Source organism: Eurosta solidaginis, chromosome 1, assembly GCF_040869045.1.
Source record: "Eurosta solidaginis isolate ZX-2024a chromosome 1, ASM4086904v1, whole genome shotgun sequence".
Classification (NCBI taxonomy): domain Eukaryota; kingdom Metazoa; phylum Arthropoda; class Insecta; order Diptera; family Tephritidae; genus Eurosta; species Eurosta solidaginis.
In genome coordinates, this window is record NC_090319.1 from 41,849,548 (window position 1) to 41,953,716 (window position 104,169).

The 104,169-nt window shown below is 35.7% G+C and overlaps 1 protein-coding gene across 15 annotated transcripts; it reads left to right on the plus strand.

The window, feature by feature from the left end:
- The first annotated feature begins 16,880 nt into the window (after positions 1-16,880).
- Positions 16,881-65,590, plus strand: TyrRII (Tyramine receptor II). Of its 15 annotated transcripts, none has more exons than XM_067787984.1 (8): positions 41,218-41,463; positions 41,531-41,650; positions 42,357-42,707; positions 44,896-46,011; positions 50,187-50,289; positions 53,488-53,613; positions 56,950-57,127; positions 59,897-65,590. In XM_067787984.1, the coding sequence occupies exons 4-8, from the start codon at positions 45,045-45,047 to the stop codon at positions 60,839-60,841; spliced, it is 2,319 nt and encodes a 772-aa protein (XP_067644085.1). In that variant the 5' UTR covers positions 41,218-41,463; positions 41,531-41,650; positions 42,357-42,707; positions 44,896-45,044; the 3' UTR covers positions 60,842-65,590. The 15 variants fall into 15 exon arrangements, with proteins under 15 accessions (XP_067644120.1, XP_067644147.1, XP_067644139.1 ...); XM_067787980.1 differs by having other exon boundaries at positions 41,534-41,650; XM_067788019.1 differs by lacking the exons at positions 41,218-41,463; positions 41,531-41,650; positions 42,357-42,707 and adding exons at positions 16,881-17,591; positions 20,955-21,241.
- Positions 65,591-104,169: the final 38,579 nt, after the last annotated feature.

The window sequence follows — 104,169 nt, forward strand, 5'->3', positions numbered from 1 at the left end:
TCTATCTCCATCTTCGTCTCTTTCTATCTCTTTCTCAGTCTCCTCCTTCTCTCTTTTCCCTTCTCTCAAGTTCTTCTCTCTTCATCCCTTATTGCCTGTCCCAGAGGGTGGTATGTATTTTGTTCTAGTCCCAGTCCTAGTCCCACTCCGATTCCCAGCCCCAGTTGCACTCCGAGTCTCAATCCTATTCCATTTCCGGTGTACTTCCCGGAAAAAAGGGTCGTAAGTATTAATATGGGCAAATTTATATACCAAATTTCAGGCAAATCGCATAGGACGTATGTAAATAGGTATGTGGGCATTATTAGTTCATGTCCTTATTTCGAATTCACATGCATATTTATCAGTTTTGCCAGGTTGATGCGACTAAATCGAATATCACAATGAAAATTACTTTAGAGGTCTCAGCAACGGATTTCATTTGATATCCATATCGCCCACACATTCTAGAGGTACCCGGGTCCATTTTTCGGCCTATATCTCTAGACCCTGTACGCAAATTGTGTGAAAGCTTGAAAAAAATCGACCGACGCATTTCTTCAAACACCGGCGACCAATTAACACACATTTTACCCTTTCTTTTTATATATATAGATTTTTATTTTTCACATTCACTGTAATATTAAAACGAAATACAGATATTCGTTGCTTTTGATATTCGGCTTAAAAATTGCACATGGAACAACTAAAGACTCTCCTGAATTAAAATTAATGTCTTAGTACCCCCTCATAAACCCCTGCTAAGGGGTAATCCCCCATCCACCCCCCCTCGACGAGCCTGGTGATGTGCTATACGTGATATCATTCGCTATAATATTTTTTATTGATAAGCACGTTGTTTAATAAAATACTAACCTATTACACGGAAGTACCACCTGGAAATATGAGTGCCGGTGCGTATACGTAACATTTTATTAATACATATAAACCTTTAAAAAAATTGCTATAAAATAATATTGCAAATATAAACTGAGATATAACCTATCCTATATTTCTAGTTAGATCAAACTACATACGGGGTGCAAAACAAGTTAAAAATCGGATCTGTAGTTTAGGAGTCCATCGCGGACAAACATTGTGAGACGTGATTTTTATACTCAGTTGAGCAGAGCTCACAGAGTATATTAACTTTGATTGGATAACGGTTGGTTGTACAGGTATAAAGGAATCGAGATAGATATAGACTTACATATATCAAAATCATCAGTATCGAAAAAAAATTTGATTGAGCCATGTCCGTCCGTCCGTCCGTCCGTTAACACGATAACTTGAGTAAATTTTGAGGTATCTTTACGAAATTTGGTACGTAGGTTCCTGGGCACTCGTCTCAGATCGCTATTTAAAATGAACGATATCGGACTATAACCACGCCCACTTTTTCGATATCGAAAATTTCGAAAAATCGAAAAAGTGCGATAATTCATTACCAAAGACGGATAAAGCGATGAAACTTAGTAGGTGGGTTGAACTTATGACGCAGAATAGAAAATAAGTAAAATTATGGACAATGGGTGTGACACCGCCCACTTTTAAAAGAAGGTAATTTAGAAGTTTTGCAAGCTGTAATTTGGCAGTCGTTGAAGATATCATGATGAAATTTGGCAGGAACGTTACTTGTATTACTATATATATGCTTAATAAAAATTAGGAAAATCGGAGAACGACCACGCCCACTTTAAAAAAAATTTTTTTTAAAGTGAAATTTTTACAAAAAAATTAATATCTTTACAGTATATAAGTAAATTATGTCAAAATTCAACTCCAGTAATGATATGGTGCAACAAAATACAAAAATAAAAGAAAATTTCAAAATGGGCGTGGCTCCGCCATTTTTCATTTGATTTGTCTAGGATACATTTAATGCCATAAGTCGAACAAATATTTACCAATCCTTGTGAAATTTGGTAGGCGCTTAGATTCTAGAACGATAACTGTTTCCTGTGAGAAAGGACGAAATAGGTTAAAGCCACGCCCAGTTTTTATACACAGTAAACCGTCTGTCCTTCCGCTCGGCCGTTAACACGATAACTTGAGCAAAAATCGATATATCTTTACTAAACTCAGTTCACATAATTATCTGAACACCCTTTGTATTCGTATAAAAAATGGCCGAAATCCGAAATCGATATGACCACGCCTACTTTTTCGATTTCGAAAATTACGAAAAATGAAAAAATGCCATAATTCTATACAAAATACGAAAAAAGGAATGAAACATTGTAACTGCATTGGTTTGTTGACGCAAAATATAACTTTAGAAAAAAACTTTGTAAAATGGGTGTGACACCTACCATATTAAGTAGCAGAAAATGAAAAAGTTCTGCAGGGCGTAATCGAAAGCCCTTGGAATTATGGCAGGAATACATATATAAATAAATTAGCGGTACCCGACAGATGATGTTCTGGGTCACCCTGGTCCAGATATTGGTCGAAATCTCGAAAACGCCTTCACATATACAACGACCACAACGCCCTTTTAGAATTCTTATTAATACCTTTAATTTGACACCCATAATGTACAAACACATTATAGAGTCACCCCTGGTCCACCTATATGGCGATATATCAAAATGGCGTCCACCTATAGAACTAAGGCCCACTCCCTTTTAAAATACTCATTAACACCTTTCATTTGATACCCATGTCGTACAAACAAATTCTAGAGTCACCCCTGGTCCACCTTAATGGCAATATCTCGAAAAGGCGTCCACCCATAGAACTAAGGACCACTCCCTTTTAAAACACTCATTAACAACTTTTGTCTGACACCCATATTGTACAAACGCTTTCTAGAGTCACCAATGGTCCACCTTTATAACATTATCCCGAAAAGGCGTCCACCTATAGAGCTAAGGCCCACTCCCTTTTAAGATACTCATTAACACCTTTCATTTGATACTCATAATGTACAAACGCATTCTAGAGTGAACCCTGGTCCACCTTTATAACGATATCCCGAAAAGGCGTCCACCTATAGAATTAAGGCCCACTCCCTTTTAAAATACTCATTAACACCTTTCATTTGATACCCATATCGTACAAACAAATTCTAGTGTGACCCCTGTTCCACCTTTAAGGTGATATCTCGAAAAGGCGTCCACCTATAGAACTAAGGCCCACTCCCTTTTAAAATACTCATTAACACCTTTCTTTTGATACCCATGTCTTACAAACAAATTCTAGAGTCACCCCTGGTCCACCTTAATGGCAATATCTCGAAAAGGCGTCCACCCATAGATCTAAGGCCCACTCCCTTTTAAAACACTCATTAACAACTTTTGTTTGACACCCATATTGTACAAACGCATTCTAGAGTCACCCCTGGTCCACCTTTATAACATTATCCCGAAAAGGCGTCCACCTATAGAGCTAAGGCCCACTCCCTTTTAAGACACTCATTAACACCTTTCATTTGATACCCATATCGTAACCAAATTCTAAAGTCACCCCTGGTCCACCTTTATGGCGATATCTCGAAAAGGCGTCCACCTATAGAACTAAAGCCCACTCCCTTTTAAAACACTCATTAAATACTTTCGTTTGACACCCATATTGTACAAACGCATTCTAGAGTCACCCCTGGTCCACCTTTATAACATTATCCCGAAAAGGCGTCCACCTATAGAGCTAAGGCCCACTCCCTTTTAAGATACTCATTAACACCTTTCATTTGATACCCATGTCGTACAAACAAATTCTAGAGTCACCCCTGGTCCACCCTAATGGCAATATCTCGAAAAGGCGTCCACCCATAGAACTAAGGCCCACTCCCTTTTAAAACACTCATTAAATACTTTCGTTTGACACCCATATTGTACAAACGCATTCTAGAGTCACCCCTGGTCCACCTTTATAACATTATCCCGAAAAGGCGTCCACCTATAGAGCTAAGCCCCACTCCCTTTTAAGATACTCATTAACACCTTTCATTTGATACCCATATCGTAAACAAATTCTAAAGTCACCCCTGGTCCACCTTTATGGCGATATCTCGAAAAGGCGTCCACCTATAGAACTAAAGCCCACTCCCTTTAAAATACTCATTAACACCTTTCATTTGATACCCATATCGTACAAACAAATTCTAGAGTCACCCATGGTCCACCTTTATATCGATATTTGGAAAAGCCGTCCATCCACCCATAGAACTAAGGCCCACTCCCTTTTAAAATACTCATTAACACCTTTCGTTTGGTACCCATATTGTATAAACGCATTCTAAAGTCATCCCTGGTCCACCTTTATGGCGATATCTCGAAAAGGCGTCCACCTATAGAACTAAGGCCCACTCCCTTTTAAAATACTCATTATCACCTTTCGTTTGATACTTGTAATGTACAAACGCATTCTAGAGTCAACCCTGGTCCACCTTTATAACGATATCCCGAAAAGGCGTCCACCTATAGAAATAAGGCCCACTCCCTTTTAAAATGTTCATTAACACTTTTCAGTTGATACCCATATCGTACAAACAACACATTTCAGGGTTACCCTAGGTTCATTTTCCTACATGGTGATTTTCCCTTATTTTGTCTCCATAGCTCTCAACTTAGTATGTAATGTTCGGTTACACCCGAACTTAGCCTTCCTTACTTGTTATATATAAAGATATAATGTGTATGCCACCCACTATGATTTTTTTGTACAACAATATATGCTATATATGTAAGCATTCGGTGAAATTTGAAGCTTCCAGCTGTTAAAATGGGGCAGTAATTACAAAAAGCTTCTTCTCTGAATAATCGATTGTGGGAGATACATGTATGATATATATTCGACCGATCTTACTAATTTTTTCAGACAAATATACGTGCAATATAGGAAAGCATATGGTAAAGTATGAAGCCTCAACCTGATAAATTGAGGAAGATATGACAAAAATCCTCTTTTTTTAAAAATCAATATATGTCATATTGGTCAGATCAAGCCGGTTCCGCCAAATGTCTAATCGGACACCTAAATATACCCGCTCACCAAAATTTTATCAAGATATCACAAAAATTGAGGAACTAGTTTGCATACAAAGTGACAAGACCTTGCTAAATCAACTCAGCTCTTCTTCCTGATCATTTCGGCATATTTATTTGTAGGTCTATTTATTTTCCCTTGAGGATTTAGTTTTGGTTAAGTTAGAGTGGACACCGATGCGAGCACCAGTGCACTTAGGCCCATAAAGGTCCCGTTGTGATGTGGATCTCTCCCCTACTCAAACCAACAGGTCGATTTAGCAAATGTTAGGAATTTCTTAGGTTCCAAGTTAACCAGATCAAAAAGCTCGTCAAAGAAAGGAGATCCCAGAAATTTCTTTCTCTTGTGCCAAAGCGCCGGACAATCGCACAAAAATGCTTGACTGTTTTTACCTCCTCTTCGTCTTTGCAGCTCCTGCAGTAATGATTATAGGGAGCACCCAGCCCTGGTGCATGTCTTCCGATTGCTATGTGACCGGTTATAAGTCCAACCACCAGAGATATGTCCCCCCTTCCAAGAAGAAGGAGACCTCTCGTGCGTCTCACGTCCCATTCAGGCCACTTAAGCTTAGTGTGGTAGCAGGATTCAAGATTGCTCCATTTCACACCCGTTTCCTTAAGGAAAATTCTTTTCAAAGTGAGCTTACAGGTAACGAGCGGCATGCTCAATCCCTTCGAAGACGACGAAGGCGGAACGGATGTGCCCCCTCTTGCAAGTTCGTCAGCCATCTCATTGCCCGGTACATCCGAGTGTCCAGGCGCCCATACCAGACTAAGAGAAGTTTGCTCAGCGATCTCGTTGATAGATTTTCGGCACTTCTCTACTGTCCTGGTCTTACATGAGACCGATCGAAGCGCTTTTAGTGCAGTCTGGCTGTTAGAGTAAATACAAATTTGGTTATAGCCGTGAACAGCATTTCTCAGGTGCTCGACGGTCGCGTTAATAGTAGTCACCTCCGCCTGAAAGACGCTGCAATGATCGGGTAGGCTAAAGGTAGATTCCTCCCTAGTTGAGGTGCAAATACACCGCTACCCACCTTATTATCCAGTTTGGAGCCGTCAGTATATATCTGCAGCCTATCGCTCTTATCCGCCGGCACCCTCAACCGATAGTCCCTGTCCGGGATAACAACCTCGTACTTCATATCGAAAAAGACAGTAGAAACGCAATAGTCCGACGAAGGCGAATCCAGATTCTTAAGGATGGCTGCATGGCCATCTACATTGTCTCTCCAGCCGGATAACTCTCGCAGCCGCAGAGAAGAAAAGGCCGCACATTGCTTGACCAGAGTGTTCAGAGCACTTGCAATTTTGAGATTCGTGACAAAGTTAATATACCCTTTCATTTTCATGAATGGTAGTAAAATTGAAGAAACTCTTCCACTGTATACACCTCCTATCACTTGTGCAAATATTTCTCACATGGTGTGTTGAAAAAACTACACACACGTAAACTACGCGAACTACAAGCAGAAAACAATTAACATGTGCCGTGAAGTAATTGTCAGGTTCGTTAACGACTATGGCTAGGCAATATTGTGACATCAAAAAATGTAGGACAAGGCTGCAACGCTTGTACAACAGAACGTCAAATCGATTTTATTTTATAGTATTAGAAACGCAAGAAGTTTATAACAATTAATTGTTAATTGTGAAATTTTTACAGCTTTCGTTTTCACAGAAATTGTTCTTAATAAAATTTGCAAACATGTCGTATGTAGTATGTAATTAGATAGTTACGCATGCCTAATAAAAATAAAATACAAAGTCAACGTCGTAAAGTTCGCAAGTTGTTCCAATGTTTGGCGCTCCCATATATTCCTGTCAACTACACACATACACACTCACGGCTAGTGTCCTGTCTTCCAACTAATAATGTAGTAGATATGATAACTGTTGACAGTTGAAATGCACGCGATATTTTCTCTTTTCTCTATGGTGGGAGTTGTCGCAAATATTTTTCAATATATAATAATTTAGAGCCAACCGACATTGCAGCGCACGATTCCTTATAAGTACATTCGAAAAGGAGAGGAAAGAAATGAGTAATTAATGTAATTGTTATGTCATTATTGTTTGACTTACATTGTAACTCTTATGCAGTCAGAAGCTAATGTGAAGTTAAGTTGATCTTCTGCTGAGCTATGTATGTTGTTGTTTTTTTTTTCATCATGATCATCTAATTAGAGATACAGGACATACATAGTTTCAACGGAAGATAGGTAGGTAGGTTGAACTGGCCGGTCCATGAGGACCTCACATAGACTCATTGAGTCCGTAGTGTTACCAGAAGTTTGTTTTAACGACCAAACTGAAAAACCCTATCAAAAACCAAGACCTATGTTATAAAATACCTCCGTCCTCTTGGCAAATACTAGAAGCTTCCTAGGACTTAAGCCACTTGCTGCTTCTAGATCTGACAGCTGTATCACTCCTAATAGCTGGAGTCTTAGCCTGGCAAGTGCAAGGCACGAGCACAGAACGTGCTCTATCGTTTCCTCCTCCAACCCGCACTTCCTACACCTGCTATCACTGACCAAGCCTAATTTAAAGGCATGTGACGCCAGAAGGCAGTGTCCAGTCAGAATACCCGTCATGAGTCTACAGTCCTCTCTTTTTAATGATAGAAGCAACTGTGTTAGTCTAAGGTTGTAAGACCTACACATAATCTTCGACAGCCCCGCACTTGAACCCACGCCTTTTCTGCTTGGTCGATCATGTGCACCTCTCGCCTTCGCTTAATCTCGCCCAATCTAATTGGGACGTCTACGGAGCAAGCTTCAAGGGATGCGCCCCTTTTAGCTAATTCGTCCGCTTTTTCATTCCCAACTATTCCCATATGCCCTGGGACCCAATATAGATGTATGCTTCTCCCTGTCCCGATTCTCTCCAGAGACTGCTTACACTCTAACACGCATTTAGATGCTGTGCTATGCGAGATTATTGCCTTAATTGCTGCTTGACTGTCAATATAAAAATTAACACGGTTGCAGCTTAAGCTATTCTCTTCCAGGGTTTTTACTGCTTTGGTTACGGCTATTATTTCCGCTTGGAAAACGCTACAGTAATCCGGCAGCCTGTAGGATCTGCTTAATTCCGGATCAGCGCAGTATACCGCAGACCCTACTCCTTCCACTATTTTGGAACCATCGGTGTACACATGTATCGCCTCGTCCGCCATTTGCGCACCCTTGCGCCAACCGTCCACCTCTATTGTGGCCTTAAGATCTCCCTCAAAGTGCAGGTAGGAAGATAAGCAGTTGGCAAAACGTTGGCCATGCCACCAAAGTACTTGAATCAAAATAACGAAACAACTCGTCAGTCTAGAGCTTCTGAGCTACAAAGAGAATTCTGTAAAGCAAAACGACTCAAGGAATTTGTATACGGAGCTTTATGAGCTAGGCTAGATTTATCAAAAGCTTTTGATACAGGAAATCATGGCACGTTACTGCAAGACTTGGAGAGGTCCACACGTCCTTCTAGTCTCAAAAGATGGACTCCAAATTATCTCTCCGCGTTTGTTTAATTTCTATACATAAAATCTCCCTTCGCCACCTGAAAGGTTACTATTTTAATCTACTCCGCTGACTGCACGATAGTGGTAACAGATCCCGTTCATGAGCTATGCAATAAAATAATATACTATATACGTAGTCTCTCCAGTTTCGACATTGTAACCAAAAAAATCCTCGCTAACCTTTTTACTTCGTGGACGAAACATATGTCGACCGCATTGGACTTCGACGTCGATGGCATTATGTTACAGACTATCTTACGTCCAAAAATACTGGGTGCTACATTCGATCAGGATTAACATTTTGGCGAGCATGCAGCCGTAACAAAATCCTTCTAAAGTCTGTTGCTGGCAGCACTTTATAAATTGATAAAAAAAGCTCATTACTACTTACTAAGCAATTGGACGGCCATTTGCACGCTTTGCGTTCCCAATATGGTGGCCTAGCCTAAGGGATACACACTGAAAGAAACTACAGGTCTATCAAAACACGCTATCAAAACTCCTACGGGTTATCTTTTTATGTCCCCAGAACACCATCTACAGAGTAAGGCAAGAGTACTCCCTATAGGCGTCCGAACTCTATGCCAGGAAATGTCCGGCCATCCCCGTGACATAGAGGGTCGACTGATGCTCAATCTTGATTCGGAAAACATAGCCATGTTCCTCTCAATTGAGCGCCCAATCATCAAAGCTTCTAAACACGCCTTTTGGCAAATCACAGCTCATGCGTTAACATTCCCACCTCCCTCCAAACCAATAGGAATGATCGAAACCTCTCTGCTTGTGACTTTACGTTTTGGCCAATCGGAGTAAGCTATGTAATAACCGTTCCCAACTTGTTGTTGCCCATCATTTTTGAAGTAGCTCTTGGTAGACCCCGGCAACTATCCAGCTAAGAAAAGGAATTTGTTTAAATACTTTCACCAATTGTTTAATCCCTGAAGTTGTGATATTATGGTCCGACATCATAGGTCTGGTGCCATCCCCACATCAGAATGAATACCCAAATATACAGCAAAGAAACAGTAATTATTTTACTCGAACTGCAGCATGATCGGAATCATCAAATATTGTAATACGTTAAACTGCTATGTGATTTAACGTTTTGATGAAAACCAGAGACGACATACACAACTTTCCTTTTCCCACTCCCTTAAGTTGAAGTCTTACCTATCTCGCACAATACCAAGCAGCCTCTCACATACTCAGTGATCCCATTAGATGTAACACCAACATAAAACTGGTACGAAAATTACTTAAACCCTGGCCTTCAGCTAGTGGAAAGGAAATACACTTCATTCAAACTATCAAAGTAAGCATTTCGCTTTGCAGCAAAGCCCAAAATGTATGCCTTAAAAGTGCAGATTTCTGATATCAGATCAGTCTCCGCTGATAAGCATGCTTTTGAGACATACTGAGACATACTGATATTGCTGGCTGGAGAAAGGAAAGGAATGCCGTTACAGCTACAGTTACATATAAACTTTGCGAGGATGACTGTGTTAGTAACATTAGGGCGTTTCGCCCGTCGCCGAGTTTAGCCTGCTTGCTGCGGGGAGTGATACCGGTGCTGGCCTGCAAGGAGTAGTAACCCAGATAGGATCTCCTTTGAAAAACTGGAAGGAAAGAACTCCTCTTGGGCACATTCATCTAATGACATTGCGGGGTTATTCATCACATGGAGGAAAGGGCGGGCTGATTCTTTTTATATTTTTTTCCCCTTAAAACAACATAATCTCTTCTCCTCAGCTGTAGCTGCAGCTATGAATATGCACTTTTTTCGTGGATCGGCCAGTCTGGTACATCTCTATCTTCTCTTGGGCCACGTTGTACGTAGCACGCAGCTATTGCGGTCGAGGCATGTAGGCAGAGCGACTAATCAGAGTCTCCATATCCTTTGCAGGCAATAGCGAAGCAAAAAGGTATCCACTGCCATTCCTCGAAGATAATTGCAAGTATTGGTGTCATTCGACCTCTTATTAACAGTTGTCATGCGCTGGTGGCATTCTTACCGCATTGTTATCGCCTTAAATAGGCGGCCACCGTGGTGTGATAGTAGCGGGTTCACACCCCGGCGAAAGCAACATCAAAATTTTAGAAATAAGGTTTTTCAATTAGAAGAACATTTTTCTAAGCGGAGTCACCACTCGGCAGTGTCTGGAAAGCGCTACGGGTGTATTTCTGCCCTGAAAAGCTCTCAGTGAGCTCTCATCAGCCTTACAGATGCCGTTCGGAGTCGGCATAAAAGAAGTAGGTCCCGTCCGGCCAATTTGTAGGGAAAATCAAGAGGAGCGTGACGCAAATTGGAAGAGAAGCTCGGCCTTAGATCTCTTCGGAGGTTATCGCGCCTTACATTTATTTATTTATTTAATTGCGCTCAATCTGTTTCTTTAATTTACAACTCAACCTAAATATGTATGCATACTACAATTTGACTAACGTTTGCTGCTCTCTTACCAAACTTTGACAACTACAGAGCTAGAACAGTATACCCACGGTAAGGTAACCTGACGTGAGACGCCACTCTTAACTTTAAGATTCAAGGGTCAAAAAAATTTATTCGCGCGACTGTCGAGTTATCACCAAAAGATGTCACTATCATAGCATTACCGATTCATTCCCTGAAAAGGACTTGATATATCCGTAACACTCTTCTTAAATTAAGGCGACAGTTTTTGCGGTTACAAAGGCAACAACGACTGGCTACCGGCTATGGCCTATTGTCGATCCTATGATGAGGTCTAAAGTATACCTAAACCTAGAAGAACCTTATTCGTTTACCGTATATCCTCTCTCTTCAGAGAGTTCTCGTAACAACTCAGGCCTCACATACAAGTACGTTCTGATACTAGCCTGACTGCCGCAGTAATGATTGTTTTCGTCTTCTACTAATAAGTATTTTCAACTTCTCTCAGCGATCCTGTAAATATCTTGCAAGGCTATTTATGTCGGTTAATAAACTGTCGAATCATGCTCTATTCATGTGTTCAATGTGTTTCAACCACTTCGTACATATGTACTTTCAATACAACCTTCTATAGAGCAATACATTGACAACGACACAAAAGCTCTCTACATTAAGTATTAAATTTCTTCGACTTCCATCTCAATCAGCGGTAACAGTTTTCACATAAAAAAGGAACAAACAAACAATGAAAGAAACAAAGCAATATTAAATATTGCCCAGGTACAAAAGACCGTCAAATGTCTGCTGAAGAATGATTGAGAAATTGAAAGTCAGTTATTAAGTCGAAATGTTACTCATACGACACGTCTGCCATATCAAACGGACACAATAAGCAAAGCCGTAGGCAATTGAATCGTTTTGAAATGCACACAAATGAGAGCATAAAGCAAATGAAATAAAAAAAACGTCGTACATACACACATTCTACATACGTTAATACATAAATATGTAGCTATGCATTTCCGTACGTCTTTTGATGTGATGATGTGACGTGTCATCGCCTTTGGGTTGTCTGTTTCATAGAAAGTTTCGTGTTGGCGTAAAATTGACTTTCGAACGGATGTTAATTAAAGCTAAATATTTATTCGTTTACGACATATAACCGTTAGATATGAAATTAGAATAGTGGCAATAATGAAATTTGTATGCTATAAGGTAATTATGATATATGGATTATACTTTTAATATATATAAGTGCGTGCAATGACACCTAACGACAAAGCAAAATGAAGACTTTGGGAATAATTTTGATCATAAAAAGAAAATTTAGTAGTAATTTGGCGGCCACCGTGGTGTGATGGTAGCGTGCTCCGCCTACCACACCGTATGCCCTGGGTTCACACCTCGGGCAAAGGAACATCAAAATTTTAGAAATAAGGTTTTTCAATTAGAAGAAAATTTTGCTAAGCGGGGTCGCTCCTCGGCAGTGTTTGGCAAGCGCTCCGGGTGTATTTCTGCCATGAAAAGCTCTCATTGAAAACTCATCTGCCTTGCAGATGCCGTTCGGAGTCGGCATAAAACATGTTGGTCCCGTCCGGCCAATTTGTAGGGGAAATCAAGAGGAGCACGACGCAAATTGGAAGAGAAGCTCGGCCTTAGATCTATTCGGAGGTTATCGCGCCTTACATTTATATCATTTTTTTTGGTAGTACTTTAGAAAAACTTTTAAGGCTGACTTATTTAGATTATAACAGTTTTGTACAACAAATACTATTGAACCCATTAAATACCGTTTAAAAGGTGTGGTGCCCCTGTTTGCTGGTCTTCAATATAAAAAAGACAGCTAACATTAATTTCCCTATTACAATGCTACAGAAGAAGGAAGGAGATGACGTCTCTTCCTTAGAACCTCAGTACATGGCCCAATTTGTGGAAACTTACCGTCTACGTCGAAAATTTTTCTTTATCCTTAAGTATAGGGCCGCTGAGCTCCTCTAACCCTTATCAAACAGAGTTATTAGGCATAGACCGCTATTTAATCCGCGATTCGTGGAAATTTGCTCTGATAGCTAAGGAGCGGTCATATGACTCTTCGCAGAAGTACTCCAGTGAAGGTAAGATTAGACTGCAGATGGTCGCTGAGCGAATTGACTTCTCAATACGCGTCTAAGAGGTCTGCCTAGGAGCCTTTGTGCCAGCGAACTATTTACGAGAGTGAGTTAGCCTAGCTGAACAACATTGGTCCTGACCACAGCAAAACTTTCCTGAGATAGGCGGGAGTTGCCTTAAGGTGCTAGTTGTGGCTAGGAAAATGCATTTCTGTAACGCGTGAAAAAGTAAGAGAAAGAAAAAGAGTTAACGTGAGAGTATGCGTAAATGTAAGAGAAAAAGTTGGAGTAAGAGAAAGAGCGAGAGTAAAGGGAAGAGTTAGAGTTAACGTAATAGTGAAAGTAACACAAAGAGTAAAAGTAAGATTTAGAGCAAGAGAAATAGTAACAGTAATAGTAAGAGTAATAGTAAGAGTAAGAGTAAGAGTAAGATTAAAAGTAAGAGTAAGAGTATGAGTAAGAGTAAGAGTAAGAGTAAGAGTAAGAATAAGGGAGAGAGTAAGAGTAGGATCAGGAGTAAGAGCAAGAAGAAGAGTTAGAGTAACAGTGAGAGTAAAGTTGGAATAAGAGTAAGAGTTAGAGTAAGAATAAGAGTAAGAGTAAGTGTAAGTGTTCGAGTTTTTTTTTGATATGGTTTTTCAGTTTGGTCGTCAAAACAAACTTCTGGTAACACTACGGACTCAATCAGTCTATGTGAGGTCCTCATGGACCGGTCAGTTCAACCTAACCTAAGCTAATACTCTTCTTGTGATACATTCTGTCGCTTATTGTAAGTGCCCCTCTTTTGGCGGTGTTTAATATTGTACTTTCTTCATGTTTTGAATAAAAGTTAATTAGTCTTCCCCAGGCTGTGGGTTTTCTATACCAGTCAATATATAATTTGTTGTTTCTTCTGTTGATTAACGTGTCCAAGTACGCTAGCTGACAATCTTTCCCCATCACTGTTGTAAATTTAATGCTTCTTCTGTAGCTGTTGAATTGAGTAAGTACGTTTTCAATTTCCTACGTTTTTACAACGGCAAATAAGTCATCTAAATACTTCGTAAGTAGGCGTGGTTTGCTGCAGTTTCCGTCTCGAATATTGTTAGATTAAGTAACTTATAATGAAAAAACTAGTAAAATATTGCTAGCGTTCTACTATACAAGGAAATATTTTTGGAACACCGGTGCCCCATATGCTATGACGGAGCTAGTCTACAATATAGTTCGGGAAGCGAAGGAGCCACTACTACTAGCGGGAGATGCCAATGCACACTACGAAGCGTGGTACAGTGGAGGCACGAACGAGAGTGATGGGCCACTCTTTGATTTTTTTATTTGTCATAACTTTAAGATTTGCAATAGGGGTTAGATACGTACGTTTTTTACTAAGAGCAGACATGAGGTTCTGGACGTCGTCCTGATCTCGGGCAGCGGGGAATCCATTCCAATCATAGGTTTGTCCGCTTCAACCCTGGCGGGTTGGCGCTCAAAACTCTCTGGCGTAGGATCCTTCGAAACGCCAATCGGCGTATCTAGTGAGGAGCTTCAAAAGAGGCTCTCAGGATTTAGTGTTCATATTCCCCAGAACTCTTCAGAGCTAGATAATATGGTTCACTTGTACATGAAGGCATGTGGGGAGATTCTTGATAAAGCCTGCCCTAGGAAGAAATCTAGGGGTAAGAGAAAGGGTTACAGTAATATCAAGATCAAGAGTTAGAGTGAGTGAAAATAAAGTTGGAGTAAGATAAAGAGTTAGATTAAGAATAAGACTAAGAGTAAGAATAAGTGTACGAAAATAGAGAGTGAGAGTAAGAGGTTTAGTAAGATAAAGAGTAAGAGTAAGGGTAAGAGTAGGAGTTAGAGTAAAGAGAGCAACGGTAGAAGTAAGAATAAGAAAAAGGGCAACTGTGAGAGTAAGATCAAGAGGAAGAGTAAGAAAAAGAGTAAGAATAAAAAATTTGTTAAATAAGAGTAAGAGTTAGAGTAAGAGTACGGAAAGAGTAAAATTAGTCGTTAGTTAGCAATGTTAAGAAAGCGCTAAATGGAGAGAAGCCGACAGGGGGAATATGCACTGGCCTGGATTACTTTACAACTATTTTGGTATAAAACACGTAGAAGCCATAGGTGAAGGCTCGTGTAAAGCACATAAAAACATTTAGAAAAAGAAATTTGTAAAAAAAGATTATTTCAATTACAAATAGTTTTTGGAAACGGCATCACCATTGGGCAGTAGCTTGGTAAACTCCCAAAGTGTATTGTGATGAATATTAGCAACACTAAGTGATACTATCATCTCTAAGCCGATACTTAGCAGTGATTTGTATGTACATAAACAAATCAATCATTGTGTCTACACATATGTACATGCCAGCAGCGGAGAGATGCTCACAAAAGTATGCAATCATCAGCAAAGTATTTATCCCACATACACATGCATATATCTGAGATGCTAACAAAAGTAGGCAATCATTTGTGCAAGTATCACTCACATATACACGCGCATATAAGAAGCTATAAACCAATCCACGACCAATCAGTTTGATTTAAGCACGCTATCAGTTGCGAAGTAGAAGTGTTATTGTGAAGTACTTTAATAAAGACCATTTTGCATTATTGAATATTGGAGTTATTTATTCAACAGTTTAGCGATACGAACGTTAGTAGAAGGCTGAGTTTCAGTAAATTCGTGACAGTGTTTATGGCATTAAGAGCTTCTCAGCGAAAATTCATCTGCGTGTAGATGCCAAATACTCACCCTGCCAATTTGTAATTTAAAAGTAGGACAACCCAAATGTAGAGAAAAAGAAGCTCATCCTAAAATTCCTGGGAGGTATAACACACCTGACAGGTATTCTGACTGGACACTACCTTCTGGCGTCACATGCCTTTAAATTAGGCTTGGTCAGTAATAGCAGATATATGAAGTGCGGGTTGGAGGAGGAAACGATCGAGCAAGTTCTGTGCTCATGCCCTGCGCTTGCCAAGATAAGACCACAGCTATTAGGAGTAATACAGCTGTCAGATCTAGATGCAGCAAGTGGCTTAAGTCCTATGAAGCTTTTAGTATTTGCCAAGAGGACGGAGTTATTTTATAACATAGGTCCTGGTTTTTGATAGGGTTTTTCAGTTTGGCCGTTAAAACAAACTTCTGGTAACACTACGGACTCACTCAGTCTATTTGAGTTCCTCATGGACCGGCCAGTTCAACCTAACCTATAACGCGCGTTGTAATTTTTATTTATTTCAAACTGCGGAGAGGTGTGTGTATATTAAATTTATATATACTAGCCTCCTTCAAGCGCAGTAACCACTTGAATTTACTACAACTCGCACAAATACACACACGCAGTCTCATTTTAATTTATAAGATTTTGTTGACTATTTTAATATGTTATAAATCTTTCATTCAAAAGTTTGTGCATATCTGTCGCCTATATAAATTTTGTTTTTAATATTTACATTTGTTCTTTACGTTAAGTCTCAGATGACCTTTTAAGGCCATTTGTCAGTATATATATTTCCGGTAAAAGCTCAAATAAATTTGAAACCTTAAATGACACATGAATGAATAGGTCAAAAAAGGTGCAGCATAGTATGAAATAACGAAAAGTAAAAGTGAAAGAGAAAAAAAGAAAACAAAAAAAATGACAAAACAAAAACCATAAACTTCCCACGCAAAATCTATATCTAAATTCAAATAAATTAAGCAAATGCACGTTCGCACAATTTTCCATTTATTAAATGTTTGCATCGTAAGTTGTAGTTGTAACTTGAGTGCTTTTGGCATTAGCATTGGCATTGGATTTAAGTTTGACGACTAGCCGCTAGCCGGTATGGAGCTAGCCGTTTGCCTACAAATCGAATCAGTTGCGCGCGAGTCGTCCTAGCGGTTGGTGGCTAACTCGCTACTTTTTTGTATAAGTGTTTCAAAGAACGCGAAAAATTTAGTGTTGAAGAAAAAAAAAAGCATACAGAAGTTAACAAAATATAAAAAAACAATTTGTTATTAAATAAACAAACAAAAAATTTTAAAAAATATCATCGCTTCTGATCGATTCGGTGGTTTAAAAAAAAAAAAAAAAACAGCCCTCACCCTCTGTCGTCTTTCAATTGAATTTCTTTGTGTTTTTGTGTTGCGTTCGTTCATCTAAGTCGGGTGGGTGTTTTATTGCACTTTTTGTACTGTTATCTACAACTTATGGTTTTTTCACTGTGACATCATTTCAAATAAAAAGAAACCCAACATAAACGTACCCTCAAGCCCCTAGTGACATTATTGGCCTTGATTAGTAACTGTGTGTGATTAATAACAATTAAATACATAATAATTGATAAAACTGCTTTCATTAAGTGACGTTATAAATGGCGGATGAGATAAAAATCTCATTAATTTATCAACCACTCACGGGTTAACTTTCAGCCTATATGCATCCCACGTGTATTAAGCAGGGATCGTTATTTTGATTCCAGAAGTCGGTATATAACAAATTTAACTTTGTAGTTGAAAGTTGAAAATTTACTTAAATTTTTAAGTGCAAGATAAATGTTAAAATTTGCAATTTTTTATAAGTTTAAAATATTGAAAAAAAGAGAGGAATAAAAACTAATAGGTAAGTTTTTTAGGTATAAGTGAAAACTTAAATCTGGGCTTTAAAAGGAGAAGTTAAAATTTGACTCTTATGTACATGCTTTAGTAAGAAATAAAATTTCATATATGGCTTTTTGGTTTAAGATTTTTACTTTTACTACAATAGTCAATTTAAAAATTTCAAACCTACTTAAGCTTAAGTTAAGACCATTTTTAGAAATAAATTTTCTTGATGCTAAAAATTATTCTTTATATATGACTTTTATTTTTTAAATAAATTTTAAGCTTTGAATTTTGTCATAGAAATAAAGAAAAATTAAAAGGCAATTTTTAATATAAAAGAAAATAATAAAAATTTAATATAAACAAAAAGTCGAAATCAAAAATAAAAATTTTAAATAAAAAAAAAAATAAAATTCGACTTTTACTTAAAAAAATTTAAATTAACTTTAAAAAAAATGTTTACTTTTTTAATTTTTAATATTGAATTGATTTTTTTAATTAAGAGAAAAACTTAAATCTTATTTTTTAAATATTTTTGACCTTTAATAATATTTTTGTTATATTCACCAACAAAATCTTATTTTTATTTTAGCTTTTAAATATGTATATAACTACATAATAAAATTAGACTTTTATTAAAAATAAAAAATAAATAAAAAATTAAATTTCAATTTTTCTAAGAACTTAAAAGCAAATAAGATCTCTAATTATTTTTTAATTTGATATAAAATAGGTGAACTGTTATTTTTTAGTTTACAAGAAAAAAAACAAAGTTTTATATGCACTTTTTTTGATTTTAATTATCTTTTTTTTATTAAAAAAAAAAATAGTTTTTTGATAAGAAATATTTTTTATTAAAAAAATAGATTTTTGATAACAACTGTTTCTACCATATCACACTTCAAAATTTTTTATCGAAAATAAATTGGAAACTTAATTTAATTTCTTTAATATAATTATAAGTCAATTTGATTACGTTTTTAATAAAAAAAAGCTTAGATTCTACTTCTAATATAAAAACATTTAAGTAAGCTAAAATTGGTTTTAAATTTTTCATTCGAAAATTATTATTAGATAAAAGTCAAAATTCCCTTCAGTTTTGACTAACTTCTATTTTAAAAGCTAAACGTGAAGAACCATTTTTTAATTTTTTTTTTAACAAACAAATAATACAATTTCCCCTTTGGATTTTAAGTCCTGAAATTCGAATTTTATATTAAAAGTCAAAAACATTAAAACTTAAGTTTGAATGTTTAAAGCCAAGAAATAATAAAAAAAAAACATAATTACATAAATTTAATGCTTATTTTTTTACTTTAAAAGGAAAAATCAACCTTTTTTTGTACTTTAAATGTTTAAATGTTTTAATAGTTTTATAAATTTTAAACGAAAAAAAAAGTATATATATATTTTATTTAAGTAAAAAAAAACAAGAAAAAGAAGAATCCGAATTTTTTTACAAAAGTAAAAGACAAAAGAAAAAGTATAAAGTTTGTTAGAAAAGGGGTTATGTGGGTATGAATTGAGTTTTTTTAGTCACAAAAGTTTACTGGAAGAATTTGATTTTTATTTAAGTTAATACTAATTTTTATTTTTAAAGTTAAAAGTAAGAGAATACTTTGTAGTTTTTAGAATAATAAATTTAAATTTTATTTAATAATTTGGGAAAAATTTAAACAACGTGACATTAGGAAAATTTTTCCCAAATTATTAAATAAATTATAAAATTAAAAAAATTGCTTCAAATAAATGTTTTCATACATTTAAAAAAAAAAAAAAAGCAATATGGGCAATCCCCGATTATTAAAAATCATACAAATTTAAATTTCGTTTTTGGTTTTAAGTCGTGAAATATTAATAACATATTTTATGTGAAAAACATGAAAATTAAGATCTGAAAATGTTAGATCAAAAATATATTTATAAAATTTTAATTAAAAAAACAAAGTATTTAAATAAGTTTTAATAAACTCCAAACAAAAAAATACTTACAATGAGTTTTTGTATAAAAATTCAATAAAAAAAATGTTTATTTACTTAATTTTTTTATCCAAAAACCAAAGTGCCATTTATTATCAAATTTAACATTTTTTTAATCGAAAGACGTAAGTCTTTGATGGTGTACTGTAAATAACAGTTGAATGCGTTATTTTTTTATAAAACTCAAAAATGCAAAAATTTTTAATTTAATTTTTGTTTAAATTCAAATTGGTTTAGTACTTTTTTAATCCAAATATGTAAAATTTATATTTTTGTTTTCTTTTTTTCAAAAGTAAATACAATTTTTTTTGTAAAAAAATAAGGCAATTATAAATTTGCACTTTGCTAAACACAAATTTTTGGCGCTTGCTAAAAATTTAGTTTATATTTAAGTTTATATTTAACCCTTATCTTGACTGTTATAATAAATTTTACTACAAATTTCATATTAAAATTAAATAAAATAAATTTTTTTTTTTGCAATATAAAAAACTTAGCAAATTTTGTTTTTTATTTGAACTTTATAGAAAGAATGTTATATTCCTTATTATTTATACAACGAAGTAGCTATTCTTCTGTTACGTAAAGGACATTTGTTAGTCTTTTTTGCTTTGGTTTTCTGATATCTCTTGATAGAAGAAAAATTTTGGAATTTCCTTTCATCACTTTGTGTACTAAGCACAATTCCTTCTAAATAGTTTAGAAAGAAAGGGTTAGCCTAATCCAATAACTGATAGTAAATAAATTTACATGGTCGCACCATAAGGCCACTCTGTGACCAGAGCTGTTGTTCTGAGCATAAAAAGCGATCATCGTATAAAAAATAAAAAAATTTGAAGAATTATATAACATGGGCCCTTTAGAACATTTAGGCAAAGTTTTTTTCCAATGTTACTAAACTCTTGAGAGCACACCTATAAGTATTCCACAAAATTAGGATTAAAAACGTATAGAATTAGTATGTACCTAATAATGTATAAAGGAATAGCAAAAAAAAAAAAGGCAATTCTTAGAGACCAATTGCAAAGCGAGCAGCAAGGTCATATGGTTGAGTGGATAAAGGCATCTGCCTTGACACTAGTATAAAGTATGAATGTTGAAGATTTTGAGCTCAATACTCAGCCACCGAGAATCTAGCTGATGAAGAAATGAAATTCAGAAGCGTGTCGTAGTAACCATCGCCGATTGTAAACTTTGCAATTTTTCTCTAATATTAATAAAATACCTTACATTCCCTGTTATATGTTCATATGTATATAGTAATACACTCTTCGGTCAGACCATTTTTTATCGCCCAAAATAAAAACATAAAAAAGTTTAGGAAAGTTTGTACTGAATTGTGATAGCCCTCTACATAAGTCAGTGTGTGTGTACTGACCTAAAATCATACTAAATATTGTAGTCTATTATTCGAAGTGGTTCTACAAAAGTGTGCACACATATCTATTGAAGTTAAATCTGTGAACTTCGCGCAAACCGGATGTGTGGAGGTTTATCAAAACACCACTGCAATTATCGATAAAATTGATAAGAGATAACACATAGAATATGTAAATACAATTGAAGTGCATTCGATACCAAAAAAAAAAAAAACTTTTTTAGTAAGTGAATAAATAGTGAAAGTGAAAAGGGGCATTCCGTCGAAAAGAGAAAAGCAACTTAACTTCTAAAAGGAAACCCTTCCAAATGGTAAGCTGCAAAAAAAAAGGTCGTGGTTGCCTCCCTATTAGATTAATTACCATGTTAAGAGTGCTATGAAAATTCTAATCTTAAGCCTAATTTGGGTTAAAATCAGAATATACAAACATATAGACAAATATGGTTGATTCGGTACATCGGATAAACTGCATATGGCATTTAAAAAAAAATTGTATTCATATAGATTTTCTAATTTTAAAATACATATATGAATTTTGTACATAGCTCTATTATATTACACTTTACAACTCATTAATGAGAAACCATAAAACTGTTACGAGAATACGTAAATTTGTAATGAGAAAACGTTAAGTTTAATAGAAAAACATGAACAAATGAGAAATTAAAATTATAATAAAAAGTAGTTTAAATAAAGAAAATATTAATTAATAATAATTAATAATGAAGCCAGAAACAGAAACAAAACCAGAATCGAAGATGGAACCGAAATCAAAACCGGAAACTAAACAGCCACTGCTAAAAGAACAGCGACCGCAATCTGGACCCGAAACGGTTTCCACAACCAATACCGGTACTGAAAACAGAACGAAGCAACGAGCTGGAAATTGAAACAAAACTGAACCTGGAACGTAGACCAAATTTGGACCCAAACTGAAACTGAATCCGTAGTCCAACCCGGAACGAAAAAAATTAAAATCAGAACCTAATTTTCCCAATTATAAAACGTTCATTTTCTAAATGTTCACGCATCAAAGTACCCATACTTTTTTAGACGGCTACTCATATAAAACCGGTTAAGTTTTTAAAGATCCGTCGAACTTCTCGAACAGATTATATATTTGGAATCGGTTGCTTTTATTGAACTAGTCCCATTTATAAAATCAGTTCATCTTTTGAAAGCGAGAACCGCTCCAAAACTGTTGAATTTTTTCTAATGGTCTACTTTCTAAGCATCCCTTACACTTTTGAAACCGATGACTTTTTTCGAAACTTTATTGGGAACGGTTGCTTTTTTGCATCGTTTTATAGTATTTACTTGCTTTTTTGAGGGCGGTCATTTTTTTGGAGCCTGTTATTTCTTTGGAACTGATCACTTTTTTGCAACCGGTTACTTCTTTGGAACTGGCACTTTTTTGGAACCGATAACATTTTTGAAACCGGGAACTTTTTTGGAAGCGGCCACAAATTAAGCTAATTAATATCTATCGATGAGGGATTAATAAATATTGTCGAATACGCATATTAACTAAAATTTTTTTGCTTCAGTGTGCAGTAATTATGCTGAGTGATAGTTATAAGATGTTTTTCAGCACAAATTGTATGTATGTATGTGTGTAGGTATGACTTAATAAGCTATCACATTAATCGAAAACCCATAAAAGATATATCAAAAGGCAATAATCCAATAACAATGAATTAATATACACACATTTTTGTTGGACAATTTAATCATCCCAGTCCAGACGTTTTTCTTTTATTGGCTTACAAGCAAGTAAACATTCATATAGCGTGTAGTTGTGTGTGTGTGCTGTTTACAAACAGCCGCGCCAGAAGCATTTACCAAATCCCCATTAGCTTTTGTACTAAATATGTAAGTAAGTATTAAATGCTGATCGCGCAACGCGTGCTTTTCAAACATTACGAAAAGTAAAAAAATTTTATGAGCTACATTTATTCGTAGATGGCAGATGTCATTTGATTGCGATTTTGTGGCTTTATTAATATTACACACCGGTAAGTCAGTAAGCCATTTAGAAAATTAGCAAAGGGTAAATAGAAAAAAGAATTATAATTTTTCAAATCATCATAAAGCTGATAAGTACTTAAAGGCTAAGTTCTACTTTTTTGAAGTTTTATTTTCACTGGCCGGTTCATGAGGGCCTCACATAGACTGAATGAATCCGTAGTGTTACCAGAAGTTTATTTAACGACCAAACTGAAAATCCCTATCAAAGACCAGGACCTATATTTTTAAAACATTCATTCACTCCGTCCTCTTAGCCTTTGTATTGCGCTTATCAAATTTCGCATTTATCTCAGTTTTTAGTAAATATACGATAGCTTCAAGCTCTCTGAAGAAGGCGTGGACGCGCCATAACGCGTAGAATGGAAAAGTGTCATTTAACTTCGCCTTGAAATGTGAAAAGAGTATAAATTTTTGAAATAATTTACTTTATTTCAGATTAGATTTTCACTGAAATTATTTCACTTGGAGTAAAATCTGATGTCGAGCACAGACTATAACAACAAAAATTAAGCATAAGATTAGCATTAATTTTTTAGCTTTCTTTAATACCTCTTTCTGCATTATTTTCCATTTATTAGTAATACAGAAAACAAATAAAAAAAAAAACAACACAAAAAAAAAACAAGTAAGGAAGGCTAAGTTCGGGTGTAACCGAACATTACATACTCAGACAAAATAAGGGAAAATCACCATATAATAAAATGAACCTAGGGTAACCCTAGAATGTGTTTGTATGAAATGGGTATCAAATGTAAGGTATTAAAAAGTATTTTTAAAGGGAATGGGCCATAGGTGACTCGGACCAGGGGTGACTCTAGAATGTGTTTGTACGTTATGGGTATCAAATAAAAGGTGTTAATGAGTATTTTAAAAAGGAGTGGGCCTTAGTTCTATATGTGGACGCCGTTTTGAGATATCGCCATAAAGGTGGACCAGGGGTGACTCTAGAATGTGTTTGTAGGATATGGGTATCAAATTAAAGGTATTAATGAGGGTTTTAAAAGGGGTGGCGGTAGTTGTATATGTGAAGGCGTTTTCGAGATATCGACCAAAATGTCGACCAGGGTGACCCAGAACATCATCTGTCGGGTACCGCTAATTTATTTATATATGTAATACCACGAACAGTATTCCTGCCAAGATTCCAAGGGCTTTTGGTTTCGCCTTACAGAACTTTTTCATTTTCTTCTACTTAATATGGTAGGTGTCACACCCATTTTACAAAGTTTTTTCCAAAGTTATATTTTGCGTCAAAAAGCGAATCCAATCACCATGTTTCATCCCTTTTTCGTATTTGGTATAGAATTATGGCATTTTTTTCATCTTTAGTAATTTCCGTAAATTTTGTCGGATTTTGTCCATTTTTTGTACCAAGATAAAGTGAGTTCAGATAACTACGTGGACTAAGTTTAGTAAAGATATATCGGTTTTTGCTCAAGTTATCGTGTTAACGACCGAGGGGAAGGACAGACGGACGACTGTGTATAAAAACTGGGCGTGGCTTCAACCGATTTCGCCCATTTTCACAGAAAATAGTTACCGTCATAAAATATATGCCCCTACTAAATTTCAGAAGGATTGGTAAATTTTTGTTCGAATTATGGCATTAAAAGTATTCTAGACGAATTAAATGAAAAAGGCGGAGCCGCGCCAGTTTTGAAATTTTCTTTTATTTTTGTATTTTGTTGCACCATATTATTACTGGAGTTGAATGTTGACATAATTTACTTATATACTGTAAAGATATTAACTTTCTTTTTTTTATATTTGACTTTAAAAAAATTTTGTTTTTAAGTGGGCGTGGTCGTTCTCCGATTTTGCTAATTTTTATTATGCATACATATAGTAATAGGAGTAATATTCCTGTCAAAATTCATCATGATATCTTCAACGACTGCCAAATTACAGCTTGCGAAACTTCTAAATTACTTTCTTTTAAAATTGGGCGGTGCCACCCCCGTTATCCAAAACTTTACTAATTTTATATTTTGCGCCATAAGTTCAACTCACCTACCAAGTTTCATCGCTTTATCCATCTTTGGTAATAAATTATCGCAATTTTTCGGTTTTTCGAAATTTTCGATATCGAAAAAGTGGGCGTGGTTGTAGTCCGATATCATTCATTTTAAGTAGCGATCTGAGATGAGTGCCCTGGAATCTACGTACCAAATTTCATAAAGATACCTCAAAATTTACTCGAGTTATCGTGTTAACGGACAGACGGACGGACGGACGGACGGACGGACATGGCTCAATCAAATTTTTTTTCGATCCTGATGATTTTTATAATGGAAGTCTATATCTATCTCGATTCCTTTATACCTGTACAACCAACCGTTATCCAATCAAAGTTAATATACTCTATGAGCTCTGCTCAACTGAGTATAAAAATAGATACAGTTGCTGAACAATTCAGACAATCACGCCGAAAGTAATAACATTTGTGTGCTTATTTTAGACTCATAAAATTTTCATTGGCTCTTTCGCGCTTTCATTTAGCAGCCTTAATATCCCATTTAAAATTTAATTCTTCATTGAATCCCATTGAATTCCAATAAATTGACTATAATAATTGTTTGTATGAAAATATGAGTATAAATATTGATGTACGATTGTTTGTTTGCTTCACTATTGCTACATACTAGTGTTGTGAATATCGGGTTTCGTTTAAAGTCCCGATAATTGAAGGAATGTTGCCTATCATAAATTTGCTTACAAATTTAAAGATTTCCTTATTCCGTACTTCCAAGCGCCTTTCGGAACTTTTATTTGCTTACACTGACACTGGTTTCTCAACCATGTTTCAAACTGAAACTGAGTGTTAGTGTAAATTTGAATATCATATGGAAGTGCTGTCTCTTTGCACTTTCCAGGCACTTTCATATGAATCGAATTTATATGTGAGGGCATAAGGGAATACTATGAAAATTTATTTTTATATACATAGTGTTGATTTGTATATGTGCCTATTCTTTAGGGCAAAACAAAAACAAATGTGCTATAAGTGAATAGAAGTTGAGCAGCTCTGGTAATAATCCAAATCGTAAATTTTTTAACTACACAATTTTGAGACCTGTAGCTCATCTTAAATTTCCTTAAAAATTTACCAGCGAGCTCAACCCAATCACACCTTCCTGGTGGTTGCAAGGTAACGCTCTTATTTATTATTTTTTTAATGGACGTTTTGGCAGCTCATTGCCCTTAAGTGGCCCGACTAAATCAGGTTAATCCTGTTCTGTTTTTTTTTTTTTTTGAAATTGTTAACATATTTTATTCATAATTTTTGTTTTTTTTTTTGCCGAGTCGTTGATGGGCAGCGGTTTGTCAAGCATCCAGATCTAAAACTGCTCAGTTTCGGAATAGCCATCATCAGCTCAGTATAATAGAAAAGAAACATTAGAGACAAACATAAACTACATTAATTATTAAATAATGCAAGTTCCTGGACACTCATCTCAGACCGCTATTTAAAACGAACGAAATGGGACGATAACCACGCCCACTTTTTCGATATCGAAAATTTCGAAAAACCGAAAAAGTGCGATAATTCATTACCAGAGAGGGATAAAGCGACGAAATTTGGTAGGTGGGTTGACCTTAAGACGCAGAATATAAAGTTAGTAAAATTTTGGACAATGGGCGTAGTACCGCCCACTTTTAAAAGAATGTAATTTAAAAGTTTTGCGAGCTGTAAGTTGGCAGTCGTTGAAGATATCATGTTCAAATTTGGCAGAAATGTTACTCCTATTATTATATGTGTGCTAAATAAAAATTTGCAAAATCGGATGACGCACACGTCCACTTAACAAAAAACTGGATATCTTTACAGTATATAAGTAAATTATGTCAACACTGAACTCCAGTAACGATATGGTGCTACAAAATACAAAAATTAAAGAAAATTTCAAAGTGGGAGTGGCCGTGTTCGGCTTATGGTCATTATTAATGCCATAAGTCGAACAAAAATTTACCAACCTTGTCTGTAAGGGCGTAGCTTCTATGCCGGTAGCTGTTTTCTGTGAAAATGGGCGAAATCGGTTGAAGCTACGCCCAGTTTTTATACAGAGTCGACGGTCTGTCCTTTCTCTTGGCCGTTAACATGATAACCTGAGAAAAAATCGATATATCTTGGCTAAACTCAATTCACGCACTTATCTGAACTCACTTTATTGTGGTATTAAAAATGGGCGAAATCCGACTATGACCACGCCCGCTTTTTCGATATGGAAAATTTCGAAAAATTAAAAAAATGCCATAATTCTATACGAAATACGAAAAAAGGGATGAAACATGGTGTTTGGATTCGCTTTTTGACGCAAAATATAACTTTGGAAAAAGCTTTGTAAAATGGGTGTGACACCTACCATATTAAGTAGAAGAAAATGAAAAAGTGCTGCGGGGCGAGATTAAAAGTCCTCGGAATCATGGCAGGAATACCGTTCGTGGTATTGCATATATAAATAAATTAGCGGTGTCCGACAGATGATGTTCTGGGTCACCCCGGTCCACATTTTGGTCGATATCTCGAAAAAGCCTTCACATATACAATTAAGGGCCACTCCCTTTTAAAACCTTCGTTAATACCCTTAATTTGATACACATATCGTACAAACAAATTCTAGAGTCACCCCTGGTCCACCTTTGTGGCGATATATCGAAAAGGCGTCCACCTATAGAACTATGGCCCACTCCGTTCTAAAATACTCTTTAATACCTTCCATTTGATACACATGTCATACAAACACATTCCAGGGTTACCCTCGGTTTATTTTACTACATGGTGATTTTCCCTTATTTTGTCTCGAAAGCTCTCAGCTGTGTATGTAATGTTCGGTTACACACCAACTTAGCCTTCCTTACTTGTTTATAACACCGTTAAACAAAAGCAAACATACACTTGACTTAATTGACTATAGAATCAATATGAAGGTTGAAACTAAGTTTGGAATCCATCATGACTCTCAACCCAATAAAATTATTTACAATCTATAGACTATAGTTGTTAATTGTATATGAAGCTAGTCACAAATTTCTTCGCGAAAAACACATAAATTAACATTTTGCAAGATTAACCGGCATACAATTTATGTTGCACCAAGTAACTAAATTGCTTAAATCCGTTTGAAGCAATCGACGAATAGGACTTAGAAAGTTTTATATCGTCAGCATACATTCAGGTTTTTGAAAACTTAACTGTATAGCAATATCGTTTATGAAGAGCAAGAACAGAATTACATCAATTGGCTGCTCTGCGGAATCCAAGAGGATCTTTATTTCTCTAAATATCTCGTAACGTGCACCTCCTAGCGAAACCTTCTGTTTGTTGTAGCATTTCTATACTGTCTGTGTGAGGTTTCAAGCCTGTGGCTCATTGGAAAGTTGCAATGCTATAAAATCTCGGGATTTCAAAACTCCAAAAATCGGCATCCCTAATACACATACACACATATATACGGATAGTATGCAGTTTTTCAATATGCAAACATATGTTTATCGGTATTGGAATGTGCAATTTGTTTTTCAATTTTACAAATGTGTTTCGATTTTACAATTGAAAATTTATTATTTCTATTGTTTTTTTGTTTTGTTGTTCTCTTTGCATACACATTTCCTCGATTGTTCTCAAATGTCTAAGTTTTTTTGTCTATGAAAAAAAAGAAAACAGTTTTGAGGTCAAATGTTGATTTAGTAGTATAGAGCACAAGTTTCTTGACCCTATTGTTAGAAACATTTTTATTTTTATTTAATTCAATTTTCCTAATTAAAAGTTGACTCCCAAAAGGCCAGTCAAAATTTCGTAAAATTATGATTCATTTTGTTTTTTTATGGCATGGCATTATGCAGCTAAGATTTTATTGGCGGACGAGTGCGATATGTAAGTTATTCTTGAGCTTACCACTTGGAATACATTGTATCTCGGCTAAATTTAGTGGTATTCGATTATTACTGATGATATCATGCTCGGTAATGTAAAAGTGCAACATAGAACATCGAGTTCACGGTCTAGTGTGTAGGACCTGTTCTCAGTGAACAATGTTCAATCTGCCGACTTATCTAAACAGTGGAAATGTATATTTCACTAACACCAAAGCACTACTGAAGAACCTAGAATGTTTTAAAGAAATTGAAACTGGGCAAATGAATTTGAGAAAGGGGCAAACGTTTTTGAGAAAAGGGAAAATTTATTTGAGAATTGGGTAAATGAAAGGAAAAATGTGTGTTGAGAAATGGGCAAATGAAATTGAGAAAAGGCCAAAAGTGTTTGAGAATAGAGCAATGTATATGAGAAATGGGCAAATGTATTTAAGAAATAAGCATATGAAATAAAAAAAAAAAAAATGTATTTGAGAAATGAGTTTGCGAAAAGGACAAATGTAATTAAGAAATGGGCAAATGCATTTGAGAAGAGGGCAAATGAAATTGAGAAAAGGCAAAATGTGTTTGAGATATGGGCAAATGATATTGAGAAAAGGCCAAAAGAATTTGAGAATAGAGTAATGTATATGAGAAATGGGCACATGTATTTAAAAAATGGGCATATGAAGTTAACAAAAGAGCAAATGGATTTGAGAAAATGGCAGATGAGTTTTAGAAAAGAACAAATTTATTTGGGAAGTGAGCAAATGAGTTTGAGAAAAGTGGCAAATGTCTTTGAGAAAAGAGCAAAAATATTTAAGAAATGGGCAAATGAATTAGAGAAATGGGAAATGTTGCAAATGAAATATAGAAAAGAAAAATCTCAAACTCAAATGAATTTGAGAAAAGGACCGATTTATCCGAGAAATGAATATATGTTTTTTGAGAAAAGGGCAAATGTTTTGAGAAAAATGTGTTATTAATGTTTTATACTGTTTTCACACAGAAACTTAATGATCTCATTTCACCTTCTAAGTAAATCTTAAATTTTGTGCTTTCACACACAAGTAACAGCTCGATTAGTATGAAGGATGAAATTTCAAGCGAATAAAATGACAATGCTATATGACAGACAATGACATTTACTTTGACAAAACCAAAAACGAAGAAACTAAATGCTCCCAACAGAGTTGCATTGCAAATACCGTTAGAAAATATATAGTATGATGAGCAACGTTGAATCAACTCATAAAGCAATAACTGTTTATAGAAAAAGTGTGTTGTCTACAGATCCACAAGATTGATAGTCAGGTCTCGTCTCGCGATCCACGATCACGTGTCGAAAACCAATTTCACTCAAACGACAAAAACGAATCTCTCAAGCCTTACATAAAAATGATAAAACTTTATAGGTCTTGTAAGTACTGTTAGTCACTATTTCACTTATTAACCTTTTCCCAATCATATTTGAAAAAAATTGAATTCGATCACGAATCCTATAACACGATAAGTGCCCAGGTTTATAATGTCTAGAGGAGGAAATTAGAGCTTACGATTTCTTCGCGAACACTAGTAAACCTCACTAGACTCGAGAAACCGAGAATAACCGCGAAGAAGCCACGTTCGTCACGACGTTTGTCGTCATTAAATATAATTGCTACATTAGAGAGCTTAATGTTTCCTTACAAAATTGTCTTTTGTGTTCGAATCTCTCTAGATGCCGATATTCGCGAAAAATTTGTCTCCGAACAACTCGAAAAATGCAAGCTCTAGAGGAAAGTTAAAAGTTTAATTATGAAGAAGAAAATTTGGTCGAAGGGAGTAGACAGAAGGATGGTAAGACTACTTTATATAACGATTTTTCATGAACTTGATGCCGCATAGCTGAAGTAAGTCTCTTTTTTACCGCTGGGGATGGCGTATATTTTGTGTTATAGAGGCTGAGCATTGATGGAGTGGATTGAGACAAAATTTTCATCAGAGCGTTTGGCATATTTGCCAGCTACAGGTTTTAAACTCCCGTTTAAGTGTTTTTACTAGCTCTATTAGATAAAGTAATTAAATGATTGATATACTTTGTTCAACTAAGTCAGAATCAATTTGGTAGTTGAGCGAAAATTAAAAAAAGAAGAATGAAAGGCCGACAACAAAAACAAGCATGAATTTCGTATAAAATCTAGCTTTGCTGCTGTTTCGCTTATTAAAAAGAACTCATCAATCTAATAAATAATGTGCGAAGGTGATATGAAAGTATTCACAAAGGCAAAAGTGAGCAAATACCACGAGCTTAGACGCATCATTTTTAAGACCTTGCGTCATGGAAAGCATTTTAACTAACGAACTCTCTAAGAGAACTTAAGAAAGTTCAAATTAAATGTTACTCAATTAATTGCAAAACAATTTTTCGTAAGTTGTATGAAGTGCTCACATAGACGTGGTGCGGTGTTAAAGAAAAAGAAAATGTGAAACGAGAATTAAACAAGTAAAGGTGTTTAAGTTCGGGCGTAACCGAACATTATATACTCAGCGTGAGCTTCAATTGTACATTTCATTTCAGACAAATTACTTTTCTACATAACACGTGGCACCGCCCGTTTAAATGAAAAATGTCTCCCCATTTCCTCTCACAGTAAAACTTGATAAGTGAAATATCATTGATTCAAAACTTTTTTTTGCTAAGTTATAGATTATTATTCTAGTCTACGATCCTTTAAAACTTGTTTTATATCTAAGCTGCCGTGGTCTTTAACCGATCCCGTCCTTTTTACTGGAACTATTTTCTGCTATAAAGAATGTGTATGTGTACCCAATTTCATTACGATCCGTTAATTTTTCTTCGAGTTATGGTTCCCGAAATATAGAAAATTGCTTAGTCATAAAGGGCCATACCCTTTTTTTTTTTAAATTTTAGTGTTTTCCAATTTAATGTTATAATTCAATCTAGAAAGTAAAATTCTATTGATAAAAAGAACTTCTTTGCTAAGTTATAGTATATTATTTTCGTCTACGATCCTTTTAGAAAACGAGTATATAAAAGAGGGCGTGGTCTTAAACCGATCTCGTCCATTTTTTCTAGAAAATTGCTTAGTCATGAAAAAAGGCGGTGCCACGCCCATTTTTTTAAATTTGAAAATTTTCCTATTTATTGTTATAAATCCACTTGTGAAATGAAATACCATTGATATAATAACCGTTTTGGAAAGATATAGCTTATTTTATTCGACCACGACCCTTTTATAAATGTTTTATATAAAAGTTGACGTAGTCCTTAACCGATTTCGTTAATTTTTCTTCAAAACATTCCTTATAGTAAAGGAAACCTCTCTGCCGAATTTTGTTACGATAGGTTTAACAATTTTTGATTTATGATTAATAATATTTGTAAAATTGATATTATCACAAGTGGGCGGTGCCACGCACATTTTAAAAATTTTTCCAAATTTTTATCAAGAGACTCAATATCAGTTCACACGTCAAATTTCAACATTCTAGGTGTTTTATTTACTAAATAATCAGGTTTTTTGTGTTTTCCAAAATGCATTATATATAAAAAGTGGGCATGGTTTTCATCCGATTTCGCTCATTTTCAATACCGATCTATTCTGGGTCCAGATAAGCTCGTGTACCAAATTTAGTGAAGATATCTCAATATTTAATCAAGTTATTGTGTTATTGGACAGACGGACAGACGGACGGACATGGCACAATCAAATTTTATTTCGATACTGATGATTTTGATATATAGAATTCTATATTGTTACGAATATTAGCAACACTAAGGGGTATTGCCATCTCTAAACCGATGCTAAACAGTGATTTGTATGCACATCAATAATTAGTTATTATGTCTACATACATGTCCACACGAGCAGCGAAGAAGCAACGCACAAACACATGCATATATCTTATCTAAGGTGCTTACAAGAGAGGGCAATAATTTGTGCAAGTATTATGAGAAGCAATAAACATGGTTGTGGCTGGTGATCTTGTAGCTGATAACTAACTAGTAAGTTCTGGAATGGAAAAGCCTAGAAGTATGCAACGAGGAAATCAGACAGTATAAAAAGGCGACAGTAGCGGCGCGAGAGTTTAGTTTCATTGAAGCTATCAATCAGTTTCGATGAAGCACGCTATCTGTCGGGCAATAGTAGAGTTAGTTATTGTGAAGTACTTGATTAAAGGCCATTCTATCTCGATTCCTTTTTACCTGTACAACCAACCGTTATCCAATCAAAAATAATATATACTCTGTGTGCAAAGCGCGCTGACTATAAACAAAAATGCTAAAATGCAAAAGTTTTATTCGAAAAATCAACTACCATCCATGGTTTGTGTGCATTAGGGATGTAACAAAATTGAATTAACCGAAACCCATACTGGAGTTTGACGAGAAAACTTGCAGGAGTACGTTCGGAGAGTTATGTTTTTTATTTAACTCGAGCTTGCTCTGGGCTGAAGTGAAACCACAAAAAATAATTTCGGGGCTTTAGAGAAGATCTTCGTCGGCTTCTTATCAGTAACATCCGATACCGACATCATATTATTTTATAATAAGCTTATTATAGATAAATGCAATTGTCGTCAAGTTATGGCTTGGTTATCGTCGAGTTATCGACTTCTCACTAATTTTCTATGGGTTAGTTATCGACGAGGTTACAAAAGAGTCAACGATATCATATTAAAGTTTTATCGGGTTTTGTCCTATAACTAACTAATGAGTCGTCGATAAAATATCGATATTACGCCGAAAGCGAATTGGTAATACTACGATAAAAAGAAGCTCACTTTTCGAAAACAAATCCTTTTCTTTTTGATAACAGTAATTATTTAAATCGGTAACTTTTCGATTACAAATTGATAACAGGCTGATTAGAAATTGGTAATACGCCGATAAGAAAATCGATAATTTCTCGATAGCAAAGAAATATATTTTTGATAACAAGATCACAAAATAAGAACTTTTTATAAAAAATTTACTGATTTTCTTTAACAAATCAACTGCTTTTCTGGTTTTCTGACAGATTTTCAGTAATAAATCGACCATATTTCGATAAAAAAGCGATAACTCGTTGAAACAAAATCTATCACTCATCGGTAACCTTTGTCATTGTACACAAGTTTGATAACTTTTCGTTAACAAATTGGTAACTCTTCGATAAAAAATGGATAACACGACCCATTCACGTCGATAACGTACCGATAAGTCATCTTTCTTCGGTTTCGACTTCAGTTTTATCTTCTAATCTTTACTTTTCGCTCCCATCCACTACTTTTTTCCTCTCCATTCCTTGACTTCGCAACCGTGGTAATTACAATGACGTTTACACATTCAAAATGTACCTCCTTGGAATCGTCGCACACCAGGACGTTATGCGCATTGCCTCAGGATGGCGAGGCATATATTAAATTTCTTCAAAATCTCCTGTTGTCCTAACATCGTGGTTTCGCCCATTTGTTGCTGATATTTTGCCACTCTTCTGACTCCTCTGCTACACTGTCGGCAATAATTTAGCCTAGTCTTTTCTGGAACATTTTCACTAAACCACGAATGTTCGGGTTAGACCAGATGCAAAGCAACGCAACAAAGGCGTCTATGAAGTTCAGGTCCCATTTGTGCTTAGAGTTTCTTTACTTCTACCTCATTATTTATTGTCTTAGCGCTCTTACCAAAACTTTATCGATTCCTCCTGTTTCCACAGCCACCGAAGTTTATGCAACCTGATTGTTGTTGTTGTTGTTGTTGTAGCGATAAGGTTGCTCCTCGAAGGCTTTGGGGAGTGTTATCGATGTGATGGTCCTTTGCCGGATACAGATCCGGTACGCTCCGGTACCATAGCACCATTAAGGTGCTAGCCCGACCATCTCGGGAACGATTTATGTGGCCACTTTAAACCTTCAGGCCATTCCCTCCCTCCCCACCCCCAAGTTCCACGAAGACCTTGGGGTCGCCAGAGCCTCGTCTGTTAGTGAAACAGGTTTCGCCGCGGATAGGTGAGGTTGAAAATTGGGTGTGGAGAAGCTATATATTGCGCTGGCAACCTGAAGGGTTGCGCTACACAGCCCCTTGAATCTGGTATATTAGTCGCCTCTTACGACAGGCATACCTACCGCGGGTATATTCTGATCCCTGACCCGCGGGGGGGATCCAACCTGATTCGTCTGCCTTTTTGCTTTCCACGGCACCCTTCTATCCTGCGCTAAAAGGTCGATGGAGATTACTCCAGTGATCACTTGTACGGATTGTATAGATCTATTATACTTCGACAAATAGGGCAGCTCTCCTTTTTCTACTTCTTGAGGGTGTTCGTCCATAGTTTAAAGCCTTAGTCGAGTACCAATCAGCAGCAATTTGCTTTCTGATGTATTGTCATTCAAATTCATAGTATAAACTCCGTGTTTTATGTTGTCAGCCCCACGCGAGTGTGCGTATCATAACTTGATTGAGCTTTCTGTGCGTTTCTTCTGTATTTTGTGCTGTAATGACTGGAAATATGTCATCGGGCATTTCAATATTTAACATTTCATTTTGGCTGATGTTCCATGGAACAAGAGAGAAAATGTATCCCTATACTGTTCTGCATGTAACTTTCGTGGTACGTACGCCATGATATATATATATAAGTAGCGGTCTGTATCAGTTGTAAGAATGCCTTCGATTGCGCCAAGACTGTATTTTCTTCTCCAGAAAACATGCTTCCCTAGATGCTAGTACTTCTTTGGAAGCCTCTAAAACAGTATCCCATCTGTGTCGAGCATACATAATAGTAACTATGCTGGTTGCGAGTTTCAGTCTCCTTCACCCTTACCTATGAACACTAGTGTTTGCTTTTTCTATCTGTTTGGAAATAATACGTTCGTTATAGCTCCAATTCAATATAACTTGTCGGAAGTTTCGATGTTTCGTTACCGCAGCTCCGCAATATCCCTAGTATGTAAGCATAAGCAGGTGTATGGATATAAACATACATATGTAAATAAGTCATAAACTAAACAAAGATTATTTTTGTTCGGGCATATTTATTGTTGTGATTTTTTATTTATTTGTTGTTGCATTTAGAATTGTGATATTATTCCATTTTGGTGTCAGAATTTGGAAAACAAACAAATGCTGTATTCAGCTTCAGCATTTGTTTTCCATTTTTGTTTTTGTAGTTTTATGCTATTTTGTTTTATCCATATACAGCAGCGAACAGGAAAATAGCAGTGGTAATTTTTAGCAAATTTCGTCAGCGAAATTTTTCGTTTTGTTGTTTTGATGTTTTAAGGAAAACCTGCTAAAAATTTCGTAACACAAACAAGGCAAACTTATTTCAAACATGTTTTCGAAAATTCGAGAAAACTTTAGGAAAATTTCGAATGTTTTTTTATTTGTGGCTTTATAGACCAGTCAATTTTAGTAGTCAATTACATTCTTCTTTCCACATTCTATAGTTTTTATAACTTAAATGTTTTCGAAAAGGTTCAAAAACTCGAAAAAATTTTACGAAAATTTCGAACTTTTTATTGAAATTCGCTGAATTGTTTTCAGTATGTCGCTTTGAGCTTTACAAATAAAAAGTTATATGTCTCTCAAAATTCACATTTATTTTTGAATTTTTTATTTTTTTGGTATTCTTTGATTTTTGCCCTTACAAAATGTGCATACTTTTTTTTATATGGAAGAAAGTCTGAAAAACCCTTCCAAACAAATTCTTAAAAATTAATGCGAATGTTGAGAGACCTTTAACTTGTACTTTGTTAGCCTAAAATTGATTGGGATATTGGGCTAAAAAATGTTATAGTCAACAAATTTAGAGAACTCCAAATGAAATGCTAAACAAATTTCTTAAACATTTTGCGAAAATCCGATAACGTTTTTGAGATTCGTTTCATTTAAAATACTATAGGGTTTTCGTAAAATATAAAAACAAAAAAAAAAAAAAAAGAATTCAAATAACGAAATTTCATAAATATTACCACTACTAGTTTTCTGTTCGCTGCTGTACCTGCAATGGTCTGGAATGGTATGCAATGTTTTGGAATTTTGAAAATTTCGGCATATCGTTGACTGCATGCTGCATTTTGTTTTTTTGTTTTTTCATTTCGTTGTTTATTTGCTTGTCTTGTCCATACCATTTATTTGCTTAAACGTTGCCTCATATGTTTTCGTTTGTCAGCAATATTGTTTTGCGCTCACGTAGGTATGACAGGTACATAATACAGTGAGTTTCAGAAAAATGTATACCATATAGTTTGGGCCTTAGATCTCTTCGGAGGTTATCGCGCCTTACATTTATTTTATTTTGATTCGATAATTAAATAAAAGCGTGGACGTGTGTAATTTCTAAAAATGTGAGGGGTAGCATAACCTCATTAAGGTTCAGTTGGTCTTACTTATGACTATCAATAGAAATTTTACACGTCCAACGCTTTTATTTAATTCTCTGATCAACGTCCTAGATTGATGAGGAGTGTAATGACTAGTATCTAGGACCTACCTAATTATTTTCTAGTTTTTAGTATTATTATAACTTCATGTAAGTATTGTTTTCAATAAAACCGTTCAACTTAAAAAATTTGTTAAATAGTAAATAATAAAGACTAAATTGTCCATTATTTCTCATTTTATTTAGTTCATTTAGTGACTCATTATTACAAGGACTCTTTCCTGACAATTTGTTACAATTTAAGTCCTCAATACATAATCCTTCCAAAGACTTTACTCGACTCTACCTCACGTATGTTTGTCCCTCCTCCAACTCCTAAATATTTTGATATCACTTCTACCGGACTGTATGTAATATTTGTTCCAAATATGAGTGAGCCAAATCGGACATCATATTCTATTCATGTATGTATTATGTATTCCAAATATGACCCAAATCGGACCACAAATACGATTTTTTGAATATCTCGATCCTTGCGCCACCTACCGGCGATTTTTTCATAAGTCGCTTTCTATTCATGTATGCATTATTTGTTCCAAATACGGACCAAATCGGCCCACAAATACGAAAATTTTGAATATCTCGATCTTTGCGCCACCTAGTGACGATTTTTTTCACAGACCGTTTTCTATTCATGTATGTATTATGTGTTCCAAATATGAGCCAAACGGGACCACAAATACGATTTTTGTGAGTATCTCGATCCTTGTGCCACCTTGCTGCAATTTTTTTCTTATTATTGCATTGTCATCGGACTTTGAACTATATTCCAAGTTTCAAGCTATTAGCTTACCGGGAAGTTACTTAAATTTCAGTTACAAAATTCGTTCACAACGAGCCTGCAGCCTGTCAAGTCAAGCTAAATAAACCCGTTTAAAAATAGACAGAATAATCAAATAACTATCATTTATTTTGTTAAGCCGTAGTTGTGATCGTAACCGTAACCGTAATCATAAATAAAACAACCTCTGCAGAGATTTTCGGACGAGCTTCTCTTCTGATTTAAATAAATTTGTCTGGACACCAATATACGGCTTATAAGCAATTCTCAAGCCAGCCCATATTGATAAAAAAATATCACCCTTACACAGCGTCGTAACAGAGGATAACAGTTTTAAAAATTCTATACCACCATTCCATGAATATATGGGATTCGGAGTGATGTGAAAAGGTATGAATTCGATTTGCCTCAATCGTGGAAATCAGTTTCCTCGAAAATTGATGCCTTAACCTGTCTGCCTTGGTCGGACTTGAGGCATGGTGGCACCTCAAATCTATAAATCTAATGTGTACTCAAAACATTTGCATTTGGTTTGGTAGGCAGGGATTAGCAGGGCTTCCAACAGCTATAGAGGGCTAGCCACGGCAATCCACAGAGCGCCAACCTCGACGATGAACACAGCAACATAGCGCCAATCAAAGCACGACAACGCAAGTAAGTACGCAAAGCTCCGACAGAGGTACACTGACGCGAGGCTACGAAGCGTCAAGTGCACACGGGTGGACCGTTACCAAGTCGGCCTCTACATTATCCAGTAAAATGGCGAAAGGAGAACTAAATTACAAGAGTAGTTTTAAATAAAGTTGAAGTGCGATATGCAAAAGGGCCCTAAAGTATAAATTTAGTGTACAGAACCCTGGACACGGCGAGTATACCCCAGAAATTATTAAAGAAGCATCGGGGCAGGGAAGAAGCTTCCACATTGTGGGTATCAGATACATTGAGTTACATCCAGCCCTTTAAAATCGAAGCTACTTGTGTATAAAATTGGGGCCCCCTCTACACTCTAAGTCACTGTATATAATAATTAATAATGCCATATACCTACAACCGAAACGCTCTCATGCATTGCACACACGCGCTGCACGTTACGCACATGCCACGATCTTTCAAACTTTGACAGGATATTGATGTTATCATTTAAATTTGATACACACCAATTTGCTTCAATCGAATAAGTAAAAGTTCAACAAGTAAGGAAGGCTAAGCTCGGGTGTAACCGAACATTACATACTCAGCTGAGAGCTTTGGAGACAAAATAAGGGAAAATCACCATGTAGGAAAATGGACCTAGGGTAACCCTGGAATGTGTTTGTATGACATGGGTATCAAATGGAAGGTATTAAAGAGTATTTTAAAAGGGAGTGGGCCCTAGTTCTATAGGCGGACCCCATTTCGGGATATCGTCATAAAGGTGGACCAGGAGTGACTCTAGAATGTGTTTGTACGATATGTGTATCAAATGAAAGGTGTTACTGAGTATTTTAAAAGGGAGTGGGCCTTAGTTTTGTAGGTGGACGCCTTTTCGAGATATCGCCATAAAGGTGGACCAGGGGTGAATCTAGAATGTGTTTGTACGATATGGGTATCAAATTAAAGGTATTAATGAGGGTTTTAAAAGGGAATGGCCCTTAGTTGTATATGTGAAGGCGTTTTCGATATATCGACATCTGTCGGGTACCGCTAATTTATTTCTATATGTAATACCACGAACAGTATTCTTGCCAAGATTCCAAGGGCATTTGATTTCGCCCTGCAGAACTTTTTAATTTTCTTCTACTTACTATGGTAGGCCTCACACCTATTTTAACATTTTTTTTCTAAAGTTATATTTTGCGTCAATAAACCAATCCAATTACCATGTTTCATCTCTTTTTTCATATTTGGTACAGAATTATGGCATTTTTTTCATTTTTCGTAATTTTTGATATCGAAAAAATGGGCGTGGTCATAGTCGGATTTCGGCCATTTTTTACACCAAGATAAAGTGAGTTCAGATAAGTACGTGAACTAAGTTTAGTAAATATATATCGATTTTTGCTCAACTTATCGTATTAGCGGCCGAGCGGAAGGACAGGCGGTCGACTCTGTATAAAAACTGGGCGTGGCTTCTACCGATTTCGCCCATTTTCACAAAAAACAGCTACCGGAATAGAAGCTATGCCCTTACCAAATTTCACAAAAATTGGTAAATTTTTGTTCTACTTATGACCTTAAAAGTATTCTAGACGAATTAAATGAAAAAGGGCGGAGCCACGCCCATTTTGAAATTTTCTTTTATTTTTGTATTTTGTTGCACCATATCATTACTGGAGTTGAATGTTGACTTAACTTGCTTATATACTGTAAAGATATTAATTTTTTTGTTAAAATTTTACTTAAAAAATTTTTTTTTAAAGTGGGCGTGTTCGTAATCCGATTTTGCTAATTTTTATTTAGCACACATATAGTAATAGGAGGAACGTTGCTGCCAAATTTCATCATGATATCTTCAACGACTGCCAAATTACAGCTTGCAAAACTTTGAAATTACTTTCTTTTAAAAGTGGGCGGTGCCACGCCCATTTTCCAAAACTTTACTAATTTTCTATTTTGCTTCATAAGGTCAACGCACCTACCAAGCTTCATAGCTATATCAGTTTTTGGTAATGAATTATCGCACTTTTTCAGTTTTTCGAAATTTTCGAAATCGAAAAAGTGGGCGTGGTTGTTTGTCCGATTTCGTTCATTTTAAATAGCGATCTGAGATGAGCATCCAGGAACATGCATCCCACATTTCATCAAGATACCTTAAAATTTACTCAAGTTATCGTGTTTACGGACGGAAGGACGGACATGGCTAAATGAATTTTTTTTTCACCCAGATCATTTTGATATATATAAGTCTTTATCTATCTCGATTAGTTTATGCCGTTACGGATTACCGTTATGCGAACAAAGTTAATATACTGTGTGAGCTCTGCTCAGCTGAGTATAAAAAATTTGCAATTTCCGCTTCTATGGATCGTTAAACATACAAACATGAGTATATAATATGTATGTATATTTGAAATGTGCAATTTTCCCTCCTGTCATTACTGTTTTTTCTCATTTATTTTTAAATCACAAACTCAACGTATAATCAATTTTACTCGTAAATGTTTTGTACGTGTTGTCATCCAGATCAGAATGCATTTTTACTAAGGTGTGAGCGCATATTTCTCAGTACAAGTTAATCTGTTGACATTTATTGTTGTATTAACAAATAAATAATTATGTTGTATTAAAATGTTCATTTGATGTGTTTTATTGATTTGTTGACAAAGTGACGATGTGAAAATTATTGCGTTTCTGAGAATTATTGCTCTGTGTAGTGGGAGTGTTACATATATATCTTGTTATATACAACAACACGAATGTGGAATTGTCACATAAAAAAATTTAAAATAACAAGATCATTGTTGTACGTATTAGGTCTTTAGTATTTAATAGCCGCTAGTTGTTTGATGTCATTTTTGTTTCAAAATTAGCAGTGACAAAGTAGTGCAAGTTTAAACACCGACGATATCGTGAGTGTATTTAGATTAGCTGCTATAACTAGTTCCAACTGCAACAAAAGCCGCATGCTTAGAAATTTAATTTAACAGAAGGTAAATTCACCAAAGCTTCGTTAAGAAAGTTGGGTATCTTACTGTAAGAGAAAGTGCTCACAAATGGTGACATCAGCTGATTAGCTGATTTTTCCCAACAGTGGTTGCTATGGCAACGGTGCATGAATTTAAAATCAGCTTAAGGCGTAATTTTTGTGTACACCGGTAGCTTTTTGTAAACAAAACGACAAATTTTCGTCGACAAATCGATAACAATCCGATAAAAAAAAAACTGTTAAAACCGTTAAGCACCAATCTAATCACACTCCGTTAACAAATTTATAAATTTTTAGAAATTCTATTACTTTTTGTGAAAATCGATAACGTTCTGGAAAAAATCGAAAACATATATAAACTTTTGACAATATATCGATAGCTTTTCGATTAATGATTAATTGATAAATCCATGGTATTTCGATAACAAATTTATTACTTTTTGACAAAACATCCGTAACTTTTCGATAGCAAATTAATACGCATATAACAAATAGATAAAAATCCGATTAAAAATCGAAAATATCTCGATAACTTTTCTGTTTCTTTTTTTAACATATCTGTAAATGAATTAAATTTCGGCAAACATATCTATAATTTTGTGATAGAAAATCGATTATTTTTCGATAAAAAATGGATAACTCATCAATTACCTTTGCTAACGATAGCAATTCTATAACTTTTTAATAATAAACTGATGAATTTTCTATAGACGCATCTAATTGTGGGTAATTGTCATCGATAACAAGCCGCTGATAAATTTATAACACGCCGTTCGGTTTTGGTTCCCGCTTCAGTTTTTATACTCAGCTGAGCAGAGCTCACAGAGTATATTAATTTTGTTCGCATAACGGTACACCATAACGGCGTAAACTGATCGAGATAGATATAGACTTCTATATATCAAAATAATCTGAGCGAAAAAAGAAATTCATTTAGCAATGTCGGTCCATCCATTTGTCCGTAAACACGATCATTTGAGTAAATTTTGAGGTATCTAAATGAAATTTGGTGTGTAGGTTCCTGGGCGCTCATCTCAGATCGCTATTTAAAATGCACGAAGGTAATTAAAAAGTTTTACAGGCTGTAGTTTGGCAGCTGAGTATGTAATGTTCGGTTACACCCGAGCTTAGCCTTCCTTACTTGTTATTGTTAACTCTATTCTCTTCACTCCTTTTCATGTTTTCTTTGATTTGTTTTCCTTTCCTTTCATTTCCATTCCTTTACTTCCTTGTGCGGCGGCGCAATATAAGCACGGTACTCCACTGCCCTCCCGCCAATTTGTTGGAAAAGTTCTGGAAGCAAGCCACTAGGCATAAGGATTTTTATACCCATTGTAGAGGGGACAGCCCCAATCGTTACATATATATATCCTTTAAAGATTGGCATGCCATTGGAGGTGGCGTCCTACTACAGGTAGCCACTAAAGGTCTTGAGATTTATCATACTTTTGCCCTTACAGCAAGGGCGTCCAGCCACTGCTGCATACTTTGGGGTTGAACATAGAAACCCCTATATATATATATATATGTATATGTATGTGTCAATATATGATTATAAGTACATATAGCTATTATACATGCAGATGTAAACCTCAGTTGCTGAGCTTATGGTTTTCGATGATTTTCGGAAGTGCTTGTTATGTTTAAATTTGCTATCCCACTACCGGATTGACCTGACGTAGATATGTGGAACTGCTATCACTCGAATTGATAATACTCGAAGAGTATTGGATGCATTTGATTTCATGATTAGAATAATACCATCAACAATCTTTTTAATCAATTTAAATTGACCTAGATAACTGCTCCAGAGATTCACGCTAAGGCCATGACAGTTAACACTTCGGTGATCACCTTCAATGAAAAACTTCTAGGTAGAAGAACTCTAAATAATATGAAAGTTTTTGAAGATACCAACTAATGTCTTGGACTTGGAATAGTCATATCGTGTGCACCCGAATCAGTCAAGTTCGCCGTGATGAGAAGAGAACAAAGTATAGGTTGGTGTAGTCTATAATTTATTATTATGCACAGCCCTTCCCTTCTTTAGTCGTCATATCCGGCACTGGTAAGTGCTTGCTATACACAATGCCAGACGCGGCCTTAAATTTTTACTGAGACGCCCGATATCTGTCGGTTTTTGACCACTTTTGATGTAAGGAGAGGAGGTTTTTGATAGCCCAAACACCTAATCAAAAAGGGTCCTAGAATGAAAAAAAAATATTGGAAAGACTTCCCTAATGCCGGAAAATATTTCTATACTCGGCTATTGGTCATAAGAGGGTAGAAGTTAACGAAAAAGCCGATGAGTTAGCTCAATCGGTTTGGGATAAATCAAAAGGAGGCAGGAGTTGCATACAATCCGTCAAGCAGGAAAGGCATAGACAGATGCGCGAGGCTGCAAAATTTCTAAGATTATGTGCATAACCTACGAAGTAGAACTCACAAAGTTGCTCATATTTCTAAAGAGACAAGACTTTAGACACACGATGAGAATAGTAACTGGACACTGCCTTCTGGCGTCACATACTTTCGAGTTAGACCTCGTAAGTAACACCAGATTTAGGAAGTGCGAGCTGCAGGAAGAAACGGTTGAGCACGTCCAGTTTGTGTTCTAAGCATGCGAGATCAAGTCTCCAGGTACTTGGGGGTGCAAGATTGCCAGATCTCGAAGCAGAAATTAAGCTAGATTCTAGAAAATGTCTAGTATTTACCAAGAGGACGGAGTTATTCTTTAATATAAGTGCTGTTACCTAATTTACCGTTTGGTCGTCAAACAAATTTCCGGTAACACAATGGACACACTCAGTTTGTGTGAGTTCTTTATTGACCGCCCAGCTCAAATTAATATAATCTATAATGAAGTGTTCAGTAAAAGAAAAAATATCACCCTAAAATAAAATAACCCAAATGGCTTGGCCAATGATAGCAGATGTAAGAAGTGTGGATTGGGAAATGAAACGCTTGCCAAGACTCCAGCTATTAAGAGTGATACAGCTGTCAGCTTTAAAAGCAACAAGCAATATTGTGCCCAGAAAGCATCTGGCATTTGCCAAGATAACGGAGATTAGGGGTTTTCAGTTTGGTCGTTGAGCAAACTTCTGGTTACACTGTGGACTCATTCAGTCTATGCGAGGTCCTCAAGGACCCACCAATTTGACCTAACCTAACCATTTAAAACCCTCATTTGTGTATTCAAGAAATGCCATTTTATTTACATTAATATGTCTTCATTTCCTTCTTATGCAGGTACAATAAATAGAGCACAAATTACTGAATCGCCCACAGGAAAACTGTGAAATTGCAAAAGTCACAAAGCTAAGGAGTCTGAGTCAAAAGTTCACTGTTCATTTCTGTAGTTATTTATGACAATCAAAGAAAAATGAGCTGATGACAAAATGGCATGCAGCCTGAAATTTGAAATGGGCCATGAAATACAAGTCACCATAGCTGTACCAACAACAACAACTCAACTGCTACGCCAACCAACGACAGCCTACATTACAAGCATAACCAAACAGCAGCAACAACAACCAACATCAATGCACATTCACCACCGGAAAGGCATCAATTCTTTGAAGCAATTCACGCACAGCTCAGGTGATACACATAAAGTTACCGCACACAGCATAGAGCAGCGACGACGACGCGGTAAACAAAAATTAAGAACATTGCTCTATGAGCTACTGGCAATAACGACAACCGCTGCAACTGTCAATGCCACACCCATTGCAATTGCAACAACAGCAACAGCAGCAAATACTTATGCAACAAACGGATTAAAACTCATACCACTGAGAGATGCCATAGGTACGATAGTTGAGCCGCCAATTGTCACCACAAATGTAACTACGATACTCACACATATGAGCATAACAGGGTTGCCAACGATAGCTAGTAATTTGAATGCCGTTATAGCGAGTGTTGTAACCGCGAAAGCATTTATTCAAATGAATGTCACGCCGCATAGAGTAGAGTCTCTTGATGCTGGTGTTGGTGGTGGTGACGCTGTTGCTGCTGCATCTGTGCTGGTTAATAATATTGCAACAACAACACCGACACCCAGTGATCTACATTCCATCAATGCTTCCTCTTCCTCCTCGTACTCCTCCTTCTCCTCCTGTTGTGCTGTATCATCCATATATGCTTACTTAAGTGCATTACCTTGGCCAAATGCACTGGCTGTTGCCATTTTTGTGCTGCTCTTCCTGGTTACGGTGGCCGGAAATTTACTCGTCATAGTGTCTGTGTTATCAACGCGTCGTCTACGTACGGTTACCAATTGCTTTGTACTGAATTTGGCCATCACCGATTTGTTGGTGGGTTTATTCGTCATGCCGCCAGCTGTTATACTTTATGTTGTTGGTGAGTTGAAATCACATTCGTTGTTGTTAATTACACAGTGTTACAGTTTCTAGTTTGGGTTTTCAGAGTTCTGACCCCTACCAATATAGGGATTGGAGTTAATTTGTGGTAGGCTGCTTTAACTAGATTTATTTTTTTAAACTATCAGAAGAATTTTATCATTATCTTTGAGGACTACAGTAAATATTGAAGAGATAAAGTAGTAAATGTAAATTCACCTCAACCAACTCCTTTACGACGCTTTGAAGTATGTTCAGACTTACTTGGTCTTTCTTGGTCCACAGGCGGCCTGAAAATGAAAAAGGAAATTGGAGCTGGATTGTGCCCTATTCATATGAAGATTAATTAGTCTTACTAACTTCCTGACTTACGCAGGGTCTTTCAGACGGAGGTCTGTGCTATGGAGAGAGCCACACTGCTGCAGGACTGTACGGTTTCAGACTTGAATGTAACGATTTTTGTCGACAGCCATTCTCCCAAAAGGCAACTATAGTTTTTCGTTTGATGGTACAGCGATATTAAAAAAAAATGAATTTGAAAAAAAATGAGATGACCAGGAAAGGTTAGGAAACAGACATAAGTGAGGCAAAAAGATTCGTTCGGCCGATTCTAGGTTCGATTAATCTGACGAGGCAAGTGAAATGTACAGTTTTTAAGTCAACAGCGTTGACGTTCAGAATAGTGTGTAAATAACAGATTTCGCCCTCACTTATGTTGCATCCAAGTTGGTTGGGTCTAAAGCAAAGTGAAATCCTGAGTAGCTGTAACACAGATCTGTTCACTCTATAAGCGGTAATTCTATGCCATCGTGGGGTTTCAATGAAGTCTGATCATTTTTAGTCCATTCTGTAAGAGATACGTCTAGAGTCAGGTGAATTCAATAAACATCACCCAATGGAAGCACATGCAGTGCGTTTCTACAAACGCAAAAGCATCTCTCCCCCTCGATTTCTCGGTATCTGTGGAGTGCTAATGTAAGGTTCATTTGGAGCAAGTTCTTTCACTAACCTAATGAAGGGCACTGCTACTTTTTTGAATAAGGTTTAAAGCCCAGTATGACCATCACTGTTATCGAAATAGTTGCATGGCTTTATTGTGGACAAAAACGCCTCTTCATCACAGAACTGACTATCATGGCACTCCTTTAGGTTATACCGTGATCTTCAGTCATTTGCTGAAATAAGTTGTTTTCATAACATCAGCTGATATTCCACTAACGTGTAGACTCACTGGAGTATAACTTTTCTGTTATGTTTTTGATATTCTTAAAATAAGGCAATAATCCTGAATATGTTGCACAGTGTAATTGACATTTGTTTCTCTATATAACAGCAGTTGCTCAAAATATCTGCCGAGTTAATTGTGTGGATGTATGTGGGTACGTTGAAATGTAATTGTTCGTTTGTTACTCTGCAATAGTATTACTCCTTTGGTCAATGGATATTGTGTTTGTGGTTTTGAGTTGATTAACTAATAGGCTAGATAGAAGAGATGTAAATGCGGATTAATGATCGATAATCTCAGTTTGGAGTTATAGTTACCTCACAAGATTCAAAAATAATATTGTGACGAATATTAGCAACACTAAGGGATACTATCATCTCTAAGCCAACATTAATCAGTTATTTGTATACACATCAATAAAGCAATCATTATGTCTATACATATGTCCATACAAGCAGCGGACGGCAACGCCTAAAACACATGCATATATCTGAGATACTGCCAAAAGTAGGCAATAATTTGTGCAAGTATCACTCACATATACACGCGCATATGAGAAGCTATAAACGTAGTTATAGCTGGTAACTAACTAGTAAATTCTAGAAATAGAACTGCCTAGAAATATGCCAACGAGGAAACCAAACAGTATAAAAACAGCAACAGTTGAGGCACGACGAATCAGTTTGATTGAACTCATGTTTTCGTGACTACAAAACATTCAAGCATTGTTGTAGTATTGCAGTATTGTTTCTGTTCTGTTTTCTTGGCCTTCGCAATCATCTCTATCTATTCATCTATGTGTGGGGATGCATGCTTGTTAGTTATTTGATGCTGTCCTATATTAACTACAAGATATTGTCCATTTAGTAAGTAAACAAACAACACTATAAACAATGTTACTTGAGTGTTTTACTATCACTTATTTCTAGTATGAGAGTCATTTCCATTTGTCTTCTTCTTTGTTTTACGGTGTAATGAAAATGAAGCTGCAATCACAAATTAGACCTAAATTCACTTACATGACCATTTCGTACAAGACAGTTTTATGTAGATGCATTAGTGATATGGAATTTTGAAGTTTTAAAGATCAGGTTCTGTCTTGTTTGTTTACAATACTTAATTTAAGTGGGCCTAGCTCTGTTTGTTGAAATTGTTAAGATATATTTTTTATATAGCTTTGAACGAATACTGATTTTTTTTTAAATATTGAGGCGAACATTACTAATTTCGATAAAACACTTTGCCTTTAGTATATAAAAGCTGCACAACAACAGCAGCAAGGCAATATACCTGAATATGATAGATGAAATAGAAAACAGCTACACATACATCAACACAGCAGTTAAGAGCGCAGACGACATTACCACACATGTACGCAGCAATGTAGAGCGCATATAACCTTCCATAAACTACACATATATTTGTACGTAGCGAATATGAGATGCAGATAGATGAGAGGAATAAATGAGCAACAAAGGATATTCGCGCAAAGTCTTGGCCTGTGAGAAATAGGTGAACGAGGCAACTGGGAGTAAAACAAGTAAGGAATCTTGGTTCGGATGAAACCGAACATTACACACCGAGCTGTACAATTGAAATGTTGTTGTTGTTTGTTTTGTGTGCTTAATAGTGTTACAAGGCTGCGCAATAGTACATACACATATGGTTGTATTCTGAACTAATTTTTCTTCGAGTTATGGCTCCCGAAACATAGCAAATTGCTTAGTCATAAAAGGGGCGGTGCCACGCGCATATTTTAAAATTTGAAAGTTTTCCTATTTATTGTTATAAGCCCACTTGATAAATGAAATACCATTTATATAGAGTTCTTTTTTGCAAAGATATAGCTTATTTTATTCGTCCGATTTCGTTAATTTTTCTTCAAAGCATTCCTTATAGTAAAGGCAACCTCTCTGCCGAATTTGCTTACGATAGGTTTAACGATTTTTGATTTATGATTAATAATATTTGTAAAATTGATTTTATCAGAAGTGGGTGGTGCCACGCCCATTTAAAAAAAAATTTTCTAATTTTTATCAAGAGTGTCAATATCAGTCCACAAGTCAAATTTCAATATTCTAGGTGTATTATTTACTAAATAATCGGGTTTTTTTGTGTTTTCCAAAATGTTATGTATATAAGAAGTGGGCGTGGTTATCATCCGATTTCGCTCATTTCTAATACCAATCTATTCCGGGTCCAGATAAGTTATCGTGTTAACGGGCAGACGGAAGGACATACAGATGGACGGACATGGTTGAATCAAATTTTTTTTCGATACTGATGATTTTGATATATGGAAGTCTATACCTCTCTCGATTCCTTTATACTGTACAACCAACCGTTATCCAATCAAAGTTATAATACCCTGTGTACAAGTACCGCTGGGTATAAAAACAGCGCAACTTAAGGAATCAGGCTGTAAGTGAAGTACGCGGATAATTTGAATTGGGAAGTTCTACAACCATAGTAGTGCTGTGAACACATACAATTTTGTATAGAGTTTATTTATCGACAGTTCAACAATACGGGCGATAAAAGGAGTCCCAAAATTATTAAGGATTTCCTAAGATTTAAAAAAAGTTTTGATCGATGTAGATGCTATCCATGTTAAAAGCGTTACTCACAGTACTAGTTCCGATACCAAAACACTGCCAAACTCAGCAGTTTAGTAATTAAGATATTTTTCCGTTTAGCGTTGTAAGAGTCTAAGGAGTTGGTTCTATAATCTACCCGATTATTATGGAACGTGCTATACTGTGCGTCACTAATATTTACCTCTTTTACGTAACTAAACTCGTTTTAACCTTTATGCATATTTCCAAATATGTGTTGTTTTATCAGTTACTCTAAGCACAGTCTAAATTGCATTATTTGAGATGATTTTGTTGTGCGATGACTTCTTGGCAGAAAAACCATGTACATTTTTTTCATTTGTTTATAAATTACAGGTAGCTGGCATTTTGGTTGGATTCTATGTGATATTTGGATCTCACTGGACGTTCTACTATGCACCGGCTCGATACTAAGCTTATGTGCTATAAGCCTTGACAGGTAAGCAACCGTTGCTAATGCAACGTAGGTCCATAAAATATATGAGTCTCAGGTGCATCTGAAAAGGTATTTGATCCTCTTATCCATTAGCAGCGCCATCACATAATGTGTAACTTTATCAGAAACAAATAATTTCGGGCTGTTCGGAAGAGTTGCTCGACTTCTTATCAAACCATCGGTTTATTATCAAAATCAAATTGTTTTTGCCCAGTCACCGTCTTCTTAGAGTGGTTTACATTCAAAAGGCAGTCAGAAGGGGACATGAGTATCATCGTCTTAAAAGCACTCGAGAATTTTTTGAACATATACATAAGGAACCTTATGATGAGCTCCCAATTTTACGGCTAAACATGCGTATTTGAGAGGAAGATCAACTGGATCGAACAGTAAAGATATCTCTTCAATGTAAACAATTAGTTCTGATCACGTTTTTTATTTTGAAAGACGTCTCCAGGAACATGCAAGCTGACGCGATAGAACTCGCCCACGATAGTCCAAGTGTGGGGTAGCCAATAAGGAATTGGATGCAACAATTATCTTATCAAGTATCTGGGACTAACAATCGACTGCAAACTGTACTGAAAACGTGTATCGAGGAGCGGCTACGGCCAAGCCTGTATTCATTTCTATGCCTGTTCGGCAAGAAAAGTGGTGTCAATCCGAGGATGATGTTTTGACTGTGTGAGGAAGTGATACAATTCGTGTTAACAAATGGCTCTGTAGTATAGTGGGAAGCTCTTTGGAAGAACAACGAACTTATCTTTTACCGAAAATTCAATTTTTGAACTGCTTTCTAGAATTTTCTATGATCTGCGCAGCAGCAGAAACCACTCTGGGGCTCGTGGAGGATGGGCATAAAGGGCATAGTAGAATTGTTAACATACTTCCGGCCCACGCAATCAGCGCCGAAATAGACTATTATCCTCGCAGGGAAGACAGATCTGATGCAGGATTTCTAAGTAGGAACAACGGTTCAAAATACATCCAGTCGTAGGGGTAGGAATCCTTTCGGAGTCTCTATGTCATTAAAACTTCCATCATATGGCGTTGTGTTTCAGGCAGATCATTTCCGGAACATTAATGATAATGTGACACCCTTCTCTAACAGCCAGGCGGAAATAAAAGCGCGAAATGCGCCACATGCTGGGTTTAAGCCAGTAGGTGAACGCACGAAACGTTTTCTGTGTTACCTAACACTCTAGAAATATCCATTTTCTGAGCTCATGGTAATATGGGAATGTTATGACTTATGAGGCGCAATCAAAAGGGAAATTCGAAATTTTACAACAACAAAGCTTATCAAAATCAAAATAGCACTACGAGCTTTGCAATTCAAAGATTTACATCATCAGGTATTTCGCATAATAACCATTGCAGAAGTTGTAAAAACTTAACAGCCAAAGAGACTGTTGAGCACTTTCTCTAGCTAGAACACGATTAAGAACCTTTCGAAAGCCCTTGCTGGGTATATTATCGGAAATAAAATCTGCAAATACTCTTGATTGTATAACCTACTCGGGCTGTTGTAGTACATATCTGATGTAGCGAGTAATTTTACCTACCTACCTGCTAGATAACATACTGACAACTTTTTGATAAACAATCGTTACATTTTCGATAACAAACCGATAACTCATCGATTAAAAATCCAAAACTCATTGATAATCTTTATCATTGATAAAAAGTTATTAACCTTTCGATAACAAACCGATAACTCGTCGATTAAAGATCAAAAACTTATTGATAATATTTACTATCGATAAAAAGTTAATAACCCTTCGATAACTTGTATAACAAAAAGCTAGCATATTATTCGGTTTCGATACGGCTATCGGTGTTGGCTTCGGTTTTTAATTTCTATCTTTTCTTTCCTCTATTTTTATTTTCTTTGTTTCTTTCTCTCCACTCTGCTTTTTTTCTTTCCTTTCCCTTGTTGCTTTCCTTTCCTTTCCTTTTCTTTCTTTCCTTTCCTTTCCTTTCATTTCCTACCCTTTTCTTTCCTTTCCTTTCCTTTCCTTTTCTTTTCTTTCCTTTCCTGCCTTTTTCTTTCCTTGGCCTACTTGCTTGACTTGGACCCGTGATAATAACAATAAGCACTGCTATATCATTCATTATCGACATTGCTATGGTACTGCTTTTTCTCCTCTCCTTCCGCTTCCACTTCTTAACGTTTGCTTGTTTCTCCTGCCGTTTCATTATCTCCTTTATGTTTTATCGGTTGGTTTTTTCTGCCTCCATTAATTTCTACTAACTGATTTACTGTATGATGTCGTTAATAAAAGCTTTACCACATAAATTTCTTACACCGTGAGCAAAGATGTTTACCCATCGCTCAAATTTCAATCAGTTTCTTATAAGACCCTTCTGTAATTTCAGACATTCCCTCCAGCGGATTAGGTGGCTTAGAATATACCCGCGGTAGGTATGCCTGTCGTAAGAGGCGACTAAAATACCAAATTGATTCAAGGGGTTGTGTAGCGCAACCCTCCCAAGTGGTTTCCAGCGCAATACCCAATTGTCAACCACAGCTACCCGTAGCCAATCCTGTGTCATTAACAACCGAGGCTCTGGTGACCCTGGATTTCGTCCTGATGGATCTAGGGGGAGGAAGGGCGGTATGGCCTAGAAGGTTGCATGTGGTAATACCAAATCTTTCCCGAGATGATCGGGCTAGTACCTTTATGGTGCTTTTTCCCGACGTACCGGATCTGCATCCGGCAAAGGACCATCAATAACACTCCCTATGGCCTTCGGGTAGTGGCCTTATCGCTACAAAAAAACAACAACAACATGTTTACACAAAAAATTCTGGTTCAGATATACTCACGTTCGTTACATCCCTAATACAGTCACGCATACCCGCATGTATTGCTACGTGAGAAAAGCTCTTTAATTTGTCAGGTTTTTGTTCTTAAAACCCTCTTGGTGGCCCATTTTGTGTTTATTTTCGAAGGGTAAACTAATTGATTTAATATTTGTAACTATTTCATTCAATGTTTTTGTTTTATTTTCTTTTGTTATAATTTTAATCTTATAGAGTACCATTCACAGTTTCAACATTTAATTGATGGTCAATTGTTTTACGAGCTGCATACTCTTGTTCTTGTATATTGTTTGCTGCATTTTTGTAGTCATTCAATAATTTATAACTGATGTTGTTTTTTGTTTTTGTTTTTTGTTGTTGTTTTGTTTTTACAGATACCTCGCTGTAACTCAACCGTTAACTTACTCCAAAAAGCGCCGCTCGAAACGTTTGGCATTGTTCATGATTTTGATTGTGTGGGTGACGGCGCTTTTGATTACATGTCCACCATATTTTGGCTGGTAAGTTTCGAGAAATAAAGCAATTTAAAAAATTTAAAAAAGTTATAGCTACTTGGCAAAACCCCCAAGTGTAATTTGATCTATTCTTAAATTGCTCTTCAGCAAGCAGACATTTTAAAAACAGCTTAGCTTTTTTTCGTGCTCATATTTATTGCAAACTTTTCTTATTTTTCTCTTAGGTAATATAAAAATGGGTTTTTGAATTGAAGGGCACTTTACCATAATTTTGTCACTTTTCTGTGTGCATCCTTTGCACATCCACACACACAATCACATCATCATACACATGGCATGTGTGGCAAACAAATTCCAATAAAATGTTGAACACATTGTAACGATATTAATATAAAATGCACACGTACTTTTAGTTGTAGAAAAATGGGAAGACAAGTAGATTCTTTATGGTGTGCTGTGTTGGCAAAAGCACAGAAACCCCATGCAAGCAGTGGCACAGATGCCGCAATCAAATATATATTAATATGAGGATGCTACAGTATATGAGTCCCAATAAACCACACAATTTTGAAAGTGAAATAAATTTTAATCTAACAAAAGTACTCATACATATGCACGGTGCAATTTTTCTTCGTCTTCGTGATATTTATCATGTCAGAGAACGAAAATCGACACTGATGATGGCACAACGCCGAAACCGGTTTATCTCGAAATCAAATTTGACAAGGGATGACGCAAAATCGTTCCAATATACATCATGTTACTCTACTTTTCGCTCTGCTTCTTATTTTGTTAATCTGTGTTTTTTTAATTTCCTTCTTTCGCATCAAACATAGTTTTAGCTTTTATATTCCGTTTTTTCTTTTATAGTTTTTGAATTTTTCATTTATTATTTTATTTTTGTGTTCTTTTCTTCTTTTAATTTTCTTTTTTAATGCCATTAACTATCGCTTTGGTTTTAGTGTCTTGTGCCTTTTTTTATTTTTCTATTCTTTTTTTTTCCTACTTATCTCTTGCCTTTCACTTTCATTTTTTTCTTTCATTTTTTCAATTCCTTTTCTCTTTTACATCCACGTCTTTATTTCCGTTTACCTTTGTATTTTTGTTCCCTTTCTTTTGTACTTTTTCGCTTTACTTTCCGTTATTTTTTTTTCAATTTTCTCTTGAGTTTGATTAATAATTTGGTTTTAATTAGTTCCTTTGTCTTTTACTCGTTATTTTTTTTATTCATATTATTATTTTTTTTTAAATATTTTTGTTATTCCCTTTCTTCTTTGGCATCTTCGCCAGTTTTTTAAAGTCTTGCTGTTTTTTCTTTTTTATATTTTTTTTGTATTGCAATTTCTAATTATTTTCTATTTCGTTTCAGTTTTCATTTATTTTTCCTCCCTGCATTTTTTTCTTTCTTTTGAAATTTCTCAATAATTTTTGTATTTATATTTATTAAATTTTTACAAATGTTTGGCTTTATATTAAAATTTTAGGCTTTTGTTCCCCTTTTTCTTTTTTCTTGTTCCTTCCCCTATTTCTTTTAAATTGTTTTCTTTTCCTTTTTATATTTTATATTCTTCATTTTATTTTAATTTTATATGTTTTTTTCCTTTCTATTTTTATAATTTCATTTTCTTTTCGCATATATTATCTTTTTTCCTCTCCTATTTGTTTCTCTTTCTCTTCTCTTTGGCATCTTTCTTATCCTTTTTTTAATTCTTTATTTTAAAATTTTTTTTGTATATTTCTTTTATTCTCTTTCGTTTTTGTTTTTGCTCTTGGATTTATTTTTTTTTAATAACTTTTTTTTATTTCATGTTTCTTTTTTTCTTGTTTATTTAAATCTTGCTTTTTATTATGTTTCTTTTTTTCTTGTTTATTTTTATTTTTCATCCAATCCTTTTCTAATTTTTTTATATTTTTTTTCGTCTAATTTTTTTAATTTTTTCCAAAATTTTCCATAATTTTTCAATATTTCTTTTTATTACCTTTTGATTTTACTTATTTTATTGTCTTTCTTAGTTTTATTTTTTCTTTTTTTTTCCTTTAAATTTTTCTATTTGTTTTTTTTTCTTTTCTTTTTCTTTTGTTTATGTTTTCCTTTTGGTCTTATTTTTTATGTTTTTCTCTGTGTTCTTTTTATCTACTCCATTTTTTTTTATTTTTGCACTTTTCTGTGTTTTAATTCTTTTTCTTCTTTTGATCTTACTTTTAGTTTTCTTGTTAATTTTTGTTCCTAAAAAAGAACAAATAAATGTTTTGCTTATTTCTTTTTTTGTTTCTTCTTTCTTTTTTTATATTTTATTTTATATTATTTAATCCTATTTATTTTCATTTATTTTTTGCTTATTTCTTTTTTTTTGTTTTTTGTTTCTTGTCTTATATTTTATTTTATATTATTTAATTCTTTTTCTATTTCATATTTTTATTATTTGTATCTTTGGGTTTGTTATTTCTTTTCTTTTCTCTTCTTTTCATTTTTTTTTATTTTTTTATTTATTTTTTTATTTTACCCTGTATTTTGTATACTTTGTATTTAAATTTTTTTATTCTATTCTCTTAACTGCAGTTTTTGTTCTTATATTTTTCTCTTTTCGATCTCTATAAATTTTATTTGATTAGTGTTTTCTTTACTTTTTTATTTCTCTTTCTACTTAGCTGTGTGGGGAATACTTAGATTTGTGGGTTCGAAGTTTAGTGTGCCCAAGTGTTCACTGGATATTGAACCGACTATTTTAGCTAAAATCAGCATAGTTAAAGGTTAAAGACTCCTGAATATCAAACGAATTGTTACAAGAGCACCGTTTACGTGCGGATTATTGATAAATCACGTTATCGAATCCCCAACTGATGTATAAGCGCCTCCTTTTTAGCATGCATTCGTGTACACCCTCTATTACAGGTTGATATGTACATAGCTTTCGCTTGCGTTGTCGTTGTTGTTATAGCAGCGTTCGTTTACTTGTGGCAGGAATTACGTGTGTTCATAATATCTTAAAAACTCTGGATTTATTGCCACACTTATTTGCATTTTTTACCTTTCCATATTTCACTCAACCAACTAAATGCACGTGGTATTAATTCTTTTTGGTTTACTGTGCAATCGTGCAAAGCTTCTGTGCAATTTGATCCAAATGTTCTATGGCGTGTGTCGCTCTGCCAGTCGCTATGCCAAAGCTTCACCAAAACGCTTGTCTGCAAAATTTTGAAATTTCTACATTGTATATTGCTTTACAATGTACTCGCTGACAGAACAAGAGTGAACGGGCTTGTTAAATGTTTCTTGGATACTGTTAATGTTTAATGCTTTTTTTGAATTCAAAAAGAACACATGTTTGAAATTTCATTTTTATTTCTATTTTTTTTTTTTTCTTATTAAACTTTAAATAGGTATGAACAGGGACAGAACAGCGACGGTAAAATCAATTGCCGTTACAATCAAAATAAAGGATATGTGGTATTTTCTGCAATGGGTTCATTTTTCATTCCACTCGCTGTTATGATGTACGTTTATCTTAAGATTGGCTATGTTTTGAAGTCAAGGCGACAGCGCATTGTACGCGATGCGGTAAGTTATACATATAATACACTGAAAGAAAAAGACTGGTAAAATCAACCGAAATACTGGTCAACTCAACCGAAATTTCTATCAATTTGTATCCATCGCAACAAGATGTTGAATCAACTGCGCACAAATCGTTGATTGTAATTGACCATTTAGTAGTCAAATGAACAAAAAAAAGTTGTTGCGACAGCTTTGTACGAAAGTACCTATATTGCGGTTTTTGCAAGGCAGATGAGTTTTCACTGAGATCTTTTTATGGCAGAAATACATCCGGAGTGCTTGCCGAACAGTGCCGAGGGGCGACCCCGTTTAGGAAAACTTTCTTCTAATTGAAAAACCTTATTTCTAAAATTTTTATGTTGCTTTTCCCGGGGTGTGAACCCAGGGTCTAGTACACAACATACATAAGTACAAAGTAGAGAGCGTAGTGAGCGTAAAATTCTCTTTGAAATTTGCTCATGTATTGACTGTTGATTGCTGTTGAAATGACCAGTGAGATCAGTTGTGTTAACAAAAAAATCAGTTAGCTTGATTAGGAATCTGTCAATTTTACAGAATTTTGTTAACTTAAGAGCGACAATTTCTCTTCTGCTGAAATGACGAAACTAATTTGTTCGCTTGACAAAGAAGTCGGTCGAATTAACCATAATTCGATCAATTTTACCGAATTTTCGTTAAGTCAAGAACAACAGAACCGATTTGTTGATTTTACTAACACCATTTCTTTCAGTGTAAGTATTTTTTAATATTTTGTAAATGAGTTATAGGAAGTAACATTTACTAAGTACATATATATGGTATGATGTAGTAGGAAAATATAATGTGAATATGATATTGATGATCTGTTTGAATTGCTTTTAAATTATGTATGTGCTGTGAGTGCCAGTTCATTTGGCCATTTAGCACTCCCATTCGTTGCGGCACATTTATATGGATGTATGTTTGGAAACGGTTAAAGGGTGTAGCACTGTGATCGAAGTAGATTGCCCTATGAAGACTCAGAAAATTTAAATTGAGTTTAAAATTGAAATTTTTGATGTCTACTTAATACACAAAATCGATAATACTATAGTTGGCGATGTCACGGGTAAAATTTTGTCAAGACTGGAAACGGTAAACGCGTATTTTACATTAGTCCAAACTCAGATTGTCCTATGAAGACTCAATATGTTGAAATCTAAACCTCAAAAACTGTGCTGAAGCCCTGATCGGGACCATCGGGGAAAAAATTTCGCTAGATGTCGCATGCTTCGAATTAATTATAAAATTAATGTGTGGGTAGAAATATTGAGGTCGGGTTTTGAGTAAGTTCCCGGTGGCCTAGAGACTTGAAATAAAAAATGTGGTTCAGTGGTCAATGGCGGTTAAACAAAACTAAAAAAAGTTGCATTAGGTGTCGCACCGAAGTAGATATATGAAGATATTTTTCGGAGCACATGAAGTATTGCGATAAATTTTTGAGATACTTTCCATTAAGCTACAAACTTTAAACATCTCAAATGATTGATAATCTAATGAGAAAGCTTTAAAAGGGAAACATTCCGACAGGTAGGCTCCTGGCGAGACTTTAAAATATTCGATACCAAACGGAGGAATCTTGCGATCGAATTTCAAAAAAAGTTTTGTTTAAGCAACAAACTTACACAAAGAGAGGGCCAATGCAGTGTAGCAAAATGAGAAAAGATTTCCGCTAGGTGGCGCACGCGTCGAGATAAAAAATCATACGAGATTTGGAATCATTTGGTAGATTTGTATGTAAAGAAATCTCAAGGCTTGAAATTTTATACTAATTTCAAAAGCCAAATAGAAAAAAATTCCGCTAGGAGGCGCACTGATCTAGGTATTAAGAAAAATGGTGTGGAAGGAAATTTGTCAGTGAGATACGCCCTTCAAACTACGTAAATAGGTAAGAGCTCCAAGGCAATGCAGCAAATGGGAAAAAAGTTCCGCTGGGTGGTGCACTGGTCGAAATAATTAGAAAATTCGTACGAGACTTTAAATTTTGTGATCGATTTTTGAGTAGTTCATCTGTAAGAAATATTTTTACTAAAACGATGGAATTTTGTGAGCGATTTTTCAAGAACTTCCAGTGAGTATGGACGGACACACTGAACATAGTTAATGGGTGCGAAAGCAATGTAATACATTTCATATACGTACGCTTTCAACATTGGCTTAACCGATCCCGCTTCGGTTGCAGACTCAAAACGCTCAATCTCTAATAATTTTTTGTTTGGTTTTTGAGGCTAGGACCGAACTACGACTCGTTAGGTCAATTATGGTAGGGGACTCGAAATCAGCGTATTGGAAAATATGTATTGCATTAACAGATCCGACAAGTTTTTTTGTCTAGTGATGTTATTTACTGAAGGGTTTGATACGGTTTTTGTTAGGAATCGTCTTTTTCTGATATTCAACATACTTTGCTCATTTAGATTATTTGTGCGGCTGATAACTGGATTTAACTTTTTCTCAATATAGAGCGTAAACAATTTTTCTTTCGACACAAAAATATGTTATACGGGAACGGGTCACCCTAATATACAAATGAAGGTTTTTTTTTCATTGCATTTTTCTTGCGACCCTCCAGGTAGAGTGCTGGGACTCACCAGAGGGTCGAAACTCATACTTTGGAAATCATTTACACGATTTACAAGCTTTACGATGAGCTTGCGAGCTTTCATGAATTCCTCGAACATTATGCCGCCCATGTTGTAACGTTTCATATAGTATAAAATAAAGCTCTTCTTTTTCCTATCTTTCACCTTCTAGCATTCCGAACGTGTGGCCGATCATGATATAGATTGTGATAATTTCATATCCGAGTCAGAGCATTATGACTGCATCACACCAAAATTTCCATCTCTAAAATCACGCTGGTGCACCATGAATGATAGCACAAATATTTGCACACCCAAACACCTCAACTTACGATGCGACAAATGTAATAATGAAGCCTTTGTAAGTACCAACAACAAGTCAAATGCATTTCAAGATGGACTAATGGCTACCAACATAGTCGCCGATGAACTTAAACAACAAGCATCATTCTACGAATTAGTTGAAGTTTCGCACTTAACCTCAATTATACAATGTTCGACGGCGTTGAAGTGTAAATACAGAGATGCTTGTGTGCATTCGAGTGGTATAATTGGTACACCTTTGCCAGTTGGGCGACGTTCCAGTTCATTAGCCATGGGCGCTGTACACCTAATGGAGGATAGTTTAATGTTCACAGAGAATTGTTTAGGCGAGAGTGCTAGCAATGAAGTGACTACAAAAACACAAAGTATGAAGATTAATCAGTATCAACAGCAACAACAACAACATTCCGCACATCATCATCAAAACCACCATCACGACCATCACAATCACAATAGTCCACATCATTCGCATCGCATACCAATGCGTATTTCAACAGCAAAAAAAGGTGATACAAAAGCTGCCAAAACATTAACAACAGTTATGGGTGGTTTCATCGCTTGTTGGCTACCATTTTTCGTTTATTACCTGCTAAAGCCATTTCTACCACCAGCTGCGGTGTCAGAAGGTCTTATGTCCTTCTTCACTTGGGTAGGCTGGGTAAATTGTGCTATTAATCCATTCATTTATGCATTCTATAATCCGGACTTTCGTACTGCCTTCCGGCGTATTGCTTGTAAGATTATTTGTAAAAAAATGCCACCTTCCAACCATATGGCTATGTTTCGCGGTTGAAATGTGGGCGCATGACAACGAAACTGCGTAAATATATTTAGCATCCAGTGATGGTATCAGGGGCGTAGCTAGACTTCAATCAAATGAGGGAAGAGTTTTCGTGTATTTACATAGACAAATCTTTGATATGTGAACATCTCAGCTTATATATTTGACTTGATACGAGAGCAACTACATATGCACCAAAAGAAAACTTCAATGAGTTGACATAAGCCGATCAGAACAACGAACTTGGAGAGTCAGAAAAAGAAGGAAAATCGCAGGCAAATTTTAAAGCGAAGTTTTGAAAGAAATCCAATTTTGCTGTCGGATTTCGTTGACGAAATTAAGCATATTTTTATAGTCGTGCTGACGAATTTCGCAGAAAATTTTAAAGACGCTTTTTTGGCGAATGAAAATTCGCTGGCTTATTTTTAATTAAAAAAAATTTTAAGGCAAAGAAAAATTGTTCTAAATATCAGCCTTAGATGCGAATGTTTTGACGAATTTCGAAATTTTTGAAGATATGAAAGCTCGCGTGGGAATTTCGCAGGCAAGTTCAAAAACAGCTCTTTGCCGAATGTAAATTCGTTTGCTATTTTTAGGAAAATTTCGTTCCGGAAATTAAAGACTAATTTTTGGAACAAGTATAAGCTAGCTTGCACTCGAATTTACTGGCGATTTTCGTTCTCAAATTAGACATATGTGTGTATAAAAAATTCGCTTGAAAGTTTGACGATGAACTCTTTGTAGAAAATTGTCTTGTGATCTTAAGGCACACCTTTAAGTAGATGAAAGTATGCTGGCGAATTTCTAAAGCGAATTCTAAGATTATTTTTGGGCACATAAATTGTCTAACGAGTATTCTCTGGCGAATATGAAAATGAAAACAAACTAGCTTGCTGAAAATGTTTAAAATGACGAATAAGCAAACATTTTGAGGGAAGTCTGTAGAGCTGGTAGATAATTTTGGCTTAAATATTAGCTTAATATTTTTAAGGCAAGCAAATTCGCAGACAAATTTACTTCTTAACTTAAACAAATTATAGATAAATAAAAAATTTCGAGCAAATTTAAGAACGAACTTTTGAGCAAATGAAATCTTGCAGTTGAACTCAATGAACAGATCCAAGTGAATGAAAATGCGCAAGCGAATTTTTATAGCGAATTTCAGACACATTTTTAAACAAGTGAACATTCCCTGAAGAGCATCGTTGACTTATTTGATTACGACCGAAGTTTTGAGCAATTGCAAGTTTGTTGCGAATTTCGCGGCTATTACTTAAGCTAAGAGAAATTCGTTGTCTAACTTTTTGACATATTTCGTCTTTGACAAAACAAAAATTGTCATTGAATAACAAAATTGATTAGCGTCGCATAACATCATGAATTCTCACAAATAATTATAAAACTTTGTCAAATACAACTTAGTTCCCGAATAACCAAAGCGAGGTGTTGTTATCCCAGGAGCTGATTGCCTCTTCTTGATCATTTCCCATACAACGCCTTGTAACTACAACAATATGTTAGTTTATCGAAATCAATGAAAGTTTACTTTTGACTTGACATTCTTCTGCACGGCGAATTGGTTGAATTCGCTTTGCCATTACCTTGTATGGATTCGCCTTACGAATAACGCTAGCGAATTTAATGGTCGGCGAATCGTAAGATCAAACGAACGTGGGCTTTTTCGATAAGATCTACAGAGCTACTTAGTTAAGCCTGAAAGATACTGCAGTTTCTTGGTAGCCTTTTATTTAATGAGAGTGGCTCGAGTAAGTTGTGAAGTTTGGATTAATGGAGTTTTGTTCGAGCGAAAAATTCACAAATAAAAATTGTTTGCCGAATATCGAAATTATGAGTTAAATGCAAGAAAAAATTGGGAATTTGCTGGCGAAATCGAATAATATAAGGATGTAGATTTTTGAAAACCATCCAAAGGGTGGTTTATTTAAACCTGAATGGCCCAGCAGTAGCTACGTAGCCTTAAAACTAAGAAGATTGGTTCGAGTACGTGTTTCCTTTCAAGGATAGTTTTTGCAGAATGAAAATCCACTATAAGCCGAAATTGCAAAAGCGCTAGCGAGTTTGGTGAGAATGGGATGTAAGATTTTTGGACAAAGCTTTTCTTAGCCTGAAAGGCACTGCTAGGATGTTAGGTAATGTTATGCTTAAGGATGATGGGGAATTCTTCCAATACTTGTGAACTTTTAGCTTAACGGAATTTTAGGGTATTTTTTAGGCACAGAAGCCTGTCTCAAACTTTGGTGGCGAATTTTACAAGGCGCTGCAGCAGTTCCGAATATTTTGCTTAAAGAGATCGATTGACGGCCGCTGTGATATGATGGTAGCATGCTTCGCCATCCACACCGAAGAAACAAGTGGAAAATTTCAAAAGAAACACGCCACAAACTGAAAGAGAAAAGTTCAGTCGAAGATTGGTAGCCTTATACTTATGAAGAATGATTGATTATCCCAGTACCCGTGAACTTGGGGAACATTTTCAGAGTATATTTGTCTAGAGTTTTGGATAACGTAAATGGAGTGATGACAAGCTTTCTTTCTTTGACTCCGTGTCCAGTGATAGTGGCGTAACTAATCTTAACTACACACGTGGATCTTGTTACCTTGAAATATTGCCTTCATCCAAGCTGGTCAATGGAGAGTTTGTTTCCATAATTTTTTTCCCACAAGGAGCTTGGTTTCGCTTGCATCTAAATCACAAAAATGTGTTTTCATCTTATGAAGCCTCATATCTATCGCTATCTACGCCCTCCAATATATCATTTAATCTGAATTTATTCCTAGTGAACCATTTCACAAAAGGGAAACAGAATATTACGAGGATCTTAAAGAAAATAAAATATCGACATCCACTTAACACACTGAAGACCACATTTTTTGTGGGTTTTGATAGTTCGGAATATGAACTTTATAATCGTGCTAGGGCCATCCGCGAAAGCTATCGTTAAGCAACCCACAGCCAACGATCCTGCACTACGCCGGTTATTTAGTAAAATAAACAAGCGCATTCATCCGCAACTCTGAGAGCTGTTGACTGAATAAATTAAAAAGCTCATCCCATTTTCCAAATACAGTACATGTATGAGCTATATTTTTAACCCAGTTTCAAGTAGCGCACCAACTTGGACTCCACCCCCTCTGCCTTTTACACGAGTGGATTATATCAACACTTACCAAATGCCAGCAAATAAAGTGCAAAATTAATACGAGAAAAGTTAAAGCAGCAACACCAAAAATAAACAAAAGACAATTTTAAACCAGCAGGAACGTACGAGATGACACCCACGGGCAGAAGCACAGAGTTTACAGTTGGGTCGGTCTGTATGAGACAAGTAAATGAAGCGCGCTTTACTCTTCTGTTATTTACAACAAGAAAAAAAGCATTACTTTCAAGTATTTATGTATTTAGTAGCTGGGCGATAGTGTTGTGTTGGCTAAGATATTTTAAGGAATATTGGCCTACGAATTTTGCCCAAGGGAAGAAGATCTCATTACTTAGTAGAGTTATTTTCGCAAATGGTCTTGGCAATCATCAGCACGATTAAAAAGCAATGGAATCTGTGCTATGTGCCTTATTTTAAGTGAATATTTAAAACTTGTACAAATTATGTGAACGAAAATAAAAATTTAGTAGCTTTATTATATTCATACACTGTGCAACAAAAATATTTTTTTTTTCGTAGAATATGAAAGCTAAGCTTTTCATTTCACAATAATTGGTTTTAGTTGAAAAATATTAACCATTTTTTAGTAGAGCTTACGATTCTTACTCGAGAAGAAACTTCGGGCGTGTATCGGATTTTCGCGCGATTCTCTAACCTCGGAATAATCCTAAGACTCGCGAGTATCTCGAAATTAAATTTTTGGTGGTATCATACAGAGCATATGATTTCTTCTCGTAGTTCTCGCATGTGTTCGAGAAGAAATCGTTAACTCTTTATATAATACTGTTTGTCAAGAAGCTCGCAGGTTCTCGATTTCTCGAGCCTCGAAATTCTCGCTTGGGTTCGAAAATCTTAGCTTTTCATAAAATACTGGCAATGCAACGACTAAGCTGAATGTTAAGATGTATGAGTATTTCGAGATTCGAGAATCTCGCAAAAAGCGGAGTTATTGATTTTTCGATTATCGAAGTTCACGCCTTTGTTCGCGAGCTAATTTTTTAGTTTATCATAATTGTAATTTTTGGTGAGAAAAAAATTACCATAAAGTGCTCAACGCCTTTTTTCAGAAGTTTCCGTTTTTCAGATGCTTAGCTTGCCACCTTTTGCATTTAAAAATAATTTTTGCAGCCCTAAGGCTAATTAATCAGTGAAGTCATATAACAAATAAAAACTTCAGTGGGTGAACATAACAATGAGGAAAGGAGAGAGGGAAAATGAAAGAGAAAGGAAGGAGGAAAAGGAAGTGATAAGGAAAGGTAATATGAAAGTAAATCGGAAGTAAAGATAAGAATGATAGACTTACTATCTACTTAGTTATAGACTTACTTACTATGGCGAACTATCGGTGTATTCTTGAAAAGTTGTTGATTTTTATTAAAAATTTATCGTTTTTTATTAAAAATTTATCGATTTGTTATCAAAAAGCTATCAATTTAAATCGAACTGTTAACATTTTGTTATCATCATATTTTTGATTTATTACTGGTTAGTAACGATTGATTATCTAAAAGCTATAAATTATTTATCAAAGGGTTATCGATATGTTATCAAAAAGTTATCACTTTGTAGAACGTTTGTTATTGGTGTGCCAAAATATAACTATGGGCGAGTTATTGGCTTGTTATCAAAAATTTATCGATTTACTACCTAAAAGTTATCAATTATTTATGGAAAAAGTATCGATTCACTATCGAAAAGTTATCGATGTTTCAAAAAAATATATCGATTTGTTATCGATAAAAAAGAGGAGTGTAGACTGATGGCGGGGTTCTGACTGGAATTTATTTATTATCATTTATGTTAAAATTTTATTATCGGCGTGTTATTGATTGGTATCGGAAATGTATCCATTTACTTCTTAAAAGTTATCGGTTATTCATCGAAAATATATCTAAAAGTTATTGAAATTTATCGATTTGTTATCAAAAAGTTATCGACATGTTATCGAAAATTTATCGCTTTTTTATCGAAATGTCATCGATTTGCTTAAAGAGTGTCAAGATTTCATTATCGGCTAGCTATTTGTTTGTTTTTTTAAATGTATTGAACCGCTATCGTTGTGTAATTGTAATGTTAACATTTCACCATCGGCGTGTTACAGATGTGCTATCGAAAGTTCTTACCAGAATTTTACCATTCCATTGTTGGAGTATTATCGATTCTTTATTAAAGAGTCATCGGTTTGTATAGAATCGACACATCTGCAACACGGCAAACATAATGAATAAGAAACTATATCGAACTTTTCTGTATAGGTTGCTACCCATAAGGAGCGGATAAGGTTCTTCTTAAAAATCCCGAAACTATCTATTTTTGGTAAAGCTATGTTTGTTGTAGTTTAACTTCTCGAAGTATCTCTGCTCTTGTTAATCTAGACATCATACTTCACAAATACTTCGGTAGTCACTCCTTTTACTTCACTATGTTTGGCCCTTACTATAACAAACTACAAACAGTTTCAGCCAAATTGTAACTGATTCTCTAAAAATTTAAGAATGGGTTTTTTTTGCCAGTTTTCCTTATTTTACTTTTAAATGCCCCATTGATATGAAAATATGAAAAACTGAATTTTCAATAAAAAAAATTAGTTTTAGTTGCACAGTGTATGTATAAACTGCTGATTGGAATTTCATGCTATCTCAGCTGTCGCTTTGAAAACGATCAATTTCAAAATCTCTTTCAAAAACGCTCCATATACGAGCTTAACTGAATATGCGACCTATCACAGAATTCGCTTGAATTTGTTAAAAAAAGCCCTCAGTTTAAAATGTATTGAGTTTATGCTAAGATTGGTCGTTTTTATAGATGGCGTTGTTTAAGAGTTTGCTGAGATCGGTTGTTTTCGAAGAGCCTACCGAGATAGTGTGGTATTCTACTCAGCCGTCGAGGCACGATTTAGCATTAAAGGTCGATGCTTTCAAATGTAATTTACTACTTTTAGCCAATTTATCGAAATTTGTTGCCATAAGAGACTTTGAGAAGGTAAAGTCAATTTAACCCTTTTTCACTTCCACGCATTCTATTATACTCTTGTCTTCCCCTGGGAGTCTGATAAATTTATTTTGAGAAACAAAACGTTAACAACAAATATAATATAAGTGTCCAACTGCATATTGATTAATTGTTTTACTGTTTGTTGCTAAAGAATCATTTTTTAAAATAATATTATCTGACTCTTTGAAGAAGGGGAGAGTTTATCGAAACGCGTAGTGAAAAAAGGAAAAAAAGAAATTCTCAGCCGTAAACATTCGCTAAAGTAAAAAATATAATATTTTATATTTTAAAATTAGTAGATATAAAATAGTCTTCGAATTTTAGGGTAAGCTTCAACTAAGTCTAAATACATATTAATTTACGAAATTAGTGTCTAAATTTATTTAAAAACTTGTACAAATTATTGTATTAAATTGTTTTAAAAGAATGTGTTATATGTATGTGTAAATATTTATAGAAAACAAGATTAAATATTTTAATAATGTGAAATAGCGACTTTTCTTGAAAAAAAATTCTACATCATGATTACATTCACGACGACGGCAACGACCCGACATTTGTCAAATTAGTTTTACAGCTGTTCTTATGTGGGTCGTATTTTCCGCGCGGCAATGAATCACCAAAGCCGCTGTCATTAGATTAAACTTTATTCTGTATTTGCAAGCGACAGAGAGTGGCATCCTTTCTATTTTGTCAATAAAAACTTAAATAGAAGTAAATAACAAATAATAAAAGTTGAAATCGTTATTTTGTATACTTTTTAAAAAAATTAACATTTTTTTCTAAATTTATCGCTACTGTTTGCTTTAACTTATATTTGTGGATGTCGCATTCGAAGTGATAAAGTAGCCAATGCTTAGCTCGGCTGTCTTCAAGTTTTATTTTATTTTGGTTGTGGTCTGTGGCTGCAGTGTTCCATGTAATCAGGCCTAATAATAGTGGTGCACTTCACTTGCAAAAATGAGATTTATCGGACTATTGTAGCTGCGATAAATATTTGATATCACAAACACAGTACTTATACGTCAATACCTGGCAGGTTATGCTTGTTAAGCTGAATCTATAGCTAACTGTACAAAATTTCACAGCGAAATTTCTAATGGAATTCACACAGTATGTAAGTTTGAGGGCGATGCAGTTGGCAGGGATGCCGTTATATCTTGCCGCCGAGAAAATTTTGATAAGATGCTAGTTTGAAGCAATCGCTTGATTTTTCGAGTATTATCCTCCCTAAGACGCTGGATAAAATCCAACTTACTGCTTGCTAGCATACTAGCGTAGACTTCCTTTCAGAAAAAGAAGCAACTATAAGTAAGTCTTTGAACTTTTGGTTTAATACTTCCCCTACCTAGCCATACCGTTTCAAGGCCGCCTCACTTTTTATGCGTTGGTATATAAGCCGCAAGGCTAACATCTAGGGCACAAAACCCAGCACAGTCATCTACATTACCAAGCGTAAGATCAAAAAAGTAAGAATGTTGGAATATATTCCTTCTTTTGAAGCGTTATTACAGACCCATATATTAGCATTGGTGTTGTATGACACAACCGCCTGTTATAGAATTAATCTGTACTGTTCAAATATCTTCAGACAATGGAAACAATGTCTAACATGCTCTACCATATACCTTTTGACTGGCAATTGTATCATACCACCAATGCTTTCCTTTTCCATGCAGTCTACACCGTTTACCAGTAGTACGAAGACGACCGTACCGTGATTTTCCTTATTTTTCCGTCTATATTAAACTTCCACAAGTAACTGCTGTTAGTGGCCCTGCCAGGCAGCACATGTGATATTCCGTGCAACAACGCCTCTTAGGTTGTTCTGAATATAAAGATCTTGTACCTGGTCTTTAAAATGTTATTTGAGCTCGCAGTTATTCCTAACTACAAAGTTACCATGGCATAGGCATGTATGCAAAAGAGTCGGCAGAAAAAAGTCGAAATTTCGACGTAGCTACCACTTTGAGGAGAAAAAATTTCAAGGGGGTGTTAACCGCAGTTCTAAATTTTATAACTTCATAGCTTCTCTAACCGAAATGTCATCATACATGTATTTAGCAGTCGGGGCAATGGCGACCCAAAGTTCCTGCTAGAACTAGGGTGTGCGGTTGGGATGACCTAGAAGGTCAAATCAAATTGTTCCCGAGATGGTCGGGCTGATATCTTAATGGATATTTACCCAGGAAAGGACCAGCAACACCGATAACGTTGCGGAAACTTTCGTGGAAGACTTTTACCATGAAAGAACAAAAAAAAATAAAAAATATGAGAAACAAGTATCCGTGCAGCGTAGTCCTTCTTATATTTTTATGGGCAACTCTAGCTTCTCGCAGTAACCTTCCTACCATTCAGCAATTTGCTTATAAATAGCACCAAAGTCAATTCAAAACCCAACGATGTTCAGAATTTTTGGTGAGCTCAAGATGCTCGTCACTCTTCTTTATGCTCGATTGGCTTCTAAAACACTTTTACAACAGAAGAGATAACTGACTAACTCGGCATCTTAAAAGCAAAACCTGTTACCAGATGGGTCGAAGTTGGACGGAAAGACTGCTAGGGGATATTTAAATGTAAGCCGCAAGTTTAGGTTCGCTGATCACTGCAACGTCTTCCAAACGGAAGATACCGCCTTTAAGTTGGCGGTATACGAAATGCTATTCAGTGCTACTATGGTAAAGAAATTTAACATCTACCCTAATATCCAAGGGACTATCATCTGTAGTGCGATCGACGGTGGTGTGGGAGTGCCTAATCTCGCTTGCAATTGCATCGATCTATTTTAAGATTAAGATTATCTGTGTTCCGGGCCAAAGTGATATTCCGGGCAACTGTCAAGCGCATCGGTACAACTGAACCGGATGAAGATGGCTGCAGGAATTTTGAGAAACCGCTGGCTACCTGTGGTCAAATCCTGCATAGATCGGCCTCAAGTCAGCTCAGAAAGCCTTGGGCAGACACTAACTCTTGCAGGGAAGCAAGATTTTTCTAGCCGGATTTGGAAGGCCGGAGATCTGCCGAAATGACTGGGTTAGCTAAGGCTAACCTAACAATGGTCATTGGGGTTTTGATGGGGATTATCCAATGGGAATCCATGCGATACGTCTCAATATACTGGAGACCCCATCCTGCTGTAGCTGTATGAGTCGTTTATTTTAAGTCCATTTTTTAAAAAATGGAGTTAATGATAACAATAATCACATTCTTATATAATATATTTTTATACTCAGCTGAGCAGAGCTCACAGAGTATATTAATTTTGTTCGCATAACGGTAATCCGTATCGGCATAAACTAATCGAGATAGTTATAGGCTTCTATATATCAAAATGATCTGTGCGAAAAAAAAAAAATTCATTAAGCCATGTCCGTCCGTCCGTAAACACGATAACTTGAGTAAATTTTGAGGTATCTTGATGAAATTTGGTACGTAGGTTCCTGGGCATTCATCTCAGATCGCTATTTAAAATGAACGAAATTGGACTATAACCACGCCCACTTTTTCGTTACCGAAAATTTCGAAAAACCGAAAAAGTGCGATAATTCATTAAAAAAGACAGCTAAAGCGACGAAACTTGGTAGATGAGTTATACTTATGACGCAGAATAGAAAATTAGTAAAATTTTGGACAATGGGCGTGGCACCGCCCACTTTTAAAAGAAGGTAATTTAAAAGTTTTGCAAGCTGTAAGTTGGCAGTAGTTGAAGATATCATGATGCAATTTGGCAGGAACGTTCCTCCTATTACTACATGGGCGCAAAATCGGGTGACGAACACGCCCACATTTAAAAAAATTTTTTTTGAAGTCAAATTTTAACAAAAAATTTAATATCTTTACAGTATATAAGTAAATTATGTCAACATTCAACTCCATTAATGATATGGTGCAACAAAATACAAAAATAAAAGAAAATTTCAAAACGGGCGTGGCTCCTCCCTTTTTCATTTAATTCGTCTAGAATACGTTTAAGGCCATAATTCGAACAAAAATTTACCAATCCTTGCGAAATTTGGTAGGGGCCTAGACTCTATGACGATAACTGTTTTCTGTGAAAATGGGCAAAATCGGTTGCAGCCACGCCCAGTTTTTATACAGAGTCGACCGTCTGTCCTTCCGCTGGCCCTTAACACGATAACTTCAGCAAAAATCGATATATCTTTACTAAACTCAGTTCACGTACTTATCTGGACTCACTTTGTATTGGTGCAAAAAATTGCCGAAATCCGATAATTACCACGCCCACTTTTCGATATCGAAAATTACGAAAAATGAAAAAAATGCCATAATTCTGTACCAAATATGAAAAACGAGAGATGAAACATGGTAATTGGATTGGTTTATTGACGCAAGATATAACTTTAGAAAAAACTTTGTAAAATGGGTGTGACACCTACCATATTAAGTAGAAGAAAATGAAAAATTCTGGAGGTCGAAATCAAAAGCCCTTGGAATCTTGGCAGGAATACTGTTCGTGGTATGACTTATATAAATAAATTAGCGGTACACGACAGATGATTTTCTTGGTCACCTTGGCCCACATTTTGGTCAATATCTCGAAAACGCCTTCACATATACAACTAAGGGCCACTCCCTTTTAAACCCCTCATTAATACCTTTAGTTTGATACCCATATCGTAAAAACACATTCTAAAGTCACCCCTGGTCCACCTTTATGGCGATATCTCGAAAATGCGTCCACCTATAGAACTAAGGCCCATTCCCTTTTAAAATACTCATTAACACCTTTCATTTGATACCCATATCGTACAAACAAATTCTAGAGTCAGCCCTGGTCCACCTTTATGGCGATATCCCGAAATGGCGTCCACCTATTGAACTATGGCCCACTCCCTTTTAAAATTCTCTTTAATACCTTCCATTTGAAACCTATGTCATACAAACACAATCCAGGGTCACTCTAGGTTCATTTTGCTAAATGGTGATTTTCCCTTATTTTGTCTCCAAAGCTCTCAGCTGAGTTTGTAATGTTCGGTTAAACCCGAACTTAGCCTTCCTTACTTATTTTATAAACAATTTAAGTCCAGTATCATTTAAATCGCCATGATTTTGGGGACTTGAAAATTACTTAGCTAACAAGCTCCAAAAAAAATTATTTTGAAACTGGTTAAAGTCCACTGAAATAAAACCTCTTATTTAATATTTATTTAAAATTTATTATTACTAATTATTATCTGGAAGAAGCAATTCATAAAAGATTAAAAAACTCTAGTGACGTACCTATAAATTGGATAAGGATATGTTGGAGGCGATTTATAAAAAATGCACGCTATAAAATGCTTTATAAAGAATATATGGAAGTGGATAAAGAGTTCAAAATACTTGACTATTCAAAAAATTAAAATTAACATCATTATACAAATATGTACGTCCCCTTTCAACTCCTAAGTATAAGGATATGATGGAGTTACTATGCACCATGAATATTTTAACAACTTAACACATAATCTAAATAAGGAGAATTAATATGACAAAATCTTCAATATTATCCTTAATAAATAACTGAATTTAAAATAGATTTTTTTTTAATTGCATAAATACAAATCTGTATCTAACTTGAAAATTTCCTTATTTATTTTAAAGCTTTTACATTGATCTACATCAAAGATAAAATATTGTGACGAATACTAGCAACACTAAGGGGTACTATCATGTCTAAGTCGATACTGAGTAGTGACTTGCATGCACATAACCAAATTAATCATTGTGTCTACACATATGTCCATACCAGGGATGCACCTTAACGTTAAGCTAATCGTTTATCAAAAAATTTCCACCGTTTCCGTTGAAACACTTCGAAATATTATCGATAAAGAAATTATCAAGATAAATTGTATCTCGTTTTTAACCGAAACGAAAAGCTTTCGTTAACGCTAAAAATGTTAACGAAAACGTGATACTTTATGTTTGAATTGTGCTGGCAATGCTATAGCCATGGTGAAGCCGTAAGGTGGCAACAACGAGCGCACATACACACACAAACTCTATGTAATTTGTTTGTGTAATTCGTTGGTGGTAATGTCAAAAATACTCTGAGAAATGTTCGTACTGTCAAAATTCATGAGAAAAGTTGCAATCAGCTTGGCTAATGCTTTCACCTTTAATGACTCCGCCATCAATCAGCTTTGCCAGCATAGTTTGAAATTAATAATCAACATAAACGATTTGATTTCGTTTTGATATGGCAGAAAACGAAACGAAATCATTTCGTTAATTTGACGATCTTAACGTTAATAAACGAAACGAAATTACTTCGTTTCGTTTATTAACGTTGATTATCGTAACGAAATGATATCGTTTCGTTGGTTAAGCATGCCTGGTCCATACAAGCAGCGGTGAGCAACGCACAAACACATGCATATATCTGAGATACTCCTAAAAGTATGCATTCATTTGTGCAAGTATCACTCACATGTGCACGCGCATGGGGTATGAGAGAAGTTATAAAATCGTGCATCTGCAGTTATAGCTGAGAAATTTATAGCTGATAACTAACTAGTAAATTCTGGAAATAGAAGCGCCTAGAAATATGTCGGCGAGGAAACCGGAAATGTATAAAAGCGGAAACATTTGAGGCACGAGAAATCAGTTTGATTTAAGCACGCTATCCGTCGAGCAATAGAAGTGTTATTTTGAAAGTAGTCTAACAAAGACCATTTTGTATTATCAAATATTGCAGTTATTTATTCAACAGTTTAGTGATTCGAACGTAAGCAGAAGATTTGGAATAAGAGGAGTTGCAGTAAATTCGTTACAATATTTACAATTTCTATTATTAAATGTCTTAAAAATAAGTGGACTTATTCCTTTTCACAAACAAAAAGGACATTTTATTAACTTTGAAAGTGGTTTAAGTCCACTTTAGTTTCTGAAACACAGCTTATTTTTATAGTAAAATTTACAAAACATATTACATTATATATTCTAACATGTTCAAGGTCACAAAGCCTTAAAAAAATTAATACTACTTAACAATATTTTTGAAAAAAATCAAACACAAACCCTTAAATATCTCAATATAAGAAAAAATAGACTTAAACCACTTTCAAAATAAAGGTCTCATATGAAGGATGATGTGGTGGAATTACCGAATCACACTTTGCTTGATTGCCCAGCTTCTTGCAACTCACTTGCATCTCCGGAGGTTGAGTTCACTCTCATACCAAACTATATCAAAGTAGCTTTAGCTACGTCACCGTTATTTTATTTTATGTGGTATCACAACGACCCTTCGTGCTGTCCAAATGTGCTTCCCCTACCAGGGCAGCTACCACCTAACCTAACCTAACCTTATCTACTCGTTTCGAAGGAAAAAAAAAAAAAATATTTACGAACACTCTTCGTGTTTCTTAAAAATTCTAGGGAAATATTGTAATTACTCTTCCACCTTCTTGTTCTTCTTCTTAATAGGCGCTTAACCGTTTAAATAGTTTAGCCGTCCAACAAGGCGCGGCAGTCGCTTTTTGTTTAGTTAGCTAGCGCCAATTGGTAACACTAAGGAAATTGAACTCATCCACCAATGACATGTTTAATATTAATGGACCTGCACAAAAAAGTATGCAACAGCTGAACAGTGCATCAAAGATGGAATTTACCTCCTTTAGCACCAACGTTTAATATATTTTGTTTGATTATCAAATTTGACAGGTCTAGCTGATATTCGCATCAAGTTTCTGTATTGCTTACAAGTCGTTTAGCAAGGAGCGCCGCAATCACAAAGTTCAGTTATTATTTCCCGAAGGTTTTGGGGAGTGTTATCGATGTTGAAGGTCCTTTGCCAGATGTATATCCGGTACGTTCCGGTAACAAAGCAGTATTAAGGTACTAGCCCGACTGTCTCTGGAACGATTAATAGGACCACATTTAAGCATCCCGCCCCCTCCCCCTAGTTCCATGAGGAACTTAGATTCGCCAGAACCTCGCCTGCTATATATGTGTATGATACATTCATATATGTAACAGGATTCCCCTCTCGTAGGTGAGGTTGACAATTGGGTTGCAGAAGCTTTAAAGCTATAGGGCTTTGTATTGCGCTTATCAACCCCTAGAACCCCAGTCTAGTTATCTCTTCTACCTTGCGGAGTTTGGTATGCTATATATATATGGTATACAAATATAATAATGCCTGTAATGCTTCACTATGAATACTCAAGCGATTTCCGTATTCGATAATAGTAATTTCAACCTGTTCTCATTTCATCAAATTTTTGCCCTTTTCGTGCTTTCGACTACCACATTAAAGCTCTTAAATAGCTGCTTAAATCACTACTCTCTATAAGTATCTAGTCAAAATAAAATTTTCATATCACATAAATACCTTTCGTTGCTGTCCTTCGTCAGGTACAAGTCATGAGTAAATAATATCTTTGAGATTCACAACACGTACCGCTAAACAAACACCAAACACCTAGCATCTTCTTTACGTCAGCATTAGATTGCATCGTTAAATTACAAATTTAAATCCACACTGGCATACCACACAAGTCCACCTAGTTAACGGTGTTGTTGGCGTATTTTCAATTTGTGCCCAAAATGTATCAGACTACAATTTGTGATTCCGAAGGCACGTCGAGTATATTTGCCAATGTCACTGAATATTAGCGCAAGTTTGAAAATTCCTAGTAATACATACATACAAACGTGCATGTGTATGTTTATTAGTTGTTGCAGTTTTATGTAAGAAAGATCTATTTGCGATAGTGTAGAATTCAGCGAAAGTAAGTTTGATTTGAAACGCAAATCTGTAAATGGATCAGAGAGTATTCCGAATACTCAACCACAAAAAATCTGTACAAATAAAAGAAGGAAGAAACGAGGTGATGGTCCAACTCATTGCTGTTATGGAGGCTTAGCTGAACTCCATGGGTTTCATTTTGTAAGTAAATCCCGAAGCATTGTGGCGGAAGGATGCCGAACAGGATAAAGAGCGGTTTGACTTCAATGAGATCATTGCTGCAGGGGAGAAGCTAGGCAGTCGGAGCAATGAGGAAAGCCTGACATACAGGGAAAGAGGAATTAGTAGGAATAAAGGAAAGGGGAAGCGAAGATTTGTTGCCGGTGCATTTAAAAGTGAAAACAGCTCGAAAGTATTTATAAAGTCGAAGTTACGCCGTAAGCAGTTCTCGATACTAGACAACAAAAAGAAAGGGTTCCTGTGAAGCGGTGGGGAACGAACAACGAGTCATTAATTTCCTAAGAGATAAGACTAACATATTGCATCGACGAGTCAGCTTTATCCAAAACAATATCAATCTGCACAACCAAAGGATGATAACGTTGAGATAACGGACTATAACATCTAAGAAATCACTAGCGAAGTGAAAAGTCAAAATCTAACTGTGGCATTTCTTGATGCTTGGTATCCACACAGACAGATGCCTGTTGAAAGGAAAAATACCCAGCCTTTTTCTGAGGCTGTAAGTAGGTTTGAAAAAGTACTATAAATTACGTGTAACGATCTTTAGACGTTAAGATGGTTACATGAAATAGCAGCCACCCATAGGCAAGGAAGTATATATAAAATACTAACAGAGGTGGTGTTTAAAATACCTATTCCAGTGATACCAAAGCTAAGGTTTGGGGTCCGAACGCGGTAGGGTCAACACCCAAATATATCGACTCTAGTTTTGAAAATACCACACGCAAGGAGCTTTCCAAATCAGGAAAGTGGCGAATGACATTCTATATTCAGAGCCCAGAAAGGTATGTTGTGCCATAAGTAGTATTTTTGTGCTCCTCAGGAAAGATAAAGCAGACGAGCTCGTGAAAGCACTCGAAAGCCTTAAAACTGCAGAAGGTTAAGAGTATGGATTTAAAGAGGGGCAATAACCTTGATGATCAAAAGTATACTCTTTGACCGTCAGGCTACTTCGGACCAGCCCTTTTTGACTTTAGAAGACTAGTAGTTAGATGTAGCGCTGGTCAGGAGCCATAATGCTCTTGGGAAGGAAGGGTACGCGGACTGAAGTTACAGGGAGCCACGAGAATGCAATTGAAATCAAAGAATGGACGAAACGCGGTTCTTAAGGGAAATTAGTTCAAAAAACCGGAGTAAAATCAGAATAATAACAAAACATAAATATTTTGCACGATGTACCTCCAAGTAATTTAGGCCGAGATTCTCTTCCAATTTGCATCGTACTCCTTTATTATCTCTACAAATTGGCAGGACGGGACCTACATGTTTTATGCCTACTAAAAACGGCATCTCCTAGGCATATTTATTTTCACTGAGAAGTTTTTTATTTTTTCAAAATTTTTGATGTTACTTTGCCAGGGATTTGAACACAGGACCCTCGGTGTGGTAGGCGGAGCAAGCGAAATGGAATAAAAATCAGACCTTTATATAATCGAAATTGAAAATAAAACTGGAATGAAATCGAAGCCGAAAAGAAAACTAGACCGAAATGAGAAAGAAATCGCATATTATTTAGAGTTGGTCACATTTCTCGACATCATGTCTTTAAAAGTATAAACAGAAGCTGAAATTAGACCGACGTCGAAAATAGATCGAAAACGGAAAACGAAACTATTTGGTTAAGCAAAATCGTAGCTTATACTAAACATACATGCTGTTAGTCCATAACCGAAATTGATGACACCAAATCTGAAGCGAAGCCGAAGTCGAAACGAACCTGAAAGTGGACTCGTACAGCCGAACAATTTCCAAAACCGAGCTCGAAGCAGGAATGCGAATGAGGCCAAAAGGGTTTGTTGATAGGAAACCGGAACCGAAACGAAAACAAACACGTTGTAAAAACCAAGGCTATATGGAATTATATTCATTTCTTACAAACACATATTATATTCAAAGAAATGGAAATCATTTGTTTTCATTACGGTCACGGTTGCTTCCGGGTTTGGCCTCGTTTCGATTTCAGCTTTGTTGTTTGAATTGACGTTTGCTTACGTTCCGGTCTTGGTTTTGTTCCGATATCGAGGAGTGTGGACCAATTAAATAATATTTCATTTACGTTTAGTTACAGTTTTAATTTCGTTCTGATTTCCATTCCATTCCGGTTTCGATTAGTTCCGTTTTCAGTTTCGTTCCATTTTCAATTTCGTTCCTGTTTCGATTTCGTTCCATTTTCAATTTCGCGCCTGTTTCAATATCTTCACTTTTAACGAAAAAATCAACCGGAAACGTGACCGAACTCGACACAAGGAAACCGAAATGAAAACAAACGTCATTTTGGTTCGCTTTCATTCTTCCTTGATATCATGATTTAATTTGGCTATAAAAATGCCTCTCTTAACTCTGTTTATAAACACGTTTTCTTGTATTGACATCTTTGTGAACATTTTTAAAAATCCATACAATAAAAAACGAAAGCTTTATATTGACGCAAAAAGAATATAACAGGAAATTAAAGGATACAGTATATGTGAAAAGTGAGTGCACTACAAAAAAAAAGCGGCTGCAAAAGACTAAGGCAAAGTAAAAAGAAGCCTTTAAACAAACAAAAAATGGCCGGATTCTCCCATATCCATGCTGAGTAAAGTAAAGTAAAATGTCATGTAAACATCACACAAACAAACGCACACACACACACACATGTATGTTTATTGGGCTTGGTCTGCATTTAAATTATTGCCACTGTATTGTAGTTGCAGCAGCAATTTCACTCTACTGTACATTTCGACATTCTGTTTTTGATTTATTGAAAGTCTTTTCACACTCACATACATACACACCCGACTTGAAGTAAACAATTTTTTTGCTCTTACTGCCTAAAGTTATTTAAAGTGAGTTGAAAATTTTGTTGAATTTGTGTGGAAACTTTTAACGCAACTGTGTACATACCAGTGTATGTATCAGGGGCGGATCCAGCACAATTTGGGAGGGTGGCGATTTAAGTCAACCTTTTAAGTAAGATAAAGTGACCTTAATGGCGGCCACCGTGGTGTGATGGTAGCGTGCTCCGCCTGCCAACCGTATGCCCTGGGTTCGCACCCCGTGCAAAGAAACATCAAAATTTTAGAAATAAGGTTTTTCAATTAGAAGAAAATTTTCTAAGCGGGGTCGCCCCTCGGCAGTGTTTGGCAAGCGCTCCGAGTGTATTTCTGCCATGAAAAGCTCTCAGTGAAAACTCATCTGTCTTGCATGTAGGCCCCGTCCAGCCAATTTGTAGGGAAAATCAAGAGGAGCACGACGCAAATTGGAAGAGAAGCTCGGCCTTAGATCTGTTCGGAAGTTATCGCGCCTTACTTTTTTTTTTATTTATTAAGTGACCTTAAAATTTTTCATACAAACACACATACATATCTACACTCATCTACAAAGTCATCATCACTCAGATTTTTCCAGTTTTTACTAAGTTTTGCTTCGACCTTTATTATTTTCGATATTTTTATAAAAATATGTATTATCATATAACACCAATAATCCAAATATACACTTAAAACTTTTTAGAAAATTCCGGAAAATTCCGCTAATTTTCATGCAACTTTTTAGCTTTCAGTAAGAATTTTTAGAATTTATCTCTCAGATGGGGTTTTGCATGAACGTTTGCGTGCAATCAAAGAGAGATTTTTTGAAATACATATGTACATACATACAGTGTTGCCCTTGTGTCGCTTTGCGGAGATTTCATGCTTTTTAGAACATTTTGGTCCTTTGAAAGCTATTTCAAATATTTTTAGAACTATTTTCGGGCTCAATATTTTCACTGTCATAAACATCAAAATTAAAAAAGAGTTGATTATTTTTAGAAGTATCTATAGAATTATGGTTCAGAAAGTATATGCTTTCGAATTTATAAGAAATCCATAACCGTTTTTGTTTTTATTGGAATATTGATAAATGATCCAAGATTCGATTCGAGCTCAAGGCCAGAACAATATTTTTTTTTTTTTTTTCAAATGATAATTATTTTTATTTTTTAATTTTTCTAAATTTAAAAAATTTTATTTTGTTTTTGGAATAGTAAGTAGAAAATGTTTCAGACAACCTGCCATAGCTGCGCAGATAGATCCATTTCGAAGGGTGCTAAGCCTTCATCATCAGTACGCTTTAGGCACGCTGCGCTAACCATTAGCTATACAGCGGTGGTTTGTTTGACTGGCAAATTGCTACTTCTATTCCTTTTTACCAAATATATTTATTTAGTGTTGCGCCATCTGTTGCAAAGCACTGATAATGCTGGATTTGTTTATTGTGTGCGCAGCTATGGCAGGCTGTCTGAAAAATTTTCTACTTACTATTCCAAAAACAAAATATAATTTTTTAAATTTTGAAAAATTAAAAAATAGCAATAATTGTCATTTCGAATCGAACCTTGAATCAGAAATCCATAACTTAAAAATAAAGATGCGTATTCAAAGTCGAAATATAGTTACCTATACTTCAAATTTGGTCACAGCTTTTTTGACTTATTTTCTTTTGTCCAATATACATCACTTTTTTGACATATTGTCCATAGCAAATTATTTTAAAAAGCTTACCTACATAACATTGATAGTGAATATGACCATAGTTTTTTGGGTATTTTAATGTAGAGAAGGATTTTTATTAGTCCTTTTAAATTGATTTACAGCTTATAGTTGTTAAAAATTTCAATTAAAAGGTGCATTGCTAAGAGCTTCACTTTAACGGATCAGTTTAGTGTATAATTTTGGTGTGGTCTTGCTACACGCGCTTCTGTGTAGAAGTGTAGCATAAAAGTAAAATCCCTATTGACCGCTATTTGAAAATTCTCAACGACAACACTGTTCACTGTTCAGATTCGAAGAACGGTACTTTTGACATAGCGGCTACGGTTACCACCTCGATCCATTTATACAAAACTGGTGCTTTTTGTTTACGTTTGGTCTGATAGCCACTTTTCCTTCAGTATGGTTCTTTGTACGGAAGTGAGTGCAAAAGTGATAAAAAAATAGATTTGTTTGCGCCACTAAAATATATACTTAAACCAAAACCGATTAACAAAATTATAGATTTTTCTCCAAGATATCACATTGCAATGCATATTCAGGCGACTTTTTGGCCAATGGGTCAGCCGATATCAAAACTATGAAATAAAAGATTTACTTTTATGTAGGGCAATAGAATCACTTAACACACGTTCTCAGATTTTTTAGCACCAAGCAATAATTATCACAGCATTTTAAGACGGAGCCAGACATTGCTAAATTGACAAATAAATGACTAAATAAGCAGGCCTGAACTGTGATAAAAAATAAATAAAACAAGTATATACTTGAGGCGATTTATCTCAGAAAATATTTAGGCTGAGCTTCTCTTCAAGTTTGCATCATGCCACTTTTTAGTTTTTCCTACAAATATACGGTACGGGGCTCTAATTTTTTTGCCGATTCCGAACGGCACTAGGAAGGTAGATATATTTTCACTGAGAAGGTTTTTAATGGCAGAAACTTTTCGGAGTGTTTGCAAACCACTGTCGATGCGACCCCGCTTAGAAATGCTTTCTTGTAATTGAATGAACTTTTTTCGTAAATTTTGATGTTGCTTTTGCTCGGGTCTTGAACACAGCACCATTCGTGTAGTAGGCGGAGTACGCTATCACTACACCACGGCGCCGCCAGAGCCTTGAACCAGCAAAAGCAATAAGTTAAGCCTATAATCTGGTTAAATAATTATAAGATGAAAATAACAAGTGTTCACTTTGTTTTGGGAAGACATTCATTTTTTATTGACCTTGATGAGAAAGTTTATGTTTCATGAAAAATTTACGCTTATTGTGAACCCTAAACAACCTGTTGGAAAGGACATCTTATTATTCCGTTTCTTCGGGTCGTGTATTAAAAGCTCTTAAACATAAAGTACGAGCCCTCGACTTTCAAAGAATTTCTGCTGTATTAACCGAATTTCGGACCGGACGAAGATAGGTTCCATCAACTATTAAGAGCTGCCCAAAGAACTATAGGTTGACTTAATTTTACAAGTTTTTTTTATCTTTATGTAGAATTATGTATAGTATAAGTCAGAGCTTGCCACAATTCCCAAAATAATGGAGATTTCCTGGCGTCAATGTACATATTACTGCTGCCAAATAGTAACATAATCACGCGTTGTGGGGACTGAAATTTGCGAAGGCCTATATAAATAATTTTTTTTTTTTAAATATTGGTCCTTCTTTTGTTTTTTCAAAAGGAATTTTAGTCCAGAAAAAAGATGTGGTGTTGCAACCGTGATCATGAAATAGTGACCAAGGCTGCCAAATTTCAGCGAAAAGTATGTAATTCTTTCCTCACATACCAGAATGGTACATTTTTTCTGCTGATTTTATCCACAGCGAAACAAATACAAATTGGCAATGAATATGTAGCTAAACTATTCATTTCATAAAATATTTCAACCGAAGTATTATAAATTGCAGATCTTGGGAGGGGGGGGGGGGGGGGCGATTAGGAGGATCTTATAGATTATACATACTTAAAAGTTAAAATTTAAAAATTTTATATGTAATTAAAACAAACTTATAATTTTCATATGTTCCAGACCAGAGCGGGGGAGGGGGTCGCCCCCTCGCAACCCCCCTGCACCCGCCACTGGTATGTATTTATGTACAACAACAACAACAACAAAGGATGGTCACGGAAGTGCAAACAATATTTTAAAAGCATAACAAAATATTAAAGAAAAAACTATAACTAACAAACAAAATAATACTTACATATGTGAGTTCGTAGGGGCGTAACGAAGTAAACGAATAGAATAAACAAAATTTGCAAACAATGTACACATGCAAACCTACATAAACCACTGTTTAAGTGAGCTATTTTTTTGCAGTTAGTTTTAAAATAGGTCATAGGATTAGTTTATTTTTCTTAATTTTCTGACAGAGGGATAATTAAGAATATTGGATCGAAGAGAAGAGAAGACCGAAAATCGTTCCAATATGCATACATATAATAGTAATAGTAATAGAGTAGGGGAAGAGTGTGTGATATAAGGTTAATGTATAGAAGGTCACTTGACGTTATGTGCAAATAGCGATAAATGGTCATAAGATCAGTTGAATTTATGACTTCTTTTAATTTGACTTTTGGGAAAATCTCGTTTGAGCCTAAGACCATTTCGAGAAAAGACGAGAATCCTATACAGAAGAATGGAATGGTCCCCTACGAAACAAAAAGTCCGCAGCTAAATTTTCGGAAAATTTTATAAATTCTATCTGGTCCTTACATATACAGCCGAATTGTTTTTTTTTTTGATTTTTCATAATTTTTGCCTTGAGAATCTCTAAAATTCCTTTTAATTCCCTTTTATGCTCCGCAGTCGTTTGCACATACTCGTGTTGTCACAGTTTCGTGAAAATAATTAGAGGCTGGAATATAAAACTTCAGCGATCAAAAGGACATTCAGACAGCAGGTAAGATTGCTTACAATTTTCCCGTGGCAGCTATGACTGTCGTAAAAGACGACTAAACGTAACGAGCGTAATTTAAAGCTTCTCCAACATAATTGTCAACCTCGCCTATACGTAGCGAGTCCTAGGGAGTGGAGAGCGGGTTGACCTGAAGGTTTAATGTGGTCATACTAAATCGTTTGCGAGAAAGTCGGGTTTGTACATTTATGGAGCTTGTTGCCGGAACGTAATAGATTTGTAACCGGCAAAGTACCATCAACATAGATAACACTCCCCAAAACCATCGGAGAGTGTCTTCATTGCTATAACCACAACAACAACAACATGAGAAGAAGCTATATATATTCTCAAGTCAAAAGTTATGATATATGAAATTTCAAAAATTACATGTCTAATATCCAAGTTACAACGAAAATTTAATTCACAAAGTTTTCCGAGATCCTCGTAGCATAAGCTTTAAATTTAGGCGAGGACTTTTTTCCGACCCAGTGTGATCTGCAACAATTTAAGATCCGCACAAAGCAAAAACCTTCTGCAGAACTGGTTATATGCTAAATTCAATCTTTCTCTTGTACCAAATAAATCCACCCCAGCCCGGCTTTTAATTCGAATTTTGACTAAAATAAAAAAAATTGCTCGATTTACACATCTACATAAATTTTTGTTAAACTTTTAGTTGAATAAGTATTTCATATCTCAGAGAGGACCCCATTGGGTTGGTTTTTAGTCCAATTTTTCAATAGAATGGGAGCAAAGAGAGAAAAATAAACTTAAATAAAAACAAGTAGGGAAGGCTAAGTTCGGGTGCAACCGAACATTACATACTTAGTTGAGAGCTATGGAGACAAAATAAGGAAAATGAACCTAGGGAACCCTGGAATGTGGTTGTATGACATGTGTATCAAATGGAAGGTATTAAAGATTATTTTAAGAGAGAGTAGGCCATAGTTCTATGGATGGACGCCATTTAGGGATATCGCCATAAAGGTGGACCAGGGCTGAATCTAGAATTTGTTTGTACGATATGGGTATCAAACGAAAAGTGTTACTGAGCATTTTAAGAGGGAGTGGGCAATAGGTCTATAGGTGGACGCCTTTTCGAAATGTCGCCATTAGGGTGGACCAGGGGTGACTCTAGAATGTGTTTGTATGATATGGGTATCAAATGAAAGATGGTAATGAGTATTTTAAAAGGGAGTAATCCTTAGTTCTATAGGTGGACGCCTTTTCGAGATATCGCCATAAAGGTGGACCAAGGGTGACTCTAGAATGTTTGTACGATATGGGTATCAAACGAAAGGTGTTACTGAGCATTTTAAGAGGGAGTGGGCATTAGGTCTATAAGTGGACGCCTTTTCGAGATATCGTCATTAGGGTGGGCCAGGGGTGACTCTAGAATGTGTTTGTACGATATGGGTATCAAACGAAAGGTGTTACTGAGCATTTTAAGAGGGAGTGGGCATTAGGTCTATTGGTGGACGTCTTTTCGAGATATCGCCATTAGTGTGGGCCAGGGGTGACTCTATAATGTTTGTACGATATGGGTATCAAACGAAAGGTGTTACTGAGCATTTTAAGAGTGAGTGGGCATTAGGTCTATAGGTGGACGCCTTTTCGAGATATCGCCATTAGGGTGGGCCAGGGGTGACTCTAGAATGTGTTTGTACGATATGGGTATCAAATGAAAGGTGGTAATGAGTATTTTAAAAGGGAGTAATCCTTAGTTCTATATGTGGACGCCTTTTCGAGATATCGCCATAAAGGTGGACCAAGGGTGACTCTAGAATGTTTGTACGATATGGGTATCAAACGAAAGGTGTTACTGAGCATTTTAAGAGGGAGTGGGCATTAGGTCTATAGGTGGACGCCTTTTCGAGATATCGCCATTAGGGTGGGCCAGGGGTGACTCTAGAATGTGTTTGTACGATATGGATATCAAATTAAAGGTATTAATGAGGGTTTTAAAAGCGAGTGGCCCTTAGATGTATATGTGAAGGTGTTCTCGCGATATCGACCAAAATGTGGACCAGGTGATCCAGAAAATCATCTGTCGGGTACTGCTAATTTATTTATATATGCAATACCACTAACAGTATTCCTGCCAAGATTCCAAGGGCTGTTGATTTCGCCTTGTAGAACTTTTTCATTTTCTTCTACTTAATATGGTAGGTGTCACACCCATTTTACAAAGTTTTTTCCAAAGTTATATTTTGCGTCAATAAACCAATCCAGTTACCATGTTTCATCCCTTTTTTCGTATTTGGTATAGAATTATGGCGTTTTTTTCATTTTTCGTAATTTTCGATATCGATAAAGTGGGCGTGGTTATGGTCGGATTTCGGCCATTTTTTATACCAAGATAAAGTGAGTTCAGATAAGTAGCTGGGCTAAGTTTAGTAAAGATATATAGTTGTTTGCTCAAGTTATTGTGTTAACGGCCGAGCGGAAGGACAGACGGTGGACTGTGTATAAAAACTGGGCGTGGCTTCCACCGATTTCGCCCATTTTCACAGAGAACAGTTACCATCATAGAATCTATGTCCCTACCAAATTTGAGAAGGATTGGAAAATTTTTGTTCGACTTATGGCATTAAAAGTATTCTAGACAAACTAAATGAAACTGGGCGGAGCCACGCCCATTTTGAAATTTTCTTTTATTTTTGTATTTTGTTGCATCATATCATTACAGGAGTTGAATTTTGACTTAATTTACTTATATACAGTAAAGATATTAAATTTTTTGTTAAAATTTGAATTTAAAAAAAAAATTTTTTAAAAAGTGGGCGTGTTCTTCATCCAATTTTGCTAATTTTTATTTAGCACATATATAGTAATAGTAGTAGCGTTCACGCCAAATTTCATCATGATATCTTCAACGACTGCCAAATTACAGCTTGCAAAACTTTTAAATTACCTTCTTGTAAAAGTGGGCGGTGCCACGCCCATTGTCCAAAATCTTAGTAATTTTCTATTCTGTGTCATAACGTCAACCCATCTGCCAAGTTTCATCGCTTTAACCGCCTTTGGCAATGAATTATCGCATTTTTTCGGTTTTTGAAATTTTCGATATCGAAAAAGTGGGCGTGGTTATAGTCCGATATCGTTCATTTTAAATAGCGATCTGAGATGAGTGCCCAGGAATCTACATACCAAATTTCATCAAGATATCTCAAAATTTACTCAAGTTATCGTGTTAACGGACGGACGGACGGACATGGCTCAATCAAGTTTTTTTTCGATCCTGATTATTTTGATATATGGAAGTCTATATCTATCTCGATTCCTTTATATATGTACAACCAACCGTTATCCAATCAAACTTAATATACTCTGTGAGCTCTGCTCAACTGAGTATAACAAGTAAGGACGGGACTATCTTCGGCTGTGCCGAAGATTTCATACCTTTCATGAATGGGGCTGAACAATAACCTTATCCCATTCGTAATATCCAAATAATGCGCTGTATAAGATAAGAAGTATATATGTACATACCTAAACGATTTTAAGAGAGATATAAAAAATGGACGATCGGTTGTATGGGATATATGTTATATATAGCTCCGATCGAAATGACTTTTACAGGAAATCTTCTATGATATATTGGAATATATATCATCAAGTTTCACGTTTTTATATTCGAAACTAAGGGAGAAATGGCCAAAAATATTTCTATCTGAACGATCGGTTGAATGGGATAGGTATATACTATATACATATAGTACATATAGCTCCGATCGAAATGATTTTTCCATGAAATCTTCTACGACATATTAGAATAAATATCACCAAGTTTAAGGTTTTTATATTCGAAATTAAGGGAGAAATTGCCAAAAATCTTTCTATCTGAACGATCGGTTGTATGGGATATATACTATACATAGCTCCGATCAAAGTGATTTTTTCAGGATATCTTCTATGATATATATAAAAAATCCGGCAGAAATGACCAAAATCGTTTTATCTGAACGATCGGTTCTATGGGAGATATATGTTATAGTGGTCCGATCCTACCGGATCCGACAAATGTCTAATATAATGCAAAAATACATCCTTGTGCGAAATTTCATTGTGATATCTCAAAATTTGAGGGACTTGTTTGCGTTCAAACAGACAGACGGTCGGACAGACGGACGGACATGGCTATATCAACTCAGTTCCTCGCCCTGATCAATTCGGTATACTTAATGGTGAGTCTATCCTCTATATTTCTCAACGTTACAAACATCGGACCAAAGTTAATATACCATTTCATGTTCATGAAAGGTATAAAAATCTCTTTTCAATCGACTGAACAAAAATGTAGCGAAAACAATAGAACATTACTGAGATTCAACAGCTCAAAACATTTGCGTACGTGCAGGTGCGAAACAGAATCTCTTGACCACTTCATAAACACAACAGAGTGGACTTTATTTCAATAAATCAAGATGGTCATAATGTCATTATCGTTGACATTGTTAGCATCATACATTTGAATTTGTGGCCATTTCATATGGTCAATACTTTAATTGACTTTGTGACCATTTGAAGTGGTCATAAAGTCAATCGACGTTTTGAGGATGAGCGAGTGAGGTATAGGGATAAAGATAAATAAAAAAGAAATAGACTTAGAGCAAAAGTAATAAAAAGGTACTGAAATATCATCAATTTTGTGTGTTATTAGTGTGAAATTTTGTACGTTCAAACGTTTGTCTTTGTGACTCAATCACGTCAGAACGTTTAGCCCGATGAAATTTTGCACGCAGATAGTCAATAGCCTTGACAGATCAAATAGCTTTCTTTTTTCTAAAAGGAGTGGGTACGGACTTCACCCTTTGAGAAAATTATCTTTAAAAATTTGTATAGCTATTATAACTTTAAGTATTATTTAGTGATATTAAGTCTACGGGCTTTACAGGGGTAACAAATATTTAAGTAGAAAATATACTGCTTACTTCATTTGGCGATTTACGCGCCGTATCGTTAATTTCTCTATATCTGTACTGCATGTTTCGGGATCAACATTGAATTTTTTTAAAGATAATTTCAATATAATTACAGAAGTGTGTTTAGGGTTATTTCGGGATTGCTTACGGAATCCATTCGGAACAATTTCAGGTTATATTTGTTTGTTTAATGGTGTTTTAAATTTATACTTATTATTTAAGAATTAATATGCTTAACACCAGCTTATAATAATTGAATATTCAATTATTATGTTTTCTAAGAGAAACTGGAAAGAAAGACAGAAACATTTACTGGCAAATATTGCGACGGTACCATTTCGAAAACCGCCACGTAATCATCATCAGGCAATTTCGTAATGTTATCAAAGCTTTCACCGAAATTCGAACCGCGAAACACCGCAGAAGCCTTAACCATGAGGATATCGTGCTTGTATTTGTTGTCTGGCTTATTAGTTAGTTAGTTTACGGATTTGTTTTGTTCGGATTATTTCAAGCTGGCCGCCGTGGTGTGATGGTAGCGTGCACCGCCTATCACTCCGAAAATCTTGGTTTCAAGCTCAAAGCATCAAAAATTAAGAAACAAGTTTTTTCCAATTACAAACAGGTCGCCCCTGGGCAGTGATTTGGCAAGCACTCCGAGTATATTTCTGCCGCGAAAAGCTTTAAACTTAAAACTCATCTCCTTGCAGATGCCGTTCGGAATTTGCGTTCAATATGTAGGTCCCGTTGCGCCAATTTTTAGGAAAAATTAAACATGAGCTCGACGCAAATTGGAAAAGAAATTCGATCCAAATTCTGTCCGTAGGTATATCGCGCCTTGCATTTAGTTTATTTATTATTTATTTCTGAAAACGAACAAAATAATGCGCATTGTAACAATCTAAGTTGAAGGATTTACTATTTGCGTTGATTTACGATAACTTCTTTGCAAAATTTTGGCTAAATTGTGAGTAAACAAAATCAAATATACTTTTATTGTTCAAAATTTTCTTCTATGCTGAAAGCACTAATACCTATATATAAGTGGATATTTACGTATTTATGAATGAATGCTTGAACGTATCATGTTTAAGGGTAAGTAAGTGTGTTTATATATAGAAAATTGAACTGCGGTATTTGATTGAGAGTATTCGACCCATTATGGTTAGTACAAAAGTCTGATTGGCATGAATCACACTCGATCATATTCTAAATTATCATCGCTAATGTTTGTTAGATAATTTCTTTTATATGTGGGTGTTCATAGAACGCTTATCGCATCCTTTATTAGGGCAGTTATTTGCTCATGTGCGTGTATGGTTAATCTGATTAGGGAACAAAACTATTGAGCAAACACAAAAAGTGTTTGTATATTTCACTAAGTATAAAGCACATACGTATGTGTGTATAGAAACATATGTACATACCAACATAAAAAAAATTGTTCGAGGTTGCTTTTCCAAAAATCATTCACAACAGAGATTTATGCTACATATCACCATATAATTCCAATTAACTAAGCACTTAATCCGATTCAAATGCAATGCTGGCACACGGCTGAATTAGGGCTAAATACATAAAGAATTGAATTCGGGATAAATTCAGTGTTAAGTTAACGAAAAACATGAGGAAAAGGGTACTTCTGTAAGCCGCACTGACAAAATACTGGCTTTTCAATTAATTCGGAATCGAACAGTTGCGTTACGTATGAGGTGGAGGAACTATACCCAATGGTCTTAAACTACCTTCTCCAAAAAGCTAAGCTTGTCGTGTCGTCAGAGGCAAGTGGTCATAATTCGTGGTGTTACGCTCAGTCTCTTCTCAATAGACCTGAATGGTAAACTTCAAGCAAGTTGTAAGGCTGAACGAAATTTATGCTAGTATTCTAAAGACCATCATCATCATCATTATTTGGCGTTTAACCGCCTAAGCAATTTCGGCCGTTTCATAACAAGACAGCGCGATTACTGACGCCAATTGGGAGCAAAAAGGAAGGTCAAGTCTTCCTCCACCTGCCTCTCCAAACTCAGTGGAGTCTACTCTTTCCTCTGCTTCGAACCTGCGGTGTCGAGTGATGATGGCCGGAGCGCCTTCGTCCATATGCATAACTTTACCTAGACAGCGAAGCGTTTGGGGTTTTATCTCCTGAACTATCGACATATCTGCGTAAAGCTCATATAGCTCATCATTATATCTACTTCAATACTCGCCGTCGGCATTACGGACAGGATCCTAAATCTTCAATACAACTTTCCTCTCGAAGACCCCAAGAGCCATCTCATCTTCTCTCGACACCGTGCATGACTCCGAGCCATGCATCAGGACAGGTATGATGATTCTAAGGACCAATGTAAAAAATGTATGAACAAAAAACTAAATAAATACATGGCACGTTATAGCTCCGAGATTATTTGGGGCCAGCTTCTCTTCACATTTGCGTCATGCTCCTTTTTTCCTGAAATTTGGCGGAACGGGATCCACATGTTTTATGCCAACTCCAAACGGCATCTTCAGGTAGATGCATTTTCAATTACAAGGTTTTCACGGAAGAAATACACTCGGAGTGTTCGTTTAACAACTGCCGAAGAGCAACTCTTCATTCCTTTTAATTGAAATTTTTTTTTTAAAAGGCTGTTTTCTTTCTTTCTCTTTTGATATTGCTTTGCCCGGGACTTGAGATCTGGAACTTCGGTGTTTCCAGCGTGCACGCTACCATCACACCACAGTGACCGCCAAGAAGTAGAATTAAACCAGGCTCCTAGCGTGTGATATACACCCGAATCTTTTCAAAGTCGTGGAATTTCGAACTGCGGATTACCTTAAAAAAATTAAATATTATCTCCACTTAAATACTGAGAACCGGCTGACTTATTACCGAACCATTTGAGATGCAGTTGAGTTGGCCCTTAATACAGCTCTGAAGTGTTATTTTAAGGCAATGGTAAGAAATGAATTTTTTAGAATATGATTTTCCCTATTCAATCTGAGAATTTCGGAAACCTTGAAGGTATGTCGTTATTGTAGATATAAGGGAACAGGACATAAAGCATCTGTAGTGACAGCCATTAAGGCATTGATTCCCATTTAAACGTCTCCCAAACTTGATGATCAATACCAATAGGAGCTTTATTATATTGTTAACCAAAACGAGCTTATACGTCGGGCTATACGTAATTTCTTCATCAAGAACCAGTTAAAGCAGCTGTACTCGTCGACCGTATGGGAGCTCTAACGAATGATTTCTGTCTTAGCTGTAGGGTTGGAATAGGTATCAAAGTTGTTGATCGTACTGCACTGACTGTTTACCGGACCTTTTGGCTCTGCTGGTATCGGATACACATTATGCGCTACATTAGAAGAGGAAATTTCGTAAATCTAGCTCGTTCCGTGTGTGGGCGAGGATTTGGCAAGAATTTCAGGAGCACCAAACTGCTCTTCTTTCGCAAAAGGGAGAAGCATTGAGACAGTCTGAATGTTTGTGAATATGTCGATAAATCCGGGAAGGCTGGCATTGACGGATAAACAAAGCTCATAAGTCCATATCTGTATAAATCTGAAGGTTTCAAATATAATATATTATATATTATATCATCTCTCATTAATAAACAGTATTGCAGACAACTGGTAGGGCTGTTGCTAGGTCGTCCATGTCTTCTTCTTCTTGTAGCGATAAAGACACTTCATAATGCTTCGAGGAGTGTTATGAAGTTGATGATCTTTTTCCGGCTCAGCTCATTCTTGAAATCACGGGAACGATTTAATATGAACACATGAAACCTTCAAGGTTATCCCAGCCCGCGTTCACCGACTCCCTTTTTCATGAGAACTTAGAGTTGCCAGATTCTCCCGCCATATATATATGTGTGATACATTCAAATTCAATATCAGAATTCGCCACGAGTAGAACTTACTATACGTGGTACAAAACTTCACTGTGGTCGGGTTACATTTTTTTTCTCCTCTCTCTTGAAGAGCACGAAACGAGCACGTATATTTTATTATCAGCTAACCCACATTCGCTAGGATGAGCATAGCCTTTGTTTCGTTGATTTTCAGACAGCGTGAATAATTGGTGCAAATTTGAACGATTTTTATTCGCAGCGAAAGTGGTACTGAAGATGGCACAATATCGTAACCTGTTAGCCACAAACAAAATTTAATAAGGAATGGCGGAAAATCGTTCCAATATACATCAACTTAAACAAAAAATTTAATTATCCTTATAACTCTATTATTGTTCATATATCTCTGGTCACAAGCCATAATCGCCTAAGTCAAGATAGGATGATTTGCAAATTTAACTTTTGATAGCAGTTTATACGTACTAAGTAAACACTCACGACTTAAGATTTGTATGTTATATATAGGTACATTAGTTTTGAATGATGTGATGACGTTTATTTAGACTTATGCTATTATGAATTGCGACCAAAGGTATAACAACCAAAGAGCCTAGCTAATCGGAACTACTTAAGGGATCGAGTCTGTCTACACTTTTTTTTCGACATATAAGGATTAATTGAATTTTAAACAAATAAAATAACACATATAATAACCTGGTTTATAAAGTAAATAAAATAATTCTCCACAAAATCAAGCTGAATGTGCGGCAGCCTCATAGTTCAAAAAAAAAAGAGGATTGATTTGTACTTTGCACGTTGTCCCATATGGACAATAGAATGCTGCTATGTTCATTTCTCCAACACCCATCCCAAGAAATCGATGGTTTTGACTGCCGGATCATACAGGATCCAAATCAGGCATGCTTAACGAACGAAACGATATCATTTCGTTACGATAATCAACGTTAACAAACGAAACGAAGTCACTTCGTTTCGTTTATTAACGTTAAGATCGTCAAATTAACGAAATGACTTCGTTTCGTTTATTAACGTTGATTATCGTAACGAAATGATATCGTTTCGTTCGTTAAGCATGCCTGATCCAAATAAATATATCCACTGGGGCTTAAAGGTAGTTGTGTAATAAGACTGCAAGTAGGGTTGCCTGTCCTTTTTAAGTCGTGAGCTCCACTTTTATGAATTTAGGTTGGTCTGGAATTATCTGACTTGTAAATTATAGCAAGCGGTCCTTCGGGTTCATTGTGTTTACCACGTCACTTCTATCAATGGAAACTCGGGTACATGCTTGTCATTGCAAAATCGGAGTTCATGAGGCCCGCCTTTGTTTGCTAGAAGCTGTACATGGTCCTATTCCCTGCAGCCTCACGAGGTGGACAACTTAATGAGTCTTCAAGTGCGCAAGGGTAGCTACTACTTAATAAGAGCTCAACTAAATGTATCCTCTCTTTGTTTTACCACCTTTCATCACCCTGTAAGCTTGAAGGTCGTAGTCATAAGGGAACATACTAGGGAAATCGCATTAACTGTGCTACAAATCGACCTTTCCGGAGGCACGGAAATTGTGAAATTGTCGGCTATGCAGATGATATTGTAGCAGTGGCTAAGGAACTTGATATGCCCCAAGCATTATGAAATGGCGCCGTAGGAAGAATAAAGGAATCGCTGAAGAACATGAGGCTAGAGATGGCTGGAAATAAGACAGAAGTAGTTTTAGTGAGTTAAAAGAGGACTATGGATGAGTCAATACTAACCATAAGAGATTATAAAATAAATTCAAGGCCTTTCTTGAAATATCTAGGAGTAAACACGGTGTTCGACGACGCGATCCATGTTTTGTCCAGGAAAATCTCCGCAGATATACTCCCCGGTGAAACGGCCGATCCCATGTGTATGGCATTGGCATCAGCCGACCATCTGAAGGTGCTAAAAATCGCAAGGTTACGAGCAATAGTTAGGTGGCGAAAAATGGTGGGTGAAATCGAGAAAAGTGCGCTGGACCTTCATGCTAGTTCGGAATAAAGCGGAATGGTATTAGCGAAACACACGGCGAACTAAATTAACACCTCACACAGATATTGAGCAGGCATTGCGGCTTCAAGGAATATCTACATAAGTGTGGGATAGAGGAGAATCCTTTCTGTCCACATTGTCCCTCTGAATTGGAAAGCACAAAACATGTAATGTTACAATGCCTTCGTTTTCACGGCGAAAAACTCTCTGCACACAGAGTTTTGGGGAGGTGCCTACCACTTGGAGTTAAGTTCCCCGAATGCGCGGACAAATAGATTGTTGTACAGCTGTGAGCAAGATGGCTTTTATTGTTATGACGATCGGGGTTTGAAAAGTCTAAAAATAGAAACGCCTTAAAACTTCTGGTTGGAAAATATACTAATAAAGACTTACAAACCATCATTTTCAGAAATTGGTGCTTATTTGCCTAAGCGGGTTTGGCCGCTTCATAACAAGTCACGCCATCTATCCCTGTTTTGCGACAGCTGACAGCCAATTGGCAGCATCAAGGAAGGAGGTAAAGTCTATTTCGATTTGCCTCTCTCAACTCAGTGGATGTCTCCCTCTTCCTATGCAAACAAACTGCGGTGTTGACTGGAATACTTTCTTAGCCGGATCGTCTTCGTCTATTCGCATAACACGACCTAGCCAAAGAAGCTCTTGGATTTTTAGTTGCTACACTAGGGTGGTTTTTCAATACAGGGTAGTTTTTTTTTCTCCGAAATATGTATGTGCTCACTACTAGAAATGTTCTATTAGATATAAAAATACAATTGTAAAAGTTTCAGCTAAATCGGAATACGCCTTGCCGTGCCTAAAGAGCCTGGAAGGTTGACAAAATCCCTATTTATACCGAAAACTCGAATTTTTTTATTTTAACCTGCGACAAGATATCCGCATTGCAACAGGTGTATTATTAAAAGAAATAAAATTTAATATACTTTAAATTATACTTATAATAACATTTCTTCTCTAAAACTGGACAGTTGAAAAGATATTTAACATTTAGTGGTCAAGGATTGTTACCTGGTATGGTATTTCGCTATTCCTCAAAATTTCGAAAACAATTTTACGTTTACTGATATCTTACCTTATCCGTAATCAATGGATGCACTTAAATATCTTCATTTATTATAATAAAAAAAAAACTAGAAGTTAAGATTGTTGTAGTTATATATTATCAGTCTTTAATTAATGAATATAATGTTTAACAAAACGGTGAGATGATGGTAGCCATTCTAGAGTTCACATTCGAAGAAAGAATTCATATTAAAAATAAAATTTACAAGGATTAAAAAATTAAAAAATGTTGATTTTCAATTTCAGTCATCCGATACGGGTTGAGAAAGGGTACGCTTTGAAGCATTGGGGTAAAGCCGCCGCCAATCCGCCACCACCTGAAGCAAGAAATGGGTCTGCTCCTCGTCTTTAATAAGAGTGTTATTATAATATTGAATTAACTTAACTGCCCTCTCTGCCGTGCCGTTTACTACTTGTATGCTTCTAACAAAACTTTGAAGTTTCAAAAAGCCTTTATTATCAAACCAGCTCAATGGGGCCTCTGCCAAAAAATCCGTTCCGAAGTTAAAATACTCGAAAAATACAAGAGATTGGTCAGAAATAAACTCATCAAGGAAAACATTTTTAAAAAACTACACAGGTGACTTTTCAGAAACTTCTTCTCTTCTTTTCTCTCTTTCTACTCTTCTTTGATCAAATCGACCAGTATCCTTATCGACACCTTCCATGTGTCCTTTGCGATCTTTCATTCTCTGATTTTCCAAAATCAAACATCTTCTTATTCGATATTTTGGAAATGGCATCTTCCACTGCTAAATCAAAAAGGTCGGGCAGCTTGAATGCTGAATTCCTTTGAAGTGATTTCCATTCGTTATGTAATTTTTCAACTTTGCAAACAGCATTATTCGGCATCTGACAAGGTATTCTTGCTTTTGTACGACCCGTTTACACTAGGCAATTTTAACAATCAACAGGACTGCAAAGTTGGGCAATGTAAATTCATTTTATGTATAAATATCAAATGAACTAAAATATGCTAGAAGTTTCAAGTATCAATATTCGCATAATTGAATTTTAAAACTATTAGACTATATTCAAGTTTAGTCATAAACTATTGTTTATGGGACTTTTTTGACTTTGTTTTGTATTGTTCGAGTTTATAGGTCTGTTTAATGAACAAAAAAAGTTCATAGCAGGTTAGAGCAGAGCAGAGTAGGGCAGCTGACAAAATAGAAATAGAGAAACTTAGAGCAGAAATGATATGAAACACTTGAATCTCGATAGTTTCCATTTATTTGGTTTTCTTTTTTAAATCTTCAAAATTAATGCAAATGCACGTATGCCAAAACGTGGTTTTTCTTGCAAGCTAGTTTTTTTGACTGACAATTACTTCTCTGCTCTAACTTACTCCACAAAAAAAGCTAGAGCAGAAATTTGTGATCTGGATTATTCTAGTTTTGTTTTGAGCATACTCATGAAACAAAAGATAGAGCAATCTAGAGCAAGAAAAGTGTTCATGAAACACAGTTTTGTGAAATAATTCAACTTGGCGTAAGCTAGAGCAGCTCAATAAACAAACCTTATGGCTCAATATGAACGTGGTCTGAACGTATACGGTGCTAAAAATATGTCATGTTAAAAAGTTTTATAGAACATCAATAAACTCGAACTTGACTTAATCAAAGTTGTAGGGAACAGCGCAATACCATACCTGGTCACTTTAGACGAGCTTGATTCATTAAATATTATATATCTATCAAACAACCCATTTTTAAAGGAAAATGTCTGTTATATACTTTAAAGTCCATTAAATTTCCTTTAATTTGACAATAAATTTATTTCAACATGTATAATATAAACTGCGCGAACTAGGCTATGTTATGCGAATGAATTATGATCCGGCAAAAGAAGAGGGCGGCTCCCACTCCGTTGAAACGACCATGTGGTAAACGATTTAAACTCGTTTGGTGTAACCAATTGGCACGACTGGGCAGACCGAAGAAGCGGCAGTACAGAGCAGGCGAAGCCAGTAATTACACGCTCTTATAATTCTTTTTTAGTGTGGCTGCTAGAGCTATCTTCTCCAACACTCTTGTGTGCCTTGTCTGAAACGTCTTTTAGTTTTGAGTGACTCGGAGATTTGTAGACACATCTGATTCTTAAAAAGTCAAAAAGCTTTGCAAAATCTAAAAATAGAAGCTTTCGATTATCAAGCAAAGCCAAAGAGTTTGATAACCTAAAAAAATACTTTTAAACAAATTTGGTTTAAAGAGAAAACCAAAAAGTTTGAATAATTTAAAAATAGATACTTGTTCAGTACAGTCGGAAAGTATTAAACCGAGTTAAAAAAAGATATTGATGTTGAAATAGCCTCAGAATTGCATTTATCCAGATTGAAAATGGTCAAGTGAAAGGAAATATCCGTCGAAATAGGAGCCCAAATAGTTATATTGAAAAAACGAAAACCGGAAAAACTATTGCGAAATAGCCAAACTTTTGAAAATATCTCTGTGTTCATTAGAAGATACCGGGAAACTGGACAAAATCCTAACAGAAAACAATCTGATCGAACAAGAAAGACAAATCAGAGAATCGATAACAAAATATGTGCAATAAGTAAGGCCAATCTATGGAAATATGCATCATAAATTCGTGCTGAAATCAATGAAGACTTGTATTCACCAATATCGCTCACGACAGTCAAAGGCCGGCTTAAAGAAAAAGGTATGGTTGGACGCATTGCTGTCAGAAAGCCACTTATACGGCCAGTGAATAAACAGAAAAGACTTAAGTTCGCTCAGGAACTTATTGACTGGATGAGTGAATAGGGGACATCAGTTTTATAGTCAGACGAACCGAAATTCGAAATTTTCGGTAGCAGTATGTTCGCAGAAACGTCAATGAAAGATTCAAAGCAGATTGCATTGTGCCAACTGTAAAACATGGCGCTGGCTCAGTGATGGTTTGGAGCTCTTTCAGCTACGCTGGCGTTGGTCAACAAAAACAAAAAATTTAAGGAATTATGAAGAAAGAGCAGTATCACAGTATATTCCAACGCCATGCAATACAATCTAGCATTAATTTGATTGGCCGTGGATTATTTTACTAACAAGATCATGATACGAATCATACATCAAAACATTGTACTTCTTATTTAAAAAGATGCAGGTGACCTTGATAAAATGGAAGGGCCACCAAAATCCCCGATTTAAATCCCAGCTATTATGAGAAGAATGGAGGCATGTGTGAGAGATCTAAAGCCAACAAGCCTTTCTGACCTCTGGGGTTGTTCGTATGAAGCGTGGAATAATACTCCGCATCAAAGACTTCAAAAACGCATCGAAGATTGCCGAAATTGTGCGCTGTAGTCATCAAAGCACAAGTTGGCCATATTCCAGAAAATCACTGAAAGTAACATACTCACTCTTTTCTTATAAATTTTGATGGAACTTTCAGTAAAATTCATTAAAAATGTCATCGAATAATAGAATTAAGTTGAATGTAAAAACTGCTGCTAATATGTGAATAATATTTCAATAAATGATACGATAAACTGACAAAAGAAACCCTCTTTTCATCTTGTTCTAATACTTTCCGACTGTACTGTAAATACTTGTGATTTTAAAACAAAACAAAAGCGTTTTAAAATACCTTAAACAGAAACTTTAAGATACAACCAAAAAGTTTGAACGTTGAACACTTCGCCTCGAAATCTACCGGTAGACAGTAAATTTTTTTTAGTATAGTATAGACTGGTTTGAAACTGAAACCAAACTCAACGCACTTATTTTCATGAACACTACCCATATCACCCCCTTTTACCGTATAAAAGCACATTTGGCGGTTGTCTGCTAGAGGGTAAGTCCTTAAGTAAGTAACATCGTATAAGCTTACGTTAAATATGAATAAACATAATTATAATTTTCATACAAAACTTCATAAAATTTTCGAAACAAGCAACATATATTTTACGACATGTAAGACATGAAAATGACTTACATACTTATAAACTTATGTCACGAACAAACAATGTAGTCTAGAACAAAAAGGCTAGAAATAATTAATTACGTATAAAAACACCTGAGTTTACATAGTTCACGGCAGCCGCCGTGGGGTGATGGTAGCTTTCACCACCCACCACACCGAAGATCCTGGATTCGCGCCCCGGGCAAAGCAACATCAAAATTTAAGAAACAAGTTTTTCAATTAGAAGACAATTTTTCTAAGCGGTGGCACCCCTCGGCAGTATTTGGCAAGAACTCCGAATGTATTTCTGCCATGAAAAGCTTCTCAGTAAAAACTCATCTGCCTTGCAGATGCCGTTCGGAGGCGCCAGAAAAACCCCCGTCGGTCCCCTACCACCAAGTTATAGGAAAAACTAAAGGCAGCACTACGAAAATTGGTAGAGAAGCTCGGCCTAAAATCTCTTCGGAGGTTGTCATGCTTTACATTTATTTATTTTATTTGGAATTTCATATTAAATTTTGTTATATTAAATGTGTCAGATTTCCAGTGAATTACCTCCCATGGGGCCTTTCATTGCCAGTTGCCAGTAGTTGATGAATGTTGAGTTGGTTTGCGGTTAGTCATATGATGCCTTAAACAGTTATGTGTTTGTATGTTGACTAATTTATTAATCAAGAAGTCGGTCGTTTTGGACATTTCTCTTTGCGGTCTTTTAACAAACCAGCCGAAATTTTGCAGGTTAGCTGAATAAAATAAGAAAAGCAGATTACGCTAGAGGCTTAAAGTTAACAAAGTTTAATGCAAAAAACTAACTAACAAATAAATACTTAGATGGATTCGGTTCAGTAAAAACAAAAAGCACTATTTCAACCCAACTTAAACTTTTTGGCTAAATATTTATGTAATTTAAGCCCAAAAGCGGTAAGCACTTCAAAATATTTTACAAAGGATATTTTGACTTGAGCCACACTTTTTGGGCTACTTTTGGCTGTACATGGGTAAAGTTGAGTCACCTTTAAATTACTCATAAAGTTTATATGTTTGTAAGTTATGATGCTATGTATTTACATTTACTATGCAGATATGTATAAGTATTAACCTGTGTCGATTTGTATGGACGAAAGTTAGCCCATATTTCGCCATCGATTTTTCGATAGGGTTTGGGCTCAGGAAAAACAAAAAGATGATAAAAAAATCTTAAGGACTACCTTTATATAAATCGGCCAAAAAATAGAAGGCAGTTTCTCCTGTAATACAGATACAATCTTGTTGAATTTTGACTAAAAAACTTTAACAATAGCTCTAGTAAAAGAATTTTTGGATTTAAAATTATAAAGGTAAAACGCGTGTTTAAATTTTAAATAATCAATTAGTTAATCACAAGTACATGGTTTGCATTATATTGAAAGATTGCGCTCCACCTTTATAGTTTTAAATCCCAAAATTCTTAAAAGAGCAATTGTTAAAGTTTTTTTAGTCAAAACTCAACAAGACTATGTCTGTTTTAATGGCAAAGTTGCCTTCTATTTTTAAAATTTTTTATCATCTTTTTATTTTCAATTTTTTAGTACTGCCTACAAAAATAATTGCAACTTTGATTAGTAATTTAAGTAATTCCTAAGTTAAAATTCTTATCTTTATTAATTTGTTCAAAATAGCTATCCGTTCTTTGGAGTTGCCCGGAGGAGTGCGTGAGTTGGACAAAGAGGATGAATGTGGTGAATGATTCTTGTTGGCGATTATTCATAATTGGCGAAGCCGGATAGTGCAACGCAACGTTGTTGGTGAATATGATCAGAGAATTCTGATTCTACTTAATTTGCACAGCTGAAAATCGTTCTAAAATTCGCATACACCTGAAAGTCTAAAAGAATCGTGGTGAAAGTCGCGTACGCCTAAAAGTATGCCAGGACGTGCATTGAGTTGGGCCTTCGACGAGATGGAATTCTACAACGCCTGCAACACTCAGAAGGCTAGCCATTAAGGTGTGGCCTAATCTGCTAAATAGTTCGACTTGTGCTTAACGTATTTCAAATTTTTTGATCAAACATTGAACTGTCACTGAGTTGTAAACTACATTTCAGGTTTCAAGTCTCTAGATATGCAGGAAGTTAGTTAAAAATCGATAGCAAGAATCCCAATTTAAAACTAGTTTTCTCAATATCTCGATCCATGCGCCATTTAGCGGATTTTTTTTTGATAAAATATTGCATTGTCACCGGGCTCTGACTAACGGCCCAAGTTTCATGTTTCTAGCTCATCGGGAAGTTACTCGAAAATCGATTGAAGTTATCTTGACTAGCGCCGCCTAGCGGAACTTTGTTTCCTATAGTTTGTATTGTCACCAAGTCTCCAAATAAGTGCCAAATTTCAAGTCTCTAGCTCACCGGCAAGTTACTCAAAAATCGATCGATTTCAGGTATTTGTAGTTATCTCAATTAGCACGCCACCTAGCGGAACTTTGTTTTCTATAAATTGTATTGTCACCGAGTCTCGAACTATGTGCTAAGTTACAAGTCTCTAGGTAAACGGGATATTATTTATTTATTTATTTATTTAAGACAATTAAAAAAGAATCTTGTAGGCTAATTATAAAAGTGTAAAGTAGTTAACAATGTTAGTATAAATTACCTTACTTATAAAAAGTATTTAAAATACTCAGAAAGCCATCTTTCGAACAGGAAAAATCTATCTCACAAAATTTATAAATTCTATTGAATTCAATTAAGGCTCTATTAATTGGATCATTCCGCGCATAAAGAGTCCTAAGAACACCAATATGAAAAAACTCAGAAGCACGAAGAGCTCTAGCCGGAATATTAATGAAAATCCTCTCAAGGAGCACAGGGCAATCAACAGCCCCACGTAACAAATCGAAAACGAACGACAGCCATAAAATTGTCCTCCTGTCCAGTTGAAAATGGATTGAAAAATCCCAAAATTAAAATTAATATTCCTAATATCTCGATCCATGCGCCACCTAGCGGAATTTTTTTGATAAAATATTGCATTGTCACCGGGTTCTGACTTACGACTCAAGTTTTGTATCTCCAGCTCACCAGGAAGTTAGTCAAAAGTCTATTGCAAGATTCCCCACGTTTTTCAAGGATTTGTAGTTATTTCACTTAGCGCCCCACTTAGCGGAATTTTGTTTTCTGTAAATTGTATTGTTACCGGTTTTCGAACTATGTGCCAAGTTTTAGGTCCCTAGGTCACCGAGAAGTTAATTAAAAATGGATTGAAAGATTCCCAAATCAAAACTAATTTTCTTAATATTTCCTTCCATGCACCACCTAGCAAAATGTTTTTGATCAAGTATTGCATTGTCGCCGGGTTCTGGCGCACGGCCCTATTTTCAAGTCTCTAGCCCACCAAGAAGTTACTTAAAAATCGATCGCAAGATTCCCTGCGTTTTTCAGGGATTTTCAGGGATTTTCGTTTATCTCGAATTGTCTGCCACCTGGCGGCGTTTTGTTTTCTACGAATTGTAGTGATATCGACTCGCAAACTATGTGCTAAGTTTCAAGTCTCTAGATCACAGAGAAGTTAGTTAAAAGTGGATCGCAAAATTTCCATTTTAAAATTAATTTTCTGTATATCTCGATCCGTGCGCTACTTCGCGGATTTTTTTCAGTTGCATTGTAATGTCCTCCAGATCTGAACTATGTTCTAAGTATGAAGTGTCTAGCTCAAGGAGAAGTTACCGAAAAAGACTTTTCAGTGGGTCCAAAAATTCGTATGGAAATGAGGGAACAAACATGAATGGATTTAATATAAAGGTAGCAAAAAGTTTCAGTACGCATACCCAAAAAAATTATTTTCAAACTAAATGGCGAAAGGGTAAATTTTTCGCCCAAAACCTCCCTAAAACCCAACAAATATTTCTTTTTTCAAAAAACTGTTGTAAAAACGTTGGCGATAGCAGTTTTTGAAAAAAAAAATATTTTTTGGGTATCCGTAGTGGAACTTTTTTATGTGAGCCCAAATCCTATCCAAAAATCGATGGCGCGATATCGGTTAATAAATCGACCCAGTCTAATAAGTATATTACTGAATATTAGGTTGTCCGTTTACTAACTTGGTTTTTCTTTTCACTGTATCACTTTGTATATCGGAAAAAATATAAATTATTTGGGACTTGATGAAATTGAAAAAAGTAAGCGATGTCAAATATAATGTAACGCGTTTTGGGAATCCATGATTATTTTCAGCTTCTGTTAACGTTCGAATCTATGAACTGTCGCATAAATAACTCAAATATTCAGTATAACCAAACGTTCTTTTTTTATACTACTTTGCTAGTAGTATTTCACAATTACAATTATAGCGTACTTCACTTAAACCGTGTTAAAATCAAAACTGATTCCTGATTCCTCAACTTGTGCTGGTTATATACTCTCGGTTACCTCCTTCGCTCACTTCTCAGAAGGCCTAGACATTTCACAAACATGGCTTCTAGAACAGTGCTTGGTTATTCGGCTATATATATATGTAGTTTATGTAAGGCAGACATCGGCAAAATCAAAATGCAAAATGTGTTAGTGAGAGCGCTATAATCGCGCAAAGGGTAGGTCAACACTGAATATTTTCTTGTGCGCATTGAAAAAACTAACAAGCGATCTTTGCTTGTTACTTGCTAATAACATTCGTCAACATAGCGAGCGACGAACATGCGTATAAGTTGACGTTTGCGCGTAAAAAAACGCCTATCCTCGCTTAGATAATGTTTAGGAGACCCATCTCGCGGCAGTGGTTAAATAACTAGCTACAGAACAGGGTGTACCTAAAATCTGAGACAAAAACCTCTGATGGCCATAATGTATAACATATAGCTGTATCAGTTGCGATGAATAGTGGACACGCATAGAATACATAGAATTAGTGTAGAGGGTGAAACATAGATACATATTTCAGTTACATCTGAATATAATGCATATTGAAATTTAGAAGTACAAATTTTATGGGAAGCAATTACATAGATGTATTTAAAGTTTGACGCTTAGCAGTCCATATAAAATTTAAGCGTAAACG

Coding starts and splice junctions, on each gene's coding strand:
- TyrRII (XM_067788019.1), top strand. CDS start 45,045: ATGGCATGCAGCCTGAAATTTGAAATGGGCCATGAAATACAAGTCACC. Junction 46,012..50,186: donor TGTTATACTTTATGTTGTTG/GTGAGTTGAAAT, acceptor TATAAATTACAG/GTAGCTGGCATTTTGGTTGG. Junction 50,290..53,487: donor TGTGCTATAAGCCTTGACAG/GTAAGCAACCGT, acceptor TTGTTTTTACAG/ATACCTCGCTGTAACTCAAC.